The sequence below is a fragment of the Mangifera indica genome, chromosome 4, assembly GCF_011075055.1.
Source record: "Mangifera indica cultivar Alphonso chromosome 4, CATAS_Mindica_2.1, whole genome shotgun sequence".
In the NCBI taxonomy this organism is placed as follows: Eukaryota; Viridiplantae; Streptophyta; class Magnoliopsida; order Sapindales; family Anacardiaceae; genus Mangifera; species Mangifera indica.
Window position 1 is genome coordinate 2747376 of NC_058140.1, and position 114353 is coordinate 2861728.

At 31.1% G+C, this 114353-nt stretch overlaps 7 protein-coding genes and 1 long non-coding RNA gene across 11 annotated transcripts; 5 read left to right on the plus strand and 3 right to left on the minus strand.

The window, feature by feature from the left end:
* Positions 1-9488: 9488 nt before the first annotated feature.
* LOC123213199 (endoglucanase 8-like) lies at positions 9489-12980 on the plus strand. Its single transcript, XM_044632584.1, has 7 exons — positions 9489-9753; positions 9832-10239; positions 10349-10441; positions 10555-10716; positions 11720-11831; positions 12091-12254; positions 12501-12980. The coding sequence occupies exons 1-7, from the start codon at positions 9517-9519 to the stop codon at positions 12822-12824; spliced, it is 1500 nt and encodes a 499-aa protein (XP_044488519.1). The 5' UTR covers positions 9489-9516; the 3' UTR covers positions 12825-12980.
* A 2159-nt stretch (positions 12981-15139) lies between these two features.
* On the minus strand, positions 15140-17807 carry LOC123214897. Its single transcript, XR_006501910.1, has 3 exons — positions 17155-17807; positions 16005-16251; positions 15140-15629 (listed from the first exon to the last, which is right to left on the minus strand). It is a non-coding gene; the product is annotated as an uncharacterized LOC123214897 (long non-coding RNA).
* A 5299-nt stretch (positions 17808-23106) lies between these two features.
* Positions 23107-26354, plus strand: LOC123214738 (protein PLANT CADMIUM RESISTANCE 11-like). Its single transcript, XM_044634703.1, has 4 exons — positions 23107-23404; positions 23501-23572; positions 25517-25729; positions 25886-26354. Exons 1-4 carry the CDS (start codon positions 23221-23223, stop codon positions 26011-26013), a joined length of 597 nt encoding a protein of 198 aa, XP_044490638.1. The 5' UTR covers positions 23107-23220; the 3' UTR covers positions 26014-26354.
* Positions 26355-32579: 6225 nt separating this feature from the next.
* On the plus strand, positions 32580-34551 carry LOC123213506 (dynein light chain 1, cytoplasmic-like). The gene is made up of 2 exons (XM_044632958.1): positions 32580-32989; positions 34172-34551. Exons 1-2 carry the CDS (start codon positions 32762-32764, stop codon positions 34325-34327), a joined length of 384 nt encoding a protein of 127 aa, XP_044488893.1. The 5' UTR covers positions 32580-32761; the 3' UTR covers positions 34328-34551.
* A 3489-nt stretch (positions 34552-38040) lies between these two features.
* Positions 38041-39769, plus strand: LOC123213242 (F-box protein SKIP28). Its single transcript, XM_044632635.1, has 2 exons — positions 38041-38478; positions 39123-39769. The coding sequence occupies exons 1-2, from the start codon at positions 38041-38043 to the stop codon at positions 39726-39728; spliced, it is 1044 nt and encodes a 347-aa protein (XP_044488570.1). The 3' UTR covers positions 39729-39769.
* Positions 39770-40452: 683 nt separating this feature from the next.
* Positions 40453-47956, minus strand: LOC123212991 (glucan endo-1,3-beta-glucosidase 3). Of its 3 annotated transcripts, XM_044632286.1 has the most exons (5): positions 47784-47950; positions 47610-47699; positions 43931-45184; positions 43481-43508; positions 42852-43406 (listed from the first exon to the last, which is right to left on the minus strand). In XM_044632286.1, exons 2-5 carry the CDS (start codon positions 47671-47673, stop codon positions 43247-43249), a joined length of 1506 nt encoding a protein of 501 aa, XP_044488221.1. In that variant the 5' UTR covers positions 47674-47699; positions 47784-47950; the 3' UTR covers positions 42852-43246. The 3 variants fall into 3 exon arrangements, with proteins under 3 accessions (XP_044488222.1, XP_044488221.1, XP_044488220.1); XM_044632287.1 differs by lacking the exon at positions 42852-43406 and adding an exon at positions 40453-40594 and having other exon boundaries at positions 47610-47956; XM_044632285.1 differs by having other exon boundaries at positions 47610-47949.
* Positions 47957-54166: 6210 nt separating this feature from the next.
* On the plus strand, positions 54167-78393 carry LOC123213065 (mediator of RNA polymerase II transcription subunit 23). Of its 2 annotated transcripts, XM_044632404.1 has the most exons (21): positions 54167-54363; positions 54445-54488; positions 55053-55152; positions 55291-56271; positions 57150-57384; positions 57843-58060; positions 58301-58508; positions 68274-68551; positions 68645-68728; positions 70716-70810; positions 71116-71278; positions 71368-71613; positions 72410-72583; positions 72723-72836; positions 72928-73053; positions 73416-73561; positions 75663-75903; positions 76016-76781; positions 77138-77319; positions 77652-77755; positions 77854-78393. In XM_044632404.1, exons 1-21 carry the CDS (start codon positions 54256-54258, stop codon positions 78053-78055), a joined length of 4815 nt encoding a protein of 1604 aa, XP_044488339.1. In that variant the 5' UTR covers positions 54167-54255; the 3' UTR covers positions 78056-78393. The 2 variants fall into 2 exon arrangements, with proteins under 2 accessions (XP_044488339.1, XP_044488340.1); XM_044632405.1 differs by lacking the exons at positions 54167-54363; positions 55053-55152 and having other exon boundaries at positions 54472-54488.
* Positions 78394-84023: 5630 nt separating this feature from the next.
* On the minus strand, positions 84024-86741 carry LOC123213017 (protein TIFY 6B-like). The gene is made up of 7 exons (XM_044632328.1): positions 86494-86741; positions 86031-86194; positions 85498-85748; positions 85311-85401; positions 84880-85216; positions 84536-84614; positions 84024-84423 (listed from the first exon to the last, which is right to left on the minus strand). Exons 1-7 carry the CDS (start codon positions 86579-86581, stop codon positions 84348-84350), a joined length of 1086 nt encoding a protein of 361 aa, XP_044488263.1. The 5' UTR covers positions 86582-86741; the 3' UTR covers positions 84024-84347.
* Positions 86742-114353: the final 27612 nt, after the last annotated feature.

Consider the following 114353-nt stretch of genomic DNA (forward strand, 5'->3'; position numbering starts at 1 on the left):
TTGCCAAACTAGAACTGATTTTCCCCATGATTCTCTAAACAAAACCAAATTGATTCAAATGCCAAAATAACCCCAAAATTCTATTATTTGATACCTCTTTTTCTATTTATATAAATATCTTATACTCTTTATTCTAAATAACAATATTATACATGTTCACTTTAAATATACAAATAAATATATATTTAAACATATTATCATGTGATTGAGTATTACTTCATCTTTAATTTAATATCATTCAATTATATTGGGATACATATAAATATATGTCTATTTGTAAGAGAAGTTGCCTAAAAATGCTAAAAAAGAAAAATATAAGCCACTAAAGATGAAGATGAGGAATAGTAAAAAATTAAGAAAAATCGTTAGAAAAGAAAATTTTATCGACGACTCACTCAAATAGAGTTGGAGTAGACCAAATTTGAATTCGATCCATTCAAATCGAGCACCAAATCATACTTGAATGTGCAAATTTCAACCGTTTAAAATATTTCTATAATTAATTGTAAAACTATCCATATCAAGAAAAGGATAACTTACATTGATGGCCGTAGAATCATCGAGAAATTAGAAAGTCATTGATATAACAAAAATTAGAAGTCGCCAAGATGTTTGAGAGATTCTCAGTGTGTTAGAATAAAAACATGTTTAGCTCATTTTAAATTAAGTTGGTACTAGGTTTTAAGTTCTCAACTATAAAATGTTTTATCCATGGCTTAATCCTTAAGATAATTTCCTCATTAATTAATTTGCACGGGGCTAAAGAATTAAAAGAACTACTAAGTTGGTTGCTTATGATTAAGCCTCGAGTTAATACCATAATTAAGTATGTGACATCATAATTATCAGTATCTTACGATACATGATATGTATTATATGATACGATACAATACAAGTGTGAAACGATATATATCATGAGATGTATCAAATTAATACGATATAGTATATGTATCGTACGATATAATATATATTATTGATACAATTTTTAACAAAAATGATGGTATAGTAAAGATGTATGTGAAAATTTTTAATTTCTAGAGTGTTTGTATATTTAGTTTTATTGTTTTCTAAATCTAATATCACCTTTATGGATATAGACTCTTGATTTATCGATCGAACCATCTTAAAAATCTGGGTGATAATCTCATCACCAACACCAAAATCTTACCCTAATTTTATTTTTTTTTTTGACATTTTTTAAGAAAAGTTCACTTATCTATTTTCCTTTATTTTTTTAACTTATATTAAGGAGTCAAGGATTTAGAGGACTATTTCTGATGTCTCTTTTTTTATTGTGACTAAGATTTTGCCCTCAAAACGTAGGTTGAATCTAATAGGTGTATAATATTATTGGAAGGTCACCAACAAAATAAATAATATATCCAACGAAATGAATAATATCATTAGATGAATAAACAAATCGATCTCAAACCGAGCAAATTAAGATCAAATCCACCCCTACTAAACGCTAGGTTGTCTATGTATTATATAGGCCAAACGACTATTTCCCACCCAAGGTATGCTGTAAAGACAAGTTTCCCCCCTTTAACTATGGAAACACCAAACACCCACCCATGGCTGGTTAGATTTAACAAAACTCTAACGGTGGTAAATTTAATCTCATTTTCTCCCCTAAAAGTTTAAAAACTAACATTTTTTCCCTAAGCTAAGTTTGAAAAGATTGCATTTTCCCCCCTAGGGTTTATTTCCAAACCCTTCCAATTTCCAAACCCTTCTCCATCGCTTTCTCCGGCGCCATCACCTGCCGTCTTCCCCTCCCAACGGTTTCTCTTCCACCGACGACCCCTCTCAACTCGACCTCAACTCATCCGATGCAGAGAGAAGTCGTCTGGGAAGAGAAATCGTCTTCCCAGACGACGAAGACTAGATCGATCGATCTCGTCTTCATCGTCTGGGAAGACGATTGTCTTCCCAGATGAAGACGACTCGTCTTCCCAGAGGACGACGAGTCGTCTCGCGTCTTGTCTTCGTCTGGGAAGACGTCGTCTTCCCAGACGACGACGACGACTGGGAAGACGAAGAACTTCGTCTTCCCCGACAAAGTTCTTCGTCTTCCACAGCTTCTCCGACTCGATTGGAAGTCCAAATGGGAGGAAAGAGATCTCCGGAAGGTGAGGATGCTTCGGGAGGGAGAGACCGTCGGCAATGGAGCCGGAGACCATCGACAATGCTTTGGGAGGGTGAAACTGCGATTTTTTAAAACTTATGCTGGGGGGGAATTTTAGTTTTTAAAGTTTAGAGGAGCAAAATATATTCTATTTTAGTTTATTTTAAATATTCTAGAGAAAATGACGATTTTACCCTTATCACCGTTAGGGTTTTGTTAAATCTAACCGATCATAGGTGGGTGTTTGGTGTTTCCATAATTAAAGGGTGGAAACTTGTCAGTACAGCATACCTTGGGTGGGAAATAGTCGTTTGGCCTATTATATATTAATAAAAGCTCTCAAACATTATTGGCTAATCGAATGGCGTAATTGACTCAATTGAGATAAAAGCCCTAAAAAGCTTTGCATGGACAGGATAAGGAAACACGACATGATGGTATTCTTGTTTAAAAAGCTTACTGTAATGAGTGTAAATAAAGAGAGAATCAACCTGAGGATCCATATTTTCTTTTCTGTTGGCTGAGCTTTAGATTTCTAGTTGTCAAAAGGTGAACATGCTAATCTTCAAACACCTGAAAGCTTGTATTTTTTAGAATTTAAAAAATAGTTCTAATAAATAAAAAGTTACTCTGATTGTGGGCTGGTTACTGTGCCCTGACTTTACGTATCGAATAAATACAGATAAGATTCTTTATTACAAAAAAAAAAGTTATTATACCTTTAAGAATAACTTAAATAACAAAACATAGAAAAATTAAATCATTGAAGAACTTGGTACAATGATTGTTGTTCTAGTCACAAAATTCGGATTTCATCTACTTGAGTTGATTAGTTTAATTTTGAAAAGATAATTCGACTCAAATAAAATTTTTTGGTTTAAGAAAAAAAAGATAAATATAAAATAAAAAGCTATTCCTTGGGCACACTCAAAGGCACAATTATTTGTGGCAGTCCCACCACAACTTTTCTTTATTTGTCAAAGCAAAAGATTGTGGCGAATTCGACTCCGTGAATGATGGAAAAAGTTTATAATTGAATTTAGTTATAACTTTAATTTGTCACTTTAGTAAGTTTGATTTTTCTGTAGGTTGATTTAGACTTTAGTTTTCTCCTCGAAATGTACGTAAAATTGAGGCTCATGGTTGTTGATTTTCTCTGTGTTAGTAGGTTTCGGGAGTTGGGGTTAGGTTTGAATTTAGTTGAATTTTAGATTTGATTTATGAGTCATTCAAATCGAAGGCATCCCAGTGTTTGAAATAGAAACGGATTAGAACCGAGTAAGTTGAATTCACGTTTGATTTAAATAAATCGAATTTGAGTGAAGTTTCGGTTCAGTTTGAGTTCAAAGATATGTTAACGACACATCTATGTGAAGTTACTATTCATTCCATAAGTGAACAACTTGAATTGATATTGTGAATTCGAATTAAGTTCAAACTGGCGTTTGATTGTATCTGATTCAAATTCATCCCCATTATTAAAGATTGCATTTGAATGAATTCATTATATAAATATATAATAGGCTGAAAAACTTATTTCCATCCAAAGTATAGTGAAATCTCACACTCTCATTCTCCAACTTTCAAAAAGTCAAATAATTACTTATAAGCAAATTTTTATTAAAAATCTTAGTTAGGATAAGGGGTAAAATCGTTATTTACCAAAAAAATTTAAAGTTTTATCACATTCTCCTCCTTAGGTTTAGAAATCTTATAATTTTCCCCTCAACCCAAAGTTTGAAAATTGACAAATACCCCGCAGGATTTGTTTCTATTCTCTCCGGCGTCGATTCACTTTCTCTAGCCTTTGGTTGTCCTCTCTCCCTCCGGTCACTCTCTTTTCCCTCTCTGATCATCTTTGGTCGTCTTTTACCGAGACGAAGACGATTTTGTCTTTAATATTTTTTATATTGTGTATGTATAAGAAAAGATACTTTTTTTTTTATACAAACCCTAGTAGTCAATCGCACATCGTATGAATCAAAAACAATTTTTTTGGATTGTATATGTATAGTAAGATGTACCTTTTTAAAAAATAATATTGAAATAATAAAAAATTATAAAAAAAATTTCAATTGTCTTGCTATAATCTTAGAAAATATAACAAATACCCAAATATTTTGAAATTTAAATATAGTTTTGCCTCGTTATCATTTCTAAAAAAATATGTATCAATTTATATCGGTAAAAATAAGTAAAACAATTTGATATGCAATGTCTCGTATGATACACTTATTGTGTCGTACTAATTTTAAAAACATTTTAAAATACATATTATTTTTCATTTATATTGTATCATATAATATGTAATAGGTATTGTAGGATACTAATAATCATGATTCAAATGGTTAAAACTAACGTGTCTAAACAAATTGACATATTATTGTGTAATTAGATGATTTTGAATTAGAAATAAAATATATAATTAGATCACCCAATCCCAATTGTCAACTTGTTTTACATATCATTATATTGATGTTAACTGTTTGAACATGCAATATTATAAAATGTGGATTTATTTTAGATTTTAAAATAATTTTAAGAAATTGTTAATATTTGCTGTAATGTTAATACATATAAGATTTGATGTTATAATTTTGTATCTCAATCAATTTGATAATTGATTTTACAAACAATAAAATTATTCATACATGTTTTTTTAACACAATTTGAGTAAATAAATTATGTGTCACGATTACGGCTGGATTCGAGCCGAGCCGAGCTTGAGCTCGAGCTCGGCTTGATTCATATATAGTTGGCTCGAGCTCAACGGAGCTTAGCTAAGGTTGGCTCATTTCGAGCTTGAATTCGGTTCGGTTCATTTTTCGTTATCAAAACGACATTGTTTTAATATATATTGATTAAAATGATGTCGTTTTGTATCAAAAATTTTAATTTGAAAATCTAATGAGTAGCTCGAGCTTAAGCTCGGCTAAGGTCGACTCATTTCGGGCTCGACCGAGTCGAGCTCGAGCTCGAGCTTGAGTTGGCTCGACTCGAATCTAGCCCTAATCACGATGTGTTTAAGTGATTTTGAATTACAAATAATGTTGTCTCTTGATTATGTATTCCAACTTATTTGAAAAGAAAAAAATTAGAATGTTGACAGTAAACTATGTCATCCACACAATCTACAATGTATATACCATCAAAATAATACGATGTAAAAATTTAGGTATTTATGATGACATATTACCATGTGATTAGATAATATGAATTAAAGATAAAAGAATATTCAATCATATAATGATATATCATCAACGATGCTTAATTTGATATTTATTATAAGTGTATATATCATTATTTATACCGCCAATGTGTTCACATCTCTCTCATCGATTTTAGTTTTTAAAATGATTTCTATTAACCAATGCAACATTGAAATAGTTAGTAATAACGATGATTTAGTTCTAGCATTCTTGTGAAACTAATTCACTATTCTATTTGTACTATCTTAATTGCCAGATCATAAGACATAGAGTTCATATCGAAAAAGTATGAGTTTTGAGTGTAAGAATATAACTTTGAATTATTCCAATTCTAACTGTTACTTTTTGGGGTATGGGTAAGATAAGATATAAGCTTAATCTAAACTAAATGTTTAGTTAGAATGAGCAGAACTCAATTTTGGATAATTCAAACTAAAGTTTGAGTTGAGTTGGCTCGAATGCAGTGTGTATTCGGAAATTCATTGAAAAATTCATTTTATTCATCAATTTTATATCTTTTCTAAGTGATTTTTCTTCTTCTTCAACTAAAATTCTTTTTTTTTTTTTGGTGCTTTGAGACAATTAATTTTTTGGACGACCTCATCACCAATTTAAGCTAGATTTATTAAATTCAAATCAAGCTCAAATCAACCCTTAATTAGACTTGGCTTAAATATATTTTTAGGTATGACACTTCATTGAAATTGTCATTATATCTTCTAATTGCATTTATATACTACGTGTGATAACAACCGCATTGTAGGCATAACATGTTTTGCTTGCATTTAGGAAATAGCTAGTGCATTATCAACCCGCGTAAGTGTAGGGGTTGTGTGTCGTGGCGGCATATTATCATCAACATCAAAAGGGTCTTACTAGATAGAATCCCAAATTTAGTGGTGTCTTTAAATTCTGAAAAATGTATCTCAAACCGATCCAACATAATAAAAATCGATGTCAGAACCATATAAATGTTAGTTTGGTCCATTCTGGGAGACATATTTCTAGTCCACTAAGTCTGGCATCAAATTCAAGCCCATAAAGATGCTAAGAGTGATGAGCCTAAAGTGCAATGAACACAATATTCAAGCCCATCAAATTAAACCATTATTATAATTTCTTAATCAATAAAACTATTTAAACAAACAATATGCGTAATTTTATATATAAATAATGATATATTATCATACAATTAAGTGTTTTATCTCTAATTTAAAATTATTCAATCACATGGTGACATGCCATTGTTTATGTATAAAATTGTGTATATTATTTATGTACGTAACATTATTCTTTCTTAATAATACCAATAAAATTTGCCTCATAAGAGAAGGCAGAACAACGTTTTCAGAACTGGATCATATGTCAACTTGATGAAGGAGCAGTTTTGGTCCAATCATTGATTGAAACCATCAACTATTTAAATAATTATTAAAAATAATATTAAAAATAATTTTATATAATTAATTATTAAATATATAATCTAAACTATTTTTACATAAAAAATAAATTTAGTTTGATGGTTAAACTCGGGTTTTTATTCGGAAAAACTGAACTGAAATGATTCAAACAGTTAGATCATAGTCTAATCCAATTTAACTCTCGAAACAATTTTTTAGTGAATTGTTTATGTTTTTCTTACCAAGTGACAGTTCAACCCATCCAAACCAATTTTTAAAACTGTTCACAAACAATAATAAGTAACAGAAACATTAAAAACATTTTCAATTTGTGGGTTAAACCTAATTGCCTCCTAGACTATGCATGGCATGAAGCATGATCTATGCATGTAATTATATTTAAGTATGAACGTTTATGAAAAACCCATGTTGTTAATGAAGTAATTAAGGCTTATGGTTGCATGTGTTAGAAGGTGATGTTCATACTTTTGTCATCTTGGACTCACATGCATCATCGGCAACATGAGATACAAATGGGTTCTTTCTTTTTCGCTTTCACATGCATTAACCTCAGTCATTCAATACCAGCATTAAATTTTAAGGTTCCGTCATCACAAAACAACTATCCCTTCTTATACTACAGTCATAACTCAATGTCCACGTTTCCCTTCTTTTAGGCCAAAGGACTTATTCCCGCCCAAAGTTTAGTGTATTTCTAGACTTTCACTTACAATATATGGGTTTTATTTTATAGTATGTACATGTGTACTCTTACGTTCTGATTGGGTTCCAAGTCAAGCACTAACATTCATTGTTCTCTGCATTCATTTCTGCTTATTTGGCTCCGTTGCCTAAGCAGAAAATCACGACTAAAATTCGCCCAAGTAAACCCCTTCCTTCACTGCAAACTTAAAAGCGAAAGCTGACCGTCTCATGCTCATCCCTTATGTACGCCAAATTCAAGACTATGACAGGGAGGCCAAGCAAGCAAGACTGGCTTCTCTTCCCCGTTCAGCCTAAACAAGTTCCAATTCGAGATCTGTTCGAATATAAGAGAGTTAACTTGAAGTCGAGAGCTAAATACTCAAATTTGATTAAAAAAATACCTTCATTTTAGATTTAATCTAAAACAACTTGAATGGGAACTTTATTTATTTTATAAAAATGAACCTAACTTTTAGTCTAAACTCGATTCAAGCCAAAAAATCTCGGATAAAATAAACCAATAAGGCCAAGAAAAACAACAGCACCGGCATGGTTGGGCACCGTTGTGATGTTATAGCGATGGTAGGCTTGGGAAACTCGTGAAGTTGCCGATATCAGAGAAAGTCATTCTTAGTATGTTCGGTCTGTGATTCAAGTGGGCCATTTGCAATCACGGGCTGGTTTCCCGCAATTTGCTTCCATTTTCCACGTTATAAGTTTTCCGTTACAAGGGTTGCTTTCAAAACGGTACTGTTTTTGTTTCCAATTTATTTTCTTCCGTTGTGCACTCACATTTATTCTCACCAAAATATTCCTCCAACAAGAACAACTAGGATATGAACAATGAGAAAAGTTGTTCTTGACAATTTTATTCTTTTTTATGATTTTTTCAACATATTATTTTAGCCGAATCTTTCAGAATTGAATTAATTATATCAAACAGATAAAATTTTGAATTTGATCTTGAAATAATATCGATAGAATTTGAATATTTTTTTTATAACGAAGACTCTTATTCAAATTGGATCATCACTTTTATAGAATTGAACCAACTATATCAAAGAGGAAAAACTTTGAAATGACACTGATGGAATTTGAAATTTTTTCTTTATAACAAAGAATCTCATCAAAATTAGATCGTTACTTTTATAAAATCGAACCAATTATATTTGGTAGGACAAACTCAGACTCTAGTGAGTGACTTCACAACTATTAAATCAAGTAAGTCAAGATTTTGATCTTGATATATCGTCAGAGAAGATTTAAACCTATATTCTATTATATATGAAGTCTTCTCTTAGAAATTATAATTTAAACTTTTGTTCTTATGTTTAAAATATCTTTTATTTACGTTCAAACTATCCTTCATGAATAACAATTTACACTCTTATTTTATCAAAATTTTACTAAATATTTAATAATATAACCGGAAATATAAACATTTTATTATATATTTAAATATAAAATAAGTTATTTCTTTATTTAAAAATGAATTTTCCAAAAGAATTTTATAGATAGGGACAACATAGAAGATGAAGGCACATGCTACATGTATCCTATCTACCCCCCCTGTCATGCAACGTTATTGAAGAATGTGTTTTAAAATTTCAAAAACACTAATTATATTTCACTCTTTTTCTCGTACCGATATAAAATTCCATCTCCTATCACGGCATAAATTTAGTCAAACAATCTGACGCTTCATAATGATTTCTAACTACATGTCATCATTTATTCTCATCCATCAGATCATCGGATTACGGACCCCACTTACTTTACTCTCCACGTGTCCATCACCGATGGGTCGGTGATAAATGCACATTCCCTAGACAGACCCAGCAACAAAACGAATCGGGTTTAAGTGATCCGACAAAGGAGCTAGTCAATACCCGGATGAACCCAGTCAAGTGTTTTTCTGCATTGGAATCCAATCCTACACTAGTCGTGTCTATCCACGTGGATGAATTCTATTGGGTGAATCTCTGGAATCCAATGAGACTTTTTCGTTATAAATTAAACGAAGTTAGTTTGGCTTTCTTCATCTCACGCCTCGCTCAACTCCCCAGCAACTAAAATGGCGCGAAATACACATTCTTTACTGGGAAATGTTCTGGTACTTCGCGTTCTTTTTGTTGCGTTCATACTCCTTCTCCGTTCTGACGCCGCCGGTGGCCAACAACAGCACAACTATTTCGCCGCCCTCCACAAGAGCATTCTCTTTTTTGAGGGTCAACGTTCCGGTCGCCTCCCTCCCGATCAACGAGTACGATGGCGCCGTGACTCCGGAATGTACGACGGAGCCACAGCAGGCGTACGCACTAGCTCCCTTTAAAGTCAAAATTCCTTTCTTACATGATTTCGCTTTGAATTTGTTCTCTCGACATTTCAGGTGGATTTAACTGGTGGTTATTACGACGCTGGGGACAATGTGAAGTTCGGTTTCCCAATGGCGTTCACGACGACGATGTTGTCGTGGAGCATTATCGATTTCGGGAGGACCATGGGACCAGAGTTGAAATACGCCGTCAAAGCCGTTAAATGGGCGACGGATTATCTGTTAAAAGCGACGGCGGTTCCTGGCGTCGTTTACGTTCAGGTAGGTGATCCGTACAGTGATCACAACTGTTGGGAGAGACCGGAGGACATGGACACGCTGCGTACGGCGTACAAGATCGACGCGAACCATCCAGGCTCTGACGTGGCAGGCGAAACGGCCGCTGCATTGGCCGCTGCGTCCATCGTGTTCAGATCACGTGACCCGCAGTACTCAAGGCTACTGCTCAACCGGGCAGTTAAGGTATGTCGCTATTTACAACAACAACAACACTGTAACGGTTCCCTAGAAAAAAAAAAAAAAAAACTGAAAACTGTGAAAGTGTGAGTGAAACGGTGTCGCATTGCTGTAGGTCTTCGAGTTTGCTGACAAATACCGGGGAGCTTACAGCAACAGTCTGTATCATGCAGTGTGTCCTTTTTACTGCGACGTGAACGGTTACCAGGTGAGAGAGAGTTCAATAACTGAATTTTCGACCGTTGGATTGTGTTAAAATTTGACTTTATGATCATAATGCGGATTGTAATTGTAAGTAAAAAAAATAAAAATAAATTTCAGGACGAGTTGCTTTGGGGAGCAGCTTGGCTGCACAAGGCCTCACGAAACCGCGCATACAGAGAGTATATATTCAAAAACGAAGTCGTTTTACGTGCTGGAGATACCATCAACGAGTTCGGTTGGGATAACAAGCATGCTGGGATTAACGTCCTCATTTCCAAGGTAATTAATATTAATTAAACCCAAATCATGATTATTGTGAACATGAAAGACATATGTGATTAATAATTAAAATAATAATAAATTATAAAACGTTTGTCTTTACCCAGCAGTTTTATTCTTCCTGTCTTGTGTTTCTTGTAAGGAATGTGGGGACTGTTTCTACTTTCTAGTAAATAATGGTCACATTAACTATTTTAAAAAATAGATTTTCTTATCTAGTAGGTGTCTGCAGATCACGTGCAGAGGGATCAAATTTATCTCATAGTTTTTAGTGGCCTCCCACCTCCTGGGTCTTATCCATTTTCGATTCGGAATAACTCAAATTCGAATATTTAGATTGGTTCGATTATAAAACATGTTAAAGATGTTGATATCTTATTAGTGTAAAATTAAACAGGAGAAAAGCTGGGGTTATTAATACAATGATTGCACATGATATTGAGCATAAATTTTGGCTTTATTGCTGTTGGCACAAATTCTCTCATTTTCTCCAAAGTCAAAAAGCTTGTTGCTTCAGTGAAATATTTGGGCTTTTTTACCTGAAAAAACAAACAAACAAAAGATAAAAGTAAATCACATTATGAAATTTAATGTAGATTTTAATTGTCTTGTCTTGTCTCTTCAATCAAAAGTAGATGAATGGTGATCTTGATCTTGAATCATGATCATAACCATGATTTTTTAGATCTGGGCCATGTGGGGTCCTGATCAAATCCTGCATGCATGTGCTTAAAGGCTGAAGCAGCAACTCCGGTTCTTCTTCCCGTACTCACCACCACCACCACCCATTATTTTCGTCACAATAATAATGGCTGCTATGTGCTTTCACTATCACTTTTTTCTTTTGGGGGTTTCAGATGATGATATCATCATCATTTTCTTCTTCTTGCCTTTAGTATTTTTCTCTGTGCTGTGCAAGAATGGAATGAGTCTAAGCTACGCAATATACTAATATACATTGAAGCTTATATACGTAAGACAAATTAATTGTGTTCTACTGCAGGAAGTGCTTATGGGAAAAGCTGAGTATTTTCAGTCTTTCAAGCAAAATGCCGATGGGTTTATCTGTTCTTTATTGCCTGGAATTTCTCACCCACAAGTCCAATACTCTCCCGGTAATATTATTCTTATCTTCTGGTCTTGGTTATGTGATTTGAGTTTTTTCATATTTTGATTTGGAAGTGCTTTTGGAATAAGCACTTTTAAAAGCAAGTGCTTTTGAAAACCTCTGGCTGTGGTGCAGTAGACTGTACTTAGCCTGTACCATGAATAATGTGGGCTGCTAGATTTTCTTATAATTAATTTAAATTCCAGTAATTAATTATTATTATTTTTTATAAAATATTTTCTTATATTTCATCTTGATGGAAAAAGGTGGCTTGATCTTCAAGGCTGGAGGAAGCAACATGCAGCATGTAACGTCACTGTCTTTCCTACTTCTGGTTTACTCTAATTATCTAAGCCACGCCAATAAGATCGTGCCATGTGGCCAGACATCTGCCTCCCCTGCTCTCCTCAAACACTTGGCCAAACGTCAGGTAAACTAAACCCTTTCTTCTTCTTGTAATTATTGTTAAAATAACTTTTACTGGCCCCTCATTCTCCAATCCACTGGGGAGCACCTCTAATCAGACATATTAACGGCTAGATCTTTGTACAATCATCATGAGGTCATCGTGATTAACGGCATGATCATCAAGGCACCCCGCTCCATCCATCAATCTCATCACGTGATTGAACAAGATAAAATTTACTAATAATTGTATTGTCTCTTTTCCTACCAGGTGGACTACATACTTGGGGATAATCCATTGAGGATGTCGTACATGGTTGGCTATGGTGCACGTTATCCACAGAGGATCCACCACCGAGCCAGCTCATTACCATCCGTTCAGACCCACCCAGCCCACATAGGTTGCAAGGACGGTTCACGATATTTCTTGAGCCCGAATTCAAACCCTAATCTGCTTGTCGGGGCTGTCGTGGGTGGGCCAAATGTAACCGATGCTTTTCCAGATTCCAGGCCATATTTTCAAGAGTCCGAGCCCACAACTTACATCAATGCACCGCTTGTGGGCCTATTGGCGTTCTTTTCAGCCCATCATTGATGTTAGCGATATAAAAAAGGAGATGAATGAGTTGAACGTTACAGTGTAGTAGTGGTGCGCAAAGTGGCCACCCTGCCTGCTTATCATTGTGAAAGATTATAATTGTTCCCAATGAAAGAAGAAAGTATGCTTTTATATACATTATTATTAGCTTTTTCTTTTTTCTTTTTTGTCTTTTAGGAGTTTTCAATTTCATCCACGAGGTGAGTTGGAGTTTTCAATAATTGCAAATAAAAAACATAATTGAAATAAATATTTTAGTTTCATCAAATGAAAAATATTTTAATAATGTAATGAGTTCTTCAAAGAAGACATTTAAGAAAAAGAAGAAGAAGAAGAAAAGTTGACTTAATTCGATTTTGAGTTGAGGCTATGTTAATCCAAGTTTAATTTGTTAGAACCTATCATCGATTTGTATTATCCATATCTAATTATCGTCAATTTGATGGTCTCTATAAAAATAATATTTTTTCAACCCGATTTAAGCTTCCGCCTCAAAGGCCCAACTCGGCCCAACTCAAGTGAAAAGTAAGCCACAGAAATTTCATTTCAAGCCTACTACCAAGTCATGTTTCATTTTTTAATTTTATTTTTATTAAAAAAATATTTGAATTAAAAAATAAAAACAAATAAAATGTAGAAAGCAGAAACTGCATGAAGAATGTGCAATTTTTCATAAAAAGAGTATTTTTTATGATGAGAAATATAATATTTTTTTTTTCACACCCACATAAAAATTCAGTAATCATGCTAGTTAGTGACACCACAACAAATAGGCTAAAATTGAGTTGTACAAATCCACAAACCCTGTTTTCAGAAAAATGAAATGAATCTAAGTAGCCAACATAATCAGTGTTTCTTTTTCCTCTTTAGTATCAATCAATGTTTCAGGAATTAGACTGGTCATTGGCCTAATGAAAGGGGTTGTTTGCTCCAACCAACGATTGAAACCTTCAACATATTTTTACCTTAAAAAGAAGAAATGGCAAAACGGACAGATAACTAGTCTAAATACAAGTATAAGTTTTAGATTTTTAGATCTATATCTGTAAATAATGAATTTTTGTGGGTAGACTGGGTATGCCCGCAGGCCACCCATTTTATTTCCATTTAGTTTCTTTTTTTTTTACTTTAACATTAAACTTATAATAAACCAAATACAAATTTAACATATTTTCCCTCAAATTCACTCTAAAGTGAAAGAATTTGTTGGGTTGAAAATAAATTTAAAAATATGAGCATTAAACCCTTTGTTGTTATAAATATTTATTATTTATTTAATACTAAAATTCTTCAAATTTATAAAAACTTTTTTGTAAGTTTAGGTAAATTTGTGTTCCTCCTCAAAATAGTTATGTATTTAAAGAGAAAAACATTGAAAATTAAAAAATATATATATTAAAATAATAAAAACAAAAGATAAATAGTAAAGAATTAATATTAACGGGTAACCCACAGGTCGACTCATACTCATTACGTTTGGGACGGATTTTGGAAATTACTATTCGTATAACTCAATTTATACCTACATCGACCCGGCCGCACCTATCCATTTGCCAGGTCTGTTAAAAAGATACAGCCTATCTTATACTAAAGCTAACATCTTCACAATGACAAAAAGTAAACTTATATATCTATCTCATTGGAATGTCTAAAATGTTGAAAAGCAAGGCCTTCAATTTCTTATGTGAAATAATCATCCAACAACATATTAATGATTTTTTTAGTGTCAAAAGCATGAAGCTTACGAGACAATTAGACTTGATAAAATAGTTAAAAATACAAGAAAGATAATCAACACTTCTTAATCAAGCAAAAAGCCTTTCCTGAGAAAAGTTTTTGTTTTGGGATGTTCTTACTTCTCAAACTTATTGCTGTTTATTTTTTCTCTGTTAGTATTACTGAATGAATATAAAATCAAAAGCCTCCTTTTAAGCTCAATAAAATATATGTAGCTAAAAGACTTTACCTCCTTCATCCCGACTTGAGCATAGAAGTTATTGAGAAGTGATCTCTTGGCAGAGAGGACTTGGCAATAGATCATGGCTTTGGGAATTGAATTTCTCAGTGTATCACAAAGCATGCCAATATAAGCACTCACATTTGATCCTAGGATAGAATAAGAGGAATATGTCAAGAAATGTGGTTTTCTAGACTTACAATTTGTTACAGGCCTGGAGCTGTGCATCAACTAAACCCAGAATTGTTATCCCTCACCAGAGCAGAGCAGATATCCAGAATGCCTCCCAAGGCTCAATCCAACACTCAAAAGAGTACTTGTGTAACAACGATGTAAATAAAACAATGTACTCAGATTGGCAAAAACATCAAAGCTTGCATTAATAATATTTTTTTCTGAAATGCAGTTACAAAAGATTTTCCCAGAGTTCAGATTAACTGTTTACAGCAGTTAAACAACCTACTCTCAAAAAACATCACAGCAATGAACATCACAAGATGAACACAAGACCCTCCAGCATTCAAGAGGCTGGGACTCTCCCTGATTCCTTTCCTATTCTGTGATTTTTCCTGCCTTCTTCCATTGTCTCCAGGCCTATAACATGATGCCATCTTCCTTCACAGTTGCTCTTCCAATCCAGCGTCGCCACCTCAGCATTGCGCATCTTCGTGGACCCCAGCTCCTGTTGCCTGCATGCTGCTTCTTCTCCCATTTGCAGTTGCATTAATGCCTTGTCCTTTGCTTGTCGGTTGACTTGTGTATCTGCTAAATTGCTGCCAAGTCCCAAACTTCCTTTCTCCTTCTTATTTCTCCTCCTCGCATATATCTTCGCCCTAACACAATTTCTACATTATACATTATAAAATCAGGCAGCTAGCATTTTGGAACATTAGTACCAGAAGTTGCAAAACAAATTTGAATTTTCATGTGACCTAAATATGAATATTTATTCATCCAGCACTTAAAAGCAGATTGAGAAAGAAGTTCAAATCTGGTAGGTTTGTTTGCCATCCAAGCCTTTACAGATCATAGAGATGGCTTATATCATGTTTTTCATTCAAATGGTTATATTAAGCCATTTAGCATTTGTATTCTCTTTATATGCTCTTTCCTATACTCATTAATGACATTAAATGGGTAGCTAAAACGGGATCCCATATAATTAAGTTGGCTTATGAGAAACAAGATAAAACATTGAAGGTAGATAAAGCAATGTATACCAATTTTCCTAAAATGATTCTCAGAAGATCGATCCTGATTTGGAGGATTTGGTCCATTTGGTGCATTTGGGCCTTGTTGATTAGGACTCTTCTCTAGTTTAAGATGAAAAAATTCAACGTTCAGGTTGTTAGATTCCATATCCACCAGCCTTAAAACTGTTCTCCTGCCTTCTTCAAGGAATCTTTCCGAAGCATCATTTGCAGCAGCAATTATGTCACACCGAAGAGTTAGAAACCGCCTTAACTCCTACAATTTGCATAAACCAGATTTCAGTTAAACCAAGTCTACTAAATTTTACTTACCAAAAAAAGGAAGTCTACTAAATTTGGTTGATCACAAATTTCATCTTATGATATGAATTTTACCTAAATGGAATGAATTCCATTTACATGACTCTTAATTTAAATTAATGTAGATAATTGTCTTGCATACATAAACTTTATTTGAATCTACTGCCAAAACTATCTCTTGCAAATATTTGATTACCTCAGTTTTGGCTACAGACTTTTGTACGAGTTTTTTCAATAAAAGGTAATATGAATCTTGAGAGAACCCCGTCTCAAAAATTAGCAATTGAGATTGAAAAGCTCAAAGTCATATAAATCTCACATTAGAAGCTCATACTTTCTAATGGAAGATCTAAGTCTCATACTTTGTATTTAGAATTCTAACACATATTCATCAGTGAAAACTTGAGGAAAAATGGGCCTTTTAAGCATTTTGTTAAGAGAGAGAAAAAAAAAAAGGAACAAGTAGAAGATAGTAGTCTACATTATTAAACTATCCTACTCAAATCCAACCTCTCAAGAGTAATCTTTATCACCCCAGAAAAGCTATGGAGGGAGGACTAACTATGAGCAAGAAAAGAAGAGAGAAAGCAAATATCATAAAACAAAAGTTCAGCCAACATATACAAGTAAGCAGAGGTGTAACAAACATTTAGAGAGTCAGAAAAGGCATATCCTAAACATCAACAAAATAGTCAGAAATGGAGATGAGAAAAAAAATAAAATGTCAATCACATTGAACCCACACCAATTTGTAAGAAATATAAAATAATCTAATATTTTTATATTAATAGTTTTCCAGGAAAGAAAATGCGCTAGTACAAATTAAATTATCTTGAGAAAGTAAAAGTAAGAAGATTACAGCATCCACAGAAGCTTCAGCTGGGCATTTGAAAAAGCTGATAGACCCATCAATGAGTCTTCCGTTGTACAGGAGCAATTAGATGTGGCTGGTGGCCTCTTGTAGAGAGATGCCGATCAATGTTGAGCTTTTTCAATGCAGCTGGCAGTTGGTGGTCAAAAACTCCGTATATCCCATCTAGATATGGAGAATTCATCCATCCTACTGTAATTGTGTGTGTTTTTAGGTGCCCATTTTATTGGGGCCATAACACAAACCACTAAACGCTGTCGTCTCGTCTCCTCCCGCCACTTGGTTTATTGGTTTTTCAGAAAAAATGGATACTCGAGTCGGGAGCTATGGCTACAGTCTCCGCAAGAGCTCTACCATCAACCATATCTCTCTCCTTTGATTCACTTCACTCTCTCAAATTCGCTTGCCGTTTTCTTTCAAATTGGTGTTTCAAGCCTCGTCCTCTTACTTTCGCCACAAATTTCTCCTTCAAATCGAGAAACATTGCCGTCAATGAATCTCGTTTTCTTGCAAGAGCCACCGCAGAAGATTTCTCCGCAGACATCGGAGAAGTCTTAGGTGATGTCACCATTTTCACTGCTGCCGGTGAGCCGGTGTTGTTCAAGGGCCCTACTTCAATTTTGAATAAATTCAGATAATGTTTGTTAATTTTAAAATATCTTTTTCCTTTTTAATCAATAAAAAGACTAACCTTTCTTTGGTTGAACGGCAAAACAGTTGTGTAATAAAAAAAATTTAAAAACTAAAATTTTATATTATTGTTTTTCTTAAAAAATTAATTTTTTTTTTCTAACTGACAACTTACTTTTATTAATTTTTTCACTTATCAGACGACAATGATTGTTGTTATATTTTTGTAGAACAAAGACAATGAATCGTCTTTGTTCGATAAAAAAATGATTTCAAGTTAGACAATAATAATTTATCTTTGTCCGACCATGAAGATGGTTAGATCTGATCTATCTATTTTAATTCTCGTTTTTAGCTACTAAAAACATGTTGGTTTCTATTTATACTAGTCAAGAGATATTTTGTACATTATTTTACTTAAAAGTTCAAAATGAGAAAAGGTAATATAGTCTTGGTGGATATTTGTAAGATTAGCATTGAAAGGGCAAAAAGTTAAAAACTTTGTCATATGGGAAAATGTAATTTATTGTATGAACAATTTCTCCATTATTTATTTTCAACAGTCAATAATTAAAAGTCATGCAACAATTTCTAACGCATGACTTTCTCTTTTTAATAAGTCATGACTTTCATTCATTTCACATTGTGTCTATTTTTTTATGAATCATATAAATATATAGACCTAGTGATTATATATATATATATATAGATTGTTTGATCTTACTGTTATTAATTTTAGAACAATATGATAGTCAGTTAATTACTTCTTTCATGGGGGAGAATCACAGGTCCTGTACGTGTTGATCAGTTGGAACAAACACTGGATATGATACTACTGAGAAATTGGAGGAAGATCATCAACACAAATGTCAGACCGAAAATTCAAACAATTCTGAAAATTCCAGACACTTCAGATGATAAATCTGTAGAAATTTCGGTTTGAGAATTTCAGTTACTGTAGATAATGAAGATGTAGATGAGGAGATATATGATACAGGATTTGAAACCAGAAACTAAATCAAGACTGAAATAGAAATCGGCACAAATACGTAGTTCTAAATCATAACAGCACATGCATGAAGCCTGTATTGGAAACTCTGAAAAAAATCCCACTTCCAGAAATTTTTCATACCAAAATAAGAAAACCAAAGTGGTGTAATCTAATACATAGTTATTAACATCCTACGATATGATACATGTGTAAAATAATATATGTCATGAGTTGTATCGTATTAATATGATATAATAAACGTATAATATGATATAATACATATCCTACAATACGAATCAATACACCTTTTAGAAAAATTATAATATAATAGAGGTGTATATGAGAAATTTTAAAATTTTAAAGGCGTTTATGATATTTATTAAATTAATAACGTGTTAATTATATTTTTTTATTATTTTATTATTTAAAAACTGTATCATACGATACAATACTCAATACATAATACAATATGTGATTTGACTATCATGCGCTTTCAGTGTATTATTATATTTATGTACGTATTACTGTATTCACCAGTGTGAGGATGTACTCTAGTTTCATTTACCTTTTTGTTTCATTGGAGATTGCTTCTAGTTCTGGGAATTCTTCAAAAGATTTTTGTATTCTGCAGAAAGCCAGGATCCTGTACTTGTTGATGAATTGAAGAGACATCAGCAACTGGAATGCCAGGCCGAAAATTCAAACCATGCTTTGGACAGTATTGAAATTCTGAAAACTTGGAGACTTAAGATACTTAATTCGTGGAAATTTCGGTTATGGTGAGGATGTTGATTGATTCCCTCATACTATTCATGGCCACAGTTTGATTGCTTGACCAACTTAAGATGAGTCCACTGGACAAATTATGTATTGGGATATGACCAGACTGAGTTTTGATCATATCCTCTAGGACCTCTACTATTGTGTGAATACACACACACACATATATATATATATATATATATATATATATATATATATGAAAAGATAATAAATATATGTGAATATACAAATCATAACTGGGGCTGGCTCCATCAGTCCCAGTTATGGAAGAAAGCATGAAAAGATAGAAAATTTATAAAAAAATTTATTTTATATAATTAAATTTGCCAGAGTCCACAGAGATGTATTGATAATAAATATATGCATTGCCATGCATGTTATTTTGAAGTTTGAAATCATTAGGGTTTGTCTTTGCATGACAATTTTTTTTTTTTATTCAACCACCTTCTATTCATGGTTCCCATATTTAGCCGTCTGATCTTCAAGACTTCATGAACATGAAGGCCCTTGGTATGCTGGCAAGGGGTTGATCCGGTTTGAGTGGGATGGGATTAAATTCATAGTTCAATTCGAACGAATTAATTTAAAACTAAAGTTGCCGATAACATTGTTTAATTTTTGATAATATTATTCATTTTAAACAACGATTTTTCGATAATATTATTTACCAACTCAAATAAGTTTAAACTCGATTTATTTTATGTATAATCGTCCTTATACAAGTTATTTGAATTAATCATTAGTTGATCTATAATTTCAAATATTCTAACTTAATTATGCACTTAAAATATTGAATTAAGAGAGAATATCAATTGATAATGGTGCAATTTCATATGGATTCTATTGTAATAGTAGATTCAAATCGAACTAGTTTGAGCTCATTCATCAATTTGATTCGAACAACCTTGAAACGAAATTGATTTAGGCAAGTTTGAGTCTAAAAATTTTATATTATATATGTTCTCACTAAATTCACAAGTTTGAAAATATTTTATTCGAATCGATTTTAAAATAACATTATTTTGATCGATTTCAACTCAATTACAGTATCAAATTATAGCTCAGATTACTACTATAATCAAATTTGAGTAAAATTCAAATTTAACTCTTTTAAAATTAAACTAAACTCGTACTAATTTAAAAAAAGACTGTCAAATTCAAATTTAAACTTTTCTTTACAATTTGAACTTGAGTTAATTTAAACTCAAACGCCGGGTAGCTCCCACTCTATGCTGGTCCCTTCGGTGTTGTTCTATTGATTCTGGTCAAGTCTGATGGCCATTGACTTGCAAAGATCTTACCCTTCATTTGGTTTCAAGGTACATGATCATTTCCACAATAATGATTATATTTCACATGATAATAATCACAATTTTTTAAATCAAGGGTCTTAAAAAATTAATTAATTATATAATAATATATATTAAATATTTATTTATAATTTTATTAAAATATATTTACAGAATGGGAGAGCCCTATGTCAAGTCAAAGTCAAACTAAATCACGTGTTTCTTGGCATGACCCTACTCGTCTTACACCGATGGAACGGCGCTTCCACAAGAATTTAGTCTCCTGGGAAGCTCCACGATTCATATATTATTTAATTACTTTCTGACATGTGAATTAAATAAAAAACTAGCATAATAATAGGATATAATACTATAGCCGTATTATTTAAATCGGATGTCAATTCGGTAAAAGAGATAATCTGATTTAATTAATGATTAAATCAATTTATTAGTATTTAGATTAATTAATTATTTAAAAATAATAATATTTAATAAATTTTTATATAATTTAACTTATTTAATATTAAAATATATATTAAATTGTCATAACTAAGGTCCTGGGTTAAATTTTCATAAAAAATTTATGAAATTTTTTTTTTTATGTTAATCGAATCACACTCAATTTTATATTTGATCTAATCGAAGAGTTTGAATGTTAGGTTTGAAAGTACCAATGACATGCAATCAATGTTTTTAAGAATCAAATTGAATATTGATCTGATAAAAGAAATAATTTAATTCAACTGATAATTAGATTGATTGATCAATATTTAAATTAATTAGTTATTTAAAAATAATATTTTTAAAAAATTATATAATTTATAATTAATTATATAATTTGACTTATTTAATATTAAAATAAACTTAATTTGATATATATATATATATATATATATATATATATATATATTAAAATGTCATGAATAAGGGCTTGGATAAAATTTTCACAATAAATTTATGAAAAAGTTAATTTTTTATATTAATTGAGTCAAATCTGATTTTATATCCAGTTCAATCGGATGGGTTAAACAATTTAATCTGATTCAATCTGGTTTAATTATAAAAACGATTTTCAAGTGAATCAAAATCGATTTAACTAATAATTGATTATTCAATCAGTCAAACCAATTAATCTAATCTGATTTTTAAAACCATGCCTACATAAACTCATTAAATTGTGAAATAATTAATATATTGCCACGAAAGTATTCTAAATTTTCTCTGTGATTGAACGCACACATCAAAATCAAGTGTTGGAACTTCTAATTATCTATCCTTAAATTTCCAATTAAATAACGAGTGGGAGTGGTTAAAAGTTTTATTCTATTAAGTTTCCTGGAAAGGAGGACTATTAATGGGAACCACAAAGGAAATTTCAAGTTCATTGACTTCTTTGTAATGTTTATCCGGTATAAATTAAATAAAATCAATCAAATCTTAATTTTAAAATGGGATATAAAATATTTGAAATATTATATAATTTGAATTTATAAAATTGAAATTACTTACATTTGAGTAAGTAGGGTTTCAGAGTGCAAATCTTGTCTATATATAATAGAGTTTAAACCTTGTTAAAGACTCAATAAACCGTAGGGTTTATATTAATATTATATAATTCAATTATAATTTTTAAGTGTATTAATTCTATCTTTGTTAATCGTTTAAACTCATCTATAAATTGTCATCGGATTATTTAATTATTTAATTTTATTGAACTAAAATTATAATTATTATTTACTTGTGTAATAAAATCTTCCAATATTCTTATGTGGAACAGCCGGCTAAAGTGTGGAATTTTGAAATTTGGAATAAAGAGATTCAGGTTCAAGGTATACACTTATAAATAAACTTAAATGCACGTACTAATATATTTTTATATATTTGTATTAAAGTAAGAGACCTCAACGTAAATTATTGAGTTAGTTCCCTCGAAATTTATTAGTCTGAGTTTAAATTTTTATCATATTTATAAAATTTTGATTTATTTAATATAATATTTATGAGTCTAATTACTGTACCTCATATTTTTTAATCTAACAAATACAGACGGATTTTCGGTTATTGAAAAAAAAAAAAAGCAATGTTGATTTTCTTTTCAACATCAAATACTTGAGTAAACGGACCCTACATGCAGGCGTTGTCTCTAATTACGTCATGAGTTTTAAGCAAGCAGGTCCACACGTAGAAAGCCAGTCATGTATGGCAAGCCTTTGACTTGCTAAAGTATTGAAAACTAATATATATTCTCTCCTACGTTCCTTTTAATCTCGTTATCTTCTTCCTGAGTTGCTCTCAAATCCTCTCTCTTTCTGGGGCTAAGACTATTCTGATAAACGAAAATTTGTTGCAGAATTTATAGCCATGTTTTCGGCGACTAAGGATGATATACACAACAGGTTCTCCGCCGTGTCAAATTCTTTGGCGGCGACGCCCCTTTCTCAGATGACGACAACTGGTATTCCGATGAGCTCGCTGAACCAGCAGCCGAAGAACAAGGTTGGTTGGTCCTCTGGGCTCTGTGACTGCTTCTCTGACTGGCGAAACTGTAAGTGAAATGGTTAGAGGCGTCTCTTGGTTTCCGCCGTCTGCGTATGGAATTATCAATTTTGAAAAGTTTGTGGTTGTTTGTGTTATTTCACAGGCTGCTTGACTTGCTGGTGCCCTTGTATGACCTTCGGACAGATTGCAGAAATTGTAGATAAAGGATCATCTTGTAAGTGGATTATTATTATTATTATTATTTATTTATTTATTTATTTGGATTTGTTTTTGGGATCTATGAAACTCCTCTCAGGTGTGGAGTGTTTTCAGTGACTTTGTTGCTTATAATTAATTATTATATATGAGATTAAAGTTGATTTTTAGAATTTTTACAATAATTAATTAATTTTCAAACTTTAATTATTAGTTTTTTTAGATAAATTTGAAAAACCTATACAATAAAATATTAAATAAAAAAATATGATAGAATGAAGAATAAATATAAATAGGTATAATGGTGGATTGCGATGGGTAAAGGGCAAAAAATTATTATTTTATCAGAGATTCTAACAGAACAACTCTTACAAAACGCCTTAAAGATAAAATCATGTTGAGGTTGTTTTGAAAAAAGAAATAAAATAATATTGATGAAATCATATCGTAATATTCCAATAAAATATCAAAAAATGTCTAAATATTTTGTTTTCTAGTTTAATGAAAATGATTAATGATTGAATGATAGCTTAGCTGTTTATGACTGTGGATGCTAACTTAATTGAGTTTAAACACCCCCTCACTCGAGTTTGGTTTGAATAAAAAATAATTTGATTTGAGTTTGACTTAAATTCGTTAAATCAAAAATTTAAGATAACTTCAAATCAGCTCAAATAAAAAATAATTTGATTCAATTCGAGTTTAATTTAAATTTATGATTCAAATTTATAGTTTGAATTCGTATCTCATTTATAAAATGATATCGTTTTATATATTATTTGGGACAACGTGTTATTTCATCAATGAGTCACAAAGTCGAGGTTTCAAACCATGAATCCGAGCTATCAATTTGAGTTTGGGTTTGGGTTATAAATTCAAATTGAACAACCCTAGCTTGAGTTTGGGTTGGTTTAAAAAACAAGCCGAATCTTCCTATTTGCATTTGACTTGAATTCAAACTAAACGAATTTTATTCGAACTGTATAAATAGGATTTCTATAGATTCTTGGTGGTTGTTTGTTAAAACGAATAGATTCTTGGAGTGTGAAGAGGACTTTAAAAACGTCGAGAATATTCTACCGCATGAAGATATCACTATAACTTTTAGATTATACAAGATGAAGTTGTTATGATATCGTATGCTTTAAGTGATAAATCCATTTTATCACTTCACTTTCTTCTAGAATACAATTGGTTGTATACAATTTGTTTCTTGGGATGACCAATACGAGTCCATAGATAACCATCAAATGGATAGGATGAATTCTCCTTTACTCTTTTAGTTATAGATGGAAGAGGAGGATGACTTAAACTACATACCTCACATAAAGTCTTCCTTTTTGACTTCTTTTATATATGTTTTACATGTTCTTTTTCAGGTTTTATTTATATGTAAAAGAGTTGAGGCCTTCTTCTAAGTTTGATAAATTTTGGAGTCTGATTCTTTCATGGAAGAGAATGATATATAAATTGATCTTTTTAATGAATTTACATGTTTTTCAGGAGGTAGTGTATGTCTATTTGCCATTATAGCTTATGTTATTTTGCACCTTCCATGGCAAGACGAGGGTATTGTTTGCTATGATGGCTTTTTGTATGTGGGCGTGTTATCATTCCTTCATGAATAAATATTTGCCATGGAAGGTGCTATGATGACTTGAATTCAAACTAAACGAATTCAAACATAGTCTTTTTAGAGTAACACAACGTGTATAAATAATGAATACAAACTTATACAAAAATGATAATATATTATTATACAATTAGATATTGTTTTATCTCTAATTCAAAATTATCCAATCATTTAATGACATGTCATTATTTGTGAATAAATTTATATTCATTATTTGTATACATAATTTTATTAGTCTTTTGATCAACTATTATCGGTATGATCAGATACCTTGCTGGGTTTGGAGTAATAGCAATAATCTTTTAAATTTGTTGGTTGATAAATTTGTAGCTTGTGGTGTAACGGGGGCACTCTGCACATTAATCTGCTGCGTAACCTGTTCTCCCTGCTGCTTCACTTGCTTCTATCGATCAAAAATGAGGAAGCAATACATGTTGCACAAGAAGCCTTGCTGCGATTGTCTGGTTCATTGTTGCTGCATGTATTGTGCCCTTTGCCAAGAGCATCGCGAGCTCCGAAATCGTGGCTTCGATATGATTGCTGGTACGTATACCTGTCTCTTCCAATTAACCTCTCTCTATCGTTCCATTAAAATATTAAATATTTAAATAGTATGTTATTATATGATACACCATCTAAATACTCTTTTGTCTACTCAAAATTGGGCTAACCAGTAAAAGTATATTAAAAAATATGTAGGGTGGCATGGAAATCTGGATAAAGAGACTGGAAGTGTGGCTATGACCCCAGTTGTTCCAATGACTCCCATGACTGCACTGGAACCAGTAATGGAAGATGATGAAACCATGAGCTCATCCCATTATTAAGGTGGAAATTATAAGGTTTTTTAGTTTTCCAAACACTTTTATGATATAAAGTTGTTGCTTGCAGTAAATTAGACAGTAATACTATATATATTTATTTGATATATATAAATAAATATATATTTAATATATGGTGACATATATTAAATATGTATTTATTTATGTACTTAAAATAAATATATATAATTTTACGGTAAATTATTAGGGCAAATTGATTATGATATCTAGTAGTATAGTACTATCGGATGAAAAAATAGAGAAGTGTAACATGACATGAATAATAATTATTTGTGTGCACATTTCAAATTTTAAAACATATATAATAATAAAATAATTTTTATGTAGTTTATTATACAGTAAAACTCTCCTTTTGTCATGGAACAATTCTTGAAATGTGACTAATCACTCGCTAGTGTCAAACTATTCGATTAGTGATCAAATATATCATCTATCAATTCATTATGTTCAAAATACGAATAAAAGTCTCTCTACCCAGAGACAATAAGCAAAACATAATTTAATAATTTAACTTTTTAATAACTACAAGATTATTTTCTTATTTTATATCATGTATGTATAGTTAAAATAGGAATGAAATCTCTAAATTTGTTGATGTATTAGGAACACTTCAATATTGTATTTACATGTAATTCTACCTTTTTATCTTATAAATATAAATTATTAAACAAATGTTGGGGGGGGGGGGGGGGAGGAGAGGAAGATGTGGGTGAGTGGGAATTCTCTTGTAATCATATGGTCTATCACAATTCACATGGATGTAAATAATATAACTGCAAAAGAGAGCTTTTGAACACGTTAAAAAAAAACACTTGATTTCATTAGTCGGTCATAGATAAAGGTGGTGGTGGGTTAGGCTTCGTCAAATCTATTGGGCTCATGAGTCGAGTCTAAGGCCCATATAGTTGTCGGTTTTACAGACAAGACTAGCTTATGAAAAATATAAGGTGTAAGACCCAATCTTATATACATAGAGTCGGACCCTCCAATAACTTATTAGAAGACCTATAAGTTTCATCAGGATTCTACAATAATAGATTAGAAGACCCGTAGGTCTGACCAAGATGCTACGATAACAGATCAGACCACTCATTTGACACCTCTCATAGAGTCACACCACTCATTTGACACCTCTCATAGAGTCACACACTCGCTATCATTACTTCCATTCATTTTCTCATATAGTGGACATAATTATTCTGCTAATCCCAATCACTATTATCATCTTATTGTGCTGGTTGATTTAAGTCTAAGTACTTACCGTTGGTGTACAATTTTTCTCATCAAGACAGGTTATATATAATACAGATTTAGTTCAAATGCTTCTGGTTCATTCTAATGCAATTCATGAAGATTATACTAAATTAATGGAATGTTGATTTCAATAATACTTGAAAATTATTGAGATATATAAACACAATAATTTGTTAAAGTTAAAAAGAAGTTTATAGGAAACCCACCCAAAAAAAAAAGTAAAACAAAAGCCCATCAAAGTCAGTCGGATCTTTCCACATCAAACTCCATAAATCTTCTGATCTTTATAGCTCTTGAATCTTTTTACACACAAGTGCACAACTGGGGAGGATGAAAGTATAAAGTCTGAAGTTACCGTAGGAATTGATTTAGGGGGTCAAAAGACATAAGTTTTAAAGGATAAATATTGATAATATTTGATCTCAAGAGTTAGTAAAACTGGTGAAGTATTATAACTTTTAAAGTGAAAGTCTGGGTTCAAACATTTATTATATTTGTGAAATTTTGACTTATTTGATACAGTGGTTGTAGATTAAGTCATTGTGTCTCGAATTTATCTTTCCAACAAATATAGGTGGGATTCCTAATTATAAAAAAAAAAAAGATAATATTTTTATTGAAAAATCTGAAAATATTGAGTTTTAAAGTGGCCTCCGCCGCTCATCCTTAGATAAACATTTCGCTCTAAATATAGTAATGGATTGTGTCATGTCAAAATATGTCAATTGGCAGGAATACAGGCCAACCCAATTTGCAAATATGGTTAGGTTCGTGACACGTCTAAGACCTCCTAAATTATGTCTTTGTAAGTCCTTCATGGGGGTTGAGCTACGTGTTTTTACATGGCAACCAACCCACCAAATTATTTTTTTCATTTGTGTGTTATGTTTATGAAAGTGACAACAATTGATATTTATTTTTATTGAATATCATTTACAACATTTAGGCTATATTAATTAAAATAATGTAAATTTTTTTTTTTCAATTTGTAATTGCTCAAAGATAATTAATTCAACAACCGAAGACTAGTTTATGGCCCTCTTTCGTTCCTCCATTTGCATCTTTCAATGAAAATGATGCACATAGAAAAGTCATACATGTGAAGGTCCCTAGTCCTCACACTTACGAAATTTTCTTACCTTATCATTAACAGAACTACCGAATTGAAAAGAATCGGATATACAAAAAGGAATTTATTGCTACTCAACATCTAAATCAATGGCGAGGGGTTAGTTTTTAACATTTCAATTAAATTCATTGATGTGATATTTAGATTTTTTGTGCATAAATAGATCATGATGTTGCTTATACTTCTTTAAGATAACCAAAGGTAGATTCAGATAAAATCAAAGGGTTCAACTGGCCTTTTTTACTCTGTAAAAATTTCAAAATTAACTCTTAAATATTTATTTAACCTCTTTTAAAATTTAAGTTAATCTCTTTTAACTTTGAAAAAATTGTTATTTTTTCATTGATTTCCCTATATTTTATTATGGCTGTTAGGTTGTTTAGAATATGATTATGATTAATGATAGATATTTAATTATTATGTTTAGATTTCAAGCTAAAAAAGTTGACCACGTTGTTTGACCAAATAGAATAGAAGGAAATTAATGAATTTATGGGCCCCCGCTTCTTTCTCTTTGCCCGCAATTTCCGGCAGCCCCAAAGAGTGGGCACGCCTATGCCCCTGCGGCCCTATCTCGTTTGTCTTTGATGGAATTCAACGCAGAAGTGGATAGAATTTGAATCAATCTGAGTTGAGAGACAGCTAGGGATTAGATTTACTCAAAAACGGTTGGTTAAAAAAGGCCAAAGGGCTTATTTTTAATCCATAGATTAATATTTTTTCAAGTTCACATTTGTTAATTTTGTAAAACTCAAATATATATCTATCTATTAATTTTGGAGAATAGTATTAGAGGTAAAATTGTTATTTAACAAATTTTAAAAAAAAAAATTTAAAATTTAATATCATTTTTCTTCTAAATTTAAAAAACAACAATTTCTCTCCTCCAAGGTTTGAGAAATCACTATTTTACTTTAGGGTTTCAATAGCAATTCTCCGACCATGATTTCTTCTCCAATCATTAGTATTTTCTCTTCCTCTCACTTTTTCTCTTACTTCTAGTCTCTCCTTGTTGAAGATGGAGACGGTCAAAAGAGAGAGAAAACACCAACAACCAAATAAGAGATTATTGTTGGAGAGTTGTTATCAAAACCCTAATAGGGAAATGATGAATTTTCAAATATTGAGTGGGGGGTTAAGGGTAAATTGTTAGTTTTTTAAATCTAGACAAAAAATATAATTGAATTTTTAGTTTTTTAAAAATATTTTTATTAAATATCAATTTTACCTTTAATACTTATTTTAAAAATTAATATATAGATGAACGTTTGAATTTTTAATAAGTGAAAACTTGATGAAGCACTAATTTTTAGGTTGAAATAAGTACTTTTTAACTATTAAAAAAACTTGGTTGGGATTGTTAAGAGTATTGAATAATAATATTAAAAAAAGAAATATTATTCAAAAAAATTGTCGAAGGAAAAAAAATCGACAAATTCTATTATATTTATAACACAGCCTTTTAAATAATTAACATGATCCTTAGAGTTGGAGATAAAAAATAGTGTTTTAATGGGCAAAATAGATTAGGTCGAATAGTCAAATAATTTAGTATTTAAAGCAATTAACAAGCTCTTTTATCAAATTAAGCATACATTAGAGTTTGAGTCTAAAAAAGTGTTCAACCAGAAACCATAGATTTGATATGTAATTTTTTCCAAAAGGCCAAAGACTTATTCCCACACAAATTTTTTTTTTTTTTAGTTTTTATTTATTATATTTCAAAATTTTAAATATTTATTTACAGATTATGAAGTCTATTAAATTTAAAGATAAAATTATTAGTTTACTAATAATATTAAAAATAAACTAAAATTTTATCATATTTTCTTTCTAAACCTTAAAAACTAATAATTTATTTTAAGTGAAATTTTAAAAAATAACATTTCTGACAGTCTCTCTCTCGATGTTTTCTCTTCCCATCTCTCCCTCTCTCTCTCTAATTGGTCATCCCAAGTTGAAAACTAAGATGCTTCCTTTGAAAAAACGAAATATTATATTCTCAAACAAAGATGAAAGATTTGATCAATCAAATTAATGATATTAGTATAATATAATTAAAATTTTCAAATGAGTTTTAGTTATGCAAAGTAAATATGACGGTCAAATCAGTTTAACTTGACAGTTGAATCACAATTTAACATTTTTATTTAATTCAACTCTAAATCAATTCAATCCGATACTTAAAATAAGTTTAACCATGAACCAGATCAAATTGGGCATAAGCTGGTCTGAATTTTGAAGCACTGATCAATTTATAAAATTCTCAACTTTTGTAGAAAGAAATAACCAAAATTTACTATTTATAAAAAAAAAATAAAGGATAGCCAAACGACAGTGGCAAAATTGTAATTACACCCATTTGAGGTAGGCCCAAGAATTTCCGGATTCCCGGTCGATTATGGCCGGCAAAGTTGTCCTAATTTTGTCGCCTCTACGCCAGCACTCACCCGGTTGTCGATACGGTAAAAAGTAAAAACCTCTTTAAAGTAAACCAATATTATTATTGTTTTATTGGAGTAAATTCTCTATAGCCCCTCAGATTTCCAAATTTACGTTTGAATCCTATAAGTTTTTTTGAAGCGATACTTTTACCCCATTTAATAAGATCAAATTGCCCCTTATAAGTCTCCATGAAACTTAATTAAATAAGAACCAACTCCAGAAAAAAAAAAAAAAAGACAAAAGAACAAAAACAAAAACAAAAAACCTACACTTGATTTATATTCTTAAGAATTTTTATAATAAAAAAAACTTTAAATAGGGATCGATTTAAATTAAATTAAGGCCAAACGACTATTTCCCACCCAAGGTATGCTGTAATGACAAGTTTCCCCCCTTTAACTATGGAAATACCAAACACCCACCCATGGCCAGTTAAAAGTAACGGGGTTAAGGGTAAAATTGTCATTTTCTCTATAATATTAAAAAATAAACTAAAATATAATTTCCTTTTGCCCCCCTAAAGTTTGAAAACAAAAATTTCCCCCAGCCTAAGTTTAAGAAAATGGCAGTTTCACCCTAGGGTTTGGTTTTGAAATCTCCGGCGACCTCTCCGGCTCCGTTGCCGACGGCTTCTCCCTCCCGAAGAATCCTCTCCTTCCGGTGATCGGTTTCCTCCCATTTGGAGGCCCGATCGTCGCCGGAAAAGCGGTGGGAGACGAAGAACTTCGTCGGGGAAGACGAAGTTCTTCGTCTTCCCAGACGAAGACGAATTCTTCGTCTCCCACCGCTTTTCCGGCGACGATCGGACCTCCAAATGGGAGGAAACCGATCACCGGAAGGAGAGGATTCTTCGGGAGGGAGAAGCCGTCGGCAACGGAGCCGGAGAGGTCGTCGGAGATTTCAAAACCAAACCCTAGGGTGAAACTGCCATTTTCTTAAACTTAGGCTGGGGGGAAATTTTTTTTTTCAAACTTTAGGGGGGCAAAAGGAGATAAAATTTTCAGGCGTTAGGGTTCTGTTAAATTTAACTGGCCATGGGTGGGTGTTTGGTATTTCCATAGTTAAAGGGGGGAAACTTGTCATTACAGCATACCTTGGGTGGGAAATAGTCGTTTGGCCAAAATTTAATTTGATACATACAAAATTTCATTGACTCCCTTAAATTTTGAATATTTTCCAGTTACTAATTTTTAAAATTTTACATTAACTCTTTTAAATTTCTTTATTTTTTTATTGACTCTAATATATTTTACTTTTATTTAATATTGACCTCTCTTAATTTTATTTCTAAGTCCGTCACTGAATCTAGAGTAGATACATCTGTAATCAATCAATCGAAAATTAATTTTACATGACAAAACTAAAGGAAACCTTAAGGAGAGAAACGAGTAATTTTGAAATAATAATATTTTATATACTATCAATTAATACAAATATAAATATAAATATTGATATATTATTATATGTTTAAATAATTTTGAATTAAAGATAAAATAAAACTAAATCTATGATAATATATCAGCGTTTATATCCATTATTAATGCATGTAATATTACCCTACTCATGGTCTAAGTGATGGAAAACCTTCGTAATATTCTATATTTTCGCAATTCAAGGGGTCTACAATTACATTTCAAAAGTTAAGGGACTGCATAGATTTTATTATAATTTATTAAACATTTACATTACATTGGACACCTTTGTTAATATTTCTTTCTTGACCGGCCCTTTTTGCTCTGTTACGCATTCTCTTTACTCTTTTTCGTCTTCTCTCAGGCCTTTTTCTCGGACACGCATTATACTAGCTATGATTTAGATGATTGAACAGTGTCAACAGCACAAGGGTTGCATTTTATAAAGCATTTTGGTGATGAGAGAGGAAAGATAAAGTTACTGTTGAAAAAAATGGAGGCTGCACAGGAGCTGGAGAGAAGAAGCAAGTTCTTGAACAGTTTAATTCAGAAGAAGAAAGCCAAAGAGCAAAAGGATCAAAACGATCGGTTTAATGTTCATGTTAGAGCCTCTGATATGCCCCTTCCTCTACAAAACAAAGCCTTCAAATGCGCACGTGACCATCTTGACGCCATGCCTCAAAAGCTGGACAGTAAACGCCTTGCTCTTGCTCTCAAGAAGGTAAAGAAACAAATTTCTGGTTCAAGATTGACTCTTTTTTAATGTTTGAATTGCTCATTTCAGTGTTTATATTAAAGGGCATGAAGCTAATTTGCATAATTATTGATTAAAATTATTGTTTTTTTTATGTTTGTGGGCTATAATTTGTTCTGTTTTTTCTTTTCCGGTTTATAATAGAGAGTAATGGGTGTTGATTAATTTATACTTTTGATCTGATTATTTCTCTTAGCTTGTGCTGTTACTGGAATTATGTTCATGTATCTAACTGGGTTGTGTTTTTAATTTTTAATTTTCTTTGTTTCAAAGAAATTATACCGAAGCTTGATTTTTAGTGTATTACAGTGTAATCTTTTCATTGTGTTATAGTACTTAACTGGGAAGGTTTCTGTTTTCTGTTTTTTCTTGAAATTTGATCTCTGTTTTGTAGTTTTTGGAAATTCTAATTGTTGTCTTTGACTTTGAAAGTTGACAGAGTAGACATTATTTCTTTATACAGGCTGTTCTGTTGATTGTTTATGCATTTAGATGAAAAACTGTTCCTTTTCTTTTGTTTTTTGTGGCTCTACTGCAATCCTTTTTCTTTCACTTAGATTTCACTGTAGAAGCTGTTGAGTATTGGGCCAGTTTTTTGTTATATCGGAACATGGCATAAATGTCTCTTTTACATTGCATTCTTGCTCATAAGCTGTTATGCAACACAAGAAAGCAAGATTTTACGTGGAAAACCCAAATTGGAAAAAACTATGTGCAGTAGATGGTGAAATTTTACTAAAACTGGGAGATGATTACAAGGTGCAAGAGAAATATCCAGAAATCTACTCGAACTAAAAATTGTAAAAGAGTAATACTACTTGTACAAACAAATTTTACTAATTTATCCTATTTATCCTGGGTGCCATTTGGCCAGACAATCCTACACCACCCAATAGTAAAGCAAGACAGAGAGAAGGCTTTCTGCTCCTTCCCAACAAAGAAAATATTTAGTCCTGGCTCTCTCTTGCTCGAATATATACCATCAATCAACCTGTTAACTGGGTCGATGCCCTGATTCGGGTCCGAAAACATTGATTCCGATACCAATATCAGAAAATTTTCCTCTGGTGTGCTATAGCTTACTGCAAACATCTTATATTTCTCGCTATGAGCAATTGATGATAAGATTGTGTCTGATCTTGATTTCAGGAATTTGATTCTTCAGATGGTCCAGCTTGGCACTGCATTGTGGGAAAAAGCTTTGGTTCCTACGTTACACATTCACTCGGAGGCTTCTTGTACTTTTCAATTGACAAGATTTATATTCTCCTTTTCAAAACTGCACTTGAGCCTTTAGACCATTGACGGATTATACAAACAAACCCCAGTTTTTACAGGCTTTCGATGAATGTTTATTATTTATGTATGTCAAAGTAAATGCAGAATTCATAAGCATTTGTGTCTGCTTTTGTAGAATTTTCGTCCCTGGCTTATTGAACTTTCTTAAACTGCATAATACGACTGCTAAATTCTTCTGATTGATATGAACGGGCTGTACGATAGTATTATATAAGAAGTTTGATTTTGTATTTTGAATAGGGTAACGTTATACATCTTTATTTTGAATACACATTTATATGTGTTAGCATATAATTGAATGTTATTTTATTTTTAATTTAAAATCACTCGATCAATACAAATCAAATGTGTATCAATATGTGTATTTAAAATAGGTATACATAGTTTTGTATTTTTTCAAAATATAAAATTACGATCAGTAACATTTTCTAAAAATATTGTTTGAAAATGAAAATAGTGAATATTTCTATCATAAAAATATGGTTAGAGAAAAAAAATGACAAATTTAAGATAAATTGGCAAACAATTATGGTAACATTCAAATATGTGTTTATAGTTTGTGAATAAAAAAACTGGTTGTCTTAAAACTTTGAACATTGTTTTGGATAGTCAGTTTCGAGTATTTAATTGAATATTCAGATGATATGTTATAATCTAATTATATAATGACAAATCAAGTCAAACAAAGTACTCAGTTTCATGACATGTATATTGAGCTAGAGTTACCAAACTAATAAGATTTCAGTTTGAGCTCAACCTCAAAATTATATTTTAATTTCTTAATTTAAAAAAAATTATTGTCAACGGTACTAATTTATATATTTATCAATTATTTATAAATCTAAAATAAAAAAATAAAAAATTATTATAAACTATGTGTAAGAGCACCAATTTGAGTATTAAGTAGTTTTAAATTAAAAATAAAGAAAAATTTTATCGGCTTTCTTGAATGTTACAAGGTCAGTATCCGTGGACAACTATCTGTTTGGCAAGAATGATCAGCCGGGAGATGTATGTGTACTGCTTGATGCTGGCTCCTGTGAGACTTCCGAATCTGCAATCTGGAACTGCATACGAGAGCAAGGACTATGCAACAGGGCAGGTCTTGCCCATTCCTCCAGTTTTTTCCAGAGTTTCTGCATCTGCAGAAACTCTGGAAAACCAGTGCAGGCTTCCAGATTTCCAGAATTTCAGTCTTGGCCAACTCCAGATTTCAGTTTCCTTTTCCGGCTGGCATAATCTGATGGGTGCAGTAATAACTGGACTACCAGGTCTTATTTTGTGAATGTCTTCTGCTGGCTTCATCTATGCATTAATATTAGAACTCGAGTGTTACACAAAATGGATTCTAATCACTAGTAATCCTTGTATCTTTTTGTGGTTTCTAAGTGGGATTGCACTTAGGGCTGGATTCGAGACGAGCTTTTTTGGGCTCAAAATGAGCTTAGCTCGAACGATCCCGAAACGAGCCTGTTATAAGCGAACACGAATATGAGCCGAAGCAAAAATCAAGAAACGAACGTGAGCCCAAACCCGAACAAAGGAATGCTCGGCTCGGCTGGCTCGGCAAGCCGAGTTGAGCTCGTTATTAATATTGTTGGCTGGAGGCTGGCGGTATTATATATGGCTTCTTCTGCCTTGACTTTGTATTTTGCAACAGCTATATAAAAAGTTTGCTTTGCTTTGCTGGCTTCTCTTAAAATAAAAAACGCTGTCGTTTGGAAATTGGAAGCAATTAAAGAAACTAAAGCAACAAACCTAATATTTTTTCTGCTGTTCCTCATTTTTCTCTGTCGAAAATATTAGTCGAAACTAAAATACGCCGACAAGGTTTTCCATTCCACCTTTCTTCTCTGTTGTTCAGCCGCTAACAAGGTTTTCCACCTTTCTTCTCTGCTGATCAGCCGCCGAAAATATTACAGTCATTCTAATATTAAATTTTATTTTTTCAAGCTTTTGTGTTCAAATTTACATTCCGATCTCTTTTGCTGCCATATATAAATGGAGATATATGTATTGTAGTTGGAGAGCAGCAACTTGGTCAAGCTGAAAAAGGAGATCGCAGAGAAAAGTCAGCAGTTGAGGTAGGAGTTGGTCTGTGTATTGATTAGTGGTTGTAATGAGCATACTGAAACTTAACCCCATCTATGTATGTGAAATTACAAAAATGTATTTATTATGAAATTGCTTCTATGGCTGTCTAATCCTTTCTATTTTTCTGTTTCACTTGAAAATATTTGCTCCTATAAGAAATTTATATGTATTTTAACTGTTGACGAGCCCAAACCCAAGCCGAGCGAACCCGAGCTATTAGAGTCGAGCGAACCCGAGCAATTAGAGACGAGCACGAGTTAGGTGCGAGCCAAGCACGAACACTTAAATTATAAAGTGAGCCGAACATGAACATAAGTTTTGACGAGCTCGGCGAGCCCGAAGCGAGCCGAAAACCAAGCTGATTAAAAACGAGCCAAAAACGAGCTAAACAATGTTTGGGCTTGGCTCAGCTCGTATCCACTCCTAATTGCACCTATTGTTGTGTAGAAAATGGGCTTAGGTTATACCTCCTATTGAATTTTATCGTTATAAGAACTTTGGTAGGGTTTTAATCAGCTTTCCTTTTGAAAGGACGAGTTTAGGGTGCTGTCGTGGTTTTTTGTAATTGCATTTGTTTGTTAATATATATTGTGTTTACAAAAAAAAAATTAAAATAAAGATAACATTTAATCATAAACGATCATTAGTAACTAAATTAGTATTTATTATAAGTATATATAATATTTGTCAATATTTTAAATATGTAAATGCAAGATTTGATAATTTTATGTGTTTATATCATAGTAATCGAATCACATATTGTATCTAGAGTTGGATTCGAACCGAATTGAACTTGGCTCGCAGCCAGCTCGAGCTCGACTTGGTTCATATATGGGCGGCTCGAGCTCGATTCTCGTTTCTGGCTTGAGTTTGGCTCGACTTATTTTTTGTTATTAAAACGATATTGTTTTTAATATATATTGGTCAAAACGACGTCGTTTTATATAAAAAAATTTTTAAAAAAATCTAACGAGCCAGCTCAAGCTCGGCCAAGCCCAGCTCGTTTCGGGCTCGACTGAGCCGAGCTCGAGCTGGCTCAGCTCGAGTCTAGCCCTAATTGTATCGTGTATTGAAAATTTAATTTTGTGTATCATGCATTAAATATTGTATCATATCGTATGATATAGTTTTTAAAAAATAAAATAATTTAATTGACATATCATCATTTTGAAAAATATCATAAACATATTTGAAAATTTAAAATTTCTCATATATATTTTTATTACATTATCATTTTTTCCAAAGAATATATCGATCTATATTGATAATATGTATCATATTATATGAAACATTTTTTGTATCATATTAATTTGATATACTTTATGATACGTATCATTTTATACATATATCATATCATATTATATTATAAAATATGTATCATATATCATATGATACTAATAACTATGAGTTAGATATTTTATCCGAATCAAACTATAAACCCGTGAGCACATCAATCCGGCCAATGGTAAAGTTGAACTCAAACGGCTTAAACTAGAGCCGAGCCGAACCGTGAGTGGCAGCTGTTTGAGTCTTTGAAGCAGTGGGCCCTCAGATGTAAAACGATTGGCCAACTTTCTTACCGAGCAAGAAAGTCAAGATATTCAAGATCAAGCCCCTGTAGCTATATGCATTCCTACTATAATTCATTTCTGAAACTTAAGAAAGTGCTCATGGAAACTTCAGAAACGGAGCAAAAATTGGAGCTCGCAGTCATTGAAAATTCCTTGGAGAAGATGTCAATTATCCGTTCTCACCATTTAGAAGAAGCAGCCGTTGCAGGACCTCCTCATGAAGCTTTGTTTGTTGTCTTAACTTATCTTACTTTATACGAGCTTCTCATCATGAGTGAAGTCTGCAAGTCACTGAGACACGCAATAGAGAACGACGTCCTTCAATGGCTCGTCGTGCAGAGGCCTCTGAATTGGCGACTTTCTGATGAGATTTTGGTGAAACTTTCTTTGAAAATGAAGGGAAAGCTCACAGCTTTGGGCTTGATCAACTGTATGAAGATCACTGATTCCGCTCTCCTTCATGTCGTCCAAAATAACCCTCTTATCAACACGGTATAAATTTTGATCTTCAACTTTTTTTTACTGAATTTTAGGGTTTTTTTTCCATTTTCTTGGTGGGTATTTTGTGTCAGATTATTTACATAAATTTATACATTATATTCATGCAATTAATCAATTGAATTACAACAAATTATTATACATACTGCCATAGCATACATGAAATCAAAAGTGTTAAGAATTTAGACAAACCTGATGTGTCATAACTCATGCGGAATCCATTCTGAATTTGATCAGTTGTCAAGGTGAAACTGGTTTTTCTTTCCCATGTGTTCCCAAAGTGACGATATTTTGATGAATGAATAATCGTGTGTTCATCAAAGACTTAATAAACTCAATAAACCACGCTTCTATTATCATAACTTTTAAAGTGTACGGCACATTCAACAAAATTGATCAAAGTATGCCTATAGGACTTAATTCACTATACTATATATTTATCGAGATTTTATCAAATTAAAACAATATCAATGTTTGCCTACATTCTAGAAATTTTCTAATATTTTGTTTTCCCAAAACAATATCAATGTTTGTCTACATTTAGAAAATTTTCTAACATTTTGTTTTCCCTCATTTTCTCGGTGGGCATTTTTATTTCTTCTGATAATTATTTACTCCTTTTTACTACTTTTGTTCAGCTTCACATTCCAGGATGCATTGGCTTAACCCCTGAAGGAATCATAAAAGCTGTGGAAATTTTTTCCAAGCAAAACCACACCCTAAAAAGCTTACAAGTAACTGGAATTTACAGCATCAAAAAAGAACACCTTGAGATACTTCACTCACATCTCAAACTGAGGCCATCAGACCCCAAGAATCAGAATCAGCCCCTGCTGTATCACGAATACAGAAATCCTTCGTCATTGCCTTTGCCTGCGAGCTGCCGGAGAATAGATGTTGAAATGTGTCCAAGGTGCAACCAAGTGAGGGTTGTTTTTGAGTGTTCAAAGATGCTGTGTAATAGAAAGGACAAGAGCAAATGGTTCAGGGAATGCAGGGGCTGCTGTGTTTGCATTCCAAGGTGTGGTCAGTGTGGTGCATGTATGGATTATGACGAGCAAGAAGAGGCTGCTTGTATGGATATATTGTGCTCAGTCTGTTGGCTTCATCTTCCAAAATGTGATTTCTGTAACAAGCCTTATTGTAAAAAGCATGCCTATCTGCGGACTGTTTCTCCTGGCTCCAGTGGCTTTCTTTGTGATGTATGCCAGGATGAGAGCCAGGATTTCTATGTCATTGACTAATTTAAATGGGGTAATACTGGACATACAAACTTCTTCATAAACCTGATGTGATTGTATCTAATTAGGTAATTTTAAAGTGAGAAAACAAAAAACAACCATATTACTTAATCACAAACTACTACCTCAAAAATAAAATTACATGCATAAATAAATTGTACAAACTTATTTATACAAGCTTATATGATAGCTTTTGATTGGGTATTTTGAAATGAGAGAAAAAGTGAATAATCATATCATTCAATTAGATATTATCATATTAGATTGTATAAATAAGTTTGTATAATTTATTTATAAATATTGTATTACTCCTATTTCAGTTTGTATAAATTTGTACAATTTGTTTGTTTTATCCTTTTAAATAAGAATATATGGCTTAATCTATAGAGAAAATTTGATTTGGTATTGTCTTAGTGACCATATGAACAGTCATGCTACAGGTTAAAATGCACACTTCAGAAATCCTGTTCACAGAATACAAGCAAATTAAGCCTAGCAGGATAGTTACAACAAAAATCCTGAACAAATCTTTTGGTCTGTTTTGTACAAAATCCAATGAACTCATTAGAGAACTACTAGCCGCAGTTTTGATTAATTTTGTCACCCTAAATCTCCTTTTGGGAGGAACAAAATGGGTGTACTGCAGGTTTCCGACAGAAACGAGACTGAATGTTGTGAAAGATTCCATTGCCCGGCAGAGAGCAGCGCAAATTTCCAATGTGTACTTCTACAAGAAAACTACACTTACAAGTAGTACTCCGATAATCACTGAGTTTGTGAAAAAGTTACCACCATAGAAGTGCTGTGAAGGGCATCCGGAAGCTGTTGAATTTGATGAAGGAGCCAGTGATGTTCCATTTGTTGATATACTGCTATTTCTAAAGCAAGATAAAGTTACTGTTGAAAAAAGGGAGGCTGCAAAGGAGATGGAGAGAAGAAGCAAGTTCTTGAACAGTTTAATTCAGAAGAAGAAAGCCAAAGAGCAACAGGATCAGAACGGGCGGTTTAGAGACGTCAATGGACCGGGCCGGGCTGACTTCAGCTCGGCCCGTTGGGCTAATGGGCCGGGCCCGAGGCCAAACAGTAACGGGCCTTCGGGCCGGCCCTTTAAAATATCAAGGCCCAAAGCACGGCCCATATACTAACATGCTTTAAAATGGGCCGGGCCGGGCTTTATTAAATGGGTCGGGCCTTATTAAATGGGCCGGGTCGGGCCTTATTAAATATTTAAAAAAAGTTTTAATTAAAATTTTTAAACACAAATTATTTTTTAATTATTAAAATCGAGGACAATACCCCGAATATTTTATTTATAATCCCTCACTTATGGCGGAGGAATACCGTGGTTACATGATAAAAAATATTATAAATTTCGTGAAAAGGAAAGCCTAACCATGCTGTTAATTTTTGTCTGAACAATGTTACGTATACGTAATTTTGGATATATAAATAATATTATTATATAATTAAATATTATTTTATTATTAATTTAAAATTATTAACTTATATAATAATACATTATCTTTAACCTTATTTACATACTTTTATATATATATATAGAGTTTTATTGATCTTATAAATTTTCGCATTCATAAATTGAATCTAGATGTATTATCTAGAAGCATACATGCATTCTGTGCAAAATCGTTTTCTCTCTTATTTTAGCATGTGAAATCAACAATCTTAATTTAGACTGATTATTGGAACACATACATCTTCAATCAATCATCAATAATTTCAACAAAACAACCTACCAAAACCGTACATCTTTGTATAAATCTTAATTCTTTTTTTCTTTTTCAAAATAAAAAATATATATATATATTTTTTATATCTATATATCAAAAGGGCCAAAGCCAATAAAAATGCAATTCAAAGTTATGCAACAAAATCGTAAATACATATGGAGAATTTGCAGCCTCAAACATTTTCTTATTTTCACCTTCTGCCATTTGGCAGAAGCAAATTCTTGCTTCTGCCGCAAGGCAGCAGCTTCTACTGCCTTGCGGCAGAATACTGAAAAAAATTTAAAATATATATAAACAGTGTCGTGTCGGGCCGGGCCTCCGTTGGGTTTAATATTAAAGCCCAAGGCCCGGCCTAGTAAGCCCATGGGCCTGGCCCGGCCCGCTACAGTACTGGGCCGGGCTTCGTCGTGCTCGGGCTTTTTCTCGTGTTTCGGGCCAGGCCTCCATTCAACCCGGCCCAATTGACGTGTCTAGGTCGGTTTAATGTTTGTGTCAAAGCCTCTGATATGCCCCTTCCTCTACAACACAAAGCCTTCAAATGCGCGCATGACCACCTTGACTCTATGCCTCAAAAGCTTGACAGTAAAGACCTTGCTCTTGCTCTCAAGAAGGTAAAAATAAATAAATAAATAAATAAAATTCTGGTTCAAGATTGACTCTTTTATAATGTTCTTCTTCCAAGTTTTCAGCTTTGATTGTTGGTGTTTGAATTTGCCATTTCAGTGTATAGAGTAAAGGGTATCAAGCAATTTTGCATACTTTGATTCCTGCTGTTTGATTTTTTGTTTCTTTTATGTCTGTGGATTGTTGTATAATCTTTTCATTGTGTTATACGGAATGTTTCTGTATTCATTGTGTTACCGGAGAATTGATGTTGAATTGTGTCCGAGGAGCAACCAAGTGAGGGTTGTTTTTGAGTGTTCAAAGGTTCAGTGCAATATCAAGGACAAGAATAGCAAATGGTACGGGGAATGCAAGAGCTGCTGCGTTTGCATTCAAGGTGTGCCCAGTGTTGTGCATGTGTGGATTATGATGAGGAAGAAGAGGCTGTTTGTGTGGATATATTGTGATCAGTTTGTTGGCTTCATCTTCCAAAATGTGATTTCTGTAACAAGCCTTATTGTAAGCAGCCTGCCTACCTGCAGAGAGTTTCTCCTGGCTCCACTGGCTTTCACATTTGTGATAATTGCGAGAATAGCATTGGCAAATTAATACGAACACATTAACGTTATATAAATTTATTTAGATAATTTAACATGATAGTATCTAATTTAGAGATTTTGAAATAAGAAAAAAATAAACAATTACATCATCCACTCAAATGTTATTATATCAAATTGTATGAGTAAATTTATATAATTTGTCTGTACATAGAGTATTACTTTCTTCAGTTTGTAGAAATTTATATATACGTATAGTTTTATTCATTTAAATGAGACCATATTGCTTAATCTTACAGAAAAAGTTCAATTTGGTAATGTCTGTTTGACCATATGAACAATCATGCTACAGGTAAAAATGCACACCTCAGAAATCCTGATCAAAGAATACAATCAAATTAAGCCTAACAAGATAGTTACAACAATATCCAATGAACTTGTTTGAGAAATACTAGCAGTTGTCGCCGCATTTTTGATTAAATTTGCCACCCTAGATCTCCTTTTGGGAGGAACAAAATTGGGTGTACTGCAGGTTCCCAACAGAAACAAGACTGAATGTTCTGTGAGATTCCACTGCCCAGCAGAGAGATGCGCAAATCTCCAGTGTGTATTTCTACAAGAAAACTGCACTCACAAGTAATATTCCAATAATCACCGAGTTTGTGACAATGTTACCACCATGGAAGCACTGTGAAGGGCATCCAGAAGCTGTTGAATTTGATGAGGGAGCCAGTGATGTTCCATTTGTTGATATAGTGCCATTTCTTCCATTACTACAGGAAAAACCAGTGTAAGAGAAAATTGACAAGGGGACACAGTATTAACATAGCAAAGCTTTAATGTATACCTTCCAGGAAATATACAAGAACCATGACCTGAGAGAAATAAACAACATAAGAAAATAGATAGATGTTAGCAAGGAATAAAAGAACAAATCATAGAAGATAATTCATGAAGAATAACAGTATGTTTGCATGCATCTATTTCTAATGAACAGAAAAAACAAGAATATCTATTCAGAAAACCAGCATGAATCCTTAATAGAATTTCTCGAAAAAATTTGACAATGTTGTGTTTTTCAATTATGCACTAAATTGATCACATGACTCCAAGCAAACTTATATATGTTAAATTATCAGGTAACAACAATGAAACACAAGTCTGGCTACTGCTTTTAATGTGGAGATGTGATAACTTTTCCCACAGAGAAGACACTCTTTGAGAATACCATCAATGCTCCCTAGTTAATCCATTTTTAAAAATACTATGCTTTACATGCAATGCCGTGGTTACTTACTTGGATCTGTTGTAGTGATGGTAGCCACCCCTTTAAAATCACAGGTCCCAGGAGATTTACCCATTTGTTGAAAATAAGCATTGAAAGCATATGTTGAATGTGAAATCACATTATCTGGCTCATAACATGGCTGACCTTGCAATAACACTGAACAATCAACTTTTCCAGGACCACAAGCCCAATCAAGTGCTGCCTGTAGCATCTTCCGGTCAGCACCATCCTTTGCAACACAAAAGGTTTGGTTTGTAGTGTCATTAGCCAAAACAGTCCCAGCACCTGTCAAATGTAAGACATATACTGGTACTCCACTGGCATCAAAAAGCCCCCAGTTCTTCTCAGAGACTGATCCAGGTCTCGTATCTTCATTGTAAAGCTCATAAATATAGGTGCTGACTGCAATCCCAGGGTGTTTAGGTGTTCCTGTGTTATTAAGCACATGCCTGATCAAGTTACTGTTGTATGTGTTAGCATTATCAATTGTTGCATCTGGTTCAGATGAGTCACCCTTTGAAGGCCAGCCAGACTCCAGCACGACAATTGGGATATTGGTAAAGTTTAGATCAGACATTGCAAAATATGCAGCATCAACGATAGCATCAAAGACATTAGTATAATGTAAAAGAGTGTTAGCATCCACTGCTTCCTTATTAGGAGGGAGGGGGCGGAAAAGAGCATAGTCCAATGGAATTACACCATTAGATTGCATGTAATCATAATATGGATATACATTGAGCATAAGGGAAGAACTGGTGGACTGCAAAAATTTTAGCAGCGGAACCATGACTGGATCCCAGGAGCGATTAAAGAAAGCTTGAGATGGAGGAAAGGAGTCAAGTATGATAGAAGAAGAATGTGGGGTAGAGACTTTAATTTGGCCATCAAGATTAGAGGCAACTAGGGCGGAATGGATATACTTCAAAGCAGAGACTAAGACTGGACCTGCATTCGGGAGCACTGTGAGGACTTCGGATCCAACAGCAATGACAGTGATGTTGGTGGCAGGGACATGAGCTATAACATTGCGAGCAACCCAGTTGGCTGCAGTGGCATTGGACTGACCAATACCAAGGAGCTGATCATTGGGAACAGAAACAGTCACTTGGATTCCAGTATTGGCAAGGGCACGAAGCATGGCTTGGTCAGCATCATAGAGCCTGACATGTCTAAGATTCTGAGCCTTGAGGAGGGCCACTACCTGAGTTGGGCTTGGCATGTCTGAAAGGTCTGTACCAATGTTCACACCAATGAAGGCATCTGCAAGAAGTTACAATAAGGGAGCAAGTTATGACAAGCAAATTATCCTTGTTCCATCTAGGAAGAGCATTACAATATCGATGACCATAATATACTTGGTCTTAGAAGCCATGAAAAAAAAAAATGTGCACAAAACAAACAGGCATGCTGCAAATGAAAGCAAATACCGAAGCATGGAATATTTTGCTTTTCCTGTGTATAGTTATCTATTTTCCAATTAACCAAAGAGGTGTCAAAATGTGTCATTACCCATGTCGCCTAGCAAGAAGGATATGGACACAAGGTCCATCACAAGTACAAGGCACAAGCACTGTGCTAGCACATAACAACTTCAACATGGAAAACTTATAACCATAGTGCAACTACTCTTAAAAACTTTATACACCATGAAATGAGCACAAAATGCATAATCCCAAACAAAGCAAGTACCATAACTCTTGAACCCAAATGCAGATAAGATAAAGGTTTCAATCATTTAGTACTTCAGCCTTTGGGACCATTTACTCTTAAAGTGTTTTCATTCAGTAGTAATTTTCATCAACTGCTACCTAAACATCTCATGTTTATTCATGACTAATTAAAGTCATTTTCAGGTAGATGTGATATTCAATATAGAGTGATATGCAATGTATGTAATTTAAAATACAAAAAGATAATATATATATATATATACACACACACACACAGACATTAGTAGCACCTCCTAAACTTGGCCCTTTTTGAAGGCCACATATTTTTTTTATGAGCGTTAGGTTGTTTCTCTGATTTAACCATGTCCCTGAGAATTGGTAACACAGCTGGGAAGGTGATGGTTTTAGACATATAATACAGAAGACCAACTCAACAAGAATGTCATCTTGCAAACAATGAAATGACAACACCACCCTTAGAAGTAGGGATGGCAATTTGGACCCGATTTTAGGGGCCTCGACCCTCCCCGACCCTAACGGGGAGGGGATTCCCCGATAAAAACGGGAAAAGGGGCGGGGATGGGGATAAAAAAAATCCCCGTAATCGGGGACGGGGATACATGCGTCCCCGCCCCTCCCCTCCCCTCCCCTCCCCCTAAATCTAATATATTAATATAATAATTTATAAACTATTAAGTTTTAGAAAATTTTACATTATGATTTATTAAAATTATAACTTTAATTTTACTAATTTTTGAATTATCAATTATTAGTTTTTACTAATTTCTAAACTATTAATATAATATATTAAAAAAACCTAGAATTTCATTATCATAAAATGTAAATGCACCAAATTAATTTTATTTCAACTTCAAAACTTAGTTAGTCAATCCACTAGGTTTTACACACAAAAAATAATAAATTATAAACTTAATAAAATCAATTGAAGTGAATGAAAAGTGTTAAATTTAATGTTATTATAAAATTACCCTAAATCACATACATGAAGAGCTACTAATGAAGAGATTGATTATTGCATATTGTTAGATTTTATAAAAACTTTATATTTGAACTAAAATAACAAAGAATATTTTATAGCTCTTGTAGCAAATGATAGTTTGGAAAAATATGATTTATTTTATTTATTGAAATATATAAAAAAATTAAAATTTATATTTATGGGTATGGGGAGGGGATTTTTCCCCGCGGGGACGGGGCGGGGCGGGGATGGGGAGGGGATTTTTCCCCACGGGGACGGGGCGGGGATTTTTCCCCACGGGGACGGGGCGGGGATGGGGAGGGGATTTTTTCCTGCGGGGACGGGGAGGGGATGGGGAGGGGATTTTCCTTCGCGGGGAGAGGATGGGGATTATTTTTTATCCCCGCAACGGGGACGGGGCGGGGACGGGGATTGATATCCCCTACGGGGACGGGGACGGGGATTGATATCCCCTCCCCGCCCCTCCCCATTGCCATCCCTACTTAGAAGTATTCATGGATAAGATTAAACAGTTGACATAAATACACCCTTAGCTCAAGGGCATTTGAGTCCTAAAAGATAATATTCTACAGATTTAGTCAGGTAAAGGACTGCCACATGAGCTGGGAAGCAAAATGGCTGAGATTCCCATTAAATAAAGCAAAGAAAAAGGTCCAAATTACAGAATTTTACCATGATGACAACAGAGTAATTTGACCAAACAAATCAAAGACAGGAATTTTGATACAAACTCCGATGTTCAAACCTCTCCATTTCTTCTTATAATAAACACATTAATGACAAAGGAAATCACTCATGAAATCTGGGGGAAGAAAAGCACATAAAATCTGTAAATAAACAACCACAACAAAGACAAATTATACCAGAAGATTCAAATCAAAATTTTCAAATAAAAACACAACCAAGTTTAGAACTTTCAAGCTTATTCACAAAGATAAGAAAAACCCACAAGATAACCAAACAAAACAAACGAAACGCGCATAATAAAACCAACTACAAGCTGAAAGAAACTGACCTTCATCAGCGGAGACGGCGGAGACTGATAAGTGAAGAAAAAGAATAAGAAGAATCAAAGCCATTTGTAATGAATCTTCTTGTTTCTTTTCTGCAACAAACAATAATAGTAATATTTATGAAGGTTTAGAGAAGTAAGCAAAACGAGCTCAGAATTTAAAAATTTGTTTAAAACCTCGTAAAGGAAATCTAGAGGAAACCCAAAACCCCAGAAAGGAAAATGAAAAAGAATCAAGAGTGAGAAAAGTTTTAGCTTCTTTTGAGGTGGGCTGGAAGTTGAAGTTCCTAGTAGTGAACTCAAACTGACGGAGTTTAGTTTAGTTGAAACTTGAAAAGACACGGAGTTTTGTCTTGTAAGAGAATCCGGACGTTCTCACTCAGGCCACCATAATTAAATATTTATTCAGCTTATTCAAAATTTAACTGAAATTTAATTAATATGTACATTTATTTTTTTACCTGATTATAATTTAAGTGATAAAAAAATTTATATATAAAAATATAAATATTTAATTTAATTTAATAAAATATTAAAATCAAACTCTTAATTTATACGGTTGTAAAATTGATTATTATATCTAAAATTTATTTTATTTGATATAACTAATTCGATCTAAAAAAATAATGATCTAACTTAAATAAATTTATTTATTACAAAAAATATATATATTTATTTAAGATATATATTTTTTAATTTAAAATATTATATATATGTAGAAAATAATATTATGTATATTTAATGTTATATTTTAATTAATTATTTAAATAATATATAATTATATATTATTCAATTACTTAATTATGTATAGAGATAAATAGTTGTATTGGTGAGTAAATTATTATATCCCACTCACGTTCGGCAAATAATTTTCGAGCAATTAAATATATAATAAATAATTTGTCACTTTAAACTAAATTTTATTGAAAAAATATGAATGATCGCGGAAATGTAAACATTATTTTCTCTTTCAAAATATTAAAAAAAAAATCCGCCAATCAAAATTGTTCGATTGCATTTTGGTGGATGGGTTGGACCAAATTGCACCTTTGTGACGGTGTACCAGCCATTTGTATTTGACCAAACCGACAAAGATCATCATTAAGAAAAATAAATTAGCTAGAAATAATGAGGTTATATTATCTTCTTTAATAAATTTTAATATATAAATATATATTTATATATATTATTATATAATTAAATAATTATAAATTAAAAATAAAATAATATTTAATTATATATATATAATTAAATATTATTTTATCTTTTTTAGTATTGTGATAAATATAAATATATTCAAATTTAATTATATTTAATTTTGAATCAACTTATTTTATACCAAATAAAATATGATTCAATTTGAAAAAAATTAATCTTAAATTTAATTGAAATTTAAAATAATATTGATTTAGTATATATTAATTAAATATAATATTATTTTAATTTATTTAAATCAAATATTTACATATTTATGAGTTTAATAAATTAATTTAAATTCAGTTTAATAATATAAAATCTTTAAGCTTCAGTTCAAACTTATCTATCACCAAACTTGTTTCAAACTGATTTAAATCCAACGGTTAATCGGGCTCGATAGTTTAGCTTTAGTGCACCTGAAGAAGACCCTTCTTTAATTGAGTTAAAACTTATTTTAATCTGATTGTATAATCTGATCTATCATGTTGCTCGTGTATCAGGCACGCGCTCTCTTATTGATGGAAATCACAGCCTCCGATGCGCATGACTTTATTTAAGAGCGCACAACGGCTAGATTTTGATGAAGATTTTGTGCTTCAGAAATCGAACGGGTGAGATTGAACAAAGTACCACAGTAAGCATTGAGGCGTACCGCAGAAAATAAAGTTGCTTAGGCGAATCAGGCTTTGTCTTTAATCATTTTGGTGTTAGTGTTGTTCTTGTACGGGGCTGGGGTCAGTTAATGCAGGGTTCGAGTCACTGTCTACGAGGAGAATAGCAGAGGGGAGCTGACGTGGCACTTCTGGACTCAACGGTCATATTGTGAACGTGGTTTAGAATTGTTTGTTTGGGTTTTTCTTTTTTCTTATTCGGGACAAGGACAGAGCGTAGCTCCACACTCATGGGGGATAAGGTTATAACCGTTGAGGGATAAGATTATCCTCACGAGGGAGGTCCTATTGCAAGCCTACTAAAGGAAAGGTGTGTTAAAATGTAATTAGCAATGTTATGTGTACCCATTTTTGATACATAATTTATATATACAGTAATGTGTCATCATGTAATTAGATAATTTTAAAACATGTGTCATCATGTAATTAGATAATTTTAAAACATGTGTCATCATGTAATTAGATAATTTTAAAACATGTGTCATCATATGATAAAGAAATATTCAATCACATGATAAATAAATATTCAATCACATAATAACATCTCATCTGTATATACAAATTGTATACCAAAAATAGGTATACATAGTTTTATTGAAATGTAATGCTAGCTGGATTATGGAAGTAAAGGTATAAATTCTCTCCAGTTTTATTTTAAAATTAATTTTTAGATTTATATGATATAGTAATTATAAATATATTAAATTCGAATAAAATTAGCTTGAGATCAAAAGTTGGCTCGATTAGATTTGGTTTGATTCTAATTCGTTTAATTTGAATTTGTATCAAATTCGAATTAAGAGATTTGATTCGTTTTAAATTCGAGTTAAAAAAAGTTCAATTCAATTTCACTAGCGAGCTAAGTAGATAGTTTAATTTGATTTGAACTTCGCTCATGACTCTATTTAAATTATGTTAAGTAATTGTTAAATAACGTTATTTTATCGATAAGTCACAAATTTGAATAATAAATCTAAGCTGCATATTTGAGTAATGTATTTAAACTATAAATTCAAATTGAACTCAAAATCAAACTTAAATTGAAATATTTTCATTTAAATCAAACTCAAATCGACTTTAATATTGGCTCGACAATCCCAAACTGAGTTATTTTATATTCGAACTGAACTTAAGTTAAAAGGTATTCTGGCTCGGTTCAGTTTATATTCAATCCTAATTATGAAATTAATCACTAGACTCGAGATTCTACTTATTTGGTTATTGATCATTAGATTCAAGGGTTCATCTATTTAATATCGATCACTAAATTTGAAGGTTCACTTATTTTGTATGATCAATTTTTCTCATTTAAAAAAAATAAAAAGAAAGCACTAATTTGCATTATTTAGTGGGGCACTTTGGGTAATGATAAATCCAATAAATTAGAGTAGTATTAAGCATATAAATATTTTTGTTATTAACTTATACATAATAATACGTGATTAAGTAATTTAAATTTAAAATGAGAAAAAAATAAATAATTATATTACTCAATCAAATGTTTTTATAGGTAAGTTAATAATAAATAATTATAATTAAGATTTTGCAATAAAACTGTAATTTAGCAACAAAACCCTAATATAAGGCCCTACATCTTTCAATATTTAACTCTCACTTTACAATTAGGAAGTAGGTCGAAACAAGTTGCTCGCAATCAACTTGAGATTGACTCGACACAAGTTGAGCTTTGCTAATGTTAAGTTGAGCTTAAGTTCAATTTTTGAACTGAGCTTTGGTTTGTGGGTGCCCAACTCAATGACTTTGTAAGCTTATAACTGGACTTAAGTAAAAATATTAATAAACTAAAAACTATTAAATCTTACACTCACACCCAAAATTTTTATTTTTATGCTTTAAATAGAGAAAGTTATTATTAAATATATAAATTGCAAGGTTAAAAGAGTAATTTAAAAATAAGGGGTTAAATGTATTTTTTAAATAGAACTCGAATAAATCAAAGTTGTTTTGAGTTTAAACCAAAATCTCACCAACTCAACGAGTTTATACTCTTCCTAGGTAACTGAGTTGAGCTCTAGCCAATCATGAATTGGCTCAACTTGACTTTTACACCCTTATTTACAGTATCTCACACTAAAAACCTGATTTTAAGTAAAAATAAGCAACAATAAAATTATATGCATAAGTGATGATATGTTACCATGTGATTAAGTGATTTCAAATTAAAGATAAAATAACACTCAATCACATGATAACAAATCATCGTTTGTGAGTTTTTTACTTATTGTTTATGCATATAATGTACTCAATAAGCAATACCTCTACGTATTAAGCAATCATGATTTGATTTATAGAATGAGTGGGTTTTTTTCCTTAATTAATTAATCAACAAAACTATGTGTGCAAATAATAAACATAAACTTATACACAAATAATAATATATTATTATGTTATTGAGTGATTTTGAATTAAAGATAAAATACTATCCAATTACATAATAACATATTATTCTTTTTTTGGATAAGTAAAATTATATTAAACAAAAAAAAACACACACACAACAGACTTACAAATAAGGTATCATAAACAACTTAAGTTCATCTTGTCCAATGGGCAAGGATAGCATACCAAAACTAAAGGTTGACACAAAACAATTTAACATCGAGCCTTTCTTGAAGATCTATCAAAATTCCTATAAAGATAGAGTTCAAAATGAGGTTATGTTATTTTTTGTACATAAGTTTGTATATATTATGTATATATATATTGTTACTCTTAATTAATACACATGAAATTTGCTTACTTTTAGCGGAATATAGGCAATATCAATTATGTGTACTTTGGATTCTTGTAGTTTACATAGGTTGTCCAATTAGTGGGACATACATCAACTAGGTAATGCGTCATGTAACTGAATTGGTTTATGTGAGAAGGTAAGTGAGTCTTTTGAAATTCAAGACAAGGCTCTTCATCTTTGTGGCTTTAATGGGCTGTCAAAGGGAGAGATAAAGAGAGAGAGACCGATGCCAAAGGGAGAGAAAGTGTTGGAAATGAGAGACCGCTAGAGATAACACTGGAGTAGCGGTCAGAGAGTAAAGAGTAAAAGAAAAATGTTTTTTTTTTTTAATCTGGTCTAAAAGGGAAATTATTATATTTTAGAGTTTAAAAAGGAAAATAAGATAAAATTTTAATTTATTTTTAATATTATTGATAAAATAATTATTTCACTCTTAAAACTAACAAATTTAACAGTTCATAAATAGATAAAAAAGTTTTTTTTAAAATTAAAAGAACGAAAATTTGGAAAAATATCAATCTTCAGGTGGAAATAAGACCTTTGGCCTTAAAATTATAGTGGAACAAAAATATCATTTTTATCCAATAATATTATATAATTGAATTTTTGAATATTCAATTAAAATTTAGATTATGTGCTATTATATAATTAAATATTATTTCATATTTAATTTAAAATATCTAATTATATTATGATGTAATATTTAAAAAATTCAATTAAGATTAAAAAATTAGTACACATAATTTTTTAAATAAGTATTCAAACGACTACATGCATAATCTTTCCTCCATGTTCTTATTTCTCAATCTCTTTTTATCGAATTAGAATTCATTATGTAATTAGAGTTTAACATAAATTGAATTTGTTCAATTTTCAACTTAAAAGAGTTGAGTTTGAATAAGAATAACTCTGATTTAACTTTATTAAGTTATCAAAAAATTGTTGACAAATTATATTTATCAACTTTTATTTTTCATCTCGATAACTTTTTTTCTTCTTCGCTAATTACTTTTCTGACTAATTACTTTTCCGACGAACTCATTGTTAATTGAGTGAGTTAAACTTAATTTTGATCTCGAATTGACTATTTTATATTTGAACTAGAGTTAATACTTATTTAGACTCAAATTAAATCAAATGTGTTTAAAGAAGTGTTTGATTTATAATTTGAAATTAATTTTTTAAAACTTTATTTAAAATTTTGAATTATATATTAATATTTGAAAAATATGTTTGTTTGAAATTCAATATTGTTTTCGTATAAAAATAATAAAAAACCGTGGAAATATTTTTATTTTATTTTTCTAATAATAAGTTTTTACTATTGTACTTTAAAATTGCTCCGGAAAATATTTCACATTCCTTATTTTCAAAAATAGAAAAATTGTAGGAATAATAATATTTAAACGGGTAAAATTATTATTTTTTATTAAAGTGATTAATTTTATTTTTTTCTAGAATTGAATTTGTAAATTTTTTTTATTGTAAAATCCAAATTTTTATATTAAAAAGACTATTCTTACTTAAATTTATCAAACTAATCCAATTGCTTCAAAACAAAATAAAATAAATAATTATAATTATTTTTATTTAATTCTTTCATATAAAATTTGATTTATTTTATAAAAAAATTTAAAAATTTAATTTTTTTAATAACAAAATATGAAAATTTAATATTTTCAACCCAAAAAAAAAAAGAAAATTCAGTCTTTTTAATTTAAAAAAAAAAGTTAATTTTCTTTCACAAGAAAACTCCCTAAGTCGTTGTCCTAAAACTATATCCAAATTTTATTTATCCATATACCGTGATTTAAATTAGAAACGTCACCTCAGCAAAGACAAGTCCAACTGGAAGTAACGTTACCCTTACCTTATCCTAATGGTTACAGTCACGGTACCCATACCACATCTTTACCTTATTTTGATTCTTTTTCCCTTGCACTGGTATGACTGGGAGTACCTATGAGAAGGTGCGAGTTTCAGTCTCGACGCACTCGAAATGATCTGAAAGAATAAAAACGCTAAAATGGATCAAAGCCAGAGACCACTAGCAGCATCATCAGCTACTTCTCGGGCTTACCAGTTCCACCCGGCCCGATCCGCTATTCTCGACCTCTTCAACATCTACTTAGGAGTAAATTGGCTCTCTGTTCTTTTTCAATTTCTATTTCCTTATAATTTCTCCAATGTCTAATTTTCTTTTCTTGTTTTCCAGAGAAGTAGCCGCCAGAAGCACGAGGAGTCCGTGCGTGAACCTCCGTACGTCCTCCCTCTCTTTCTATTTTTAAAACGCTGCGTTTTTTGGGTTTTTAGTTTCAAACTTGATAAGTGAGTTTTTTTTTTTTCCCCTTTTTAAAGGTTTATGTTATTGAGTGCAATTTTATTTATATTTTTGTATTGTTATTATTTTTGTTGTATGATTATTCGTTAGTGTTTGATTAATTTCATGACACTTTTTTTATTAAAAGGGAATTATTGAGATTTGAGCTCGCTGTATAGTTAAAATTAGCTTAAGTTTTCATAGAGTTCTAATTTGACACAGTGGTGTTGTAAATTAGTAAACTAGGAAGAAGACAAAGAGAATGATTAGAAATGAAAAGATAACGATTGGTGCTACGGAAACTGAATGCCTTGATGACATTGTGACATGTAGGTATTTCAACATTACCGTTGCCCAAATTATGGTGTAATTGAAACTGAGGGTGTATGCCCTGTTAATCATGCTTTATGGCTGGCATAGGCAAAATGAATTTTTTTTCCAATTGGATACTGTCTTGGTTGCTTCCTTGGATTTTGAACAATTGCAAAATGCCTTGTCTTCAGGAACAAGACACAGAAGCGTGTGGTTGCTCTTAACAGAGAGCTTCCTCCTCGAAACGAACAGTTCCTTTTAGATTTTGAGCAGCTACAAAACCAGTTTGCTGTGAGTTCAGGATTTGAATTTTCAATTTTTTGCCAAATATCTCGCTGTTTTCTCCTGCTTCCTCTTTTGAATAAAAGATCCTATTTCTCAGTCGTGGCAGTGACAATGAGCCTTTCACGTTGATGCCTTGTCATACAGGATCAGGATCAAGTGCGTGCTGTGACAGAATCTGTTCTCATTTCTCTAGTTGTGCAGTGTTGTAGTCATGTACCACGAGCAGAATTTCTTCTCTTTGCATTACGGAGCTTGTGTTCTATTGGTTACATTAACTGGGATAGTTTTTTGCCATCTCTTCTCTCTTCTGTATCATCTGCAGAAATGTCAGTGGGTCAGGGCAGTCAAGCAATGCCTGCAGTTTCATCCACAAGTTTATCACAATCTGGGATGTTGCAAACTTCAGGTGTAATTCCCGATTCTTCCAATTTTCAACCTTCTAATCCTGCATCTCCATTGCCTTCAGTTCATGGTATCGGGTCCCCCGCCCAGTCAGCAATAGAACCATCAACTTGTGCTCCTATGTCTCCGGTAAAATCTTCTGATGCATCCTACAGTGGACAACAATTTACAACAAGGGCAAATTCTACTATAAGGGATAATGCTATAAGCTGTTTACGTCAGCTATGTTGCAAGATTATTCTAGCTGGTCTTGAGTTCAACCTGAAACCAGTTACTCATGCAGAGATTTTTTACCATATGATAAATTGGCTAGTCAATTGGGATCAAAGACTGCAGGGTGTTGATGAATCTGATGCAAAATCCTGGAGACCAGACAAGGCTCTAATTGAATGGTTACATAGTTGTTTGGATGTGATTTGGCTATTGGTTGATGAGGACAGATGCCGGGTACCCTTTTATGAATTACTACGTAGTGGCTTGCAGTTTATAGATAATATTCCAGATGATGAAGCCTTATTTACACTTATCTTGGAGATTCATAGGAGGCGAGATACGATGGCTACACATATGCAGATGTTAGATCAACACCTTCATTGCCCTACATTTGGGACCCATCGGATTCTCTCTCAGACCACTCCTAATATATCAGTTGAAGTGGTGGCTAATCTGCGCTATTCGCCAATCACATATCCAAGTGTTCTAGGAGAACCATTGCACGGAGAGGTGATGGCTTTTATCTCAATCTCCATTCTGAAAGTTTGCAGTTGAATTGATTTATTCTAGAGAAGTATTTCAATGTCATTGAAGTAGCATATAGATTTTTAAAATAGCAATATTCAGGGGATATGAGACCATATCATGTCATGTTTATGTTGTTTTAGCTTAGCTATTTAGCAGTTCATTTTCAGATAGTATTTGTCCTGAGGTTTTTATCATATATTGCAAATATTATCTTTAAGAAAAACAACCAGGATCTTCGTAAAACCAATTTCCTTCCACTAAAATGTTTGTGATTTTGTCATGATTATGCTTCATTGAATTTGATCTTCATATCCTTATTTTAAAGATTTGAAAAGATCTATGGTTATAAGATTTATTTTGTTTTGGTAACGATTTCTTATGATTCTAATTTTATAAGTATTGTTTATAGATGATGCTTATATGTTTTGATGCTATGGATGTAAATATCTGAGGTACTCTGTGGTTTGTGGTTTATGATTTAATCATTGTAAAAGCACTTGGTAGATCTGTTCTTCAATGAAGTATGAGTATATATACCAGGGTAATTTGGTTGGCTAGAAGGAAGAAATTTGAACCAATATGGTTTATGATTTTTTATATGAGTAAAGATATATATATATATATATATATATATATATATATATATATATATATTTATTTCCAGTAATGAGTTGGTATTTTCATTTTGTTATCCTAAACATAGGTACGGCATAGAATTTCTTGAATTTCATGTGGTTTCTTTGGATGCATTTGCTATTTGTTGTCAGCATTTTCCAGTAACAAGTTGGTATTTGTATGTGTGTATAATTAGGTTAACATCCACCAGGAGTGGTTAAATTAGTTTCTTTTGTTCTGTGCAGGAACTTGCCAACTCTATTCAGAGGGGAAGTTTGGACTGGGAGAGAGCTATGCGTTGTATAAGGCATGCTATTCGCACTACTCCATCACCTGACTGGTGGAAGCGTGTGCTTCTTGTGGCTCCTTCCTATAGGAATCCCGCGCAAGGACCTACTCCTGGTGCTGTTTTTACTTCTGAGATGATTTGTGAGGCGGTTATTGATAGAATTGCTGAACTATTGAAGTTAACCAATTCAGGCAATAATCTCTTCCACATATTTATCTGTTATTCTTTTGATTTTGTTCATATGGAATCTATACAACGATGGTTGAATGGTTTTTTTATTTGCTTTCTATTACTTTTCTATCCGTCACAAACTTACAGTGCATTTATGTGACATTACAAGACCCCATTAGTCTTTTATCATATTGAAAATTCCGGCCCTATGATATTCTGTACATATTAAGTAATTATGTAGATTTCAGTGATCCATTTGAGCTCATGTTAGTAAGCACATCAGTTACAAGATAGTAACTGAAAAAGTTGGCCATGGCTGTTGTAGTAGCCCATCTTTGTCCCTAGAATCTGCATATCTTTGCATTTTCTATTTAATTTCTATGTTTGATATGTTATTGCTGTTGTGTAGTTATCCAGTGGTAAATCTTTATGTTAAATGTTTGTATGCTAATTTCTTACTAAACATATTTTACTGCAGAAATAAATTGCTGGCAGGAATGGCTTGTCTTCTCAGATATATTCTTTTTTCTCATGAAAAGTGGGTGCGTTGATTTTGTTGATTTTGTTGACAAGCTAGTTTCACGCCTTACAGAAGGTGATAACCACATTCTTCGAACGAACCATGTTACTTGGCTGCTCGCACAGATTATTAGGGTTGAGCTTGTGATGAATGCTTTGAATCAAGATGCTAGAAAGGTAGTTTCTGAAACCAAAAAAGTCACTATCTTTCTGTTACTGTGTAGTTTTGGCTTTCTTTTCCTCCACTCTCATTGGATCCAATGCCATGAAATTTTTAGTTTTTCTAGATGCACTGATTTTTCAGAGATGGTTTACATGCAGGTTTTCTTAGTCTTATGTTCATTGTTAACTTGTAGTGCTTGAGAAAGTTTTATGATGTGATATAATTCAACTTAAATGTGGCAATTCTTTTGGTAGGTGGAGACAACGAGAAAGATTCTATCACTTCATAGAGAAGATAGATGTTCTGATCCTAATAACCCCCAAAATATCTTGCTTGATTTTATAAGCAGTTCTCAAAACTTACGTATTTGGTCATTGAACCAATCAACACGAGAATATTTGAACAATGAGCAACTTCAGAAGGGAAAGCAAATAGATGAATGGTGGAGGCAAGTGGGCAAAGGTATGTTTGTAGATGAGATGTATTCATCAATATGGTTATTGCTAGTGATTAAGTTAAGAATCTTTCTTTTTGAATATGCCAATCATTTTGTGTGTTGATTTTCTTCTATGTACTATAATTGCCGTTACATTATGTTGCTGCTTGGATTCTTCTTATTACTCATTTTGTAGATATTTGTGTTTAATTAAATTCATTGGGGCTTTAAAGAATAAATTTGTCTATGATAGTCATTTTAACTAGATTTTTAATTGGTAATATGAAGAAGTTTAAGTAAGATGTTCGACAATACACCTAGGAAAAACAACACCCTAATAATCAACAATTATAATTATTTTAATTCTTAAGAAAGTGTGAAATTTAATCACATAGCCCATATTAATATGGCTCATGTTGATTAAGTCCTTTGCTACACTATGCTCTCTCTAAATGCATGATTAATATTTTATAGTGTTAAATTTTCTGAAGAGTTTTTTTATATTTATAGGACACCAAAGTGTCCAAGGTACCATTTTGGGTCCTTTACAAGTGTCACTTTTGCACTATAGATTCTACTTGATTATTTCTCCATGCCTTACTGTATAGCAACATTAATAACTTTTAGATGTATATTGTTAGTGTTAGGATTGGGACACTTGTCCTCAATCCAGTGGTTTATTTCTATTATAAATATATGTTTTGGGTTTTAAAAGAGTGGGAGAAGAAAATATATTTGTGTTTGTTTGAGGGTAGTCATCCTTAGCTGATTTAGAGAGGTCTTCGGCGCCTCGAACAGTCGAAAAATGGGAGGCTCCGAACTCCTTGAAATGTTCGGTTTATCTTTGTAATATTTTGATTAATGAAATAGTTTTAGTTTATTACGTTTTTTGTGTTTTAGTAAAATAGGAGCTGGGTTCTTAACAAAATGGTATTAGAGTATTCAATCTAGTGAGAAAAACAGATGATGCTCGAAAAAGTGAAGATTCGCCGAAAAAAGTGAAGAGTTGACAAAAAATGTTCACAGAGGAGACTGACTTGAAGAAGAATCATCACAGAGAGAAATGAGTCCAAAAGTGCAAAAAAAGAAGAAGAGGAAAACGAAAACAGAAGAAGAAGAAGAAGGAGAAGAAAATGAAACGCTGGCGAAAGCGACAAAAAAAAAAAACAGAAGACAGAAAACGCAGAGAATAAAGAAGAGAAAGGCTAGAGAAAAATAAAATTAAAAAAAAAAGTGGAGGGCAGTGGCGGTTGGTTTGTTGGGAAAAGGAGGAGAGTTATGGTTTGCTTGAGAAAATAGAAGGGAAGACAGTAGGTGGGTTTATTGGGAAGAGAAAAAGAAAAGATGTGGGGCCGTTGGAAAGAAAAAAAAAGGTGAAGAAGCAACAATAGAGAGAGGGGGTAGGGAGATAAAAAAAATTAAAACAAAAAAAAATTAAAAATTAAAAAAATCAGAATTTTTTTTTTTAAATCATTATATAAATATCCATCTTGAGGACAAGATGGTTTTGAAGGGGAGGGAAATGTTAGGATTGGGACACTTGTCCTTAATCCAATGGTTCTTTTCTATTATAAATATATGTTTTGGGTTTTAAAAGAGGGAGAGAAAAAAATATATTAGGGTTTGTTTGAGGGCAGCCATACTTGGCTGATTTAGGGAGGTCTCCGGCTCCTCGAACGGCTGGAAAATGGGAGGCCCCGAACCCCTCGAAATGTTTGGTTTATCTTTGTAATATTTTGATTAATGAAATAATTTTAGTTTATTATGTTTTTTGTGTTTTAGTCGAATAAGAGCTGAGTTCCTAACAGTTAGCCACCAAGATTTTAGTTTTGGTTGGTTTTGCAATTCCAGTTGTAGGCTTTCCTTCGAAATTTGTTATAATAAGTCCTTCTGATGCTTGGATTTCCAACGTTTGTAGTTAATGCATAAAAAATTAATTTCTCTTTATGCTTACAAGGAGGTTTATGTTGGACAAGCTAAAAATTCACAAAAAGGAATAAGTAAGCGAATATTAGGATTAGAAGCCATGTAGGGATGGTAAAGAGACTTATCAAGTCCTCAAACTCAATGAACTAGGTTTAATACTAGTCATGGATTAGAGAATTATATGTGGGTGTCTAAGTTTATGTGATACTAACTCTTGGGTTCACTTAAATTTAAGGTAACATTGTTGAACAAAATTAGAACGAAGAGTATATTTTTATTCATACTTTCACTGTTACAAAGATACACACACACACACACACATTAGACATCCTAGATTAGGAAAGAAAAATATTTAATTCCTATAATTGCGATCCTATAATCAACTTTTACCATAATTAAACCCCTATAATTAAGCCTTATGATCTGTATAATCAAATCTTATATAGTAATGTACATATTTACAGATTCTGTAACACTCCCTCTCAAGCTGAAGCATAGATGTTGATCATGTCGAACTTGTTACAAATATAATCAATTCGAATCTCATTCATAGTCGTAATGAAAATATCCCTAGCTATTCTTCAGTCTTTACATATCTTGTAGAAATAAAATTCTGTTGAATTTTCTCTCGAACGAAATGACAATCAATTTCAATATGCTTAGTTCGTTCATGAAACATAAGATTAGAGGCAATATGAAGAGCAACTTGATTATCGCACCACAATTGTGTTGGTAATGAAATCTGGAAAGTCACTTCAATCAAAAGTTAATATACCCACATTATTTCACACACTAACTATGTCATAGCTCTATATTCTGATTCTGCACTAGATCGGGACACAACACTTTGCTTCTTACTTTTCTAAGATACCAAATTTCCTCCAACAAAGACACAATAGCCTGTAGTGGATCTTCTATCTATCTTGGAACCTGCTCAGTCTGTATCTGAGAAACATTCAATGTCAGTGTGTCCATGATTTCCATACAATATGTCACGTCCAGGAGCACCTTTCAAATTGCACAAAATTTGCCCTAAAACTACCTAATGATCGACTGTCGGAGAAGACATGAATTGACTCACAACATTGACAAAATATGCAATGTCAAGAGGAGTTACTGTAAATTAGGAATCATTGAAGTGTTACATGGTTTAGCTCATAATTTTCCTATCTCAATCAATAAGTCGAGCATATATTTCGTCTAAGATAAGAAGATGTCTTTTTTGCTTCTTGTTACTTCAATACCCAAGAAATATTTCAACCTTCCTAAATCTTTTGTTTGAAATTGAGTGTGAAGAAATGACTTAAGAAAGGAAATTTCCACAATATCGTTTCTAGTAATGACAATATCATTAACATACACAATTAGAAAAATACTATCAGCTTTAAATTATCTATAGAAAACTGAATGATCACATTTGTTCTTTATCATGTTGAACTTTTGAACTGCCTAACTAAATTTTCCAAACCAAGCATGAGGACTTTGTTTCAAACCATACAAGGATTTGCGAAAATGACAAACCTTTCCATGCTCCCTTTGAGCAACAGAACTAGGTGGTTGCTCCATATAAACTTCCTCTTAAAGGCCATTATGTAAGAAGACATTCTTAATATTCAGTTGCCATAGAAATAAATAAACGAACAGATGTCAACTTAGCAATAGGAGAGAAAGTGTCATAGTAATCCACCCTATAAGTTTGTGCGTATCTTTTAGCAATAAGACGAGCCTTAAGGCGAGCCACTGATCCATCCGGATTAACCTTAACTACAAACACCCATTTGCATCCAATGACTTTCTTTCCTGCAAGTAGATTTACCAAGTCCCAAGTACCATTATCATCTAAGGTATTCATTTCTTCTATCATAATCTCACGCTAACCAAGATGAGATAAAACTTCATGAGTAGTTTTGGGAATAGAAATAGAGTCGAGTGATGCAACAAAGGAACAAGAAATAAGAGATAAGTGACCATAAGAAACAAAAGAAGAAATAAGGTAAGTACACTGTCTTTTACTTTTTTGAACAACAATTGGTAGAACAATATCACTAGGAACTGGATCTGACGACGAAGAGATTGGTTCAGGACATGTATTCGAAGGTTGTTAACGTCTAGAATAAACCTGGGTAATGGTTGGCCTGGTAGGGGTAAACTCTTCAGGTGGAGAAACCTCTGGAAAACTAATAGATGTAGGGGTAGTAAGTGGAGAGACCTTTAGAAAGGAGAAGAGGTAACAGTGTACACCAACAAATCATCTTCCTCCCCCTGAATGAAGTAAATAGGAGAAGAAAAGAACGTTTTCCAAGAAGGTAACATCAGCTAACACTAGATATCTGTTTAGAGTGGGGCAAAAACATCTATATCATTTTTTAAGACAAAAGTACCCAAGAAATACACATTTTAAAGACTTTAAATCTAACTTAGTGACATCTGGACGAATATTACGAACAAAACAAGTACTATCAAAAATTTAGGTTCAATATGAAACAAAGATTTATTTGGAAAAAAGAACAATATAAGGAATCTAACTTTGAAGAACCGATGAAGGCATGCAGTTAATAAAAAAACAGAGTGTGGAAACAACATTAACCCAAAATTATTTGGGAACTTGCATTTGAAACAAGAGTGCTCGAGCTATTTAAACAAGGCGTTTATTTTTCTTCTCGGCTATTTCATTTTGAGATGGTGTGACATTACAAGAGGATTGATGAAAAATATCATTTTGGATTAGATACGACTGAAAGGATTCAAAAAAGTATTCTTTGACATTATCATTACGTAAGGTATGAACAGAAGCATTGAATTGTGTTTTTATTTTCGCATAAAAGGCACAAAAATGAGAAAACACTTCAGAATGATTTTTTATTGAATAAAGTCAAGTTATATGAGAATAATCATTAATGAAAGTAACAAAATATTTAAATCCAGTTTTAGATACAATAGGACAAAGACCCTAAACTTCTGAATGAACTAACTCAAAAGGAGAGCTAGCACGTTTATTGACTCTAGAATCTGAAGACAGACGATGATGTTTGACAAACTGACACGACTCACAATCTAACGAAGATACATGACAAAATTGTGGGTATACAGTTTTCAACAAAGATAGAGAAGGATGTCCCAATGGACAGTGAGCTTCGAATGGAGTTAAGACACTGAAACATATAATGGATCTTGACATTTGCATATCAAGGATATAAAGGTTCCAAGATTTATGTCCTCTACCAATAATTTGCTTCGTCATAAGATCTTGAAATAAACAATGATCAGAGAAAAATGAGACATAACAATTAAGGACATGAGTGAGTTTACTCACAATGATTAAATTAAAAGAAAACTATGGTAGACTCAAAACAAATGACAATGAAATTAATGGAGTTGGATTAACAGTGCCTGAACCAAGAACAAATGATGTTGATCCATCTGCTAAAGTAACACTAAAAGAGGATGCAAGTGACTGAAAAGTAGAAAAGAGACTAGGATTACCTCTCATACGATCTACAACACCAAAATCAATGACCCATTTGGATGATGAGAAAACAAAACATGTATTTGATTTACCTGACTCAACAATGACATTGATAGGAGTTGATGAAGACTTTAGTGATTCTTGGTACTAAGAGAACTTGACATATTTATTTGCAGAAATCATAATAGTCTCTTCAAAAGATGAATTGGCAGCAGTGTTAGTAGCTACAACATGTGCTAACTGGGACTTTGGAGCTTGATTCTGCAATTTTCTACAAGTGCGCTTTGTATGTCCCGACTCATGTCAATAATAGCACACAATCCCTCTTGACTCCTGACTCCGATCAATAACCTTGTCATGGTTGCTACTTCCTCCTCCTTTATTACCATTTCTATTATACGAGCACCCAGTTTTAGGTGCACTACTTCGACTAACAAGAGCACTATTACTCTAAAACGATAGGGTCCTGTCTGTGCGAAGTACCCTAGTAAATGTGTCATGCAAAGATGAAATCTCAAGACTAGCAAGTATTTGAGATTTAGTAGTTTCAAACTCAGACAAAAGACCAGTTAGGAAGCTCATGATGGCAATCTATTCCTGCTAAGCTTGTTGAACCTACACGTTAGGACCAAAAGGTAACAGCATATTAAGTTATTTGTAAGTTCTTTTGAAGTCCATAAAATAAGATGTGATGGTTCTATCTTGTTTTTCTGCACAATAGAAAGCTTTGCACACCTCATATATACGAGAAAGATTACCTCTTTCAGAGTACAAGAAGTCTAAATATTCCATTAGTTTTTTAACCAATTCATAGTGGTTAATTAAACTAACTACCTCACTTTCAATGGAATTATGGATGTGCAGGAATAATCGAACATCATCTCTCAACCATGCTTGTCTAGTACCATCCATAGGAGGAGTTTGCGTAAGGTGATCATCTTTCTCAAGGCTTAGTAGCTATAGTCGAATGGTTTTACTCCATTCCAGATAATTGAAACCATTAAGCTTGTGTTCAGTGATTTTTGACATCACAGGAACCATATCAGTCATAGTTATAGGTTTAGTATTAGCCATAATAGCACTCAAACCAACCAAATAGAATAAATAACAAGAAAATGCCGAACTAACTGATTTTTGTAGCAACTGAGTGCATGAATATGCTGCATAGAAAAAGAGAATAGCGGAAAAGGAACTGAAATCTGATCAGGAAGAGAAATTCGACGACTGTGATGACAACGACGATGACGCATGAGATGGTGAACGGCGACGAGATTATGGGGATCTAAATTGTAGGCATTGTCTAAGTTTGACTGTGCCGGCGGTGAGAGCTCATGCGCGTCAGAGCAAGAGTTCCAATCTGAATTTTGCAAAAGAAACGTGCGGCATGTGTGGGTCACGCGCTGGACTTCTGGTTACTAGATTTTGGGAAATGGCCGATTGTCGAAGCATGCTCCTTTCTAGGGTGTTGGTGAGATCCAATGGCCACTCTACAAGGGTGACCTATGAAATTGCTCACTAGGGCAGGAAGAAATTTCTAGATTTGCACACTAGGGTAAACCGAGCTATGATACCATGAAGAAAACTAAAACAAAGAGTATATTTTTATTCGTACTTTCACTGTTACAGAGATATATATATATATATATATATATATATATATTAGGCATCCTAAATTAAAAAAAAGGAATATTTGATTCCTATAATTGCGATCCTATAATCAACTTCTACCATGATTAAACCCCTATAATTAAGCCCTACGATATATATAATCAAGCCCTATACAGTAATGTACATATTTATAGTTCTGTAACAATTGTCATCATTGTTAGTAAAAGACATTTAAAGGAATATCTTTGGGTAACCCAAGAAAATTTTTGCTTTCTAAAATTCCCTCATTGGTTAATTTGAAGAATATGAGTAGGGGTAGAGCCAAGACAAACCCAAGGCCGGCTTGAGCAAGGCTCAAATCCAAAATACCCAACTCGAGCTTGAGTTCATTTTAGGTGGTGTATTGTGTCATCTGAAGGTTGCTGACGAGATGAATAATGCTACTGAAATGGTGAATAATGTCTCATTGGAGGGGTGAACATTGTTGCTAGTGGGGTGAACATTGTTGATGGAGAGACGAACGAGCTAAAATCAAGCTGTGCTAGAGCTCTAACTCAAGTTTGGCTTGTTGGAGTTGAATAATGGATTTGAGCCAAGTCAGCTTGGCTCGAATCCACCCATAAAATTAAGTGAAATAAAATATTGGTAAACTATATATTATTAGAAAATAGTATTATTTATTATCTCTCTAATTTTGATTAATGGAAAAAAAAATCCCCCCTTAACAAATCTTATCTTCTTTTTCTTCTCAATTAGTGCAAAATTGCACAAAATCTCTAACTTTATTTATCATCATTGATTCTTCATTAACAAAAGAAATCAGTCAACCAGAGCTATTCTTGCCACCTTACTATAACATCATCAACTCCCTCTACTAGACCTCTGCCTTACTATTCTTTCGGTTTTTTTTTTTTTTGAATGCTCAAACCTTTCTTTGCTATCAGCCAGTCACATCATCATTACTACTTCCACCTTTGTCGAGCTCTCTTTGATAATATCAATCTTAGTTGCATGTCTTTTGAAGAGCTACAGTTAATGACTGAGGAACTGGTGGATCACTGGTGAACTTGTGGTGTTGATTATGGCACCATGGCTGTAATGCCTACAATTGATAGTGTTTGATGGTTCTGGTTACTTAAGTTTCACATAGGCGCAGATAGTTAGTTGATTAAATCTACAGAAGTATAAAATTAATAAACAATGATTTACCTACCGTTATTGGGAAGGGATTTAGGGTTAACTTTGTATCCTATTGCATAAGTACAACTCAATGATGAAGCAAGTGCAGTCTATTTGTCTTGATGTGACATACTCTCATCGACTGGTTGTAGTGGGATGGGATGTACAAATGACTTATTTTTATAGTTTGCTTATTTGGGATAAGGAAGGAAGATTCTGTTTAACATAGTTTAATCACTTCTTGTATGGAAAAGTTTCCCCTTTTCTCATTTTTTGATCACTCTGTGGATATCCTTTGCACCAATGTACTATCTCAATCTCTTTTTTAAACTATTTTTAAAATGTCATATCAGAATATAAAAGGATGATTATGAAACAAAATTAGTTGTTTTGCCACTTTGGTGTAATTGTTCAAAATATTTTGGTAGACTATTCTTAATTAATATTATTTTTTGATAGGAAATGTGGAAATGTACATTAATGTGAAAAATAACTTGGAAAGTGGATCAGAAATTCACTACAACAAACATAACCTGTCTGAAAATGGTCTAAAGCTTTACAAGGCTATGCAAAAAGTTCATGTTGATGTTGAAACTTCTTATTGTTTGTGATTATATTGTACAGTTGTTTCTCTATTCTTATTCTTATTATTCTTGTTCCTATTTTTTTAAAATTATCCTTATTTGTTGAGGCTGAGTTGAGTACTTGGCTTCTTTGTGAATAGTTGGTCTATATACGACCATAATGTTGTATTTTAATGTGCATGTGTGGCAAATACAATCACAAACACAACCGCAACCACAAATATAATTATATGTATGTATAACTTATTATAATTTAACTAATACAATAGGCAGATTCTATTGCAAGATCACTTGGTCAACTTGCTTCTTATATCATGTAATTTGATATGGTTGGAGTATGGAGCTAAAATCAAATTGTGGATAAAGGAGATATGAGTTTGGAATAGAGAAAGGCTTTTTAAGATACTTTTCATTTTTGTGGGATTTTGTGAAGCAAGATTAGATCATTTGGAATAGTTTGATTTTAAACAAGTTGTCCATTTTAAATATAACTATTTCGAATATTGTTCTGACTTTCTGAAGTAGTTTTATTACTGATAAAGTTATAGCGGAGGCTGAGGGAAGTAAATTTGTATATGCTGGGGAGCGTTAAATTGCCTTTACTTCCATTTATGGATGGTTTCTTAAAGTAACAACCCTGTTTGTAACTAAAGTAATGGTTGTTTGATAATGTGTATCTCATTTTCTCCTGGTTCTAATCTTCTGCAAATAGGCATCATGTTGCAAAATGCCTATTCTTACTTGCCACAAGTTATCAATACTTTTGCTAAATATATTCACATTTAATCTAGATTTTAACCTGGTAATTCTTTATGTCTTTGTTTTAATTTGTATTTATTAATGCAAGTCTTATGTCCTCCAAATTTCTTATTTAATAGCATTTTCTTGGAGAATAGTATCACCTATTTACTTTGAATTCAAACTTTTGATGTGATCGAGGAATTTCATCATGATGTGCTGCCTGGTAAGCACGGTTAAAAAGAGGTACATTTTCGGTCAATCTTCAACATGTTTTACTTTCATTTCAGGGGATCGTATGATAGATTATATGAATATGGATGATAGATCAATTGGGATGTTTTGGGTTGTTACATACACCATGGCACAACCAGCTTGTGAAACAGTTATGAATTGGTTATCCTCTGCTGGAGTTACAGAATGGACAGGATCAAATCTACAACCCAATGAAAGGTTAATGGTGACGCGGGAAGTCAGCCCTTTGCCTATGTCACTGTTATCTGGCTTTTCACTAAACTTGTGTTTGAAGTTGGCCTACCAAATGGAAGAAGCTTTATTTGGTGGACAGGTAGTCTTGATGTTTCTTGCTTATGCTGATCCACTAGATCTGTTATTGTTTCTCTTTTTGTTTGGGGTAAGTAATTTTGATATCTTGATGCAGGTTGTGCCTAGCATTGCAATGGTTGAAACTTATACTAGACTGCTGTTGCATGCACCTCACTCTCTGTTTCGTTCACACTTCAGTGTAATTCCGATTACCATGATATTCTTGTTTCTGCAGATATTCACTATTCTAATCAATGATTGTGTTCTAATAATTTTGTGAATGATATTATGACTTCTATGTAAAGTGAAAAAGTACATAATTATGTTTTGATTACCTTTGAGTGCATATGCATTAGATAGAGCAGATATGTACTATAACAGCAAAAACCAGGCAACCAAACAAGGAAATATAAATGATGTAAATAATTCAGCAAAAAGATGTGTAGGGTGAAAATGGTGAAAGTTCTAACTGTGGTCAGTGAATAATGTGAGAAGATCCACTTTCAAAACAAGAAACCCATATACACACAAAATTTCAATCTGTTGTTTTTCCCCTCTCCAATGTCAAATGCAGGAGAAAAAAAATACACTTCTACAAATAAAAGATGTCAGAGAAAAGAGCCAGATAAATCAAGCAATATTAATAAATTTGAATCAAATCCTATATATGAGTCAGATTCCATATCTTTCAAACATCAAATATCTAGGTCCTTACTTGTGGAATCTTAGACATAATTACAATAATTTTTTGAGCAGTGTCCCTGTGGTCATTACACTCAATTTTCTCTTGCATGTTCCTTCTCCCCTTCTAGCCTACATGTATAAAGGCCACTTAAAGTGTCTTTGCAATGATCTATTTTTACCTGGAGATATATACTAACAGATAAACTTCAAACATTATTCTTCTTTACTTGCTGTATATTCTACCTTTTCGGGACAAATTGCAATAGTCAAAGAAGAAAAGGTGTAATTGTATGTGTGTTTAAGATCTTTATCACATTACTTTTTGCCTTAGTTTTTTATATTCTTGGTAGAATTTGTGGATTTAGCATCTAAGGAAATGGAGAATATTTTATTAGGGAGAAAGCTGTTGTTTCACATTTACAATTTGCAAACAACATGACTTTTTTCTCTTATGAGAATTAGCTCAAAGTGGATAATCTAGTATCCACAGAGAAGATTTTTTGCCTTAAATTTGGACTCAAGTTTAACGTGTTTGTGTGTCTTGGCTAGTATAATTAGTTGTAGAACTGGAGATTCAATGCTGAAGTATTTGGTTTTACCACTTACGTTAATGCTGAATCTTTTAACCTTTGGGATCTTCTGGAAAAGGTAGAGACAGATTAGAAGAGTAGAACGGAGCCTTTTTATCTCACATAGGGATGCTTACACTAATTTGATTCCTTATATCTTACATAATTGTTTCCTTTTCCTCTTTCAAATTCCTTGGAAGGTTTCAAGTGGAAATGGAAATGGAAATTTGATGAGGATTTGTATGGGAAAATTTCTGATAAGTAAGAGTATCCATAGGTTGAATAGACCTATCGGGAGCAGAGGTTTTTGATTGAGACTGTCCCTAAGAGGAATAGGCGGTAATGGAAGACAGAAGCTTTCTGTATCCAACCATTTCATTAAAATGAACTACAGCAAGATGTGTTATTGTTTATATTTTTGTGTTTGATTGATGTGCCTTGCACAGTTAGGGGTATGCGAGACAGCTTAAACTATTGTTTATCCAGTTGAGTTTTTAGTTTAAGTGGTAACTTTGATATGAACTCTGACAAGAATGAAACAAAAAGATCATTGAAGATATCATTAATTGGGCATTCAATCCTTTTTGAGAGTTATTCAACATGTGAATGTGATTTACCATTGTAACAAGTTAACCCTTGTGCTTGAATTGATCAGCTTCCTTTCTTGTCATCCACAACTGTGTGGATGAAATCATTAATTATTTCCATGATATCTTTTAGTTTCTAGTTATTGGAATACACTGTCAAGTGTATTTATCAAATTTCTAAAGCAGCATTTATTGCTGATTCTTTTCTCAACTAATTTATTAGTTTCTGTTCTAAGAGATTGTTGGATTTATTGGGTCCCACTTATCATCTTTTCTCATTTACTTATCTTTTGGGATATGTATTGTTGCTCGTTTATACTTTGATAATGCTTTCAACTCTCCACAGCATTTGGCACAGAGGAATCCTTCCTTATTGAGCAAGCCAGGGGTCACTCTTTTGGTGCTTGAAATTGTCAACTACCGGTTGCTGCCACTCTATAGGTGATCTGTTTAGTCTATTTGATGAATGAAGTTTTCTGTCAAATCAGCTGTTGCTAATTGATGCATCTATGTATCTATATCTCCAACTCTGCATATTAAATATTTATGCTTGAAAGCTCTTAGTGTGTGATATCTGTGTTTGTTTATATATGTATATATATACATGTTTGTGTACTGGAGTCCTTTTGCTATTGAGACTACGTCTTTAGATACTTCAAATGCTGATTGTATTTATTTCATCTTTCTGTTTTTCAGTTTGATTGTACTGTAAGTGAATGCTGTAATTTGACTCTGTGTCTTTGCAGGTATCAAGGAAAAAGCAAGCCATTGATGTATGATGTTACGAAAATAATTTCTGCCTTGAAAGCAAAGCGTGGAGATCATCGTGTATTTAGATTGGCTGAAAATTTATGCATAAACCTTATTTTGTCATTGAGAGATTTTTTCTCTGTGAAAAGAGAAGGAAAGGTACGTAGTATGTTCATCAAATTGGTATTTCTTTCCTTTTCCAGTTCATTTGAGGTAGAGTGGAATTTTAGTTACTTAATTTGTTGCAGGGTCCTACTGAATTTACGGAGACTTTGAATAGAATAACTATAATTACTCTTGCCATCACCATAAAAACTCGCGGAATTGCAGATGCTGATCACTTACTTTATCTCCAAACCATGTTAGAACAAATAATGGCAACTAGTCAACATACATGGTCAGAAAAAACTTTGCGGTATTTTCCGTCTCTTCTACGTGATGCCTTGAATGGGCGGATAGATAAAAGGGGTCTGGCAATGCAAGCGTGGCAACAGGTTCATTGGAGCTTGATTTATTAATAGAATCTTTTTGTTCTACTTGCTGGGTGGTGAAAATTTAAGTTTTCTTTGCTTGTGGTCCAATCACATTCTAAGACTTACATTTCCACTGCTCCAAGATCTTCAGTAGAATTCAAATTTGCCTTTTACTTTTTTAAACGGTGATACTGAAATATGACATGTTTTATGGAAGAATGCTTGAACTTTTTGGACAGAAGAGAGAAACAACGGTTTGGACACGGTAGACAAAATATCATTATTACTGTTTATAAATTTGTTATGAACTTTGTAGTTGCTTGCTTTATCTTTTATTTATTATATTCTTTAATGAGAAATGAATATGGTCAAGAATGTGTTTCACTTGAAAGTGACAAATGGCCCTTGATTTCCATATATTGGGGTTTCTTTGGTGATTCCAACACCATGTGACTCTTTGTATATAAAAAAAATTGTGCTCTTAAATTATGAAACTGTTGTGTTTATAGCTGGAAAGGAATGGAAAATTTGTTGAAATTTTGGGAGAAAGAATCTGATTTTGTAAGATAAGGCATGTTTTGGGTCTCTAAGACTGGCTTTCTAATGATGAAAGGGTGTTTCTTTTTTGTATGGGAAAATCAGGAGGCTATTGATGTATGAATTTTAGTTCAAAATTGTGGTTTGTATTGAGTTTTAGTTATTGGACTGCTAGTGAACCACCTTTTAATAAATTCTGAGTTCATAAATGGTTTTTCTGGGTTGTGTCCGCATTTCGTAAGAATTCAATTAAATGTTAGACTGTCTACTCCTATTGCAGGCAGAAGCAACTGTTATTAACCAATGCACCAATCTCCTGTCACCATCTGCTGATCCTACTTATGTTATGACGTATATCGGTCATAGTTTTCCTCAACACCGTCAATACTTATGTGCCGGTGCATGGATACTGATGATGCAGGGGCACCCTGAAAGCATTAACAGTGCAAACCTGGTATGACTAAGCTGATTTCTCTGCTTCCTCTGGAAAGATTGCATGAGAAATTACATCATTTCTGTGCAATTGTTTTCTCTTTCCAACATACTATTATTTAATTTATAAATATTTCTTTTTCCCCTGAAATGGTGGTCAGTTGCGTGTACTGAGAGAATTTTGCCCGGAAGAAGTGACAGCAAATATCTACACAATGGTGGATGTTCTACTACATCACATTCATTCGGAACTTCAGCGTGGACATTTATTGCAGGTTTATTCCTGGGCTTTTCTTATTAATGTGAAAGGCAATCCCTAAAATTTGCTGAATTTTTTTAAACGTTTCATTAATTTTACTTTTGAAGGAGCTGTTGTTGAAAACTTGTGCAAACCTTTCATTTTTTGTGTGGACCCATGAGTTGCTTCCTCTGGATATCTTACTTCTAGCACTCATTGACCGTGATGATGATCCTCATGCCTTGCCTATTGTGGTAATTTCTTTTTCATTGCTATGTCTTTACATATTAGTTCACATGCTGTTATTCTGAATTTTTATTTCTTTTGTATTTTCCTTTACATTTTAGAAATCAATGTGAATTTAGTTATATTCTAATTTTCTTGGGATTTGTTCCATATATCTAATTTTTTGTAATTTTGCTTTTGTTTTGTTATTTTCTTTTCTAAGAACTTTCAGCATCTGTGTGATAAACTATTAATTGCTGCTAGCATGCTGGTTTTCTTTTTGGTTTTGCTGCACAAATTTGTTGATGTAATTGGTCTTTATTTCTCTTTCAAAAAGTAGCAAGTTTAGTATTGATTGCTAGCATAAAAGTCCAAATTATTTGTGTTGCAGATTAGTTTACTTGATAGGCAAGAACTGCAACAAAGAGTGAGTTTATTTCTAGGTCGTGGGTGTCCTGAGCATTGGCTTTACTCTGGAATGTTTAAACGTGTTGAATTGCAAAAGGCCCTCGGGAATCATCTCTCATGGAAGGACAGGTGATCACTACTCATTTCCATAACTTATGGATTAACATCTATTTAATGTGATCTGTTAACTAAAATTAAGGTTACACAACCTAATTACAAGTCCAAGTTTTGGTGGTCACAGAGTCACGTGTTCATTTACAGAATTAGAATATTTCTTTCTAGATGGTCAATAACACCTCAGTTGCTGAGGATTCTGCAAGTGCCTCAGCAAAAATTTAGCCTTTACAATTATCATCATATTTTATACGTATACCCTTTTCTGACCCTTAGTGAGCTAGGGGCAACTGATGATATTAACTATTTCAAATCTTGCTGGAGTCCCTATTGAGATTGATTTTTGAAAATTTAACAGTCATGAATATTACTAAAATAATATTTGTCAAAGTTTATAAATGAATATGATAGAAACCTACTTAGATTTTATTAATATTAAAAGAAAATAGTATTGACAACAAGAGGAACAACTTCTCTCAAAGGCAATTGGAGGTGTCTTTCCCTCCCAATCAGCCCTAAGGAGCTGCTCACAGTCTAAACTGCCCAAAAAACCATATTTTTCTCCTGTCTTATTCCTTCTACTATTCCCCTTTTCTTTTTTCAAATCCTCAAATCTTATCCTTGTTTAAATTTATTAAATTCCTTAATTCTCTTAAACTAATTCAATCATAATATTATCCTAATCTCATAATATTATAATAATCTTTTTTTTAATTTTAATTTCATTATCATCTAATCCTATCATAATATTATCATAACCTTTATTATTATATCAATTATTTCCTAATTCTGTTATTTCCCGCCTCTTTGAAAACCAGTTTATCCTCAAGGTGGGTTAGGTGTCGGTGACCCTTTCCTTTTCCTTTATGTTTCTATGCTTCTTCTGATAAGAGTTTCTCTTCCCAGTATCATATCTTGCCAATTTGCATTCTCCCTGGCTAAGGATTTCACTGCTCTGATACCATTTAATAGAAACCTACTTAAATTTTATTAATATTAAAAGAAAATAGTGTTGACAATAAGAGGTACCAACTTTTCCCAAAGACATTCAGAGGTGTCTATCCGCTTTCAATCAACCCTAAGGGCTAACCGCAGCCTAAGCTATCAAAAAAACCATATTTTTCTCATGTTTTATTCCTTCTACTGATTCCCTTTTATTCTTTCATATCCTCAAATCTTATCCTACTTTAAATTTATTAAATGCCTTAATTTTCTCAAACTAATTCAATCATAATATTATCATAATCTCTATTTTGATTTTAATTTCTTTATTATCTAATCCTATTATAATATGATCATAACCTTTATTATTATATCAATTATTTTCTTATTCTATCATAATATCACATAGTCCCACTCATTTTAGTTGTAGTTTTCAATAGTAGATGTGGGTTACTTCTTATTTTTGATAATGTTGCATAACTTCTGTGCTCTAGCTGTTCTTTTATCTTTTTAATTTTTCTACACATAAAATTAATTATTTACTTCCTAGTGACACTATCAAATTTTTTTTTTAGGATATTGAAATTTTTACCTTTAAATGGATTTGCTTATACAAATCTATTATACTTTTTTTACATTAAACATTTATACCACAAAGATAGCATAATGCCTAAATTACCTTTTATCTTCAATTTTGGGTAAAAGTAGTGGGGTCACTAACCTGTTCTTCCACAAATACATAATTCAAAATTTGAGTTTTCAACTAAAAACCTTTTATTATCATTCACCAAACTCTAGATCTAACTAAAAATTTCAACCATCAACAATCAACAATCTGGGATTTGAGTTCATTCTTGATATCTTTGCATGGACAAGAGGAATATGCTTATGGGATATGACAGAAATGCAGAAGTTTTTGTGTAATTGAATAGTGGTGAGGTTAAAGTTCATGCGTGAACAGAACCACCAATAGCAGTTGGTCAAATGAGGGGTGTTTTGGGAATTCTTCTCAATTTGTGGTAAAAATGTTTAAGCGTTTATATGTGTGGTAATTTTGTATATGAGGTTTATTTTTTCAGCAAAAATTTCAATATCCCTTCTCTTTCCAAAGTAGATGCCATCTGCCTGCATGGGATTTGTATGTTGCTGACATATCTCCTTGTAAGCTTTCCAGATACCCTACATTCTTCGATGATCTTGCTGCACGTTTGCTTCCTGTCATCCCCTTAATTGTGTATAGACTCATTGAAAATGATGCCATGGATCCAGCTGAAAGAGTTCTGGCTACGTATTCCAAATTTCTGGCTTTCCATCCTCTTAGATTCACATTTGTTCGTGATATACTTGCATATTTCTATGGACATTTACCTGCAAAGCTTATTTTGAGAATATTGCATGTGCTTGATCGAGCAAAGGTAATCATGGTTCTCTCTTTCCTCTTCTTGCTATTCTTGTATTATCTTTATTTTTTGTATTTCTCTTTTTTAACATTTGCTGACTTGCTTATTTGACTCCTATTTGTTTCAGATTCCTTTTTCTGAGTCATTTCCACAGATTATTAGTTCACCAAATCCTGCCATATTGCCACCCTTGGACTATTTTGCAACTCTCTTATTGGGTCTTGTGAATAATGTTATACCTACATTAAGTAGCAACTCTAAATGTGGGTCAATGGGAGATGCTTCGATGCGTGCTACTCATAACAAGACTCCAACGGCATCTCACTCTGGACCAACAAATGCTTCTGAGGGTCAAAAAGCATTTTATCAAATTCAGGATCCTGGAACATATACTCAGCTGGTTCTGGAAACAGCAGTCATTGAGATACTTTCACTTCCCGTGCCTGCAGTCCAGATTGTATCAGCCTTAGTTCAAATTATTGTTAATATACAACCAACACTAATTCAAAACAGCAATGGTCCGCATGGAGCTTCAAATAGTATGGGGCCAGGTTCGGCTTTACCAACATCTCCTTCGGGGGGTAGTACAGATTCCTTAGGTGCAAGCAGATCAACTCCATCATCTTCAGGAGTCAACACCTCCAGCTTTGTTTCCAGAAGTGGTTATACATGCCAACAACTGTCTTGCTTATTGATCCAAGCTTGTGGTCTCCTATTGGCACAGCTTCCTCAAGAATTTCACTTACAACTTTATATGGAGGCTTCCCGTGTTATAAAAGACTGTTGGTGGCTCACTGATGGGAAAAGGTCACTGGTCGAACTGGACTCTGCTGTTGGCTATGCTTTGCTGGATCCAACATGGGCTGCTCAAGACAATACCTCAACAGGCATTGGTATGACATTGTTTGGCTCTGTTCTTTTTAATTGATCTTGCTTATTTCAATGTCAGAACTCATTTAATATTCCTTCTACTTTAGCTATCTGTTATAGTATTCTAGTTGTTCCTAACTTTTCTAATTTTTGAAGTCTCAAGTATATTCCTAATAACAAAATGTGCATAAGTTCACTATTTCATGAAAATATTCAAGACACCACCTTTAATGACTTGTGTTGATGACTTTTGGAACTTAGAAGCCTCGTTTAGTTAGCATAAAGTTGCTGACTGTGTTACCATAAGATATGGAGACCATTATGCCTTGTACAGTTATGATTTGAACTCTGACGGTGCTGGACAAATACTATTTTCCAGGTAACATAGTTGCATTGCTTCATGCTTTCTTCAGTAATCTCCCACAAGAATGGCTAGAAGGGACACATGTTATCATTAAACATCTCAGGCCAGTAACATCAGTAGCGATGTTAAGAATAGCATTCCGTATAATGGGTCCATTGCTCCCAAGACTGGCCAATGCCCACACACTCTTCAACAAGGTATAGAAAGTCACTCATTGCTGTCTTTTTGGTACTTTCTTGGATAATAAGAAATTTATACCAAATTCCATATGAATCTGTTCCCTTCGATATATATTCTTTTCATCGATGTTTAGGCTGTGATGAAAGGAACTTCCTAAATGCATTTGTTTAAAAGAGAAGCTGTGTAATTTTATATCTATCAGATGAAGGTGAAACTGTTGAGATAAAAAAATCTTGTGGGTTTCTCTACACTGCTGTTACTGTACATAATCAATAATTACATATTGTGTTTATTAATGTTAAACATTTTCTTAATTAGCTATGCTTAACTTTTGAGAACTGTTTTCCAGACTCTTGTATTGCTTATAAACACAATGACGGATGTTTTTGGAAAGAACTCACAACTATCAACTCCTGTTGAAGCGTCGGAAATAGCAGATCTCATTGACTTCCTGTATGTGCTGGTTTATTGACCTTTACCTGGTGTTCGATTTTCTGCTTTGTTGTTCTCACCAAAGTAATGAAGATAACTAAAATTTTTACCTTTTTCAGCCATCATGTTGTCCATTACGAAGGACAGGGAGGACCTGTGCAGTCCAACAGCAAGCCTAGACCAGAGGTTTTGACACTTTGCGGTAAAGCAGCAGAAAACTTACGTCCTGATGTACAACACCTTCTCTCCCATTTGAAACCTGATATAAATTCTTCAATATATGCTGCAACTCATCCGAAGCTGGTTCAGCATACCTCTTGACAGTCAGGTTATCGTGATTCTCCACGAGCTGATCTTTTGACCACAATTCCTTTCAGCAACCACCCGTATCCTTAGTAATGAAAGCAAATTCTACTGTATTTTAATGTCATTAATCCAAAGCTATTGTAGCATAACAGCGGATGGAAGTCATGTTGTCGAACACTTTGTTGTATTATAAAAGAATGCTAAAGCTGTGTGTACAGTAATTCGTATCGGTTATGAGGTGTCAGGGTTTTGAGTTTGAAGGATTTTGGTCGCTGAACAGAAATGTCTCGTAACATTGTAAAACATTTTTGAGACTCTTTCAGACTCAATCTATGCATGATTTTACATTTGCAGAGGGTTGTATTTGCAGATTTCAAAATGCTCTATGTCTAGATTCAAGCTGAGTTGAACTTGAATAAAAGTTAACTAAAATTCAGTTCGAATCTAGAATGACCAATTTGAGATCTAACTCGGCTTGATCATATCATCTAAAATGAAAAATTATTAGAATCCAAAAGAATTGTTGGTTTTTAACTTGAATTCGGGTTCATTCAAATTGAGTAGTGATCCGAGCATGTATAGTTGGGATTGAATCTACCCTACTTATAATATAAGGTTGATAGGTTTTTTTTGGGTCTCAATCAAAATAGTTTGCCTTTGTCTCCATGTATGAGGTATGATGATAAATGTTATCAGTATGTCTCTCTCTCTCTCTCTCTTTTTTTTTTTTTTTTTTTAGGGGGATAACAATAAACTTTTGTTTGAGTCATATTATCTCTTTCGTATATGATCAGAAAATAATTTTTCGATCTAGTCAGACTTAAACTAATTACATTAAACATGAGAATCTAATTATATTAAACATGTGAATCTGTCTCATATCCTCAGATTAAAGTTAAATGTTTAATCTTGTTATATATATATATATATATATATTTTTTTTATCTTTTTGGTGAATGCCATTATTATTCTGGTGGTTGATAAGCGTACAAACAAAAGAATCAACAGGAGTGCGTGTGTCGGTGAAACTAGGGAAGGCCCTGTCTTTCAAGAATGAAGTAATTGTGGTGGACCTCATAACGGCAATCAAAGAGGCCAAATATGCTCAAATTTAAGTCTAATGGCAACCATGAAAATGGCAGACAAAAGATGAATGGATTTCTCCAATGTATTTTTGACAATTAATTTTGCTTTTTTATTTCTTACCCTTATAAATTAGATAGAGCTTTGTAGGCACACTTTCCTGTCGGCCAAATAATTTTAGAATGAGAAACCAATCAACTTATATATATATATATATATATATATATAAATTATGTTTTTCAATGTATATAATTTTTTTCACCTTTAAAATTTTAAAATAATATATAAATACTATAGGATTCATATGTTTTACACCTCTAAAATACAATCAAATTATAATTTCTTTTTCTAACATAAAATAATCAAAATTCTAAACTTAATTTCGACCAGTCTTAAACTCATAATCTCATCTATTATAATTAAAGTTATGATTAGAATTATAGTCAGATCGTATGATTCCATCAAAATCTCACTAGTATTTTGTGATTCTAACTATTATTGACAATTGCTTTAAATTTTTATAATTATTAATCCTAAATTTAATATAAACTAAAGGTGAAAATATATTTAATGAAATTTTAAGAACAAAATGTTATTTAGTTTTAGTAAGGCCAAATGACTTATTTCCACTCAAGGTTTAGTATATTCTCTAATACACATTTACGAGGTTTTAAAAACTCAAGCACTTATCAATAGATTGTTAAACTTAACCAAAACCATTAGTTATAGGGGATAAAATCGTTATTTTATCACTAAATTTTGAAACCTTCAAAGTTTCTATCATTTTTCCTCGTTAGTTTGGAAACCCAACAATTTCTCTCTAAGATTAAGTTTTGAAAAATTCACTTTTTTTTTTAGGGTTTTCTCTTCTTTCACCTACGATCGGAGTCTGTTCTCGTATTGACTAGCCATCCCACCATCTTCTTCTCCAGTCGTCAGCCTTTCTATTGGTAACAATTTTGTCGAACACAAACGAACAATCTCTCTATCTTTGTTGAACACAATTTGTCATCATCGCATCTCATCATCTTTCGCCTTCCTTTTGGTAAATGCATCTCATCGTTGAATTGATTCATCAATCGAAAATGAAAGAAGACAAATGGCACGAGATGCATTTACCAGATCCAAAAAGTCCACCAAGCCACTGTAATCTAGAGTGACAAAGAGGTCATCAATAGAGAAGGTGGCTGGAGAGGAGAAGTTGACCTAAAAATATAAAAAAAAAAAAAAACCTTGGGGGGAAATAGTCACATTTCAAAACTGAAAAAGTTTAAGTAAAAGTAAAATTGTTAATTTTTAAAATCTAAGTAGTAAGGACACTGAGATAAAATTTTATATATATATATATATTTTAATATTACTATTAAAATAACGAATTTACTCTTACATATAATAAAAAATTTTAATGAAAGTTAGATAACGGATAAATATTTATATTTTTAAAATTTCATATGTGTGAGTTTAGAAATCGACTAAATCTTGGGTGGGAATAAGTCTTTTGGCCTTTTAGTAAACACCAAAAGCAATAAAAGGGTGTGTCTATCTTGTCAATGTGTTTATCTTAAAAATGAGCGAATCTTACTAACAAAGATTGAACATAATATGTGAAGTATCGTTTTTAAAATTGAAGATCCAAAATAGTCAATGCCCTTTATTTTAAAACAACCACTTAAATAAGTTTCAATTTTCATTGCAACTAATTTTTCTTTGTATTGTCCTATTTTTCTCGAGTTGTCAATTTGACTATTCAAATAATTTATCATTATATATATATAATTAAATTATTTTAAATTAAAAATAAAATAATATTTAAATTATATAATAATATATTATTTAAATATTTTAAATTAAATATATTTTATACTTTTTTTTAACAAAAAATTTTATCTAAATCAGATTTTCATTTAAGGCGAAATTAATAATATTAAACAAATCAAACCATAAATATATCATGACCCATTTTACAAATCTCTTCACTAAAATAGGCCAATTTCCACGTGTACTGAAGTGGCCAATCAATGAGAGGGCCCAAAAAGACTAGGACATTTGAAAGAGATTGACCCAATAGAAACCAGAAAGAAATGAATTGTGACAGGACAGGACAGGACGTTCAAATTGACCCACAAGAAAATTTCAGAAAAAAGAAAAGGTTTCTCTCTGATTGGCTGTCACAAAATGATGTCACCGCACAAGTGGGTGGGCCCGGTGGGGCATGCCTCTTCAGAAAAAAAAAAAAACTTTCATTAAAAACGTGCTTAATTTGTCGACCAACTGCCAACAGAATTTTGTTTTCTTTAAATAATTAATATTTGCTAATTTTGAGAACTCTGAAATCGATGATGCTTACTAATTGTGGAACACAGTTGCCGTTTTTGAATACCAGGGGCCGATGAGCCTTTTTGTCTTTTATGTATATTTTAAAGAGAAAATTGGAAAATGTCAATTAATGTAATTGACATTAGCTTTAATATAATTTATAAGAAAGCAAATTTTTTTTTTTTTTAAATTCTTGTTGATACAACTACAAAAGGGTCAAATTTGATTAGATTAAAATCCATTTAAACTTAAGTTTGAGTTGCTTGCTCAGAAGTAGTCAAACTTAAGCTCGATGTTTAGTGGATTGATGAGTTTGTAAATTTACGGTTGAGTTCAAATAAAATATCAATAAGTCCTTATAGTTTTAAATGTTATATTTATATTTTTGAAATTTTTTTTAATTTTGAGTTTACGAGAGAATTGATAAATATAGAAATTATATGATTTAAATATAATTTTTTTTAAAAATTAACAAGTTACAAAAATTTTAATTCAAGTTCGAGTTTAAAAGTTTTCACTATATATATATGTGTGTGTGTGTAATTTTACTATATCACTTGTATAATGATATATGGACAAGCATGAAAATCGACCCACGAAAAGTTTAAAAGATAAAGACCAATTTGACTTTATGAGAAGAGTCACCGATAACAGAAGACTTGCTTGTGGGCTACCTTTGCAAACAATGTAGACTATCCAAAAACGGTTTGAGAAAAGAAAAAGTTGAAATACGAGGATTCAAATGATGAATAATCAAGTGAACAATGAAGATCAACTAAAGAGAGGAAACACAACGTGGATCAATGACTACAAGATGTATTAGTTTAAAAGTATTTGAGAGCTATAAAATCGTGATTTCTTATTTATTAAGTCTTTTTTTTTTCCAAAAGAGAAAATTAGTTATAACATTCCAAAAAATACGTAAAAAAATATTGAAACCATTTTATCTATGTGGTAGAATATTAGAGTTTTATACTAACTCGTCGATTAACGTAGATCAAGTATATAAACCAAATTGAAGTAGAAAATATTTTGTGAAAAACAATCAATCGTTAAATTCATTTTGATAAATTTAACTAAACATACTCAAGTTCAAATATGATACGAGTTCTCGAATAGATTCAAACTGAAACATGATTCTCACAAGGATTCAAATAAGAAAATGGGGAATCAATCTAGGGCAAAGGAGAACCGCCCATATCAAAATTTTGAATGGATGGCAGCATGTGAATAGAATTTGCAAGGTAAAATAAAATTTTGGATGTTGTACTGTCTTCTTCAAACTTGAAACAGTTGTCTCCAAATTTAGTCAGGTTAGGTTAGGCATCAACTTATTCTTTTGACTTTTTGGCCTAAATTTAATTTTGGCGTTGAAATATAAACTATATATTAATAATCACAAATAAACTAGGCCGAAGGACTATGTCCCACCTAAGCTATGCTGCATTTCTAAATTTCCCCTTTTTTATTTTGAAAATCTAAATTACTCACCCATAAACAGTTAAATTTAATGGAACTCTAACTCCTTAAAATTTTATCTCTTTTTTTCCCCCTAACCCCTAAAAACTAACCATTTTCCCCTAGGCCAAGTTTTGAAAAATAGCATTCTTCCTCTAGGGTTTAGTTTTCAATCCTCGACGTCACGAAGCTCTTCAACTTTTTAGGTGAAGACGACGTCAGATCTGGGCCGATCGACGTTCTAGAGGAGAGAAGAGAGACCATCAGAGTATGGTGGTGCGTCGGGAAAGCTTCATCGTTGGCGATGGCGTCGGATTTGGTGTTGGGGATTGAAAACTAAACCCTAGGGGAGAATGCTATTTTTCAAATTTTGGCGTAAAGAGAAATGATTAGTTTTTAAGGGTTAGAGGGGAAAATAGATTAAATTTTAATTTATTTTTAATATTATAAATAAAATGACGATTCTATCTTTTAAATCGTTAATTTTAACAACTCATAAGTGAGTATTTAGGATTTTCAAAGTTAAAAGGAGTAAACTTAGAAATGCAGCATACCTTGGGTGGGAATAGTCCTTTGGCCAATAAACTATTAGATTCGACATATTAATTTATTCATATTTATTAACTCGACTAATTAAAACGCCATCTGTTAGTAAAAAAGGTTTTAGTTCACTTGAAAAACATTTTTAAAGTCGAACTTGATTGGATTAGGTGATTCGAGCTGGTAAAATCCAGGTTTAACCTAATCAACATTAAAAAAAAAACACATTTTTACAAAATATTATTATTAGAACTTGAACCCAAAACATCATTTATCAACTTTAAACAAGTATAATATCAAATGAAGCTTATTTGATGTTAAGATAATTCAAATGATATATTAAATGATAAATTACATAGAATTATTTTTTTAATATTATTTTTAAACAATTAACTATTCTATTTCAACCATTGGTCAAACGGTCCAACCACTAGTTGAACTGAATTGTCCTCTCCACTAGACCCACGTCTGGTCCGGCTGTTTCCAGTGAAAATTGCAAAACGATGGCATGGAAAATTTATTGCAGAAAGTTTCAATTTCAAGGGTCCGATAGGCAAAAGAGAATTAGAACTTGCTGGATTAGAGATGCATAAATTTAACTATATATAATTTCCACAATGTAACAAAGACTACATGGTTACAATGTGTACTGAAATAAAGTTATCCTGTGGAAGGCAAAGTTTATCCACATCAAAAGAAAAATGGCGACTGGGGAAAATCCTTATACTAGAAAACTTACTTGAGACTGAAATAAAATCAAGTCAGCATTACACTTTTCTTCTAGCAAAAACACAAGTCATTTGCTTAACATTTTAGCATATTATATAAACCTACAAATTACCCTTCTAATTCGACACCATAACATCGCGGTTAGCCCCCTTGGTAGTCAAGTGCGAAGCTATTGAGAAGTTCATGCCTCTACCGTCCGGGGGGTGGAGCCTTCTGGGAAATTTTTACTGATGGTGTATGGTGCTGCGTTCATTGACCTGCATGCACAGGAAAAACTCGATTGAAGCAGCAGTTTTCCAAGACTATTTGTGTTTTATTGTGAAATTGCTTAAGAATCAGTCAGGAAATAGTTCTAGTGCAAAAACTGACCTTTGCTTGCGCTTCTCCAAGAACAGAGCCAAGGATGCTTTCCGAGCCTGCGGAATGCCAGCATAGAAGGCAGAATGTCCTTCATATATCAAACACAGCAACCATAAATCAGATTAGTAAAATATCCGTGACGATCAGCAGTAAACACAGTGACAAAGTTATTATTCACAACTTCTTTGAAAAACATTATAGAATAACTCAAAAGTGCGATAACTATAGTTTTTGTGACTTCAATTAAGAGAACAATGTTTACATCAGTAACTCAAAAACTCAATATTCAAAATCACAAAGGTTCCACTAGAGATTATGTATTAGAACTACCCTTAGAAAAAACAAGGTCATACCAGAAGGCATCACACTCGTAGAAGCAACAGATCCCATCGGATTCACCATGTTTGAGAGCTCCAGTTTGCAAATAGGAGTGGTTGCAAACCCTGTAGTTTTAGTAGCCATCGGCTCTTCAGTATTGTTAGACCCACTTCCTGACCGAGCACCAGTATTTGAAGAAACAGATACAGGGCTCGAGAGACCAGATCCCGGTGGGGTGTTTATGGTCTGGTTTGCAATAACAGCATCAACTGCAACCGGTTTTGAGCAGGGTGCCTGAGCTTGAACATGTGGCTGTGCTACAGCAGGGGCCGCAGAAGTTCCATTACCAGCCAAAAACATAATAGCCAGAGCCTGAAAATGATACCAAAATTAACTTTCTGCTCAGAATCGATGCAATACAAGTAACAAGAGCCCATATTTTTCATGAGAGTGAAAGAATGAAAACCTTCTCAGGTGTGATATCATCGAAAACACTCACTGAACTTCCATAAAAGATTGTCATTTGAGCAGGAGCTCCACTGGTTTTAACACCATTCCTAGTAAACACATATTTCATTCAAGTTTCAAGCCTCTAGTCTCACGCATGCCAAAATGTTCATTAAAGTAAATGATTTAAGGAACTTGCAAGTTACCATGGTTCAGTGAACCCGACAGAGCCAGTGGTGGGAAGATTTGAATGCGAGGTTGTAATAGGAACCCCTCCAAGTAATTGTGGCTTTGTGTTAGCACAAACCAAATTGTGACCATTCGTACCAAAATGATTCTTGAAGAAAGGATTATTCACAGAAACTGAAACTCCCTGGTTTGAGACTGGAAAAGTCTTCCCATGGTGAGGATGATGCAGAGAAGGCACCTTGCTTGGCTTGTCGAGATTGATCAATTTCTATATAATATAAACCAATGAAGGAAATACAATGCCAGTATCAGTTTTTGCCAACAGAACCCAGGACTTCAATTATAAACCACTCATATATTTTCAATCAATCATGGAAAAAACCATACACCTTTTTTGTTAAGAAAAAAGAACCCCCATATCGTCAATGTTCAAATCACATTAGACTCATTAGAAATGTTTCTCATGCAGAACAAACTAAACTAATTGATTACTTTTGAATTAAATAACATATTTATATTCACATAATCACTGAATGAAAGAAAAGCAAACCTGAATTTCGGCTGAAGCAGGCATGAAACCGGTTGTTGACATCGAAGGATCAGAAACAACCTTTTTATCCTTATCATCTTGAACAACCTTAAAAGACATGAAGTGAGGAACTGCAGAGGCCTTGTTAGAGAAGGACCACTGTATCCCTGGCCCTTTAGCAAATCCTACAAATCCACAAAGATAACGCTTTTAACTCCAAAATTAGGAAAAATTTCAACTTCATAGTGTAAATTAAACTAAGCTTCACTCAACTTGTACAGAAAAAATGCTTTCAAACTAAACTAGCACTTCTTATAGCAACTCAAAGTTACAAAAAAGAAATGAACAATGAAAAAACAAAACTTTCCGGAGTAACCCATGTTTTCTTATCCGAAAAGTAACAGAAACTAAAATTGCAAGGAGAGAAGATTCTACAAAAAGAATAAACATGGGAAAAAGGCGAATGAAAAGAACATGCAAACACCTGTTTCTCTGAAACCACCATTGTTAACCTCTTCCTTCACCATAGCTAATGGTTCTTTTAAGTTCAAACCCATGAAATCTCTCTCCATTTTCACTCTCTAAAGCTTCAAACTTTCACACTGAAAGTATAAAACTTCCTTCAAAGATAAATACCAAACTGAAAGATGAAACAAACCCACTTCTTCACACAGAGCTCTGAAATTCAGCAAATGCCAGGGAGAGAAAGAAAGAGAAGTGGTTTTCCATTGTCATTAAAGTGTGGTATCTATATAAGATCTTAATTGACCGCAAATTTTTAAAAAATAAAAAATTACCAAAAATAAAAATTTTATTATTATTATATTCTTGTGGTTACCGGTTTATCCGGTCAGGTGCCCCATTGGTCTGGTAACGAAACACGTGCTTCGGTCTTAAATGCACTCATTATCAAATGGGCCCCCATCTGTCGGTAGTACGGCAGATGTAATCGCTGATAACCAGTCATAATTTGACACGTAATTTTACACATGACTAGTTCTACGCGCGGAGCAAATCTTTATACAACTTGGTCGCCGATTAATCGGGGATATTTCTAATATCTAGGAGCCTCGCAATCTCCAGTACTCGCCGCTTTTTTGTGAGTTGCGAGTTAACCGTAGTTATAGTTGGACACAGGCTGTGATACTTTTGTAAGGGGCTTCGCCCCAGATCCAACGGCTGATAAGCGAATAGAAATTATATAATAATTAAAAAACATATCAAAAAATCTAACTCCCCTACTAATTTAAAACTATTTAATTATATAATAATACAGATTAAATATATATTTAAAATAAATAAATATAATTACATTATAATAATTTTAAACCTATTACTCAGATTTCATGCAAAACTCTAATGTAATCTAAAGGGGATACCACTCAATTTTATATAAATAATTTGAATTAAGGAATGATTAGTTCATCAAATTTAAGTTCGGTTTGAGATTGATATTGATGTCAATCCTTACATCATTGACGATTTCTTTTTTTGATAATTTTTTTTACAATTTTTTCTTTTTTTTGTTGTTATTATTCACTAACTCAACCAAGTCAAATTTAATTAACTATTTTAAATTCGAACTAAACTTAAAATATTTTTTGTTCAGACTCAATTAAGCTCGAAACCACCCCTACCTATATTCAATCTAAACCATGAGATTATAATCTGTAAACAAGAATTTACTTTTGAAGTTTATATAAACATTTTTCACTTAAACCGTGTTTGGTAAATAGATAATATTCTATTAGTGAAATGAAATTTAAAAGAGTAATTTCATTTAGAGTAATATTATGTGTATTTATTTTGAATATATAAATAAAAATATGATCATATATATTATCATATAATTAGATATTATTTTATTTTTAATTTAAAATCTCTCGATCATATAATAATAATAATTATGTAAAAGAGTTTATATAAAAAATTTTAAAATTTTACGGGTATTAATATCTTTTAAAGTGATGATATAGTAATTAAAATATTTTTATTATTTTATTTTTTAAAATATATTTTATTATGTAATTAAAAAATTAAGGTTTTGATAAATAATATAATTATCGTGGTTATTTATATCTTCTTTATGTATTTTTTTCTTATTTTTTGAAATATTGTATTAAAATATTATAGTCAAAATGTACTAAAATCATTTTTTTTTTGGACCGAATTTTATTTTCTTTTTGACGATTTTAGATTTAAATAATTTAATGAAATGCATTTTAAAAAATTAAATAAAAATTATTTTTAAATAAAGTTGAGCCCTCGGTTAAAGGTAAATGACGCGAAAACCAAAACTGGGGAAACGTCAACGGAAAAGATGCGGAGCTGGTTACGGAGCTGTAACGTTTGTTAAATGACAGACAACACGTGTTTTAATTTAAAGGATTTATAATTATAGCTATACTTTCTAGGCACGCACTACTTCGTCGGTGATTGTCCACAATCTTTCATCGCACGTGTTTTTTCTCTAATTGGAAAATAAATAAATTTTAAATTGATAATTTCAAAGCCAGTGCGATTAGATTAAAGGGGTGGTTGAGAAATTGCTCTACATCATCGGCAAGTTTGGCGTAATGAATATTTTATTATTTAAATTAAAATATTATTTTTAAAATTATTAAATATAAACCATTATTATATCTAATAAATATAAATAATTATTATATTTAATTAAAGATAATAAAATAATATTATTTTATTATTTTATTTAAATATTTTAGATATAATTATTTTAAAATATTTTTTATATTATTTATTATATTAATTAATGTATTTTTTATTTATCATAATATAATGTATTAAATTATTTGGTACAATTTGTTATATTAATTATTTGTTATATTAAATTACCCATCATAATCTGATGTATTTTTTGTTGATATAATTTTTACATCAATAAAGGCTAAAACAAAATTGCGAGTTAACATATTATATTATGTCTCCAAAACCATACTAGAAAATATTATAATTTTTTAATTTTAATTAAATTAATTGGTCATATTTTAGGGATATTAATTTAAATCGGCAAAATTTTTTCATAGTAAACATTTTTAGGCAAACGTACAGTAGTTTTAGCAAATTTTTTTATAACTCCAAAAATACCCTCTAGTTTATTACGTCATTTTCAACCATTCTGTGTGTGGAATGTTAAGGGTCGTACAGGATGCGTGAGTGCGTGGGTGTGTGCAGGTGTGTACAGAGTATGTGGGTGTGTGCGAAGTGCATACAGAGTGTGCAGGTGCGTGTGAGTGCGTGCAAAGTGCGTGCGGAGTGCATAAGTGCGTGAGTGTGTGTGTATATATATATATATATATATATATATAAATAAAATAATATTTAAAAAATATAATAAATATATATAATAATATAATATATATTTAAAAATTATTATTATTATTTATATATTATATTAAATATTATAGGCATATAATTAAATATTATAAGTATATTATATATTATATTAAATAATGATACTTATAATTGTACTCTGCAAGCACCCTGCGTACTTTGCACTCACTCAAGCATTCTTTCCCGCGCCTATGCACTCTGTATGACACCTACAAGGCTAGGAGGGTATTTTTGAAATTACAAATAAATTTGCTTATAAAGATAAAATGACTGTATGTTTGTCTAAAAAGGTTTAAGCGGATAAAATTTTACCTATTTTAATTAAAATCCTCATATTTTAAGCATAAACAAAACCATTCATGTGGTACATTTCTTAGTGGCAATTGGCAATGATATATTATTATTATTATTATTAGGAGGATAAAAGATGCTTTTGTACTAAGCAATGGTGTATGCATTAGTCAAGATTATTGAATAATAAAGCAAGATTATTTTAATTATAAGGTTAACTGATTATTTCCCACATAAGGTATGATAAAATGATAAATTTTTATTTTTTAAGTTTAAAAAAAAGTTAAATTTCACCTATTTTCTAATTATGGTAGTGAATATGTTTGATTTCTTAAAAATAATTATTTTATTTTTTATTGAAATTATAAAATTATCATTAATATTTAATATGAATGTAAAAATATAAATATATCTTTATTAGTTAAAAAATTTATCTCTTACACTTATAAAAATATCAAAACTCAGATAAAATTTTAAGAAATTGTTTCTTTTTTAGTTTTTAAGGGTGTAACTGCTATTTTTGAAACTATTAAGGAATATGTTGAAATTCTAAAAATTTGAAAACAAACCATAGCTTTTTTTAATTTCAAAAAATTTTCATTAACACCCTTAATATGTTCAAAAGCTACAATTTGTCCTAAAAAATAATCAAAACTCGAACTAATTTTAAAATATTATGTTTTGGTTAATTTTTGGGAGTGTAATTGTCTTTTTTTGAAACCACTGGGAGGAAATTAAAATTTTAAATATTTTTTAAACACTTTGCATTTGTTTTGAATTTTCAAAACCCCTTAAAAAATTTTACTAATATCTCTAATATTTTTAAAAAATTACCATATATTCTTAAACTATTAAAAAGGAAAATTGGAAAAACAAAAGGGAAAATAGAAATAAAAAGAATAAGGAGGAAAAAGAGAAAATAAAAAAAAAATTTATGCAAAATAACCTCCTTGCCCTTTTATTAACAAAATTCACTATCAAAAGTAGATGATGTAGGGGTGGATACAAAATGAAATGAGCTCAAACATCCTTTGACTTGAGTTCGATTTGAATGAAAAATAGTTTGAGTTTGTTAAGCTAACATTAAGAGTGGTTCGAGTTTAGTTCAAATGAAAATGATTACACTCAAGTTTGACCTAAATTTATAGTTTTAATTCATGGTTTGAATATGTGAGGTAAATTCATAGTTAAAATCCGTGACTTATCAACAAAATATCATCATTTGACAATTATTTAATATAATTCTAATCAAACCACAAATCCAATTCAAACTGAATTAAACTATTTATCTAGCTTGTAAGCCAAACCAAACTAAACTCTCTCTAATTCGAATTCGATTTGGTTTTAAAATGAGTTAAACCTTCTAACTTGAAAGCGATTCAAATTCGAATTAAATGAATTCGAACTAAGTCAAGTTAGCTTTTAAGTTTAAATCAATTCGATTCGAATCTAATACTAAACTGATAAGTGGAAATTTAACTTTTGAAAAACATAGCATGTGGAAATTTGTAGGTGGAAAATAGTGCTTTGGCTTAATCATTATTATCAAGATTATTGATTAAATGGAGATCCATTAAGAAAGTGGATTTGAATTATAACATGCAACAATTATCCCAATGGACAAAGAGAAAGCCGAAAGCAAGAAAATTATTTTATTAATGCTATTGGAAGCATACATTAATTAAATTATTAGTCATTATTAATATAATATCAAATCATGATTAATTAATATTAATTAAAGAGAAGAAACTTAATTAATGGTGAGATCATTATTTATTGAAAAGGTAATTATTAAACTTTATAAATAAATAAATAAATTATTGTTTTATTTTCAATCACATGTGTGCTATAATGCATTCAAAAGCATATATATATATATATATATATATATATATATATATATATATATATATATATATATATATATATATATTTTATAAAATTAATTTTAATAATAAAATCTAATAAAATAAGTAAAATAATTTATTAAAAAACATGTTTCTCATAATTTTTTTAATGACAATTTAAAAATGCCATAATGATTATTAATTATGAATTTATTTCAATCCAAAAAAGTTTTACAAAGATTAAGGTATTTATTTTTTAATTAAACACAAGAAATTATTTATATTTTATGATTCTTAATTATTATATTTTTGTATTAAAAACCTTTACGTGGAGAACTTAATATTTAGTGACAGACCGAAAAGAGGTCGAGAGTGGTCAACCTGAATTTTGATAAATTATTAATTTAAATATATAGAAAAATATTAATATAATACTTAAATTTATACTAACTTTTTTATATTTAATTATTTTTAATTAATTTTTTCATATTTTTAATTTTATTGATCTTAATTTTTAAAATTTTATCTTTGGGTTAATTATAGTGGAAATGTCAACTTCAAACCTTAATTTTTTTAATTTATTTTTTGGATTGGGCAGTAATTAATTATCACTTTAATTAACAAATTAATTAAAGAATTAAATAATCTATTGAGACCCACATTGAGTTGACCAACCACTCAATTTCTATGGGCAAATGGGGAATTGAAATAACAATCCATTTCCATCTCAATTCTTATATATCAACTTTAAGTTGTATTAATTTATTTTTGGTGGGTAAAAATACTTTTCATATTTAATATAAAAATGGTAGAAAGTATGGTTGCATACGAGCCGAAACACTCACGGCTAAAATATTTTACTTGAATCAAGTTCGTGCATATATTATTTCATTCACCGAGCTCACAGTTTAACTATAATATCAATAAACTTTTAAAAATTCATAACCCGACACATAACATCCTTAAAACCTTCTTTGTCATTTTGAATATTCATAGTTTCTGGTATATATAAAATATAAAGATTAATATAATTTATTGAGCTGAACTAAAATAAGCATATCTTATTTTCAATTTAAACTTAAGTTATAAATTATCAAACTCGAGGTCGAGCCTTACATAAATTTAATCAAGTCAAATTTAAACCCGACAATACTTAACTCTTCTCAGTTTAATTTCATCCCTAATCGGAAAAAAATGAGTTCTAATTATATTATTATATGATAATATGATTTTAAATTAATAATAAATTAATATTTTATTATATAATAATATAATATTAATATATATTATATTTATATTTTTGTCGTTGAATAATAATTTAAGATTCGAGAAGAAAATTGGTGGTTTGGGTAATTTGGATGCAGAAGATAAATTAAATAAATAAGGAAAATGTGAAATAAAAGAAGCTTGCTGAGTCAAATGCAAGGTGGGCGACAGCAACATCAAAATAGAAAGAAAAGGACACAAATTATTTTTAAAAAGTAGAATTCTTATTGGGATATTTTAAAAAAAAATATATATATATATTTTTTATATATAATCCATGGGAACAGCCAATTTAGTATCTGCTAACGCTGTACTAAAACACTCGTTTGGTTGGAGGATTCAAAGTTTATTTTAATAAAAAATTTATTATTAATATTAATTTATTAAATAAAATATTTTAATAACTTTTTATTAATAATATGTCAAATAATAAATTATTATTAAGATAATTTTAATTTTAATTTTTTCACTTATTAAAAGTAATTTTGATTTTGTTATCATTATATCTTTGTTAATTTTTAGGATAAAAATATTTTTATTTCTAATTAACTTAATAAGTAATACGATAAATATTTCTGAAAAAGAGTAATATTATATGTATTTATTTTTTATACACAATTTATGTATACAGATGACATGTCATCATACCATTGAGTGATTTTGAATTTAGTGTCATCGTATGATAAAATAACACAATCACATAATGATATATTAATTGTATATACGAATTGTGTATCAAAAATAGATATATTTAGTTTTACTGTTTGAATAATTATATTAAAGACATTTAAGTAAAATAATAATTTAATATATTTTATTACATCCAATTAGACACAATAATTATTTATACCTATCAATTTTTATAAAATATAGTATTAATTTATATAATTGATGATGTATTTTTTTTTTGTTGTGATTTTTTTATTGACAAAGTCTAATACAAATTTACAAGTCAAACAAATTATATTATGTCTCCCAAACTCTAACAATTAATATTATAATATCTCAATCTTAATTTAATTAATTGGTAAATCAAGAATGGGTAAACAAAACCACTCATGTGGTGCATTTCTTAAGGGCAATTGACAATGATGTATTATTATTATTATAAAAGATGCTTTTGGACTAAGCAATGGTGTGTGCATTAGTCAAGATTATTGAATAATTAATTAAGATTATTTTAATCAAGATTATTGATTAAATGGAGACCCATTAAGAAAGTGGATTTGAAGTATAACATGCAACAACTATCCTAATAGACAAAGCTAATGCCAAAAGCAAGTTAAAATTTATTTTATTAATGATTTAAATTTATTAATTTAATATCAAATCATAATTAATTAATATTAATTACAGAGAAGAAACTTAATTAATGTTGAGATCATCATTTATTGAAAAGGAAACAATGAAACTTTATAAATAAATAAAATAAATTAATGTCTTATTTTCAATCATATGAGCATATATATATTTTAGGATTAATTATAATAAATTTTTAATGATAAAAAATTATAAAATAGGGGAGAAGAAAAATACTTTATTAAAAATGTATTTATAACAAAATATTTTTATATTGAAAACCTTCACATGCACAAGAAATAAATTATATTTTATAATTTTTAATTATTTTGAAAGCAAAGACAAAATATTTTTATATTGAAAACCTTCACACGCCCTTCATATTATAGTGCAAATGTCAACTTCGAGCCTTAATTTTTTTTTTTAAATTTATATTTTGCCTATATACATTTCATATTTAATATAAAGATGGTAGAAAGTATAGCCTGCAATCGAGTCGAATGCCTCGTGGCTAGAGTACTGTACTCAAACCAAGCTCAAACTTATTGTTATCCTATTTGAAAAGCTTACATTCAATTATAATATCTGTAAACTTTTAAAATTATAAATTTAATACCATTAATATCTTATTTGTTCTTTTTTATATAAAAAATTAATGGTAAATATATAAATTATAAAGTTTAACATAATTTATCGAATTGAGCTCAAGTTAACCCACTATATTTCAAGCTCAAGTCCTAAATTGTCTGATTTGAGTTCGAGCCTTACATTAATTCTATCGAGTCTAATTCAAACCTAATAATACTTAACACTTTTCAGTTCGATTACATCCTTGATTGGGAATAAAGGAGTTCGAGCTTTACATAAATTCTATCGAGTCTAATTCAAACCCAAAATAATGACCTAAGATTCGAGAAAATGAGAAATATTGGTTCAAGCTACTTCAAAGGAAGAAGATAGATTAAATAAATAATGAAAATGTGAAATAAAAGAAGCTTGCTGAGTCGAGTACAAGGTGGGTGACAGCAACATCAAAATAGAAAGAAAGGGGTCCAAATTATTATCCAAAAATAGAATTCTTATTGGGATTTTTTTAAATTTTATATATATACAATCCATGGGAGCCGCCAGTTTGGTGTCGGATAATCCTACACTAAAAATTTGGAAAACGTTTTTCTTATTTGATTTGATTTTTTAATTTTTAAATATAAAAAATTTGAGATAAATTAATAAAATAAATTTATTATTTTTGTCTTTAATTATAACTAAAAGACATAATAATTAGAGATATAATTCAATTAAATCGAACTAACCAATTTATTGAGCAAGGAGGTTATTGGCTTGAACTAGATATAGGAAAGATTCACTTGAGACAGGCTTAAAAAATTTAATTTTACCTTATAAAATTTTAGAGGTTTAAGTACGGGATTTAAAAATTTTAAAGGTTTATTATTATTATTTTTATATAATTAGGATTTTGTCTATATTTATTGGACGGATAAATCTATGAATACAGTGACTAAATTAGACTTATAATCACTACATCAGATTAGTTAAAGTTTTACAAACAAGACAAAGACTTAAACCCAGATCTTTAATTTAAAATTTTTAATATTTTATTGATTTTACTAATCTTTGCAGTCCATTGATATTTTATTTGAGTTAATACAACAAGCTGGAGCTTGGGTTGATTAAGCTGCTGGCAACTTGACTTATTTAAACTTTTATGATGATAACTTATATATTAAATAATATAAACTTTAAAAGAACTATATCAAAAAATTAGATAGAGATTGAATAATTTAAAACCATATAATATGAGATTAAGTCTTGTATTTGACTCTTGTGATCAAACATAATAATCAGAATCTCAACTTTATGCTTGTCAAGATTCGTATCTCTCGTTTCATTGCTCTTGAGCACTTTATTTCCCAAATCAAAATTGTACTGTTCTTCATATTGAGGGTTTATGGTTTGTACCCGGTTTCATAAATTATTCCACTCACAAGACAAAGGCCTGTGGCCTCTAAAAGGCAGGCAGGCAACCACAATAATTCAAAAACAAATTGAGCTCCTATTTCTGCAAAAAATTTCATCATACAAGCAAATAGAGTCTCACATGGAGTGTAAATTTCCAATTATATGTGGCATCACATGGGAAGTTTGCCTTGCATTGTATTAGATCTTGGAGATATCAAATTCAAGAAGATTTGCCATGTGATTTGGTCCATTTTTATCATACAATAAAGCCAATCAATCAGCTCAATGTTCTCCATTTCTAGTTTAAGAATTTTTTTTTTTTGCATTTGGGTCTATCTTTTTTATTAAATATTATATTTGGACTTGTGTTGTTCATATTTCTAAAAATAAAATAAAATAAAAATATTAAAACACTAATTTGGTTTGGTTGGATTAGTTGTTATGGCATATTTGTTATGATTAGTTTAAATACTAATCTCAACATATCTTTTTTTTTTTTTATGCGGAGACAACTTGATGAAGCGAATTTGGGTTGGTGTTATCACAATTCGAATTTGAATTAAGTTAACTCAAATTCATCAAGTAATTGAAAAGTTATTGATAAATTTATTTTCTCTAGCATATTTTTAATGACTATTTTTTTATTTGATGCTTTTTTTTATAATTTTTCCACTGTCTTGATTTAGATTTTCTAAATTCAGAGTTCAAACTGTCTTTTATTTGAGTTTAACTCAATTTGAATTTATGAGTACACATGATAAATTTACTTTTTAGATATATCTATAGATTTGTTTCTTAATTTTCAAAGATTGTAGGGTTGAAACTTCGGTTTCAAAATCAAGTTCATAAAGTATATCTTCAAGTGAAATCATATTTAACCAAACTTTGATTCAAAAGAAAAATTATTTCTAAATTTAAAATTTTATGTTGTGTTCTTCGTTGATGCAACCTTTTATTTCCAAAACTAGTATTCCACTTTATTACATTTCAATCAAATAAAAATACAGATAGGAAGACTTACCTAATATAGTAATTATGGATTTAATCACTGTATTCTGGGTTTACCTATCTAATAACTATAGACAGAATCCCAATTATCCAAAAAAAAAAAAAAAATAGAAGCCACATAAGAGCATTGCATTCAAGTGAAAATATAGAGAGAATGAAAATGAAAGGTTGCAGGGTCTACCAGATTTTAACTTTACCCTCACTTCTAGCTCTCGTTCCAAGGATTTATGATTGTGGAACTTAAGACCATTATACACAATTTGTAAAATTGCACAGGTTGATTTTCATTTTTCCCCAAATTATACACTTTGCATGCACTCTGCACATCTTTTTTCTTTTTAAATTTCTTTAAAAATATGTCCAACGCTCATGTTGCACAGACTCTTCAGTATATATGTGGAAGGAAACAATGACTGAAATATCAATGTTACTTAATAAACAGATTATCCATTTCTGAAAATGAAGTCAACAACTCTTTCAATGTTACAATGGTTGAAGAATGGCGGCCTTGGGCATCCCATAATGTATCCTGTCCTCCAGTGAAACTACAAGCATAAAAAGCTGATTTATCACCATAAATTCTTGCTGCTACTGCTTGTTTCATTGGGTTCCTTGAGGTTTCTACTGTCGAATCTAAGACTGCAAGATTATATAAATTCTGCAACATATCATTAAAAATTAGTATTTTTAGATGTAGGAAAATGTGATCAAGTTGGAATTTTAACTCGTTAATTTACCTCAAAAGTTCTGAACTCTGCAACAGTACTGTCTGCAAAGGCTGAGAAAGTTACACTAGTATCTGTTTTGTCACGTGCAAAATAAGAAATTTTTGTCACACCAGTACCGTTTCCTTCAAGAACTATATAGGGTTTGTTGACCGGAATTGTTATCTGCTCTCTGCACAATCAAAATCCATCAGTTACAATACATGTACTAAATTATACAACAAACACTACATGTTTAACTTCCCTTCCTATACATATTTAACAAACACTAAATATTTGAATTTTGATCCACTGATCATTGTCTTCAGGAATGGAATCAATAGCGCTTGAACCGTCGTGAATCGGCTATGGTTCTTGCTGCATGACCATTGTTTCTAAATCTACAAATCACAACTCCTGTTTTAGTAGAAGAAATAATTGTTAAGCTTATGCAAATTATGAACAAATACTTTGGAAGAAACTGCATTTTCAAAGGGTGAAATGTATATCAATATTGATGAGTGTTTTGATGCAGTGAATGTGTATTCCATCCAAAGGTATATGACATACATTCATACATGGGTAACGTTGATTTTGGACAACATTTTTTCACATCATTGATTTTTTTTTTTTTTTTTTTGGGTAGGTATTTTCCTCAGAAGTCTTTTCAAACCAACCCTCTGTGGACTCGGTGGTTTATGTTTATGTTGCTTTTAAATCGAAATGAAGTGGAATGCATGAGTAAAAATGGAATGGTAAAAAATTATAGGGTAAGAAATGGAAACAATTTAAAAATGGAATTTGAATTGAAGTGGAAGAAAATAATTGAAAAAATAGAATGTCTTGCCACTCCAAAGATAATCAGCTAGGAATTTAATAAACTTTGCTAGAAACTTATTCCAAACAGGTTTAACCTACAACAAATATACTTTGCTAGAACAACCAAAATGAGAGAATGATATACATTTTGGATACACAAATGAATACATACTTACACGTGTCATCACGTGATTGAATGTTATTTTATTTTTAATTCAAAATCACCTAATCATATGATGATATATATAAATGTGTACTTATTTATGTATTCGGATGAGTACTTATAGTTTTATTAGATACATAAATAGTATGTTAGCAAATCTTACCGGAATATTTATATATGAGAAGTTTAAACGTGTACTTCTATAAAAAAATGTTAGCAAATCTGTCTCTATAGGTTTGAATTTGATCAGCGCCGAGGGTACCGAATCCTCTTCTTCTAATGCAGTAGGTTTGTTTCGGTCCTGCTGCTGGAATCACTCGGCGTTTGATTAATACAGGATGTAACAGCTCAAACTCTAAACGGGGTTCTTTCAGTGCTGAGCTCACAAACTGAAAGAAGACCGAAGAGAATGATTTATCATTTTGAAGTCATGCACATGAGCATCAGTTTGTAATTAGTGTTCATAAAAGAACACTAATTTGGATGCAGAAGATAAATTAAATAAATAACGAAAATGTGAAATAAAAGAAGCTTGCTGAGTCAAATGCAAGGTGGGCGACAGCAACATCAAAATAGAAAGAAAAGGACTCAAATTATTTTCAAAAAGTAGAATTCTTATTGGGATATTTAAAATATATATATATATATTTATATATAATCCATGGGAACAGCCAATTTAGTATCTGCTAACGCTGTACTAAAACAGTCGTTTGGTTGGAGGATTCAAAGTTCATTTTAATAACTTTTTTATTATTAATATTAATTTATTAAATAAAATACTTTAATAACTTTATATTAATAATATGTCAAATAATAAATTAAAATTAAGATAATTTTATTTTTATTTTTTTCACTTATTAAAAATAATTTTAATTTTGTTACTATTATATATTTATTAATTCTTAGTACACTTATTAAAAAGTTATATGATGAATATTTTTGAATAAAAGTAATGTTATATGTATCTATTTTTGATACAAAATTTATGTATATAAATTATGTGTCATTATACTATTGGGTGATTTTGAATCATATGTCATCATATGATAAAATAACATCTAGTCACATAATAATACATTATTTGTATATACGAATTGTATACTAAAAATATATATATTTAGTTTTATTGTTTGAATAATTATATTAAAGACGTTTAAGTAAGATAATAATTTAATATATTTTATTACATCCAATTAAACACAATAATTATTTATATCTATCAATTTTTATAAAATATAGTATTACTTCATATAATCAGTGGTTAATGTTTATAAACACAATAATAATCGATTTGAACTCAGTTTAAAAAATTATATTTCAGCTTTGTAACTTTTGAAAATTACTTCCTTTTCCTCTTTTCTTTTTGACAACAACGATTTCCTTTTCTTTTTCTACTGCTAACGAACGAAGATTGATGAACCTAAAGAAGAATTAGCGAAGAACGAACGGGGGAAGACGAATTGCAGCCTCAATGATGATGAACTACTTCGTTTTTCATCGATTTGGCCGTGGGAGAAGATGCTTGAAGCTAAATTGCACGATGAAAACTTCATCTAAAGCCAATTCTTATTATTCAGAGCTTATTCTCTTTTTTTGTTTTTTGTCATCATTGTATCAGACTTTAATGTATCTAATTATATAATTACACATTTAACATTTCTTTTGTCGTATAAAGGTAAATGAGACAATAATTATCATTATAGTTATTCAACTAAATTCATATTAAAGAAAATAAGATATAGATTTTTGAATAGTTTGTTTAACCTTCTTTAAAAATATATTTTTTTCATTAATTCTTATGTTTAATTATATATCATAGCTTGATGTATTTTTCGTTGGTGTGATTTTTCTATCGACAAAGTCTAATACAAATTTACAAGTCAAACAAATTATATTATGTCTCCCAAACTCTAACAATTAATATTATAATCTCTCAGTCTTAATTTAATTAATTGGGAAATCAAGAATGGGTAAACAAAACCACTCATGTGATACATTTCTTAAGGGCAATTGACAATGATGTATTATTATTATTATAATAAAAGATGCTTTTGGACTAAGCAATGGTGTATGCATTAGTCAAGATTATTGAATAATTAATTAAGATTATTTTAATCAAGATTATTGATTAAATGGAGACCCATTAAGAAAGTGGATTTGAAGTATAACATGCAACAATTATCCTAATAGACAAAGCTAATGCCAAAAGCAAGTTAAAATTTATTTTATTATTAATGTTTTAAATTTATTAATTTAATATCAAATCATAATTAATTAATATTAATTAGAGAGAAGAAACTTAATTAATGTTGAGATCATCATTTATTAAAAAGGAAACAATGAAACTTTATAAATAAATAAATTAATTAAGGTCTTATTTTCAATCATATGAGCATATATATTTTAGGATTAATTATAATAAATTTTTAATGATAAAAAATTATAAAATAGGGGAGAAGAAAATTAATTTATTAAAAATGTATTAATAACAAAATATTTTTATATTGAAAACCTTCACATGCACAAGAAATAAATTATATTTTATAATTTTTAATTATTTTGAAAGCAAAGACAAAATATTTTTATATTGAAAACCCTTCACATGCACTTCATATTATAGTGCAAATGTCAACTTCGAGCCTTAATTTTTTTTTTTAAATTTATATTTTGCCTTATATACATTTCATATTTAATATAAAGATGGTAGAAAGTATAGCCTGCAATCGAGTCGAATGCCTCGTGGCTAGAGTACTGTACTCAAACCAAGCTCAAACTTATTTTTATCCTATTTGAAAAGCTTACATTCAATTATAATATCTGTAAACTTTTAAAATTATAAATTTAATACCATTAATATCTTATTTGTTCTTTTTTATATAAAAAATTAATGGTAAATATATAAATTATAAAGTTTAACATAATTTATCGAATTGAGCTCAAGTTAACCCACTATATTTCAAGCTCAAGTCCTAAATTGTCTGATTTGAGTTCGAGCCTTACATTAATTCTATCGAGTCTAATTCAAACCTAATAATACTTAACACTTTTCAGTTCGATTACATCCTTGATTGGGAATAAAGGAGTTCGAGCTTTACATAAATTCTATCGAGTCTAATTCAAACCCAAAATAATGACCTAAGATTCGAGAAAATGAGAAATATTGGTTCAAGCTACTTCAAAGGAAGAAGATAGATTAAATAAATAATGAAAATGTGAAATAAAAGAAGCTTGCTGAGTCGAGTACAAGGTGGGTGACAGCAACATCAAAATAGAAAGAAAGGGGTCCAAATTATTATCCAAAAATAGAATTCTTATTGGGATTTTTTTAAATTTTATATATATACAATCCATGGGAGCCGCCAGTTTGGTGTCGGATAATCCTACACTAAAAATTTGGAAAACGTTTTTCTTATTTGATTTGATTTTTTAATTTTTAAATATAAAAAATTTGAGATAAATTAATAAAATAAATTTATTATTTTTGTCTTTAATTATAACTAAAAGACATAATAATTAGAGATATAATTCAATTAAATCGAACTAACCAATTTATTGAGCAAGGAGGTTATTGGCTTGAACTAGATATAGGAAAGATTCACTTGAGACAGGCTTAAAAAATTTAATTTTACCTTATAAAATTTTAGAGGTTTAAGTACGGGATTTAAAAATTTTAAAGGTTTATTATTATTATTTTTATATAATTAGGATTTTGTCTATATTTATTGGACGGATAAATCTATGAATACAGTGACTAAATTAGACTTATAATCACTACATCAGATTAGTTAAAGTTTTACAAACAAGACAAAGACTTAAACCCAGATCTTTAATTTAAAATTTTTAATATTTTATTGATTTTACTAATCTTTGCAGTCCATTGATATTTTATTTGAGTTAATACAACAAGCTGGAGCTTGGGTTGATTAAGCTGCTGGCAACTTGACTTATTTAAACTTTTATGATGATAACTTATATATTAAATAATATAAACTTTAAAAGAACTATATCAAAAAATTAGATAGAGATTGAATAATTTAAAACCATATAATATGAGATTAAGTCTTGTATTTGACTCTTGTGATCAAACATAATAATCAGAATCTCAACTTTATGCTTGTCAAGATTCGTATCTCTCGTTTCATTGCTCTTGAGCACTTTATTTCCCAAATCAAAATTGTACTGTTCTTCATATTGAGGGTTTATGGTTTGTACCCGGTTTCATAAATTATTCCACTCACAAGACAAAGGCCTGTGGCCTCTAAAAGGCAGGCAGGCAACCACAATAATTCAAAAACAAATTGAGCTCCTATTTCTGCAAAAAATTTCATCATACAAGCAAATAGAGTCTCACATGGAGTGTAAATTTCCAATTATATGTGGCATCACATGGGAAGTTTGCCTTGCATTGTATTAGATCTTGGAGATATCAACTTCAAGAAGATTTTCCATGTGATTTGGTCCATTTTTATCATACAATAAAGCCAATCAATCAGCTCAATGTTCTCCATTTCTAGTTTAAGAATTTTTTTTTTTTTTGCATTTGGGTCTATCTTTTTTATTAAATATTATATTTGGACTTGTGTTGTTCATATTTCTAAAAATAAAATAAAATAAAAATATTAAAACACTAATTTGGTTTGGTTGGATTAGTTGTTATGGCATATTTGTTATGATTAGTTTAAATACTAATCTCAACATATCTTTTTTTTTTTTATGCGGAGACAACTTGATGAAGCGAATTTGGGTTGGTGTTATCACAATTCGAATTTGAATTAAGTTAACTCAAATTCATCAAGTAATTGAAAAGTTATTGATAAATTTATTTTCTCTAGCATATTTTTAATGACTATTTTTTTATTTGATGCTTTTTTCTATAATTTTTCCACTGTCTTGATTTAGATTTTCTAAATTCAGAATGCAAACTATCTTTTATTTGAGTTTAACTCAATTTGAATTTATGAGTACACATGATAAATTTACTTTTTAGATATATCTATAGATTTGTTTCTTTATTTTCAAAGATTGTAGGGTTGAAACTTCGGTTTCAAAATCAAGTTCATAAAGTATATCTTCAAGTGAAATCATATTTAACCAAACTTTGATTCAAAAGAAAAATTATTTCTAAATTTAAAATTTTATGTTGTATTCTTCGTTGATACAACCTTTTATTTCCAAAGCTAGTATTCCACTTTATTACATTTCAATCAAATAAAAATACAGATAGGAAGACTTATCTAATATAGTAATTGTGGATTTGATCACTGTATTCTAGGTTTACCTGTCTAATAACTATAAACAGAATCCCAATTATCCAAAAAAAAAAAAAAATAGAAGCCACATAAGAGCATTACATTCAAGTGAAAATATAGAGAGAATGAAAATGAAAGGTTGCAGGGTCTACCAGATTTTATCTTTACCCTCACTTCTGGCTCTCGTTCCAAGGATTTATGATTGTGGAACTTAAGACCATTATCCACAATTTGTAAAATTGCACAGGTTGATTTTCTTTTTTACCCAAATTATACACTTTGCATGCACTCTGCACATCTTTTTTCTTTTTAAATTTCTTTAAAAATATGTCCAACGCTCATGTTGCACAGACTCTTCAGTATATATGTGGAAGGAAACAATGACTGAAATATCAATGTTACTTAATAAACAGATTATCCATTTCTGAAAATGAAGTCAACAACTCTTTCAATGTTACAATGGTTGAAGAATGGCGGCCTTGGGCATCCCATAATGTATCCTGTCCTCCAGTGAAACTACAAGCATAAAAAGCTGATTTATCACCATAAATTCTTGCTGCTACTGCTTGTTTCATTGGGTTCCTTGAGGTTTCTACTGTCGAATCTAAGACTGCAAGATTATATAAATTCTGCAACATATCATTAAAAATTAGTATTTTTAGATGTAGGAAAATGTGATCAAGTTGGAATTTTAACTCGTTAATTTACCTCAAAAGTTCTGAACTCTGCAACAGTACTGTCTGCAAAGGCTGAGAAAGTTACACTAGTATCTGTTTTGTCACGTGCAAAATAAGAAATTTTTGTCACACCAGTACCGTTTCCTTCAAGAACTATATAGGGTTTGTTGACCGGAATTGTTATCTGCTCTCTGCACAATCAAAATCCATCAGTTACAATACATGTACTAAATTATACAACAAACACTACATGTTTAACTTCCCTTCCTATACATATTTAACAAACACTAAATATTTGAATTTTGATCCACTGATCATTGTCTTCAGGAATGGAATCAATAGCGCTTGAACCGTCGTGAATCGGCTATGGTTCTTGCTGCATGACCATTGTTTCTAAATCTACAAATCACAACTCCTGTTTTAGTAGAAGAAATAATTGTTAAGCTTATGCAAATTATGAACAAATACTTTGGAAGAAACTGCATTTTCAAAGGGTGAAATGTATATCAATATTGATGAGTGTTTTGATGCAGTGAATGTGTATTCCATCCAAAGGTATATGACATACATTCATACATGGGTAACGTTGATTTTGGACAACATTTTTTCACATCATTGATTTTTTTTTTTTTTTTTGGGTAGGTATTTTCCTCAGAAGTCTTTTCAAACCAACCCTCTGTGGACTCGGTGGTTTATGTTTATGTTGCTTTTAAATCGAAATGAAGTGGAATGCATGAGTAAAAATGGAATGGTAAAAAATTATAGGGTAAGAAATGGAAACAATTTAAAAATGGAATTTGAATTGAAGTGGAAGAAAATAATTGAAAAAATAGAATGTCTTGCCACTCCAAAGATAATCAGCTAGGAATTTAATAAACTTTGCTAGAAACTTATTCCAAACAGGTTTAACCTACAACAAATATACTTTGCTAGAACAACCAAAATGAGAGAATGATATACATTTTGGATACACAAATGAATACATACTTACACGTGTCATCACGTGATTGAATGTTATTTTATTTTTAATTCAAAATCACCTAATCATATGATGATATATATAAATGTGTACTTATTTATGTATTCGGATGAGTACTTATAGTTTTATTAGATACATAAATAGTATGTTAGCAAATCTTACCGGAATATTTATATATGAGAAGTTTAAACGTGTACTTCTATAAAAAAATGTTAGCAAATCTGTCTCTATAGGTTTGAATTTGATCAGCGCCGAGGGTACCGAATCCTCTTCTTCTAATGCAGTAGGTTTGTTTCGGTCCTGCTGCTGGAATCACTCGGCGTTTGATTAATACAGGATGTAACAGCTCAAACTCTAAACGGGGTTCTTTCAGTGCTGAGCTCACAAACTGAAAGAAGACCGAAGAGAATGATTTATCATTTTGAAGTCATGCACATGAGCATCAGTTTGTAATTAGTGTTCATAAAAGAACACTAATTTGGATGCAGAAGATAAATTAAATAAATAACGAAAATGTGAAATAAAAGAAGCTTGCTGAGTCAAATGCAAGGTGGGCGACAGCAACATCAAAATAGAAAGAAAAGGACTCAAATTATTTTCAAAAAGTAGAATTCTTATTGGGATATTTAAAATATATATATATATATTTATATATAATCCATGGGAACAGCCAATTTAGTATCTGCTAACGCTGTACTAAAACAGTCGTTTGGTTGGAGGATTCAAAGTTCATTTTAATAACTTTTTTATTATTAATATTAATTTATTAAATAAAATACTTTAATAACTTTATATTAATAATATGTCAAATAATAAATTAAAATTAAGATAATTTTATTTTTATTTTTTTCACTTATTAAAAATATTTTAATTTTGTTACTATTATATATTTATTAATTCTTAGTACACTTATTAAAAAGTTATATGATGAATATTTTTGAATAAAAGTAATGTTATATGTATCTATTTTTGATACAAAATTTATGTATATAAATTATGTGTCATTATACTATTGGGTGATTTTGAATCATATGTCATCATATGATAAAATAACATCTAGTCACATAATAATACATTATTTGTATATACGAATTGTATACTAAAAATATATATATTTAGTTTTATTGTTTGAATAATTATATTAAAGACGTTTAAGTAAGATAATAATTTAATATATTTTATTACATCCAATTAAACACAATAATTATTTATATCTATCAATTTTTATAAAATATAGTATTACTTCATATAATCAGTGGTTAATGTTTATAAACACAATAATAATCGATTTGAACTCAGTTTAAAAAATTATATTTCAGCTTTGTAACTTTTGAAAATTACTTCCTTTTCCTCTTTTCTTTTTGACAACAACGATTTCCTTTTCTTTTTCTACTGCTAACGAACGAAGATTGATGAACCTAAAGAAGAATTAGCGAAGAACGAACGGGGGAAGACGAATTGCAGCCTCAATGATGATGAACTACTTCGTTTTTCATCGATTTGGCCGTGGGAGAAGATGCTTGAAGCTAAATTGCACGATGAAAACTTCATCTAAAGCCGATTCTTATTATTCAGAGCTTATTCTCTTTTTTTGTTTTTTGTCATCATTGTATCAGACTTTAATGTATCTAATTATATAATTACACATTTAACATTTCTTTTGTCGTATAAAGGTAAATGAGACAATAATTATCATTATAGTTATTCAACTAAATTCATATTAAAGAAAATAAGATATAGATTTTTGAATAGTTTGTTTAACCTTCTTTAAAAATATATTTTTTTCATTAATTCTTATGTTTAATTATATATCATAGCTTGATGTATTTTTCGTTGGTGTGATTTTTCTATCGACAAAGTCTAATACAAATTTACAAGTCAAACAAATTATATTATGTCTCCCAAACTCTAACAATTAATATTATAATCTCTCAGTCTTAATTTAATTAATTGGGAAATCAAGAATGGGTAAACAAAACCACTCATGTGATACATTTCTTAAGGGCAATTGACAATGATGTATTATTATTATTATAATAAAAGATGCTTTTGGACTAAGCAATGGTGTATGCATTAGTCAAGATTATTGAATAATTAATTAAGATTATTTTAATCAAGATTATTGATTAAATGGAGACCCATTAAGAAAGTGGATTTGAAGTATAACATGCAACAATTATCCTAATAGACAAAGCTAATGCCAAAAGCAAGTTAAAATTTATTTTATTATTAATGTTTTAAATTTATTAATTTAATATCAAATCATAATTAATTAATATTAATTAGAGAGAAGAAACTTAATTAATGTTGAGATCATCATTTATTAAAAAGGAAACAATGAAACTTTATAAATAAATAAATTAATTAAGGTCTTATTTTCAATCATATGAGCATATATATTTTAGGATTAATTATAATAAATTTTTAATGATAAAAAATTATAAAATAGGGGAGAAGAAAAATAATTTATTAAAAATGTATTAATAACAAAATATTTTTATATTGAAAACCTTCACATGCACAAGAAATAAATTATATTTTATAATTTTTAATTATTTTGAAAGCAAAGACAAAATATTTTTATATTGAAAACCCTTCACATGCACTTCATATTATAGTGCAAATGTCAACTTCGAGCCTTAATTTTTTTTTTTAAATTTATATTTTGCCTATATACATTTCATATTTAATATAAAGATGGTAGAAAGTATAGCCTGCAATCGAGTCGAATGCCTCGTGGCTAGAGTACTGTACTCAAACCAAGCTCAAACTTATTTTTATCCTATTTGAAAAGCTTACATTCAATTATAATATCTGTAAACTTTTAAAATTATAAATTTAATACCATTAATATCTTATTTGTTCTTTTTTATATAAAAAATTAATGGTAAATATATAAATTATAAAGTTTAACATAATTTATCGAATTGGGCTCAAGTTAACCCACTATGTTTCAAGCTCAAGTCCTAAATTGTCCGATCTGAGTTCGAGCCTTACATTAATTCTATCGAGTCTAATTCAAATCTAATAATACTTAACACTTTTCAGTTCGATTACATCCCTGATTGGGAATAAAAGAGTTCGAGCTTTATATAAATTCTATCGAGTCTAATTCAAACCCAAACTAATGGCCTAAGATTCGAGAAAATGAGAAATATTGGTTCAAGCTACTTCAAAGGAAGAAGATAGATTAAATAAATAATGAAAATGTGAAATAAAAGAAGCTTGCTGAGTCGAGTACAAGGTGGGTGACAGCAACATCAAAATAGAAAGAAAGGGGTCCAAATTATTATCCAAAAATAGAATCCTTATTGGGATTTTTTTAAATTTTATATATGTATATTCCATGGGAGCCGCCAGTTTGGTGTCGGATAATCCTACACTAAAAATTTGGAAAACGTTTTTCTTATTTGATTTGATTTGATTTTTTAATTTTCAAATATAAAAAATTTGAGATAAATTAATAAAATAAATTTATTATTTTTGTCTTTAATTATAACTAAAAGACATAATAATTAAAGATATAATTCAATTAAATTGAACTAAACAGAACTCCAATTTTTTGAGCAAGGAGGTTATTGGCTTGAACTAGGTATAGGAAAGATTCACTTGAGACAGGCTTAAAAAATTTCTTTTTACCTTATAAAATTTTAGAGGTTTAAGTACGGGATTTAAAAATTTTAAAGGTTTATTATTATTTATTTTATATAATTAGGATTTTATCTATATTTATTAGACGGATAAATCTATGAATACGGTGACTAAATTAGACTTATAATCACTACAGATTAGTTAAAGTTTTACAAACAAGACAAAGACTTAAACCTAGATCTTTAATTTAAAAATTTTAATATTTTACTGATTTTACTAATTTTTGCAGTCCATTGATATTTTATTTGAGTTAATACATAACCCGTGAGTGCGCAATGTTGACGAACAACAAGCTGGAGCTTGGGTTGATTAAGCTGCTGGCAACTTGACTTATTTAAACTTTTATGATGATAACTTATATATTAAATAATATAAACTTTAAAAGAACCATATCAAAAAATTAGATAGAGATTGAATAATTTAAAACCATATAATATGAGATTAAGTCTTGTATTTGACTCGTGTGATCAAACATAATAATCAGAATCTCAACTTTATGCTTGTCAAGATTCGTATCTCTCGTTTCATTGCTCTTGAGCACTTTATTTCCCAAATCAAAATTGTACTGTTCTTCATATTGAGGGTTTATGGTTTGTACCTGGTTTCATAAATTATTCCACTCACAAGACAAAGGCCTGTGGCCTCTCAAAGGCAGGCAGGCAACCACAATAATTCAAAAACAAATTGAGCTCCTATTTCTGCAGAAAATTTCATCATACAAGCAAATAGAGTCTCACATGGAGTGTAAATTTCCAATTATATGTGGCATCACATGGGAAGTTTGCCTTGTATTAGATCTTGGAGATATCAAATTCAAGAAGATTTGCCATGTGATTTGGTCCATTTTTATCCTACAATAAAGTCAATCAATCAGCTCAATGTTCTTCATTTCTAGTTTAAGAATTTTTTTTTTTGCATTTGGGTCTATCTTTTTTATTAAATATTATATTTGGACTTGTGTTGTTCATATTTCTAAAAATAAATATATTAAAACACCAAATTTGGTTGGTTGGATTAGTTGTTATGGCAAATTTGTTATGATTAGTTTAGATACTAATCTCAACATATATATATATATATTTTTATTCTGAGACAACTTGATGAAGCGAATTTGGGTTGGTGTTATCACAACTCGAATTTGAATTAAGTTAGCTCAAATTTAACGAGTCACTGAAAAATTATTGATAGATTTATTTTCTCTAATATATTTTTATTTTTTTCAATGATTTTTTTCATATTTAATGACTATTTTTTTATTTGATGTTTTTTTTTTTTATAATTTTTCCACCATCTTGAATTAGATTTTCTAAATTCAGAGTTTAAACTGTCTTTTATTTGAGTTTAACTCAATTTGAATATATGAGCACACATGAAAAATTTACTTTTTAGATATATCTATAGATTATGTCTGAAAATTGTTTCTTTATTTTCAAAGATTGTAGGGTTGAAACTTCGGTTTCAAAATCAAGTTCATAAAGTATATCTTCAAGTGAAGTTATATTTAACCAAACTTTGATTCAAAAGAAAAATTATTTCTAAATTTAAAAGTTTATGTTGTGTTCTTCGTAGACGCAACCTTTTATTTCCAAAACTAATATTCCACTTTATTACATTTCAATCAAACAAAAATACAAATAAAAAGATTTACTTAATACAGTAGTTATGGATCTGATCACTGTATTCTAAGTTTACCTGTCTAATAATTATGGACAAAATCCCAATTATCAAAAAAAAAAAAAAAATAGAAGCCACACAAGAACATTACATTCAAGTGAAAATATAGAGAGAATGAAAATGAAAGGTTGCAGGGTCTACCAGATTTTATCTTTACCCTCACTTCTGGCTCTCGTTCCAAGGATTTATGATTGTGGAACTTAAGACCATTATCCACAATTTGTAAAATTGCACAGGTTGATTTTCTTTTTTTCCCAAATTATACACTTTGCATGCACTCTGCACATCTTTTTTCTTTTTAAATTTCTTTAAAAATATGTCCAACCCTCATGTTGCACAGACTCTTCAGTATATATGTGGAAGGAAACAATGACTGAAATATCAATGTTACTTAATAAACAGATTATCCATTTCTGAAAATGAAGTCAACAACTCTTTCAATGTTACAATGGTTGAAGAATGGCGGCCTTGGGCATCCCATAATGTATCCTGTCCTCCAGTGAAACTACAAGCATAAAAAGCTGATTTATCGCCATAAATTCTTGCTGCTACTGCTTGTTTCATTGGGTTCCTTGAGGTTTCTACTGCCAAATCTAAGACTTCAAGATTATATAAATTCTGCAACATATCATTAAAAATTAGTATTTTTAGATGCAGGAAAATGTGATCAAGTTGGAATTTTAACTCGTTAATTTACCTCAAAAGTTCTGAACTCTGCAACAGTACTGTCTGCAAAGGCTGAGAAAGTTACACTAGTATCTGTTTTGTCACGTGCAAAATAAGAAATTTTTGTCACACCAGTACCGTTTCCTTCAAGAACTACATAGGGTTTGTTGACCGGAATTGTTATCTGCTCTCTGCACAATCAAAATCCATAGGTTACAATTCATGTACTAAATTATACAACAAACACTACATATTTAACTTCCCTTCCGATACATATTTAACAAACACTAAATATTTGAATTTTGATCCACTGATCATTGTCTTCAGGAATGGAATCAATGGCGCTTGGACCGTCGTGAATCGGCTATGGTTCTTGCTAACATAAAGGGTATTGGCTACATGACCATTGTTTCTAAATCTACAAATCACAACTCCAGTTTTAGTAGAAGAAATAATTGTTAAGCTTATGCAAATTATGAACAAATACTTTGGAAGAAACTGCATTTTCAAAGGGTGAACTATATATCAATATTGATGAGTTCCGGGTAAAGTTGATTTTGGACAACATCTTTTCACATTATTGCTTTTTTTTTTTTTTTTTTTGGGTAGGTATTTTCCTCAGAAGTCTTTTCAAACCAACCCCCTGTGGACTCGGTGGTTTATGTTTATGTTGCTTTTAAATCGAAATGAAATGGAATGCATGAGTAAAAATGGAATGGTAAAAAATTATAGGGTAAGGGAAGAAATGAAAACAATTTAAAAATGGAATTTGAATTGAAATGGAAGAAAATAATTTAAAAAATAGAATGACTTGCCACTCCGAAGATAATCAGCTAGGAATTTAATAAACTTTGCTATAAACTTATTCCAAACAGGTTTAACTTACAACAAATATACTTTGCTAGAACAACCAAAATGAGAGAATGATATACACTTTAGATACACAAATGAATACATACTTACACGTGTCATCATGTGATTGAGTGTTATTTTATTATTAATTCAAAATCATCTAATAATATAATAACACATATAAATGTATATTTATTTATGTATTCAGAGTTGATACTTATAGTTTTATTACGTACATAAATAGTATGTTAGCAAATCTTACCAGAATATTTATATATGAGAAGTTTAAACGTGTACTTCTATAAAAAATGTAAGCAAATCTGTCTCTATAGTTTTGAATTTGATAAGCGCCGAGGGTACCAAATCCTCTTCTTCTAATGCAGCAGGTTTCGGTCCTGCTGCTGGAATCACTCGGCGTTTGATTAATACAGAATGTAGCAGCTCAAACTCTAAACCGGGTTCTTTCAGTGCTGAGCTCACAAACTGAAAGAAGACCGAAGAGAATGATTTATCATTTTGAAGTCATACACATGAGCATCAGTTTGTAATTAGTGTTCATAAATTTGTGCTACAGCTAAGATATACTATTTGAGAGTAGAAAAGCACGGAGTTTCTTAGGAATTTGAAGAATGACACAAGGTCGATTTCCATATATTTAAACAAAAGACGTTTTTGGCAGAAGCATAGTAGTAGACGTTTAAACTTTCCATATATAAATATACCGGTAAGATTTGCTAACACATTTTCCAACCCACAACATCTACTGATGGAACCCGTTTGGAGTAGTGGCTTTTTCTTCTGTTATGCATTTTCATTATTATCACTCTCTATTATTTGTCTTACAGAAGCAAAGAGAGCAGGGTTCAGTGTTGAACTAATTCATCGTGACTCCCCAAAGTCTCCCTTTTCCAACCCTAAACTTACTCCCTATGAAAAACTCCCAAATGCCATGCGTCGTTCTTTCAATAATGTCAACCCCCGACAGGTTTTCGTAATTGACGAATATTTCAATTGGTTCCCCACCTTTTCCCACTCTCGCTTTTGCCGATACTGGTAGTGATCTTGTAAATGAGCTCCTTTTTTTTTGCAAAAACTTCATCATACAAGCAGACAGTCTCACATGGAGTGTAAATTTCCAAATTATACTTTGCATCACATGGGAAATTTGCCTCATTTTAGATCTTGGAGATGTCAAATTCATGAAGATTTGCCATGTGATTTGGTCCACTTTTATCATTCAATAAAGTCAATCAGCTCAATGTCTCATCATTTCTAGTCCAAGTAATTTTTTCGCTTGTGGGTCTATCTTTTTTATTAAATATTATATTTTGGACAGTGTTCTTCGTATTTCTAAAAATAAAATAAAATACTAATTTGGTTGGATTAGTTGTAATGGCATATTTGTTATGATTAGTTTAGATACCAATATCAAGATTCTATATTTTATTATAATTTAATTACATTGCAACATTACCAAGGTCGTCACAATTTAATTAAAAAAAACAAAACTTACCGAAAATAAATGTTGATTACAATATCAGCATGGTAATATTTTATTATTTATAAATAAAATAAAATAATATAAATAATAAAAGATATATTATCAGAATAATCTTTAATAACTCTTGCCAAACACACCCAAAGGGTTAATAACTTAGCCAAATAGATTTAATATAACCCAATTTGAATTGATGCTATACTGAGTTAAAATTAAATTGACTAAAATTTAACGATTCATTAAAAAGTCACTTATTGATTTATCATCTCTGACAATATTTCATCTTTCTAATTTTATTTTCTTTTTACAACCATTTTAACAGTTTCTAACAATTTTATCATGATCTCAATTTAGACTTTATAAATTTGAA

Bases quoted from the DNA above. Each gene is read 5' to 3' on its own strand.
- LOC123213199 (XM_044632584.1), top strand. From the start codon at position 9,517: ATGGCGCGAAATACACATTCTTTACTGGGAAATGTTCTGGTACTTCGC. The intron at 10,717-11,719 runs GTAATTAATATT...GTTCTACTGCAG, and splicing joins TTAACGTCCTCATTTCCAAG to GAAGTGCTTATGGGAAAAGC. The intron at 12,255-12,500 runs GTAAACTAAACC...TTTTCCTACCAG, and splicing joins AACACTTGGCCAAACGTCAG to GTGGACTACATACTTGGGGA.
- LOC123214738 (XM_044634703.1), top strand. From the start codon at position 23,221: ATGTTTTCGGCGACTAAGGATGATATACACAACAGGTTCTCCGCCGTG. The intron at 23,573-25,516 runs GTAAGTGGATTA...ATAAATTTGTAG, and splicing joins TGTAGATAAAGGATCATCTT to CTTGTGGTGTAACGGGGGCA. The intron at 25,730-25,885 runs GTACGTATACCT...AAAAATATGTAG, and splicing joins TGGCTTCGATATGATTGCTG to GGTGGCATGGAAATCTGGAT.
- LOC123213506 (XM_044632958.1), top strand. From the start codon at position 32,762: ATGGAGGCTGCACAGGAGCTGGAGAGAAGAAGCAAGTTCTTGAACAGT. The intron at 32,990-34,171 runs GTAAAGAAACAA...TCTTGATTTCAG, and splicing joins TTGCTCTTGCTCTCAAGAAG to GAATTTGATTCTTCAGATGG.
- LOC123213242 (XM_044632635.1), top strand. From the start codon at position 38,041: ATGCATTCCTACTATAATTCATTTCTGAAACTTAAGAAAGTGCTCATG. The intron at 38,479-39,122 runs GTATAAATTTTG...ACTTTTGTTCAG, and splicing joins ATAACCCTCTTATCAACACG to CTTCACATTCCAGGATGCAT.
- LOC123212991 (XM_044632286.1), bottom strand. From the start codon at position 47,673: ATGGCTTTGATTCTTCTTATTCTTTTTCTTCACTTATCAGTCTCCGCC. The intron at 45,185-47,609 runs GTCAGTTTCTTT...AACTTCTTGCAG, and splicing joins CGCCGTCTCCGCTGATGAAG to ATGCCTTCATTGGTGTGAAC. The intron at 43,509-43,930 runs GTAAGTAACCAC...TATTTCTCTCAG, and splicing joins CATCACTACAACAGATCCAA to GTCATGGTTCTTGTATATTT.
- LOC123213065 (XM_044632404.1), top strand. From the start codon at position 54,256: ATGGATCAAAGCCAGAGACCACTAGCAGCATCATCAGCTACTTCTCGG. The intron at 72,837-72,927 runs GTTTATTCCTGG...TTACTTTTGAAG, and splicing joins AGCGTGGACATTTATTGCAG to GAGCTGTTGTTGAAAACTTG. The intron at 73,562-75,662 runs GTGATCACTACT...TAAGCTTTCCAG, and splicing joins CATCTCTCATGGAAGGACAG to ATACCCTACATTCTTCGATG.
- LOC123213017 (XM_044632328.1), bottom strand. From the start codon at position 86,581: ATGGAGAGAGATTTCATGGGTTTGAACTTAAAAGAACCATTAGCTATG. The intron at 85,749-86,030 runs GTTTGCTTTTCT...TATATTATATAG, and splicing joins CTGCTTCAGCCGAAATTCAG to AAATTGATCAATCTCGACAA. The intron at 84,424-84,535 runs GTCAGTTTTTGC...CTGTGCATGCAG, and splicing joins TTGGAGAAGCGCAAGCAAAG to GTCAATGAACGCAGCACCAT.